General features: G+C 37.9%; 1 long non-coding RNA gene across 1 annotated transcript; it reads left to right on the forward strand.

The window, feature by feature from the left end:
* The first annotated feature begins 14,930 nt into the window (after nt 1-14,930).
* LOC129149329 (uncharacterized) lies at nt 14,931-103,705 on the forward strand. Its single transcript, XR_008556243.1, has 3 exons — nt 14,931-15,015; nt 74,528-74,589; nt 103,669-103,705. It is a non-coding gene; the product is annotated as an uncharacterized LOC129149329 (long non-coding RNA).
* The last annotated feature ends 40,474 nt before the right edge of the window (nt 103,706-144,179 follow it).

Raw genomic sequence — 144,179 nt, forward strand, 5'->3', positions numbered from 1 at the left:
AAGGCCAAAGGTGTGGACAACCTTTAGCTCCTTCCTCAGAAGGGTTCAACACTTAAATCAGTCACTCAGATTAATCATGTGACTCCTGGATCCTCCCAGGGACCTCAGCAGAAGCCAGGAACATATAAAAGATTATCCCAGAAAGATGTGTGGGAGCCTCTCGTCCAAAGGAGTGAATCTTTGTGACATACATGGAAGAATCATATAAAGTTCCTGAAATTTTTTTATACTAGTTTGGAATGACATGGACCAAAAGAAGATAAAAGATTTTCAGAGTCTCAAAATTCTATAGGCCAAAAATAGGCTGGTAAAACTACTCAGCTTAAAACACTTGCCACATGTCTAGAAAAAGGAAGGATGACTTTGGAGCCACAGCCTAGAGGGAGAAGCCGTAAACCCAAGGGGCAGAGCCTTGAACCACAGAGCATTATTTACAGGACTTGAAACCTAATGGAGTTTGATAGACTGGAATTCAAAATTTCTTAGGACTAGTGATCTCTTTTTCCTTCCATTTTCTCCCTTTCTCAATGAAAATGTTTATAATTGCTTTCCTATGCCTGGCCTATCATTGTATTTTAGGAGCAAATAACTTGTTTCTCATCTTTCCCAGGTTCACAGATGTAGTGGTATTGTGTCTCAGGATGGATCACACCTATAGCCTGAAGATTTTGGACTTGATATTCTCCATTATTATGTAAGTCAATTTCTTAAAAAAAAAAATCTATTTCTATGTATTTACACAATCCTATTTGTTCTGTTTCTCTGGAGAACGCTGGCTCAGTGGTCGGCAAACCGCGGCTCTCGAGCCACATGCGGCTCTTTGGCCCCTTGAGTGTGGCTCTTCCAACAGTGCGATTGAAACTTCGTGACCCATGTGCAGAAGTCGGTTTTCGGCTCTCAAAAGAAATTTCAATCGTTGTACTTTTGATATTTGGCTCTGTTGACTAATGAGTTTGCCGACCACTGCCCTGGCTGATAAACATCTTACCATATTCTATTTCAAATATATAATAACTTAAAAGGGGTTAAATACAGAAATTTTACTATTATATGACCCATCCCTGACTCCTTTAGGTGTGTTATGATTGGTATACATCTATATCTGTTATGAGCCATTTTTATAATTATTACTTTATAAAATTTTGTTTAAAGAAGCTGGGAGAAGAAAGGAAGATAAATTTATATTTATAGAGTTATTTATATTAATCTGACATTTACCCTCTCTGGTTCTCATCATTTCTCCTATGGGTTTGAGTTACCATCTGGTGTCATTACTTTACTGCCACACAGCTTTGGTCCCACCTTTCTCATTTGTGCTATTATTGTCAAACATTTTACTTTTGTATAACACAATATAATTATACACATATTATTTTATGTAATTGTACTATAAAATTGTTAGGGAAAAGGAAAAGAAATATGGAATTTTATTGTCTTTTATTATTACCTACATAATGTCCTTTATTAACACACTTTTTTGTGTGAATTTGAATTATTACCTGGTGTCGCTTGCTTTCAGCCTATTTTTCTTTAATAATTCTTATAAGGCAAGTGGGCTAGCAACAAATTCTCTTCTTTTTTGTTTATAATAATTATTCATAGTAGTTAGATTTATTGCTGTTATTCTTAACGATTTTTAATAAATGAAAGTTTTAAAGGTCAGTTTTAATAATAATATAATTAATAATGATAGCTATAACCCACATAAATAAAGGTTTTGTGGGTCCTCAGTAAGATTTGCATGTAAAGGTATACTGAGACCAAAAATGTTTGAGAACTGTTCAATTACATGGGTGATTGAAAGTCAAATTTCTGTTCTCTAATGCATCCAATGTTTTATTTTATTAATTAATTTATTTTAATCATTTTCTTCTTAAAAATATATTTTTATTGACTTTAGAGAGGGAGGAAGAGGGAAAAAGAGAAACATCAATGATGAGAGAGAATCATTGAGCAGCTGCTTCCTGCATGCCCCCCAACAGGGACTTGAGCCTATAATCTGGCATGTGCCCTGACCAGGAATTGAACCTGTGACCTCCTGGTTCATAGATCGATGCTCAATCACTGAGCCACACCAGCTGGGCCCATACTTTATTAAATTCACACGTAGCATGTTTACTTTTAAAAAAACCATCACCCAAGGATATGTTTTTATTGATTTGAGAGAGAGAGAAAGAGACACATTGATGTGAGAGAGAAACATTGATCAGTTGCTTCCTGCAGGTGCCCAGATGCCCAGACTGGGGATCTAGCCTGCAATCTTTTGGTGTACTGAACCATGCTCCAACAACTGAGCCACCCAGCTGGGACTTGACATTTAAATTAAATTCTACAAGCCATTACAAATTGTTCCTGCTTTTAGGTAACATCAATTTTTTGCTCCTATAAATTGTTTTAAAAACTAGACATATTTTAGTTGAAATTTAGTCAACATTTCAATTTTATTATTATGATTGCTCTTTTATACAAAGCTAATAATTGGTTTATGCTGTCTAAGAAAGAAAATGTTTTATATAGCATTAATTTAGTATCCTTAAATTTAGGCAGTGCTATGGGAGTATACCATTTGTTCTGCTAATATGGCAAATGGGGAAGGGACGTTATATCTCTTAGCTGTTTGCTAAGAATGAGGAAGTAGTGATAGAAGACAACAGAGAGCATAAAATATTTATATAGTGCCACTTGTTTTGCCCATTTGGGAAATCAATATTTTAACAATCGTATTTTATAATGCCCTGGATCATGAGTCTACTGCGCTAAGAAAAAATAGAGTTTATAGAAGTGGATACTGAAAACACCAAGTGTATAAAGTTTCTTAAAAGTACACATCCTGGAGCTATAAAGAGAGAGCAAACAGACCACTAGCAGAAACTAAACCAGCAGTGATCTTCCTGCTTTTCACCTCATGTGCATTATGTTTTCCTTAGGGTATTTGATACTCTGCCAACAGCATTCTGTAAAGTAATGATATTATGCTGTGTTATTTAGGCTGGTTTTAAAAATCTTGGTTGAAAAATAAATTCTAGAATTGTAAAAAAGGAAATTTTTTTTTTCAGAATCTTTTTGGGGAGGTAGTAAGACACTTTCTTTTTTAAGATATATGTTTTTATTGATTTTTTTTTTAAGAGGGAGAGAGGAAGGGAGAGGGAGGGAGAGAGAGAAACATTAATGAGAGAAACCGGGGACCTCTTGGTCCTTGGGACAATGCTAAACCAACTGAGCCACACCTGCCAGGCCTAGGGGTTTTTATATGCAGGGGCTACCCACTCGATCTGAGATGCTTTTGATACTTGATGTGGAAGATTTAAATTTTCAGGTACAAGTTGTGCCATATATCACATTCAAAGCAACCAATTTCTTTACAATTGAAGTTGTACAACCATTTTTCTCCCCTCCTCTCATTCTTGTATAGACAGTACTTGGAAAGCATGGAATGCAATGCTGGTGGAGGTGGCCAATATCAACATTTTACAAATATCCTATCTAATAAAGAGGGAATATGCTAATTGACCATCACACACTCACAAAGATGTCGGTGCCCACAGCCAATAAGGAGGGAATATGCAAATTGACTGCCACACCCTCAAAGATGGCAGTGCCCACAGCCACAAGATGGCAGCACTCAGTCCCCTCAGCTCCACCAGGGCCACTCTGCATACCTGCCTCCGGAGTCCCCCAGTCCTCTCAGCCCCCCAGCTGCCTAGGGCCAGCCTGAGGCACAGACAAGCCTCAGATGGCTCAAGTAACCAGGGCCAGCCAAGGCTTGTGCTGCTGGCAGTGGCAGCAGCAGAGGTACGATGGGGGCATCGCCTTCCCCGGATTTCCAGGTGACCTCCCACCCCTGGGAGCTCCTGGACTCTGAGAGGGGGCAGGCTGGGCTGAGGGGACCCCCCCTCCAGTGCATGAAATTTCATGGACCGGGCCTCTAGTAATTAAATATTTAGACAGCAACTAGTAGTTCATAATGTGTAAAGACTTGTAAAGATGATATACTTTAAGAGAATTAAAATATTTCTGTGGAAGGCTGACAAATGCCCATGCTTTTCTTGAAGCAAGCATATTACTAGTCTTTGGATGAGTATTGAAAAGAAGGCATTAGCAATGTCAGAGGCTACATCCAAATGCTAGTAAAAGCAGCATAGTATTCTATACAAAAAGGTTCTATAGGTTCAAAAATGGTGATGTTTTTATTAAAGCTTTGGTGGTTTACATTGCAGTGTCAAACAGAAATGACTTGCAGAAAATGATGCATAATACCCAACATGAATCTTGTAAGAGAGAATAATATTTTTCCTCCTGTAGTCATTAGTTCATTATGCCTTTGGTAGCTGTAAGGAGTACAGATATTCTTGGCCCTGAATTTGTGTGACCATTCTAAAAATGAACAGTAGGGTCATAGAGGACATGTTCACACACCTGCATCTGTACAATATATATTTAAATTGTACAGGGTATCTTAAAAAAGAGAAAGCATAGTCCATTAAAATGATGATGATGATGATGATTATGATGACGATGATGATGATAACCATGATTATAACCTGTTAGTTTCAGTACATAGTAAGCTCACAATTGTATTTTGCCTACTCTTGGAAAGGGAATGGAAAATTGAGTTTCAGCCCTAGTCTCTGTCTCTTTTTGTCTCTTGCCTCTATGCTTAAAAGGAAAATCAGTTCTATATCTTCACATTAGCCTATCAGCTTATATGTTTTGTTTAGTGGAAGCAGCCAAATCCACTCCTGACTTAACCTTGGGTTATCTGCACTTTTGCTTTTTGCTATAACTATTATGGCTTCTGCTTGAGATCATACAAATAATATATATATATATATTTGTCCCTGTTAGGATCCAAAATATTCTGCAAAGGGGTACATAGATGAACCCTAACTGCCATTTGGTGCTAATATAAAGTAGAGCTCATTGGAGAAACCCAGAGGCAAAGGGAACACCAAAGCACACATAATTCTGAAGCTCTAAGTATCCTATAGAAAGATAAGTTGGGGCTGGACATAGCCAAAAAGTCATGGAAAGAATGTCACAAAGGAGATTCCACCCCATAATAATTTACATGTTTATAGGAGACTCGCAAGGGGGATAGAAAACATGTATTCAACCATATAACAATTGAAGTTTCCTGTTCAAGGAGAAGTCTTTGTTAGGACTCAGTTGCAAGTACCATCCAAAAGATGTATGTTCTGTTTAGCTAGATGTTTGTTGAGCTGCCAAATTGTAGAATCTCTAAAAAGAGAAAGCATAGTCCATGCAAATAAGTCATAGCCATCCACATTTCCTCTTTACATTAAAAATTATATTAAGTAATTTATGAAATTATGTAATTACTATAGTGATGTTTATACAATAATAGGATGAATACAAACTAAAGGTTTATGTTTAATTTCATTTTAAAAATTTAAAAATTAAAGTCTAGCTGAACAATTGTCTATCTTTTTACAGCTATCTATATAATTACCATTTCTAAATGAACTGATGTGAAAAGAAACAAGTCTCAATAGTGTGCTATCTTTTCATTTACATAAAATAATAGATAGGAAAATGATTAGATATATAGATGTATAGTTGTCTAGAAAATATCTGAAAGGACGAGTACATTTAAGAACATGAAAGAGGAATGTGAATGTAAAAGAAATATGTATTTTCTGATATGGATTTTTAACTAGATTAATGTATTGTTTTAACATTGAAATAAGAACACACAAGTGCAAAGATCTTGATTTTTAATACCATGCTCCAATAAAAAGAATGAAGAGTTCCATGGAGAAATAGTTGATTATAGGGCAGGGCATGGAAAATCAAGGATTAACATGAAACATTTTACAGTGCCAGGAAGTAAGGAAATATAAAATGATGGGGCTATTTTAAAGGGACTAAGAAGCCACGTTAGGGAGCCCCCAATGGCCAAAAATATCATATTGGGTTATAACTCATGGTATACAATAAATACCCATGAGTTCATACTGATATAAACAGATGATTAAATAAATAAATAAAAGGGAGTGGGATAGGCAAATCTGTGCAGAAGAATTCTATATAATTTATGCATACTCTCTACTCAAGGAGGTAGGACCTAACTCTTCTTTAAGTGGGGGTTGCACAAGTGACTTTTCTTCAAAATGTAAAGGATGCAAATGAATAAAAACTAGTAACTTTACAGTGCAGAAATATGATAATCACTGTGTCATCTAGATGATGAAGATTAATATCAACAGTGATAAGTGATATCGATAGCATGTACCTTTGATAAGGTATGATACGAATGGCACTTTATCTTTATGGATTTCCTCCCCCCAGACACATAAGCCTTGTCTAATATTGTGAGGGGAAAAAAAATCAGGCAAACCCAATAGAAGGACAGTCTATAAAATACTTTATCAGAAATTCTTAAAACTGTCAAGAATTTCTAAAAGTCTAAAAAGTAATATTAGTCTCAGTCTAGAAAGGTATACAGAGACCTGATGACTAAATATAATGTTTTATCTTGGATGAGATCCTGGAACAAAAGGATATCATCCAAAACCTAAGGAAATCCATATGAAGTATAGACTTAATAAATAATAAAGTATCAATATTGGTTCATTAGTGTGACAAATAAACTATACTAATGTAAGATTTTACTAATAGGAAAGCTGGGTGTGGGGTATATAGGAACTTGGTACTAACTTTGTAACTTGTCTTTAAATCTAAAACTATTTTTATATATAAAATTTTATATTAAAAATAAGATGCAGGCATAATAGGCATACTATTACAAACTTCCTTTAATTTCAAAGTGGATAAAAACAATTGTATCCCCCAATAAATTAATTTGTATTTTGTATGTATAAAGTATAGTATACACTTTCCTCAATAGTTTCAACAAAGAATTAGTGCATTTTAAGGATAAATAATGTCAATAACAAACTAAGCAAAGCAAAGTTACATGGACATATGGTTTCTTTCTCTGTTTAAATGTTTTTAATAAAATCTGAAGGATGATTTATAAAATAAACTGAATATTGAAAAAAGTTTTGAAGTTGTTAAAATGGATTGGCTTTTTCCTCGAGGCTTGATCAAAATATGTCATTTTATTTTTCAACAGAAAATATTGTATTTAATTAAAAATACATTTTTTTGCTATTATGACTTCCACAACTTATACTTGATGCTGATTTTCTTGTATAACAGCCATATTGTAGGAAGAATACTACTTCTCTTGCAATATGATCACTTCACAGCTCAGAGATTTAAAATAAACTAAGTAATTAAAAATTGTCAAGCATAGCAAAGTAAAAACAGTACAGAAATTTGGGCCATACTTTTATTCTATTTGAATACTTTTAAAGTGTTTTTATATTTCCATACACATTAAAACCCTTCACTATTAAAATTCAAACATTGATTTGTTGCTGTTTCAGCAAAGGTATACAGGGACTTGGGGTACAGTGACAACAAATTTGAAAAGTAGGTTTAATGATACATATGTAAAATGATTTTATGGTCTCCTGTGGAATAAATGAGTGACAGTTATCACACACATATATATGCAAGCACACCAACATATACAAACATGTACAATTTTGGACATACATTGTGCCTTAATCTGAATAATAACCTTGTGCTGACTACAGGGTTTATGTTCAGAGTTCAGAAATCCCGGGAACGCTATAAAGTTGATTAGGAATTCATCAACTAAGTGTTGATCATTGCTGAATGGCATACTAAAGAAACTAAATATAAAAATTTATTTCAAATGATTTTTTTTGTCATCTACTTACCTTAACACTGTGAGCTTTTTTAGAGTATTTACTTAGCTTTTAAGTTTTATTCTTAGAATTTTATATATGTATAGTTTACATAAATTATAAAAAAATTAAATGTACAAAATGATGGATTTATGAAAATATATTCCCCGGTATTGAAATGGGGGTTTGGGGTACAGACTTCTTCCTCTCTTTCTAATGGGAAAACTAAAAAAAAAAAAAAAAGAATGTGTCTCTTATCCCTTTGTCTCTGTTTTATATATGCTGCAGTTCTTTTTCTGAACTTGTCCCTTTCCTTAATTTGGGACCTCCCTGCTTTCCCCATTAGTCTTTCTGCTATATAGAATTAGTTTCAAAGCTCAAAGCCCACGTGATGTCCCCCTCTTTCTCTTCCTGTTATCTTGCTGGTTGGAATTGCCTTTGATCTCCTGGCTGCTCAGGCCAGAGATATCTCTGTCCTTGGTTTAAGGCTGTGTTAACTGCTCAGGCCAGAAATGTTTCCATCTGCCTGGACTCCCTCTTCCTGTGGCATTTCTCTATCCTCTGTATAAGTAAGATAAGCATTTTGGCATCTCCAAGCTTCCATCTATGCATTCCTCTCCCATGAACCCTCTTTATTTCTAAGACTCTCTAAACCTGCCTGTTTTGTCCCTAGAATTCCCTTCAGTATCATCATCACTCACTTTAAGACATGGATCAATGTGTCATGTTATGTGCTGTTGAGTCAGTTCTGACTCCTGGCAACCCTGTGAATGAGTGTTGTCCACAACATCCTGTCCTCAACAGCCCTGCTCAGCTCCTATAGACTCGTGCCTACAGCTTCTTTAATAGAATCAATCTGTCTCATATTTCATCTTTTTTTCTGCTGCCTTCTATTTTTCCCTGCATTATTGTATTTTCCAAAGATCTCAGCCTTCTTATGATACACCTGAAGTAGGAGACTTTTAGTTTTGACATTTTTGCCTCTAGCAACATTTCAGGCTTAATTTGCTCTAAGACCCACTTTCTGGCGGCCCAGGCTATCTGTAAAACTCTCCTTCAACACCATTATTGAAATGAATCTTTTTTTTCCCCCTATAAACCTTCCTCGCTGTCCAACTTTTGCATTTGTACATAGTAACTGGGAACATGAGTGCATAGATGACCTTAGTCTTTTCTCTAATAACACATCTTTGCTCTTGATCTTTTCTAATTATTTCATTGCTGCCCTCTGAGTCTCAGTCTTCTCTTGATTTCTTGGCTGCCATCTCCATTTGAATTGATAAATGAGCCAAGTTAAGCAACATTTTTACCAGTTCCAAAAGCCTCAAGTCAGTCTCAGTAAAGGTAGATCTTAAATTCAATCACTATTTCATATCTTCCTAGATTTTGTCCATTTATGTGTTTAATTTTTGAAGTTCTTATTTATGTGTTCCCCCCTTAATATTTCCAAATGCTTGCTTAACTATACTAAATTGAGCTTAAAGTTTTCTTCTGCTGTTTTAAAAGAGGGATTTACTTGTGAAATATATTGGTTCTCAATTTCTATTGTCTTTTAATAGTTATTTGCTCCATTTAAGTTTTTTTAAATTGTTTTCGGGGCAAAATGTTAAGGGTTAGAAGTATCTTACAAGACTATCAGTTCAAGACTGACCTTTCTTACAGTTTACTTTCAATATTATTTTGTATTGGTTGCAGGTGTATGGCAAAATGATATGCAATCATATGCTTTGCAAAGTGTTCCCTCATAACGTTTTCCTTTGGTGGTATTGAGGGAAGTATTTGGTCTTTCAACCTTGTAGTTTGCTTTTGTTCCTTCAGGATTTCCTAATATACCCACTTTGTTCTTTATTTCTATTCAATTCTTGTCCACACATTATTGCTCTTTACTTCCTAATCTCCCAGAAGCAACTGATATTTATGACTTCCATCTCAGTCATTATATGTGTTCAAGTATTTTCCCTTTACCTGCTGCTAAGATCTGTCAGGTCTCAGACTTGTTTTCAGGTGTTTTTTTTTGTTTGTTTGTTTTGTTTTGTTTTTCTTTCATGTAGCAAAAAGAAATTTTCTTCCTGGGATGATTTTGTCTATGTCTTTGAGCCCTCTGCTCCCCTCTTCTCTTTTGCATGCAGTCTCTTGAATACATGCACTCTCAATTCAGGGCTCCAGTATGAGGCAGCTACTGGAATATCATGTTTATTTCTCTAATTATGCATAAGATGAGGTTTGTAATGATCTGTATTTCCTGATGTGCTGAAGTATTTGTTATGTTTAGTTTTATGTGCTTTTCTTGTTAATGTCAATGTTTTTTGGGTTTTTTTTGGGAGGATATGCAGAGAAACTCAGATTTAGCAAATCAAAATTATTTTAGAATGACCTAAAATGCAAAGACATACATTTTTATTGGAATAGAATCCTTGTTCATTTAAGAAGTTTGGAAAATATAAAACTCAATGAGAAGTGATACTACCTATAGAGATGACCATTGTGGATATTTTGATGCTTATATAGTATTTTATGAAAAAAAAATAGAGGTCCGGTGCACAAAATTCAGTCTCTGTCTCGATTGCATATGTGAATTAAATCCCACTTGATAATTATATATAATTCTTTTTTAGACATTGTTAGATTACATTTGCTAATATTTTGTTAAGGATTTTGCATTTATGTTCATAAAAGATATTGGTCTGTAGTTTACTTTCTTAGAATGTCTTTGATTTTTGTATTAGGACAATTCTGAACCTCATAGAATGAGTTAGGAAGTGTTCTCTCTGCTTTTATTTTCTGAAATAGGGCATTAAGAATTAGCATTATTTCTTCCTTAAATGGTTGATGGAATTCACCAGTAAATCCATCTAAGCTTCAGGTTTTCTTTTTTTTTTTTTTTGAAGGTTATTAGTTATTAATTCAATTAGTTAAAAAGACATAATCCTATTCACAGTTTCTATTTATGTTTGTGTGATTTTCGTCAGTTTGTGTCTTAATGGTTCTTATAATCTAAGTTATCTAATTTTTGGACATAGTGTTGTTCATAATATTCCTTTATTAATTTTTAGTGTCTATTATCAGTAGTGATAGCTATCTATTATCTAAAGTGGAAGCAAAAATGATATTAAAAAATTGATAATTTTAACATTTTTAATTCTGTAACAATTATTGGCTGTATAATATCAAAAAGCATTATAAATTATATCAAATAATAATTACTCATTTTTCCCTTGAGTAGATAAAAAAGTTTGTTTTAGTCTCCTGGGTATGCTTTTTCTATGGTCAGCTACATTTTCCCTTGCATCTCAATTGTTTCCCATAAACTGTGCATTGCAGTAATAGAGTTTTCTCCAAATACTGAATTGCATTGTGTGATAATATGTGCAAGGAGGCTTAAAAATAACAAAGAGGATTTTAAATACACAAAGCTAAAAGATCTAACTCTACAGCAGAATTTTTCATCTATTTCCCCCCCTTAGTATTTCCAAATGCTTGCTTAACTATATTAAATTGAGCTTAAAGTTTTCTTATGCTTTTTTAAAAGAGGGATTTATTTGTTGAAATATATTGGTTAAGTATTGTGCAAATGCCTTAAACTGAGTTTAGCTTAATAAGAAAAAATTATCATCTTGTTAAAATAAAATGAATTGAGCTCAAATGATAGCAGAATAATTTTGGCTATAACTTAGAGAAAGTAGGGTTTCAAAACAGGTAAATTTTATAATCCAGAGTAATATTAAAACAAACCAAAAATTTTACCCAATAAGACAGATTGAAAATATGCAATTGATGGTTTTGTTGTTGTTTTTAATCCTCACCCGAAGATATTTTTCCATTGATTTTTAAGGAGAGTGGAAGAGAGAGGAAAAGACAGAAACAGACTAGGGCCACAATTATAGTTTTATATTGCAGTGATGATTTCTGCATAAAATTATTTTAACATCATATTATCAAACATTCTTGGGTTTCACATAACACCTTAAATGCACCTTAATAAGAAAAAATGCAAAGTCATATATATTACTTATATTTTTACCTATTACTAATGTAGACAGTTGTCATAATTTTCAATAGAAATAAAACAAGTTAATCACTGACAGAAGTTCACTGAGGCTTCAGCATCTTATAAATTACAAACAAAGAATAATGTATGTGAAAGTGTGCCATGTGCAATTCTTTTTGAGACAGTGGTATATACTGATAGATAGGTGGATAATAGATAGATGGATAGATAAGTAGAGAGATGGCTGGATAGATACATATGTAAGAAGAAACTAAAGCAATATATTATTTGAAAATGTTTTAGGAGTTTAATATTAGCAATCCCAAATACTTAAATGTGTGAAAAGGATAGGAAGAAAGAGCTAGGTGCTGTTGATGTTTTCCCCTCCCCCTTATTTAGAAAGTAGAACCACTATTATTAAAAAGTAGAGTTACTAGAATAAGTATCCTATCCTATATAATAAAGAGGTAATATGCAAATTGACCATCACTCCAAAACACAAGATGGCCACCCCAGGTGGTCAAAGATGGCCACCCACATGTGGACACAAGATGGCCGCCACAAGATGGCCAGCAGGGGAGGGCAGTTGGGAGGGAACAGGCCTGCTGGGGAGGGCAGTTGGGGGTGATCAGGCCTGCAGGAGAGGGCAGTTGGGGGTGACCAGGCCAGCAGGGAAGAACAATTGGGGGTGACTGGGCTGGCAGAGGAGGGCAGTTGGGGGCAACCAGGCCTGCAGGAGAGGGCAGTTGGGGGTGACCAGGCTGGCAGGGGAGAACAGTTGGGGGTGACTGGGCTGGCAGGGGAGGGAAATTGGGAGGGACAAGGCCTGTAGGGGCGGGCAGTTGGTGGCAACCAGGCCGGCAAGGGAGGGCAGTTAGGGGCAACCAGGCTGGCAAGGGAGGGTAGTTAGGGGTGACCAGGCCAGCAGGGGAGGGAAGTTAGGGGCAATCGGGTCGGCAGAGGAGCAGTTAGGCATCAATCAGGCTGTCAGGGGTGTGGTTAGGGGGTGATCAGGCTGGCAGGCAGAAGCAGTTAGGGTCAATCTAGCAGGCAGGCAGGCAGGCAGGCGAATGGTTGGGAACCAGCAGTCCTGGATTGTGAGAGGGATGTCCGACTGCCTGTTTAGGCCCAATCCTGTGGTATCGGGCCTAAATGGGCAGTCGGACATCCCTTGAGGGGTCCCAAATTGGAGAGGGTGCAGGCTGGGCTGAGGGACACATCCCCCCTCCCCTCACTGCTTGCACGAACTTCGTGCACTGAACCTCTGGTGTAAAGATATAACTGATTACAATAGCAATTACAGAGACCTTATTTCTCAAAGCTTTAGTTCTCCTAAGGATAATTTTTCTCAAGTAATTGTTCTAAAATAATGTGAGGGATATTTATTTATAAAGGACTATTTCCCACTGAATATATTACTTCTCTTTTCATTGGACTTCCAATAGTTTCTTCAACTATATAGCACCTCCTTATTAGTGAAATGGAACGGCTTGATATTTTCTGATGGGATATCTAGCATCCATTAAAAAGGGTAGGCAGAACTGTCCACATTTCCTTTGTGGTGATTACATAGACCATCACTGGCAAGCATATGCTCTCCAGGCTTCCTGAAATATTGATTGAAGTAATGGGTTTTTATTGATGTGTCATTTTTCCACAAGACAAATTAGAGATCTCAAGAATGAAACTGACTAATCTCTACATGTGTTCTGGAGGCCACTGATGGGAAATGTCTTATGACAAAAAGACAAACCTCAGAGAGGCCTATAGGTCTTCTAAAGAATCTTATTAAAACATGGACTTCGGCAATCATTTGACTTTTCAAACCATATTGTGGGAAATTCCCAGGGTGCTCATTCTTCTAATAACAATTGCGCTCCTGCTAAATAGCTTTTCTGATTCTGCCTTTACTTAATATAATTCTACATGCCCAACATGAGTTTCTTTTTTACCTCTTTATGTCTTAAACAAACCTACTTTCCTTCTCTCTTTAATATATGATTTAAAAAACAATGTTGTTGTTTCATTAAGATTATTTAGATTAATTTTATGTTCACAAAAAATTGAGGGGAAGGTACATATATACCGCTCCCCCCTCCACACAATCACAGCCTCTCCTATGAACAACATCCCCCACCTAGTGGTACATTTTTTTACAATTGGTGAACTTACATTGACACATAATAATCACCCAAGTCCATAGTTCACATTATGGTTTATTTAGTGTTGTACATTCTGTGGGTTTGGACACATGTATAAAGGGGTGTATCCATCATTTTCGTATGAAATGGAGTATTTTCACTGCCCTAAAAGTCTCTTGCTCCACCTATTCATACTTCTCTCCCATGTCCCCTTGCCTACCAACCTGCAAACCTTGGTCTTTTTACCTTCTCTATTGTTTTGCCTTTTCCCACATGTCTGAGAGTTGGAATCATACAGTATATAGCCTTTTCAGATAGCCTTATTTCATTTAGTAATGTGCATTTAAGGTTCCTCCATGTCTTTTCAGCGCTTGATAATGCTTTCCTTTTAGTGCTGAATAGTATTTCATTGTCTGGATATACCACAGTTTATCCATTCACTTAATGAAGGACATCTTGTTTGCTTCCAAGTTTTGGCAATTTTGAATAATGCTTCTATACACATCCAACCTTGTTTTTCCTACGGATGTAGTTATGTGCAAACCAATCCGAATCCATAGCTTTAAAGTTAGCCAAAATTTGGCCTGAGAAAACTCCATAAAATTCAAACGCATCCATTCCATTCATTGTTAATCCTGACTTTTCTATAATTTTTGGAGTATTTTAAAGATTTTTAAAAGTGCAGGTCTCACCTTAGTTCACATGCCTGCGGGTTCAGATGCAACTGACAGGACAGGCTGGGACCAAGGGCGGGTTCAGCCTGGAAACACCTCACACCTGCCTGCAGGATGCACGTGCCGGGCGAGGTCCCAGGGCTGCCTGCCAGGCGCCTGACTGAAAAAGACCCCACCTGATTGGTCTCTTTTATTCTCGCGATGAAAGAATCCTTTCCGCCCTTTAGCGGGAAGTGAAAGGCAGCTTTAAGGGGCCTGTGGAAACTCCGCCTGGGCACCACCAGAGTTTCCATCAGGCCTGCGACTGGCCTGGGCAGGAGGGGCAGGGGGTGGGGGGGAATGTGGGAAGACCACATCCGCTGCACAACTCCCACTGGAGGTGCTTTCCACTTCCCTCCTCTCCAGCTGGAGATGCGGCCTCTAGGGCGCTTGCAGCCCCAGCCACTCCCGCCTCCAGGATGTCCCCTGCTCAGGTGAGTCCTGGCCTTGGGCACCCAGCCCTGGGCACAGCGCCTATGGAGACTGGGAAGGCCTCCATGCTGTTTCCCGCTCCAAGGAGCTTTTCAAAAACAGTCCTTGTAAGACTAGTCTCCTGGCGTTTGTCCTAGAAAGTCCTTTCTTGCTCCTTCACTTTGCAAGGATAATTTGGATAAGGATTTCCAGGTTTGTGGGTTTTCTTTTTCTCCTCTCGACATTTAAAACGTTTTATTCTACTCCTTTCTTGCAAGGTTTCTGAGAATTCGAATGTCATTTTTATATTGGTTCCTCTGTAGGTAAGGTTCCCCCCTAACCCCTCTCAGTCTTCAGGATTTTTTTCTTTACCTTTGATTGTCTGTAGTTTGCAAATGATATGCACAGGTGTTCTTTGTTTTATTTTGGTGCTTGGTGTTTTTGTTGTTGTTGCTTTTTGGAGTTTCCTGAATCTGTGGTTTGGTGTCTGGCATTAATTTGGGGAAATTTGCAGTACTTTTTTTTTTCTTTCCAGTTACAGTTGACCTTCAATACTATGTGAGCTTCAGGTATATGGCATAATGGTTAGATATTTATATATCTTACTAAGTGATACCCCAATACGTCAGCTATCCACCTGACATCATACACAGTGATTACAGTATTATTGACTAGATTTCCTATGCTCTACTTTACATACCTGTTACTATTTTGTAACTGGCAGTTCATACTTCTTAATTCCTTCACCTGTATTTCTTTTGTTTCTTTCTCTGTTAACTAGGCTTTAGTTAACGACTTACCCAAGAGAACAGGTCTTGTTAAGAACGGAGTGCCCTGGAGTATTTTTTCCTCCCCGCCAGAAGACCAAGGGGATTTTTCTGCAATATTTACTGTGAGAACCGGGTTAAATTCCTCTAAGTAAATCTTGCAGTGTTGTGGGGGCCCCCTATGACTGGACTCCCCTGGAGTTCTTAACCTCAGGCTTGTCCACACTGAGCCTCCAGCATTTCCTTACTTGCAGTTAAGGTTTCCTAACTCTTCTTCCCTCTCTGGTGCTCATGGTGGTTTCATGTTGGGATCTCTGCTCAAGTCAGTAGAGATGATCTATTTCTACCTCTCTCTCCAGTCTTGGGGGCAATGGTTTGTTCTGTGTTCTTCCCTCTCTTCGGGACCCGAGAAAAGTTTTTTTTTCTTTTTTCTTTTCAATCTGTTCAGCTTTTACTTGTCTTGATGACTTTCAAGATCCTTACACGCAGAACTAGACAATGGACCCTAAATAAGTCATTTTTAAATAAATTGCTTGGCCATTATTTAATGCCTATCTAACAAGATCTAAATCCCTTCCTTGCTAGAGATATTGTGGCCTTGCCTTGCACCAATATTTCGGAAACCAGGATTCTAAAATTACTTTGGACACTCAGTCCTCCTATTACCTGTCTCACAAGGGAACATAAAGCACTTGAAGAAATTGGTATTTAGGGATCTTCATTCTCTGCACCCAGTTGTGAAACAATAACCTTTACCCTTTTCTCCATATTTATTGTCTGCCTAGAAACTGAGTGTATAGATATCTCTTGTTTCTAGAAGCTCTTTGGTAAATAGCTTAGCATAGTTTGTGTGCGTGTGTGTGTGTGTGTGTGGTGTGAGAGAGAGAGAGAGAGAGAGAGAGAGAGAGAGAGAGAGAGAGAGAAGGCAGGTTGTTCTTGTATTACTATCCTTACAATCGAGTCCCAGCTCTCAGCTCATAGCTACTCATAAAATTATATCTCAAATTAAAAATCCTTTTCACCTTTCTTTCATTATCTCTTCTAATAGCCTAGAACCGTGGTTGACAAATTGCGGCTCGCGAGCCACATGCGGCTCTTTGGCCCCTTGAGTGTGTCTCTTCCACAAAATACCACGGCCTGGGCGAGTCTATTTTGAAGAAGTGGTGTTAGAAGAAGTTTAAGTTTAAAAAATTTGGCTCTCAAAAGAAATTTCAATCATTGTACTGTTGATATTTGGCTCTGTTGACTAATGAGTTTGCCGACCACTGGCCTAGAACATAGACTTTTAAAATATTAACTGAGTGAATTGCTTCTCTACTGGGGGCAAGACAGAGGAGAGAAGAGAGAAATTATGACCATAATTGTGAAGTCAAATGTAATGCTTCTGTGATTTCTCAAAGGCTTAAACCTGCATTCTCCATGTAACAGTAACTCAGAACACTGTCAATAGGCCTGTTCTATCCCAGTCCAATGCCCATCTGTCCCAAAGTGTACTAAAAACTGGTCAGTATCAGGTACCAATTACTGAAGAAACATTTTTTTGTTAAGGAATAAATAATTTTAAAAATGTTCAATTGATGGTGATCAGCTATAATGTCACTCTATTATTAGCACACTAATTTAACTTCAGTGTTGTAAAATATATTTCTTCACTTAGTGAAAGTTTCATTTTTAACAGTTTCATTTCTCATATTTTTTGCTCTTTCTCTCCTAGAGTAGACATTATTGTCTGCCTTATTGATTTGCAAAATGTAATGCTAGCCCACAGCTCTGCACAGTCACCAGTATGCTGTGTCCAATATTTTACTGGACTTTAGGGACCACTTTATGCATTTATCACCCTGTGCTGCTATTTAGCGAAATGCCATGGCAACATTTGTAAAGCATACAGAGACCTAAAGAACCCTATGTGGTGTTTTTCTCTCTGATTGATTTTGAGTATATAACTGCTCTCCAATGGGTAAAAAGCAAGAAAGTAATTTGGCTTTACCAAATAGCTCTCATGAAAGTGATCATTGTATTTCCTTATAGGAACAGAAAGGAGGTCCAGGGGATTTTTTCAGTGATGTATATTCACTTAATCCCTTACCAAATAACCTTATAAAAAAATCATAGAACTGATTCTTCTCACTCCCAGCACAATTTATTTAAACATATCAATAAACCTCTCACTTAGAAAAATATATGAACGTAAGTATAAAAATGTGTATACATATATATGATCTTTGTCCATGTGCATATGATCCTATTAGAGAAAGTAGAAATAATACTGCATACTTAACTTTGTACATTATAATTTTCACTAAACTAAATATGAACATTTTTGTATTTCATATTAACACCCCCTACTACAATATAGCTTTTATTCTGGAGTTGTATGAAAACGTATTAAGCTAATCTATTTCAAAATTCTCATAATCACAGCAATGTTTCAGTGAATGTCCTTTCATATAAATGTATTGCTAATTTTTAAGAATAAAATTATATAAATAGGTGTCTGCAAATGAACCATTTTATGTTTTTATCACAGTCACCAATCTTGGTATTACGATTATGTTTGATAAATATCTTTTCAAAGGAGAAATATAAAATTATTGATGTTTTAATTTGAATTATTTATAATAAATGCAAAGTGAAGTAACTTTAGCTGGTTAATTGTCATAAGTGTCATATATTTTTATCTATTTAAAATTTTTTTACACATTACCATTTCTACCTCAGTTTCAACTAGAGCATTTTTATATAATTTAATTTTTTTATAGGCTGCCAGATATGGGGCAAATAATCTCCCTTATATTCCTTTTGCTTTTTATGTTTATGTGTAATTTTTCTTCACATTGTAAACTTCTATTTTCTATCAATAATTTTTGATAGTATATTTTTATTCACATCCCATATCAAAGCCCTTTCTGTCCCAAGACCAGGTACATGCATATGATAATTTATATTTCCTGTTGTTTAATTTAGGATTTGTTTCTTTTATTTTTTAAAATTTTTCTTTTGAATATGTTTGAAATGTATATTGGTTTTTGATGTTACAGAGAATTTTAATAATCTGCATATTTTCTAAAATAAATTTTTAGAAACATTTAATAATATTCTAAAAATTTATTTTTGTTTTATTTTACTTTTCCTGATAATTTAAAGATCCCCTTGATTAATTTCTATTTATAAGTATATAGTTAGATGCCTTTTTCTACCAAGTTAATATTTTCATTTTATTTCATAAAATTCCATAAAATTTTAAATGAAATATTATTAAATGTTCACATTAATATGATAAATATCTATAAACTTGTTTTTTTGTTGTTTTTTGATATGTTGCAAACCATTTAAATCTTAGTAAAATTTATATAAGTATTTCCAGCTTTTTGTTTTTTGAAGTTTTCTATATTTTAAAATCCAGAATGGAATCTGAAATTTCCATTTATTTTAATACACTAATTTTTCCCAATTATTTTGAAAAAATGTTTTTATTTGCTATTACTGCCATTAATTATGTGAAGTCATTGTCTAATTTTTACCCATGTATGTTTTTCTTTAGTAAACTTGACTTATTGCATAAAATTCCAAGCAACAAATAAACAAGACAAACAAAACTCATAGACATGGACACCAGGCTGTGAAAGGGGGTTGGAGAAGTAGTGAAGGGTAGAGGGGGTTAAATGGATGGTAACAGAAGAAGATCTGTCTTTGGGGAGTGGACACACAATGCCATTTACAGATGATGCATCATAGAAATAAGTGTACGCTTGAAACCTATATGATGTTATTAACCACTGTCCCACTAAGTTGTGCTTATGTAACAGCAGTAAAATATTCAAATTTTGAAACAGTATGCTTTGAAAATTGGCTGATAATTATCAACTTTAATTACAGTAATATATTTGAAAACTTCCTCTACTTTTATTCCTTATCATTCTATTTTTTTATTTTCCCCTGAGACAGTGTGAATTGTTGATTTATATTTTATATAAAGCAATCTACTTTCAGCATTTCTTAGTGTAAGACTACACACTAAATTTCTTTATATTTAAAAATACTTATAGATTTGTATAGTTCCTGGCAGACCCCTTTAGATTCTGAAAGGAATACATTGACACCTGGTAATAGTGCTCCAGTCCATATAGTAGGTGATAAGGAGGGCAGCCAACTTTGAGTTAAGCCTGGAGCAGGAAAGGGTTATATTCTTTATTATGTTACTGAGAGATTTGTATATTTTACTGGTCATTTCAAACAGATCTTTATTTTTAAATGAATTCTATGATTTATTTTTATTTTTTTATTAATGATGCCTTTGTCCACTATCATTAAGCTTATTAGTTTTCCAGCTTATTGAATTTAATACTAAGTTTATTTCCTTTTTATATAGCAATACAAAATTTGATGTTAGCATCCCTCTGCTTGCAAAGTGTGTTATATGCCACATATTTTGAAACATGGTGTTCATATTAATATTTTCAAAATAGTGCTTTTCTTCATTGACCTGAGTATTTCAAGAAAGTGTTTTTGTATTTTATTGATTTAAAATACCAAATTCTTCCTAAATTGTTCTATAGAGTTAATAAGAATAGGAGCTGTTTTTATTTTAGTGTGAATAAGTTAATTTTACAGTGCTTCGTTTTCCAAGGGCAGCTTGTTCTAAGATGCTGTTAGTTCAGATCCTCTAAAAGCAGCCACAAACACAGGTTCAGATGTGCAAGAGATTTATTGGAGTGAAATACTTTTTAATGTTAAAGGAGAACAAACAGTGAGGCTGGAGAGAGCCTTCAGTTTGTGATGCAGGAGAGAGGTAAGAAAAAATGGGAAAAAGAAACTCAGAGTGTCACATAGTTCTATGAATATTTTGGCCAATATAAGGATAAGTTTTCAAGCATAAGTCACTCATTGAAAGAACTCCACATCTCACTATATTGGTCCTATTGTCATGCTCAGTCACCATTCACTTGAAAGTAGGCCAAGGGAAGTGTTTGTGAAAATGTGGTTATGACTCCCAAAAGGGATCTTTACTTGACCACCACAGTCCATGCCTTTTGTTGGGCAGATCTTTCTCTATGTAGATTTATGTTTCAGCTCCATGGTTTCTGTGATCTTTCTTCCAGCAAAGAAACTTAGAAGAGGGCAGGCTCATGGAACAAACTATAGCTTCTTTTGTTGCACTGGAACTCTAGGTTATCCTCTTCCTTCTATACTGCCTGTCCAAAATTCTTCTCATCTTCAGACATCACTTTGGTAGATCTTGTTAACTTGACTAGTACTATGACCCACACATTCATTTGTAATGTGTCTGAGCCCTTGGTGGTAATCATGCTGTTTTCAAACCAAGTTGTTGTCTCTGTTTATCTGTAGTTACTAGTACAATGGGTCAGTGAGTACAGGAAGTACTAGAATGGATCACCTGTTCTACACATGTTCTTTCCTGCCATTATAGTATTAAGGCATCTATGATGGTGATTTCTCTTCTACTCTGCTGGCTATTGACACAAGGAGTCTAATGAGATCTTTGAAATACCATATTCTGTTAAAAAGGTGTGTTCTTTTGGGGAACCCGTACCTTCATCTGTGTTACCATCACACTGCCCACTCTACCAGTTTGAGAGTCTGATGGCAAAGACTGGCTCTTAGCAACTCTGTTACCTAATTTTGTCGACTTGGTTGTTTAGTGCCTTTTCTCTGGTGATGTTCAGTGGTGAGCATTCATCTGTAATACAGAATCGTCATTCTTTGTACCCATTCCACATTACTCTTGTCAATTTCCATATGTGTTCTTATATCAGGTCACTTTTCTTTTCACATAAAGTAGGTATACAGCCCTCGCTGGTTTGGCTCAGTGGATAGATCGTTGGCCTGCGGACTGAAGGGTCTCAGGTTCGATTCCTGTCAAGGGTACATACCTGGGTTGTGGGCTTGATCCTCAGTGGGGGGTGTGCAGGAGGCAGCTGATCAATGATTCTCTCTCATCATTGATGTTTCTATCTCTCTCATTCCCTCTTTCTCTCTGAAATAAATAAAAATATATTTTTTAAAAGTAGATATACAGATGCATTGTTTGCAGCTCTGAAATGAATACTTTCCATCTTTACTACCATTCCAGGCCATGCTGAAATGTGGCTGAAATACAGCTGACACCAATTTTCATCTTGCTCCCATATTTTGAGATAGAAAACCTGTAAACTAAGTTGAGACATTTTTATCTTCTTTAAGCTGATCGAGTGGGATCTCCTAATGTCCAATGCAGTTAAAAGTGTAAACTTGAGAGGGACATTGATAAGCTGTGGTTGATGACAGGAGTGTCTGAGATATATGGAAATATAGCATATTAGCTCTTGTCTATGGAAGCTCAATTCAGATGCTCCCTTTTCATGTTATAATGGTCAGATGCTGGTCAAGGTCAGATTATGATTTTCTAGGTCTACAGAAGTGACCTCAAAATGGGCAATTCTGTGCACACTGTCACTTAGAGCACCATACTCCAACATTCTGTCTCCGCCAGCCTGTTTTTTAAAATGTTTATAATTTTCTGATGCAGATGGATGGCCTTGTTCCTGAATCCAAAGAACATATGTCATAATGCTCCAGTTGGGATTTGCTAATAAACTCCGCGTTGCATATTTCCCCAGTATAGATAGCTCAAACATAAAATAATCATCTGAATTTTATGACTCAACCAACAGAGCTACTTGCACCACACCCTGGATCTCTGAAAGACTCTTTCTTAGCCTGGGCCTCATGCAAAGTTGGCTGCCTTCCTTGTTACATACTGTATAGACCAGAACAGGATTATTATGTCAATGAAAGTAAAGTAAAACAATACGTTCGTTAGTTTGGAGAGGATGTCATAGCACATCTCTCTAACCCCTGGTTCTCCCCAAAGTGGCAGGTTTTCAAATCTTCCTAAAGTTATCTTGCACTCTCTGGAGCACATTTGTCTTACCAGACTTCTGATATACAGTCACCTCTTGTTTATCCTGTCCAATCAGTATGATTCCATTGGTGTAATGAATCACTATAATCTTGGTTCAAGTTGTTCAGAATATTTACTTCAGGCATGTTCTTCAGACTATAACATGAGCAAAGGTTGAGAGTTAATAGAACCCTGATGTAAAGCTGTGAATAAATATATTGTCTACCCCACATGACTGTGAACTGATCTTTCTAATCTAAATTGAAATGGAATCAGTCAAAGAATCAATGGCCAAATACTTTGTACCTGAGTCTTTGTTAATGTACTTTAGCAGTGATGCCATATTTGGCATAACATCTGCTATCAGTCTGCTACCTTGTTATACTTGCAGTACCATATGATCATTCTCCAGGATACACCCAGTGTCCAAAGAGGCTAGACTGGAGAGTTAAATGGAGGTATTAAAGAGACTATCTACCCCCTCTGCAGCTTTTACACTTCAGTGGTGTTATGTGTTAGATTCTGTCTCCCAAAATTCATATATTGAAGCCTTATCACCCAGTATCAGAATGTAATTGTACTTGGATATGGATTTAAAGAAATAAGGTAAAATTAGATTAAATGGTGGGCCCTGATCCAATATGATTTATGTCCTTATAGGAAGAGGAGATTAAGACACAGACATGTGCATGCAGATGAATGACTATATGGAGTCATAGAAGGAGGTAGCCATCCACTGTCCAAGGAAAGAGGTCTCAAAAGAAACCAAACCAACTAACATCTTGAACTTGGGATTTTAACCTCCATAACTTTGAAATAATGCATTTTTGTTGTTTAAGCCACCCAGTCTGTGGTATTTTGTTCTGGCAGGCCTACCAACCTAATAAGAGTAGTGATGCTAATCTCTTCCACTACTGCCATGCAATGTTATATACTAGCATAATTTACTCTTTTGGCTAGGGTGGGAGGTTTCAGAGGTTTCTATTTGGTATTCCTCAGAAAGACAACTTTTAACCCATGGAACAATGAACTAATATGAGGTTTAAACAAATTGCCAAGTATCCTACCTAATAAAATAGTAATATGCAAATTGACCACACCTTCGCTACGCCCAAGCCACGCCCACCAGCCAAAGCCATGCCCACCAGCCAATCAGAGCGAGTATGCAAATCACCCAACAAAGATGGTGGTTAATTTGCATACGCTGAGGGAGGGAGGAGTGAAGACTGAAGACAACTTAGAAGGAAGAGGGAGGAAAAGCGGAAAGGAAGGTGGCTGCCAGAGGGAAAGCCCGGGCGGGGCAGAGCGGGGCAGAGCAGGGTGGGCGGCAGCAGCTTGCTAGTGCAGGCGCTGCAGCCGCAACGGCGGCGGCAGCGGTAGCTCACACGGCCGCAGCGGCCGCTTGCAGGATTTTTCCTGCAAATGGGCTACTAGTAGTATATGAATTCCAATTATACATTCAGTGACTGGAGAAATAACTGCTGGGTGGATCTTTGGAATCATTGGGTCAGATATGAGCCAGAGTTAGTGAAGATTCTATTTATTACTTTGCATCATAACCTCTCACTCTACCAGTGGGCCAAGGATGGTGCTTTGGGGCTCTACGTATCAGTGTCAACTCAGAACCTTTGTACAGTAATCTTAAATGTCTAAATATTATGCCTTCTCTGAAGTGAATGAACATAGGTCTCTTTAAGAAAATGACTCTACTAGTCCTTAGACTAGTTTCCATTTGCCATGTTACTGTAGATGCCTTCCTCCTAGGGACATAGACACCTCCTTCAGTTCATGGGCTCTGGGTCTAAACTCTTGAGAACCTAATGAGGAATCATAGCTTTTTATTGAGGTGGCTGCCCTTAGTCTATGGCTCTTTTATTCTTTCCTCTTTATGGTTGTACATGCTTAGTAGATTCTGTTGGCTGCATGCTAATTTTGTTCCTAGAGACCCCATCATGCTCTAATGACCATATCCACAACTTCCTGTGGGTAATTTTACCTGTCTTTATGGTGGTTATGACCTGCTGGTTTTTATTGTTCAAGTTCTTACTATTCAAGCTTCTGTTACTTTGGTGACCTCATGATTCTTACGAATATTAACAATTCCATCTCTGTGTATTCCTCTCCTCCTGGCATTTTTGGCCTTTAGAGGAAGTCTACCATTTAACTTCTTATTGGTGCTGATAACTTTTGAATTTGGGCCTCCTGCGGAACATAATCCTGTAGTGATTTATCTGGGCTTACTAGTGCTTGATATTTTGACTCAAGCATTTGCACATCCCTCAGCTTCTTTATTTCCATTTCACTCACTTTGGCCTTATTTTTCTCTCATGGCTATTCTAGTAGAGTCTACCCCATTCACTGGTGTACTTGCCAAATGTACCCCCAAATCAATGAGTTCATGCTTAATCCAGTCTTAAGCATTAGACATTTTCAAAATCCAATCCCATTCATGCTCCTTAGGTTTCTATGGGAACATGCTAGCTAAGTCTTATAGATTTTTGGTGAATGATGTCTTTCCTCTATCATAAGGCCCAGCATGCCCCCCTGCAGTGTTATGGTGGCATTTAACTCTAGCTTTTGTCCTGGTAATCAGGGGAGGAGAGGAGGAATCTTTTGGAGTAAGTACCTATTGATTTAACAGGAAGAGGCCTCTGCAGTATCTATCAACACTGGATGTGTTCTAGCTCTTACTAAGGAAGAATGTGTGACTCTGCAAGCTCATAGAGCTCAGGGGGAATCTTCAGAACAAAACATTCTCAGAGCATCCCTACTGATTTCCCCACTTCTTGTTTCAGGATCCCAGGAATTCCCAGCCACAGCCCTGATCAAAGCAGGACAGACCTACTTTGGCTGAACATTTAAATTTCATATATAAATGTCACTGGCACCCTGTGGTTCTATAGGTTTCAGTTCCTTAGCCTTTTGATGTGCTCCTTTTACTGAAGGAGATAAGAGGCTTACTATTTAGTTTATAACTGTTTGCTAATGTACCTCAACAGTCATCTATTCAACAGAAGAGCAACCAGTAAGTTGCACTGTTCTAGTCACAGTTACCCCATATCTGTCAAAATGTCTGAAATATTGCACCTGAAGGGGCATTTCCCTATGTTAGGATGGTTTCTCAGATCATCTGGGTCATGTTAATTCTTTAGCAATTTGGCCACCAACGTTAACTAGGGACTCTCAGTGACCACGCACTTCTCACCCAATGGTGAGTGAGCCAGTTCCAAGCCCTCATCCTATTGCCTGTTTTCTTAGGCAGCTCTTGAATCTTCTGAGGAGCAGGAAACAAAGATAATATTACATGTGCAAGAAATGTATATGTAGAAATGACTGTGAAGGACAATTATCAAGGAACCAAAGGAGTCAGGGAGAGTCTTGGATACCATGTAGGTTTTCTATCAGTGAAGAAGAGAGGGAGGGAAGGAAGCTGGTAGGAAGAGACATAGACTACAATACAGTTCCAAAGAAGGTTCACCCGGACCAAAGGGGATTCCTTGAGCCAAAATCTCCAATTGGAGGAGTTTCATGTCTCACAGGAATGGAACAGCATTCCTCCTCATTGGTGGAAGAAGCCTTTGGAAAGGGTGACCATATCAATCAGTTACACTCTGTGGCAGGAGATCTGAAAGACATATTTTCATGGCAACCGCAGATGCTGTCTAATGTTCAATGGAAAATTTTTTAAAATTAGTGTCCCCCATTTCCTAGAGCCTTTAATTCTCTTCAATTAAAGACATTTTGGAGAGGCTCTGCTAGAGTTTTCTCTACATACTTTCTTTTGAAGAAATGTTTGATGTTTCTCTTTATGGTCTTTTTAAATCTTGACATAATAGGGACAGAATTCCTTGGAGGTTGGGATACGAAGTGATGGCCTTTTCTGATTTTTACATTTATACATATATAGGCTTTTTTTTGTTCTTATTTTCTTTGATCATTTAATGCTGGTTTTGGAAAGAAAGTTATAGAGGACCTGCTCATGCTTTTATCTTTCTCAGAAGTTCCCCTGATCCCTGTTGAATCCACCTGCTTATTCAATCTATGTGTCTCACTGAATGATGTGTCCTTGCCCAAATCGTTCTTAATACAAATGAATGAGGTCTTTGTAGTGAGAAGGTGACTTATTTTTGGTAAGGTATCTGCTTAGAAATAAGTGAAGTAGTTGAATAGATACATGAACAAATGCAGTTGAAGTGAACATTGATTTTTAGAAAGATAACATAAGAGGATGGATTCAATTAAATTTGGTAGAGGTATCCTTCTATATTTTTTACAATTAAATATTTCTGAAATATTTTTTGTGAATATGTGGATTAATTGATTAAATTTTGAGTTATCTTGTCTCTTTAGACAGTTAATATGATCAAATTAAATCATTGGAGTATTAATTCATATTTCAAGAAGTGCATTGCACATCCCTACATTAAAAAGACCCAAAAGAGCCCTAACTGGTTTGGCTCAGTGGATAGAGCATCCTCCTGCAGACTGAAAGGTCCCAGCTTCAATTCCGGTCAAGGGCATGTACCTTGGTTGCAGGCACATCCTCAGTGGGGGGTGTGCAGGAGGCAGCTGATCGATGTTTCTCTCTCATCGATGTTTCTAACTCTCTATCCCTCTCCTCTCCTCTCTGTAAAAAAAAAAAAAAAATTAATAAAATATATTTTAAAAAAAGACCCAAAACAATATGAGGAAGCCATTTTACCCTGAAGTCATTGTAATTGAAATAGTCACACAAGCTTGAAATTTTTAAAAATGTTTATTCACATATTATAATGATGTTTTTATCAACTCATGATATTAACTTAAAGCATGCTAATGTACAGTCACTGGCAAACATTTTTAAGTAGAACTAAGGTACTTTTATTGAATATTGATCTATAAATTGGTGTTCTCATATTTATAATCCAATGTGGTGTCAGTAATTGTGTTGTTGTTTTTTAATTAAATGAGGTGAGAAAGAGAAAATATAAACAAAAAAACCCACAAAAACCTCTTAAAAATCAACCTGTATTACATTTGAATACAGATTTTTAAAAATGTTATTATTTCCTTTAATTTTTTAGTATTGTATAATCACAGATAATTTAACAGCATTTTAACATTAATTTCCTTTTGTTGAGTTTTTCAAAGCAATAGACATAGTTTTTATATAAACACACACACACACATGCGCGCGCACACACACGCGCACACACACATACACAGAGTTTCTTTGGCACATAAATAGCAGCAAATTATATAATACTTAATTAAATCACCTTGTACCTTTCACAGTTTTAAATTGCATGATTGAGTTGAAAATAACCTCAGTGGACTCATGGTAGGCACTCAACTTAATTCATGGTAACTACAAGTGCCAGGATCTCTCAGTAAGTAATCTGATAGTTGTCAGCGTTTCAAATGCATACTTATTAGTAAATATATTACAGAGAGAATGGAGGAAATAGTTGGACCCCCCAACTAGTTACTTAATTAGAAGGTGATTAAGGAAACTTCTACCGCACGAATATGCAATTTCCACAATTTTTTGGCATTTTATTCTTGTGGTTTATTTGTAAACAATATGACAATGTGCTATATTAATATACTCTATAAGGAAAAATGTATAGTAGTGTCTAGAATCTTTAAAGATATAAGCTGTTCATTTCAGAATGCTTGATAGTAAAACTTGCTAGGTATCTTTAACTCTGTAATTATATTTAACAGTTACATAATTATTCTTAACTAGAGGCCCGGTGCACGAAATTCGTGCATGGAGGGGGGTTGTCCCTCAGCCCAGCCTGTACCCTCTCCAATATGGGACCCCTTGAGGGATGTCCGACTGCCCATTTAGGCCCGATCCCGGTGGGCAGTTGGATCCCTAAACGGGCAGTTGGACATCCCTCTCACAATTCAGGACTGCTGGCTCCCAACTGCTTGCCTGCCTGCCTTCCTGATTGCCCCTAACCGCTTCTGCCTGCCAGCCTGATCACCCCCTAACCACTCCGCTGCCAGCCTGTGTTTGTCCCCAACTTCCCTCCTCTGCCGGCCTGGTCACCCCTAACTGCCCTCTCCTGCAGGGTTGATCATCTCCAACTGCCCTCCCTTGCAGGCTTGGTCCCTCTCAACTGCCCTCCCTTGCAGGCCGGGTGCCTCCCAACTGCCCTCTCCTGCTGGCCATCTTGTGGTGGCCATCCTGTGTCCACATGGGGGCAGGATCTTTGACCACATGGGGGCAGCTATATTGTGTGTTGCAGTGATGATCAATCTGCATATTACTCTTTTATTAGATAGGACAGAGGCCTGGTACAGGGGTGGGGGCCAGCTGGTTTGCCCTGAAGGGCGTCCCGGATCAGGTGGGGGTTTCCCTGGGGTGTGAGGCGGCCTGAGTGAGGGGCCTGTGGTGGTTTGCAGGCTGGCCACGCCCCCTGGCAACCCAAGTGGAGGCCCTGGTATCTGGAATTTATTTTCCTTCTACAATTGAAACTTTGTAGCCTGGAGCGGAGCCAAGCCTGGGGCTCCCTCCGAGGCCGGCAGCCATTTCTGTTGGGGTTATAATTGAAACTTTATTTCCTTAAGCAGCTGGGCCCCGCCAGGGTGTGCGGAAAGCTTTGCTTCCCCTGTTGTCGGCGGCAACCATGGCCTGCTCTCTCAAGCTCCATTCTGCTGCCATTTGTTTGAATTTGTTTACCTTCTATAATTGAAACTTTGTAGCTTGAGTGGAGGCTTAGGCCTGGCAAGGGCAGGCAGAAAGCTTGGCTGCCTCTGTTACCTAGGAAACCTTGCTCTCTGTGGCTGTAGCCATCTTGGTTTGGGTTAATTTGCATACTCACTCTGATTGGTGGTGGGTGTGGCTTGTGGGTGTGTCGGAGGTATGGTCAATTTGCATATTTGTCTATTATTAGATAGGATAAAAGAAGAGATGAAAAACATAGATGAAAGTAAGCAATATTTTTACTTTATTTCATATTTATTCACATACATTTAATAACTGATTTAGAAATTTAAGTATCTCATTAATTAATGAAAATAATTACCTGCCTAGAAGAAAAAATTAAAAATCAACATAAAGCACTATCAATAGAGTACTTGAATTTTAAAAGTGTCATTTTAAAGTTTGTTTGCTTTGGTTTTGAATACTGTACTCTTTAGTCTCAGCTACCTGTCTATTATTATTACTCCAGTTGACATTTCTCAATGTTACAGCTTTTAAAGCATTTGAAACACTAGCAAATAGAATATCTTACTGGATGGCATCATTTTTGGTCCTCTAGTTAATCTGACTTACATAATCTAATTCTTGATTTCAGTGTTTTATTTATAGGGTGATTTTCCTCTATGGAGTTCCTGAAATAATTTGAATAAAGGGTAAGTTCAATTTTTCAAGCACAGGAAACCAGGTTTCTTGTATATTTCTTATAACCAACAAATAAATGCTAATAAATTCCTAAAGAACTGTTTCATTGACATTTGAACTTTAAATTGTTTCTAAATATTATTTACATTCATTAAATTGCTCCTGATGAGTACTTTAGTTTACATAAATACTTGGGATCATAATTCTGCTTAGTACTGCCATCTGGAACCACATACATCCTACCTAATAAAAAGGTAATATGCAAATAACCATCACTCCGCTACGCCCATGATTGGGCGGCGGGAGGCTGGGGGGCGGGACTCGGGTGGCATATCTGGCCATTGAGAGGCGTGGGGGGCAGGGTCGTGGGACTCGGGGTGGCATATCTGGCCATTGAGAGGCGTGGGGGGCAGGGGGCTGGACTCCCGCCCCCCGCGCCTCTCAACGGCCGGATTGGGGCCACTGAGGGGGGCTGCCGAGGACACCCCGGACACCTGGCTCCCCTGCCATCGGAGGCGGGGAGCCCGTTGTCTGCGCTGGCTCCAGGCCAAAAGCCTCCGGCAAAGCCTCTGCCGGAGGCTTTTGGCCTGGTGCACGTGCATGCACCGGATCCCCTGCTGTGCTCCCCTTTGTCAGCGCCTCAAGCCCCAGCAGCAGTGGCAGTGGCTGGAGATGAGCTGGTGATCCCAACAGCCTGGCAGCTCAGTGGCAGCGGCGGAGGCAGCATTGGGCCTGGGGACTGGCGAACAGGCAGAAGATGGCCCTGATCACAGGAGGCTAGGCCTAGGGACCATACCCGCACGAGTTAATCGTGCGCTGGGCCTCTAGTATATTAATAATTAAAAGTTTAAGTTCAAGCTTTTTTGAGTTTACATATTCATGAAAGTAATTTTTCAATTACTTCAGTGTTTATAAACTTTGTTATTCATTTTTTATCACAATTTAGTTGCCTTTATGGTTGCTATTTCAGCCCTGAAATGAGGGTGCTTTAAGGCACTGGACATGAGCAAAACTTTAAAGTTATTACACGTGATATCAGAGTGCCCTTTTCTGAACCTGATTTGCTTGAAAATTGATAAGAGTTTTAGAACAGCTGCTTAGATTTTATTCCTGTGCTATTGGTACTGCTTAACCTGTGCCCCTCACTTTCTTCTTGCTCTATCTTCCTTGACGACTAACAAGCCATTAACAGTAGGAAAAGAGAGCTGTATTCATCTTATAAAATTATTTCTAAACTAGGTTTTCAAATAACTTTAAATGTGCTCTTTTTTTAAGGAATATTAGTTTCCTCCTTTCTTTTTTCCATTCTTCCGCCCTCCTTCCTTTCCTTTCTCTCTTCTCTCTTCTCTTTTTTCTTTCCCTTCTTTCATTCTGTCTTCTCCCCCCTTTTCCTCTTAACATCTTACGAAAAACCTCTTTTCTTAAGAGTGTAAAAATGTAACACCTGCAACTCACAGTCAAAATTGAATATTTAAAAACTGTGACTCTTCAAATGGTATTTTATGTCTTTAAGTGCTGCATGTTACTGAGTTCAGTGTGCTTTAACATGGAGAGGTAAGAAACTTCAGAGAGAACGTATTTATAATTGTGTCTGCCATAAACAACATTCATCTGCAGCTTTGTTAGAAGAGTATTTTATGGGCAAAATAAATAGTTCTTATTTGCAATTCAATAGGCTAGTTAATCATTCATTCAGTTATGAAAAACAGGTTATACAGGCTTTTCTAAGTTCAAGTACAAACAGTGTTCTGTTAAGAGAATAAGTAGTCAAAAAGTACTTTGCATAGGGGATAAACATCTTTAGACCTATAGCTAAGGACAAAGGGTAAGCTATCAACCTATGCCCAAATATGTGTTTTTATATTGTTCACCCTCATTACAACCCTTACAGTCAGTGATTGTGAACCTGCTCTCTAAGCATGCTTTAGAGACCCCCCCATTTTGCCTGCCACTAGTCATTCCCCTTTCCAGCATAAGTAAACTGTAGAGGCCAAGAAGACATGCTTACCTGAAATCGAGTGTCTCCTCTCCTTAACCATGGAATTTAGACCTGGAACCATCTCTAGTTCCTCCATAGTTCTTGTCCCCAAGGCTATGCAAAGGTGAGTTTCCTGTTAATGTGCTTACCACTAGACCCTAATGTTGGGCCGGGGCTTCCATTGTTGACTAAAGGGTTGTGGTTGGATCTTGCATATGAGGGCTTAGATGTTCGTTGTAGTGAGGGAAGTTGCAGGGATTTGGGGGAAAGGCAGGGTGCCTGCATTTGTACTTGAGTTGGCCCTGCAAATGCAGATAATTTTTGAAAGATAAACTTCTGAAAATATCTACTTTGTATCTGAAATCAACTTCTAATTTGAATTTCCTAGTTCTCTAAAGGGCTGTTAGAAATTTATGCTTCAACTAGAGGCCTGGTGCACAATTTCATGCACAGGTGGGGTCCCTCGGCCTGGCTAGTGATCAAGGCCGATCAGGTGGTGGGGGGAGTGGGGTGGGGGGCGGGTCTCAGCCTGGCTGGTTATCAAGGCCGATTGGGGATGGGGTGGGGGGCGGGCGGCCAGGGGGAGGGACCACGGGAGGTTGGCCAGCCAGGGGGAGGGACCATGGGAGGTTGACTGTGGGAGTGCACTGACCACCAGGGGGCAGCTCCTGCATTGAGCATCTTCCCCCTGGTGGTCAGTGCATGTCATAGCAACCGATTGTTCGGTCGTTCGGTTATTTGGTTGCTTAGGCTTTTATATATATATATAGATGATGTCATAAATACAGGAATGGGAAAAGTAGGTTAAATTTCCAGCCATTATTGTCTAAAAGATAAATCATAAGTAAGGGTATAAAATAGTAATAACAATGTGGCAAATAATACAAATAAATAATACAATAATTAGTGAATAAACAATAATACAAGAATAAACAGTTTCATGTACTCACAATTGTAAACCTACTTTTGTCCCTGTATGTTGTCCTTTTCAAAGTATCTCTTTACTGCATTGAACTAAAAAAATTATTGTTACTATTTTTCTTTCCATCACCAAATGCTACCTGTATAAGTTATGACAGAACCAAATGCTAGGCATTTTATTACATATGGATTGATATTTAAGTTATCATGGTAACTTTAAATGTGTTATGTAAGACCCTTTATTACAAATGAAATAATCTACCTTTATATTACATCTCTTATTTGAAGTAATTTTCAAATAGTGCTATAAAATATGCAATAGTTCATTAATGATAGCATTTATTTATAGTTATGACCATTATAGTTCCTACCACATAGGAAAGGAAGTAATACATATGAGAGATCTTAACAATAAATAATATAGTCATTTTGTTCTGTGAGTGATAGGGAGATAAAATGAAAGAGGATGCCCAAGTTTTACAACTAGTTACAACCACTTGTTTATTATAAGCTTCTTCTCCATGGCATCAGATAAATCTTGCAAACACACTACTGATTTCAGAAAGAAAACATTGTATTATAGTTGAATTGCAATGAGAGTAGATTGGCTAAAATAAATTAAGGGCCTATGTGTAAACAAACTTTATGCAGATATTTTGTAAAACCTCAGCTATGCATCCTAAATGGCTGAATTCCACATTACTAGATTTGAAATCTATTCATTGGTTATATTTGGTAATATTTCATGTAACCTTTTTCTATGCTCTATGTAGAAAATTCACTTAATGTGGAGAATCCTAAAAGATTTACCAGTCCCTTTCCCCATTATGTATTTATTGCCCTTGTCTGTCCAACTACAACTTTACCCTCTTGCTTAGACAGCTGTAGAAAAGACCTGTGTTAACAGCACATTTTCTTGGTTGGGAGTTTCATGTTGCATTGAAGCCACAGTCTGTCAGTGGATCTCCCAAAAGGCATGAGGATGTTATTGATCTGGTTTTCCTTCACATTACCTTTCAATTCTTGATTTTACTTGACTTATAGTAAATCAGTTAAAAGCTTACTGCTGAAGCATGTAATTTCAATGACAGCTTTCAGTGCTGCACTGCTTTTGAAGAGATTTGGCTGCATGTAAGATATGGTTTAGTTGTCAGTCCTTAGCATGAAGCTGACACCTTAAAATGATCCATAATCGGTTACAGGATTACTCATGTGAGAGCTCCTACATGAACTGTGCAGCATGTTGGCACATCAGTGTCGATGCTGTACATAGGTATCTAACAGCAACTGTTCTTGTGATTTCAGGGACAAGGCCTAGAAATATGACATTTTCAGAGATCAACAGTATTATAAAAAATTAGGCTACAATAGATGGCATAAGATCTACAGAGGTGCTTTTTCCAAAGAGATAGTTTATATACAGGGTAAGGCAAAAGTAGGTTTACAGCTGTTCATATGGAAAATAATACAATAATAAATAAATAATAATACAAGAGTAAACTCTGTTTCACATACAACTGTAAATCTACTTTTTCCCTACCTTGTATATGTTGCTTAGAAGACTTGGTGAAATAATTTATTCAGTTACCATTGTAAAACAAGGAAGATGTAATCTAATTACAATTTGTGGGTATGTATAAAGATGTTTGAATATACTGTTACAAATGTATGGTGGATTAAATGGAAGTTATTTTTATGTTCTTTCCTAGAAATAACTCTGGGAAATGTATTTTCAGAAATTCCAATGGCTAGCTATTTAATCCCAACATAATAATTTTTGAATTAGTTCATATAGTGAAAGAATAGAAATTAACATTGTATAGCTTTGTAAATATTGGGTGTATACTAGAGGCAATGTGCAGTATTTGATATTACTTTAGCAAAGGAGTAACTAGGGCTGCTAGTAAGTCTACTAGGTGACTGAGGCCCCTTCTCTCTACACACACACATCAATCTGATATTGTTTTTTCAATTGGTCTAATTGCACTAACACCATGCAATTACATAATGTTTATTATATACCGGTGTCCTTTTTTTTCTAGTTTCTACTTGGTGCCCACCAAGACTTTACCTACCCAAATGATGCTCATACTTCAACAATTAAATGTGCAGAGCTAAAATGAGCATGAATACATATTGTTTTCCTGAGTACTCTAACTCTTGATGATATTTATCTTAACTAATATCCTATGGCGCTTATTGTCTGTGACAAATTATTTATTCCATGTGTGTGTGTTGAGGGACCTGGGGATTCAGAAGCGAATAAAAAGTCCAAAAATTCTGCCTATATGGAGTTTACATTCTACTAGAAGTGACAGTCATTTGTGCAGTTGTTTCCATATGATCTTTTGCTTTTATTAAACAATATTGTGTGGCTTATAATTTCTTCTCATTGGGAATATAATGTAAATGATAACAGAAACCTGTTTTGTGTTTTGTACACAACTCACAATAACTAGTGGATAGTGTTTTTGTTGCCAAAACTCAAAAACAAAATACTGATTAAATGAAAAAGTGAAGTTTATGTTTTAAATTACTTATTTAAAATTTTTAGATATTATTTGCCATATTTTCCCAACATTTTTGTTTGTAAGAGTACCATGGGTCTTACAGCTGCAGGAAATTTCTTGTGTCCCAGAAAGTTCGTTGCAATGAAAAGTAAGCCACATTGTGACCCTGACATACAGGATCAATGGCACATGTTGAGGGAAAGGGCAGGAAGCTTTGGAGAGAAAAGACATTTGGGTGGATTATAAAAACACTATAGCGCTCTCTTTTAACTTTTTTTATTTTCTAATAGTAAAAGAAACCAAGTCTTTCCTTGATGAAACTATTGTTAATTCAGAGAGAAAAATAATAAAGAGAAAGGTGGAGAATGAAATGAGGGAAGCATTTTTTTCTTGATTTTTTGCTTTCATGCATGTTACAAAAACATTGAAGGAGAAAATTATAGACCCACCATAGGCCTAATGTGGGTCATTTATCAAAGAATTCTCTATCTTCTCTTTAAACCTCAAGTGTCTAATTGTGATATTAGATTTTAAATTTCGAAATCAATTGACAAAATGTATCCAAATTAAATATGGGTCAGAAAGGACACAATTCTGTCACCTGACTTGAATATTGTTATGAAGATATATTTTTATGATTATTTTCACGTAAGCCTGCTGCCTAATTTGCCCTCAGCATAATTATGATGGCATAAGCCCAATATTTAATTAAGACCTATATCCTATTAACTAATGGTTGAATTTGACACCTTGTTGCTATATCCTAACAGGGTTGAGCTTTTGTGAAGGTATTGGCTGAGATCCAGTCATCACAGCTGTTCTAGTGTGATCACTGCTTTGAGAAGACTTTTTCCCACTTCAGAATATGCTATTTTGAAATGTAATTTTTTCCATAAGAACTTCTTTTATCCTTTTTAACACATAAATTCTTTCCTTTCGGGAAATTCTTAACATTGGCTACTAACTGCTGGTTCACAAGTATTACTCATCTGTGATGTCATTACAAAGTAAATAACTGGAAACTATCCAACCTCAAGTATCATAGAGACAGTAGTATTTTATTGTTAGAAGATTAGAGAAGCTTCTAGGCCAGAGAGACAACACATATGGTGACTTACCGTAGAATGAATTGATATGAACATGCTAAATTCATGTCTTTATTGTGTTTTATATTTTTCACTCTTGTAGACAAAATACAAAGTTCAAATTGGAATAGGAAAGCAAGCCTGGATTATACTGAACGTGTGGTTTCTTTTTAAAATGAATAGTTAGCATTTCTTTATATTGAAAGAAAGTGCTCCTTTTTCTCCCTAATGTCCTTCAACTAACTATATTATCCTAAACCCTGGGAATATTCAGAGGCTCTTAACAAAGAATGGCATTTTAAGGATGGGATGGAAGCATGAACAAAAGTGGGTTTTTTACTCACAGAAAGTGAAACTTAAAAAAAGCCCATTTACCATTGCACCAGAAAAATTAAGATACCTAGGAATAAACTTAAATAAGTTAAGGAGGTAAAAGACCTCTACTCAGAAAACTTCAGGACATTGAAAAAAGAGATAGAGGAAGACGTAAACAAATTAAAGAACATATTGTGTTCATGGGTTGGTAGAATCAACATCATTAAAATGTCCATACTACCCAAAGCAATCTATAGATTCAGCAATCCCCATTAAAATACCAATGGCATATTTCACAGACCTAGAACAAACTCTCAAAAAAATCATCTGGAATAAAAAAAAGACCCCAAATAGCTGCAGCAGTCCTGAGAAAGGAGACCAAGTTGGAGGGATCACAATACCAGATATCAAGCTATATTACCAAGCCACAGTTCTCTAAACTGCCTGGTACTGGCACAAGAACAGACATATAGACCAATGAAACAGAACAGAGAACCCAGAAATCGACCCAAGATATTATGGTCAATTAATATTTGACAAAGGAGGTAAGAGCATAGAATGGAGCCAAGACAGTCTCTTCAATAAATGGTGCTGGGAAATTTGGTCAGATACATGCAAAAAAGTGAAACAGATCACAACTTATATCATACACAAAAGCTCAAAATGGTTAAAGAATTTAAATGTAAGGCAGTAAACCATAAAAATCTTAGAAGACTCCATAGGCAGCAAAATAGCAGACATATGTTGTAGCAGTATCTTTACCCATATAGCTCCTAGAGCAATGGAAACTAAGAAAATAAACAAATGGGACTACATCAAAATAAAAAGCTTCTGTACAGCAAAAGAAACCATCAACAAAACAACAAGAAAGCCCACTGCATGGGTGAACATATTTGCCAATGCTATCTCAGATAAGGGTTTAATCTCCAAAATTTACAGGGCACTCATACAACTTAACAAAAGATAAACAATCCAATCAAAAAATGGGCAAAGGACCTAAATAGACACTTTCGAAAGAGGATATACAGAAGGCCAAGAGACATGAAAACATGCTCAAAGTCACTAATAATCCGAGAGATGCAAATCAAAACAACAATGAGGTACCATTTCACGCCTGTCAGAATGGCTATCATCAACAAATCAACAAAGGACAAGTGCTGGTGAGGATGTGGAGAAAAAGGAACCCTCGTGCACTGCTAGTTCCTTTCCCAAGAAACCAGAAACACCAATCAGAAAGGATATATGCACCCCTATGTTCATAGCAGCACAATTTACCATAGCTAAGATTTGGAAACAACCTGAGTGCCCATCAGCAGATGAGTGGATTAAAAAGCTGTGGTACATCTATACAATGGAATACTACGCTTCTATAAAAAAGAAGGAACTTTTACCATTTGCAACAGCATGAATGGAACTGGAGAGCATTATGCTAAGCAGAATAAACCAGTTGGAGAAAGATAAATATCACATGATCTCACTCATATGTGGATGTAATGATCAACATAAACTGATAGACAGAAATAGATCTAGAGACAAGGTAACACTGAACAGACCGTCCAACCTCAGATAGAAGATAGGGGAGGAGGGGTTAGAGATCAACCAAAGGACTTGTATGCATGCATATAAGCATAACCATTGGGCAGAGACCCTGGGACAGTGGGAACCTGTCCTCGGGGTGGGAGTGGCCGGGGGGAGTGGTCAATCAGGGAAAAAGGAGACATATGTCATACTTTAAACAATAAAATAAAATAAAAAGTGGGTTTCTTTTGGGGTGGCCCTTAAGGATACTGGAGTAAGTCCTGGATGTAAGCTTGACATCAGGCAACTAGTTTAAATATAGCTTTTCATTGAGATAGATGTAGTTTTACAGTAGATTAAATGTACATATGACATTATTGTGACTGGCATTTATGGGATTGTGATTATGCACACTCTAGGAAAAATATGGGTTCTGAAATGTAGGTGATTAAATTCTATATTCTGATCCTGCTAAATTCTGCACTGTATGATGTGCCAGAGTGCTCTGAAGGGGAATGCTGTAATAGCATTGCAGATATGACACCACTACAATTTCTGATTTGTTCCATTATGTCTAATTTTCCTTTGACCAAACTAATTTTGAGTTCTGATTAATTCTACCTCCTCTTCTCTTAGGCATTCCTACTTGGCATATCAATTACATTGTCTTTTTTTGCAATCTTTCAACTTTGTCCCCTCATATTTGAATGATGTCTGATTTTTCCAGTCCTAGGTATACACTGGCTGTTAAACTATGAATGAATACCACTTTATATAGAGCCACCATCATCTATTTAGCACTCTGTCATAGCCCAACATGTGTGTAGTTTTCAGGTATAATATTAACCATACAGAGGTCTAATATAACATATAAATAACAGACCTTGGAGGGTGCGTAAAATTTGTTTTTTAAGAAGTGTGGTTTGAATAGCAGTATCACTCTATTTTGGCTTCTCTGTAATCATTTCCTTCTCTGTTGATTCAGTGTATATACTTAAAATGTATCTCAAGTTGGATCCCTTTTATAGCTTGGTATCTATAAACATTGGTCTATCTAGGGATGTTAAAGAATGCATTTCTTACCTTGTTGGTTATATAAAAGTGTAAACATAAAGGATTTTGGACATGGCAGGATTTATAAGTGTGAGACCTCTACAGTTGCACTGGGCCCCACTCTCAAACATGCTGCACTTAATATAATGCTCTGCTGTTCGCCTTAAGAATGTTTTTTGAACAATTTCACTTTTCAATGGGTTCGACAAATTATATAGCAAGCCTGATTTTGAAATTTGGCAACGATAGTAGGATTCTAGTCATAGGTGGTTTGGGTTATTAATTAAGGAAATAAGAACTCTCAGAATACAGGGAAAACTTTAATTCAATAAATATTTAAGTGCTTACTATTTGGCAGGCAATGTTCTATGTATGGGGATATGGTAGTCAAGCAAACATACCAATCCTTGCATTGTGGAGCTTACACACCAGAAAGGAGAGACAGATAATAAACAAATAGACTAATATGTAATATGTCAGATGATAAGAACTATGGAGGAAAATAAAGTATTATAAGAGGAGGAAAGATAGAGACAGAGACGGACATAGCCCATCAGAAGAGATGGGATAGAATTGTAGCATCAATTTCCCTTTCTCCTAAAATTATCTCTGCCTTAAGACAAACTCACTTTCCTCTCCAACCCTTTAATATGAATGGAGATCATTCATCTGTCATTTAGGTGAGAAAATGGAATTTGTTGGAGGTTTTTCTTAGAAGTTGTTGAAATCAAATTTGTAGTTGATTAAAATCTGTCTCTAGCTCAGAACAGATTATTTACTGTGGCAAATGGTGGAGGTGAAGATCTTTTGCCCTATTTCTGCCAGATAAATTGTTTTATCCTGAGAGAAACACAGGTGATGGGTCTTGGTATTTCTAACAGGAACATAATGCCTTTGAAAATATATTTGAAAATTTGTAAGAGCATGTGAGTATCAAATATCCAAGATGATCAATTTTCAAGCCATTTGTCATTAAAGAATATAAGTACCAGAAAGCTAACCTTATGGTGTTACATATTTTATTATTCAAATGTTATATTTCAAGAGTTTTCATTTTCACTTGCACAGATGCGATATGTATGTGCTAATTTAATGTACAAATTATACAATCGGGTCATGATGAAAGAACACAGCTTTCAACACTTTATTCATGATGCCTTCTAATTATCATAACATCTATATATAAAAACCTAAGTGACCTTTACGACCAAATGACCAGAACGACTGGAACGAACAGTCGACCAGTCGCTATGATGCACACTGACCACCAGGGGGCAGACGCTCAATGCAGGAGCTGCCCCCTGGTGGTCAGTGCACTCCCACAGCCAACCTACTGCAGCCCCTCTCCCTGGCCAGCCAATCTCCCTTGGTCCCTCCCCACTGTTGGTTGGCCCCCGGATAGGCCTTGATTGCCAGCCAGGTCGAGGGACCCCACCCTCACACACATCCATGCACCAGGCCTCTAATCTTTATTATAATGAACTAAAGCTCCTTCATGTATTAAGTGTATAGAATTTCACACTTTCTCACAATTTACCCAAATAACATATTGCTATCATGTTTTAAGAGCTCATCATATAGACTCAGGAAACTGAATTAACTTGATAAATTTATGTAGTAAATCATTAGATCAGTTGATAAATGTGTAGCTCTTCAAAAGATTGAACTGCTTTATTTACTCCAAAAATGTATGTTTATCCATTCTTAGCACCCTTAAAGTTTGTAAACAAAATTAAAGTTAATAGAAGTTTATATCACAAATCACTGGCTGAATTGTGGAAAGTTAGAAATTTGTTGGCTTTCTTTCTCCAGCATGCCTGCATTTTCCCCACCCCCTTCTCAGGTAGCTGTCTCTATGGAGCACACCCGTACCCTTTTCCCACATTGTTCCCCCATGTTCCTTTTCCTTGACTCTGCCTTTCTCCTAGGCTCCAAGGACGCTTCTTTTTCCCTTTTTAACTTGTTTCCTGAGCCCATTTCTTCTACAGCTTACTTCTTTTACTTCTGTGACTTTCTAAATAAACTTTCTCTTATAGTTTGGGGGGGAAAAAAGAAATTTGTTTATATTAGCAGCAGTGTCATCAAAGTAGTCATCATTACTTAAATAGTAATAGTCTTCATCAAACACTACAACTTTTGCCTGAATGTTCTGCCACTATGATAATGTATTAAACAGATAAAGTCATCTCATTTCTGTGTTTAATTTTCTATATTCCTTCTTAGTCATATTCCATTTTCTGTTTTGCATTGTATTCAAAAAGTAATTTTTATTTTCAAGCTCTATTACTCTTTAAACTTTGAACATCTTTTCAATAGTATTTGAAGCAAAGTACATCAATTTGCATTTTTATTTATTCTGGATAAGTTATACTCCTGTTAGCCAAGTTGTTTCTAAGATGTACTTTTCCTTCCATCTGTTCCAATAACTGGAGGTGAAATTTTTAATGGCTAATGAAGAACATGTATTAGTAGCTCTTTAAAATATTCTGTCACTTTGATGAGCTCGGTGGTACTGGCATAATCATCTAGCTCTTGAAATTTAATTTAAAAATCTACCAGTGATAGTGGCAAAATCTGCAAAATCTGGAGGAAATATTTTGTGTTTGAATTAAATTGGACACATCATTCCAAATGATCTTGCTGTCTATTTAATTTCTGTTGATTCGAGTTGTAAAATCTAATAGACTAAAATTTTGAATATTTTCTTAGAAAGGTGGGTAGTATGAATGCATTTGTAGTTCATATATCATTCTCAGTGTGTGTCGGAGTAACTTGTGTAAGACTGGCACTGTGTGTGAAAGAAATTAGAATATATTGCATATGGTGTTTACATTGAAGTTTTCAAGTATCTCAACCACCTAAACTAATAAAAATGTCAGGTAGGTTTATAACCATTATGAATGTAGAATATTTTTTGTTAAAAGTTAAAAGCATGTAGTTAAAAAATGAATATTACAAATAAGGTTTCAAATTTATTAGTAACAAATTTAAAGCTTAGAAACATGAAAGTTAAAATAATGTTAACATTTCTTATTTGTTTTAGTCTATGCATCTAAAATTTTAAAGCTACATTGGCAAAAAACACCACAAAAAAAACCTAACCAATAAGCTAGATGAGGAAAAATAATAAAAATATTTTCAACATCTTACCTTATAATAGACAAATATGCAAATTGACCACACCTTCGCTACGCCCAAGCCACGCCCACCAACCAAGCCACGCCCACCAACCAAGCCACGCCCACCAGGAAACCATTGCAGGGACATTGGGGTGTGGCGGAGCCCAAGGCCTGGAAAGCCGCCCGAGGCTTTCCCAGCCTTGGGCACCAGCGGGGAGCCTGCGCCGATGGCAGGAAACCACTGGGGGTTGGCTCCTGCAATCGGTAGCAGGGACGTTGGGGTGTGGTGGAGCCCAAAGCCAGGAAAGCCGCCCGAGGCTTTTCCGGCCTTGGGCACCAGCGGGGAGCCTGCGCTGATCGCAGGAAACCACTGGGGGTCGGCTCCTGCGATCGGTAGCAGGGACGTTGGGTGTGGCAGAGCCCAAGGCCACCGCCCGGGGCCAAGCCCCGACCCTGAAAGAAGGCAGAAGGCGGTGGCCACAGCCAAGGCCTGGGTCCCCGGTGCAGGCAGCCAGGTGAATGAAGGTCTATTGCATGAATCTTCGTGCAAACGGGCTACTAGTATATACAATAATAGAAAATATAACTTTTTTATGACTTAGGCATAAATAGCATAAATACTTCATTTATATTTGAAAGAAAAGTTGGCAATAATGATCCAAGGTTGAAACTCAAGTCTTGCCTATTGCTCTCATTGCAAAAGTGGTTCATGTACAGTAAGGAGACCCAGGTCTGCTGTCTGGGATTCTGAAAAAATATGATTGAACCCCAGGTTCCCCATTCACCATCGGGCGATCGGAGCCTGCTGGCCAGGAAAGGGACCGAGAGGTGGTCAGTGTGCCTCACAGTGACTGGTCTAGTGGTTGTTCTGGTCGTTCCGCCATTAGGGTCAGTTTGCATATTACCCTTTTATTATATAGGATAGAGGCCCTGTGCATGGGTGGGGGCTGGCCAGCCTGCCCTGATGGTGGCCCTGATCGGGGTGGGTGTCCCTGCTGGGGGACGGGGCCGGCTGGGGTGAGGGGCCACAGTCATTGTGGTATCTGGTCATTCTGGTCATTCTGCTGTTTCGGTTGCTGGGCTTTTATTATATAGGATATCTCCCCCCCTCCCCCCCAAAAGAAAAAAACAACAAAAAACACTTTAGATAGGAAAATATAAAAAAAAATTAGGTTTGAAGCAAATTAATATAAAGGGTAAATGTCTTTTTTCCCCCCAAGAAAGATAAAAAAGTATTTTGGTTCATTCTTTTCCCAAGGACATTTATTGGGTTTCTAATTTATATAAATAAGAAGTGTTGGCATAAATAGTTAAACACATGTAACCACTTTGGTTCAAAGCATCAAGTCTTGTATAACAACCCCAGAAAGCCTCATTCTATAACCTATTTAAAATGCTTTGGAAATGTAAATTAAAGATGACAACATGAAACAGTCCTATTAATGCAACTCCTTTTGATTATAGAAATTTATAAGACCAAGCAACATTTCAGAACTTTAGGAAAGATATTAAAAATTTTCTAAGGATTGTAAGTTTGAGTTAGTTTATGTCCTAATAGGGGTTGACAAACTTTTTTATTAGAAAGAAGCAGATAGTAAATAGTTTAGGTTTTGCAGTCCATTGATCTCTGTTGTAACTACTCATTTCTGCCATGCTAGCTTGGAAGCAAACATACATAAAAGAATGGGATGAGTGTGTTAAAATAAAACTTTATTTATAAGACAGGATGAAGACTGGATTTGACCCAAGGGCTATAGGTTGTGACTCTATCATAGAAGTAAAAATTATATAGATGATGAATATCCTACCTCAATAAAAGTTGTATATGGTAATATTTTACATGTGTATTAGTCAGCATCATTTTCCTTCTGGGAACTCCAGCCATCATAAAATCATTGTGATACAAATGAAAAAGGAGATTTAATAAGCACATTTTCCCTCTGAAAAGAGTTTCCATTTTATTAGGAGAAAGCAAGGGAAAATAATTAGGTACTCTTTTTCTGGTTTTCTAATTGCACTTAAACAAGTTTTCAATCAGATTGGAAACTAGCTGAGAGTCTTCTCTTGATCACGGACTTTTACAAATCTGATTGTTTAGTCAATTATTCAAGAAAAAATGATTAAATGCTTTTGTGTGCTAATAACCACAGTAGGGGGTTCATAACAAGTAAGACAGAATCCTCATTATCAAATGCTCATAGACCATGCTTCTCATGTGATATAAGAACTACAATAATGTGATCTATAGGACATTATGGGAACTCTAAAGAAGAAATTTAGGAGACTGAAGGATATTCATTTTCAGGTAATTACTTAGAAAGCATAATGTCTCAATTGTCAGAACAAAGTGTTCTAAATCAGTGTGCTTATGTCTTTACTAGAGGCCCAGTGCACGAATTCATGCACAGGTGGGGTCCCTAGGAATGGCCGGCAATCAAGGCCTATCGGGGGGCCGGCAGGCGGGAGGGAGGGGCCTCAGGAGGTTGGCCGGCCGGCGGGAGGTTGGCAGTGGGAGTGCACTGACCAACAGGGGGAAGCTCCTGCATTGAGCATCTGGCCTCTGGTGGTCAGTGCGCATCATAGCAACTGGTTGCCTGGTCTTTCCAGTTGTTCAGTCGTAATAGTCACTTAGGCTTTTATATATATAGATTATTTTTTCCATTAATTGCTACAACTACCATTGGCCACAGTATCAGGAAGTCCAGTTATTTTTTCTTTGACTTTTCCAATGACCATGGCAAAAACTTGGTCTGAAACGTCCAGTTTTCACATCTAAACTAAAGGATTATAGTAGTAGGATCAGCTCACTGTATCTATTGCTTCTGCCTGTGAATATGTTGATTCATTGTTTAACTCTTTGGAAATGAATGATTCTGGTCCTTTATTTTATGCATTATTTTGTGATATTCACTTGTCTACCTAGCTGTACATTTGAAACGTGGGGTTTGGGGTGCAGACTTTTATTCCCGTGGGTTGTTGTCCTCACGAAGTTTGAAGAATAAACTTGTGGACAAAAAGGCTTCTTTAATAAAAAATGCAGAAGTTTATTGGAAGCAGATACAAACTCCATCTGGGCAAGGGTGTCCTCAAAGGGGACCCCATGGGGAGAGGCCCCCCAATGGGAAATGCATGCTTGCTCTCTCTCTCTCTAGGAGAAATAAAAAAACCCTCCTTGTGTCTCTTTGTCTTCTGTTTATATATGCACCAGTTCTTTGTCTGAACCTGACCCCTTTTTTTATTGGTCCCTTTTCTTAATTTAGGATCCCCATGTTTTCCTCATTGATCATTCTGCTACTTGGAATTAGTTTTCAAAGCTCAAAGCCCACATGATGTCCCCCTTTTTCTCTCCCCCTTATCTTGCTGGTTGGTGTTGCCTTTGATCTCCTGGCTGCTCAGGCCAGAGATATTTCTGTCTTTGGTTTATGGCTATTTTAATTGCTCAGGCCAGAAATGTTTCCATCCGCTTGGACCCCCTCTTCCTGTGGCATTTCTCTATCCTCTGTATAAGTAAGATAACATTTTGGCGTTTTCAAGTCTCCATGTATGTATTCCTCTCCTATGGATCCTCCTCATTCCTAAACCTAGCTAACCCTTTTACATCCCACTGTGCTCTTCCAAAGAGGATATTCTCACTCTCTTATAGTTTAGGTCAGAAAAGTATGCCAAATACTTGGGCTCCAGAAGATGGAGCCCTTTGTACGTGGATTCTTCCACAAATGCAAGAAACCTTTCAGAGGAATGGGTTCAAGAAATATTCTGGAATTTATCACCTCATAGGCCAGAGCACGACTCCCTGTAAGACAAGCATGTCAAACTCAAAGGCTAACACAGGCCAAATAAACAAGGTTTTAGTTTATGTGGGCCACAAAAAAAGCTTCAATTTTCATAGAAGCATTGGTTTATTTCCATAGAGAGATGCTGAATACAAAGTGCTGAAATACATGAGTAATAGTTAATATCAAATAATAAAACATTTTAATAAAAATGAATATTTTTTCTTGAACATTAACATACTAGATACTGAATAGCACAGATTAATAAGTGTAATACAAATAAACTTATTTTTCTTGTTCTCCGAAAGCAAAATATTTCCTGTTGCACACACCAAACAAGTCAGTCCAAAACTAATGACGTGGCAATCAGCTGCTAAAGTATTCACTACTAGTATTAGTGGAGAGAATGGTGCACCTGCGTGTAAGGCTTATAAGGGCAATGAATGCAACACGATTATAGTAATCAGTCATTAGCAAATGTTGTAGTTTATTAGTAAATAGAGGCCTGGTGCACAAAATTCGTGCACGGGGGGGGTATGTCCCTCAGCCCAGCCTGCACCCTCTCCAATCTGGGACCCCTCGAGGGATGTCCAACTGCCCGTTTAGGCCCGATCCTGGTAGAATCGGGCCTAAACGGGCAGTTGGACATCCCTCTCACAATCAAGGACTGCTGGCTCCCAACTGCTCGTCTCCCTGCCTTCCTGATTGCCCCTAACTGCTTCTGCCTGCCAGCCTGATCACCCCCTAACCACTCCCCTGCCAGCCTGATTGATGCCTAACTGCTCCCCTACCAGCCTGATTTCCCCTAACTGCCCTCCCCTGCAGGCCTGGTGACCCCTAACTGCCCTCCCCTGCAGGCCTGGTGACCCCTAACTGCCCTCCCCTGCAGGCCTGGTGACCCCTAACTGCCCTCCCCTGCAGGCCTGGTACCCCCCAACTGCCCTCCTCTGCAGGCCTGGTCTCCCCCAACTGCTCTCCCCTGCAGGCCTGGGTCCCCCCCAACTGCCCTTCCCTGGAGGCCCGGTCGCCCCCAACTTCCTCCTCTGCCAGCCTGGTCACCCCTAACTGCCCTCCCCTGCAGGCTTGATCACCCCCAACTTCCCTCCCTTGCAGGCCTGGTCCCTCCCAACTGTCCTCCCTTGCTGGCCATCTTGTGGTCACCATCTTGTGTCCACATGGGGGCAGCCATCTTTCACCACATAGGGGCAGCCATCTTGTGTGTTTGAGTGATGGTCAATTTGCATATTACTCTTTTATTAGATAGGATAGAGGCCTGGTGCATGGGTGGTGGCCAGCTGGTTTGCCCTGAAGGGTGTCCCAGATCAGGGTGGGGGTTCTCTTGGGGCGTGGGGTGGTTTGCAGTCCAGCCACGCCCCCTGGTGATACAAGCAGAGGCCCTGGTGTCTGGAATTTAATCTTCTATAATTGAAACTTTGTAGCCTTGAACAGAGCCCTGGGCTGTGGGAAGCTTGGCTTCCTCCATTGCCAGGGAAACCCAAGACTCCTGCTAGCTCCGTGGCTGCAGCCATCTTGGTTGGGTTAATTTGCATACTCGCTCCTGATTGGCTGGTGGGCATGGCTTGTGGGTGTGGCGGAGTGATGGTTAATTTGCATGTTACTCTTTTATTAGTGTAGATTATGTATAACAGGATATTGTAAAAATTAGGTTACAAAATTTTTATTAAAACATTTCTTACATACTATTATATTGGCTGGGCCACAAAAATATTTGTTGTGGGCCATGAGTTTGACATGCTTGCTGTAAGATATGTTACAAGCTACAGGACTGTGTCTAATACTGGATCTAAGCCCCGAAATTTGGATTATCTACCTCAGGGTAGGTCTTTCAATGAGCCAAAAAGCTTCTCAGGGGATTTGTAAATTCATTCTCCCCATTGATTCTGTACTCTTCTTTCTAGAATTAATCCTACTTGCACTTGAAATCTCCAAGTAGGGTTAATTATTAGACTTTCTTTATGCATGGTCCCTAAATGAAGTATAAATGAATTACCCAGAATTTTGTTAGAGCTGACAAATGCAATGGTTAATAGTGTATAATTGCTAGATAATTATGAATTCACTTGGATATTTCCTCTATCTGCAAGGCCTAGACATCCTACATGAGAACATCTGGTTTCTCCTTCAATTTAGAATACCCAATTCCAGCTAGCCTTCAAATGAGTTATTTTTAAAAGCAGTTTAACTGAATAAGGATCAAGTTTTCACACTATAATGCTTCTTCCCCAAGTGAAAGGATTAATTCATAGCAAGTTAAAACTGAAGAAAGTAGAAGGTAGAAATCAGCAGAGAAAATGCAATATGAATTCACATTGGCAAATCTAAAACATGCTGTGACACTAATTAAATTTTAGGTTAACATATTCATCATCAACCATATCTGTGAATTTGGCACTGTACTACAGGCTGCCGATATGGTGATACATATTTCATCCTTTCCTTGGAAAAGCTTGCAGCCAGGAAAAGGAGAAATTCCAAAAATGACTGTGATATTCGCAGTGTAAGCACAGGAAGTAACAAGAGTACGGGGGGGGGGGGGGGGGGGGGGAACCACCTGGTATTCTACCAGGAAAAAAATTGCTGGAAGATGGAAGACCCGGGTCCCTCACCAATTATATAGAATATGCTTCCTGTATTACAGTGAGAGAGGGAAAAGTGGAAAGAATGGCCAGGTATACTACTTTCACAAAAGTCTCTTGAAACATATGGGAAACCAAGAAAACGTGATTTTTAAAAAACATATATGGCCTACCATGATCAAATTAGAGTGGACTAGGGTCTTTTGTCTCCTGGTGGTTGGACAGAATGGCTTGTATAATGTTTTTGTGTGAGAAAAGAACATGCCCACAGAAACTGTGAGGAACCTTCAAGGTACCATGAGGAAAGGTAGCCTAAAGCCAGAACTGAAATTGAAACGGGGGGCAGTGGAATAGAACCCCAACAGATACTACTGCCTGAATACTGCTTCAAGCATTTCAGTCCGATCAAGCAATGCGTTCACAATTTAGTGGGTTTTCTTTTCTTTTTCTCTTTTTTAAAATATATTTTTTTTATTTATTTCAGAGAAGAAAGGAGAGAGAGAGAGAGAGAGCGAGAGAGAGAGAGAGCGAGAGAGAGAGAGAGAGAGAGAGAAACATTAATGATGAGAGAGAATCATTGATTGGCTGCCTCCTGCACACCCCCTACTGGGATTGAGTCCGAAATCCAGGCATGTGTCCTTGACAGGATTTGAACCAGGGACCCTTCAGTCCGCAGGCCAATGCTCTATCCACAGCCAAACAGACTAGGTGTTTTTTTTCTTTTTCTTTTCTTTTAAACCTGAGGGTGAGACAATGCTTTTCAACTGCTATTCAAAGTGATAGAAACAAATGTCCTGAGAGATGTTTCTAAGGTCCTTAAAGAGTTTTATATCAAAATGAGTCAGATGTATGTGTATCAGATGTATATTTTATTATCTATGTTTAATATTCCCTGGATATATGATTCCATGGTAGTATTCTCAGGAAACACACACAGTGAGGCCTGCTAATTTATTTCACCACTTACATCATTGTGTTCTCTTTTCCTCATGTTGAAACATTGCTCATATTGGTCACTGGCAGAGGCAGTCTGCCTAACTAGATGGGCCAAAAATCTAATTTGGTGTGACAAATGAGAGACACCTAATTGGCTGTGTAATTCTAGGATGGAACTGTTATCAATTTTAAGCTATTGATGTTCTCAGAACACTATTATATACAGCTCAAGTGATTACAATTAGTATGGGGAATCATTGAATGTTTCTTTAATCTTCAGTGGGTTAAAAATTATAAATTTGGTAACTGGTATTTTACTCACATATGATGATGATCTGAGTTTAGCTTCTTTGATTCAAAACAGTCCTAACCATAAAGCTACTTTCATATTTTTGTGGAAAGTATTCATCTTTAAACACAACATGACTGTCTGTTGTTTTTATTAAGTATAAAAACCTTTAACTTGAGATCATGTTCACGTCTCTTGCCTGAAATACCTGCCAGCTAAGGGGCACTTGTTGACTTCAACTTCTATTGTTTCTACTCACCACATGGCCTAGCAAAACTTCCCCAAACCACCAATATTGTTCTTTTAATTTCTATTGCTCATACACTTTTATATTCACCCTAATTTACCAGCAAATCGAACCTTTTGAGATTTATGGGAAACTGAAATTCTATAGCTGAAAGTTGAGAGAAATTCTAAGTAGGCCATATACAAAGTTACATACTAGTCACTTCCTGGCTTGCATCTTAGGGAACTGATGAAATTTAGCTCAGACTTGGAAATAGTACTCTTAGCAAGAGATTGTGCTATACAACTGTTTATTTCTGGTCTTGTATTCCTCCAATGTTTCACATGTGCCTTTCCTAAAGCTTCTTAGAAAATTGGCTCATTCTCCACCTCACTTACTTTAGTAGGTTCTGTATGATTTGGCAGATGGGAAGACACAAATGAGACAGTTCTCCATGTGCCCACACTCACCATGTGCTTACGATGAAACGGAACTCTTTAGCATAGATTTGTGGAAAACAACTTTTGACAAAATATTCTGGATAACTCTGAAGCTGCAACATTTAAAATATCCAAGGGGCATTAATTATTAATTATTTGTCTTCAAATATTAAATAATATTACAGTAGGGCATAGTAAGTTCCCATGGCTATGAAGGATTCTTAACCAGTTAACTGCCACACGTTCAAAATGGGACAATATTGGAATTTCTTCCATTTGTGCTAGAATATTTACAAATTTAACTTACCATAATTTTCTTTGCAAACCCAGAGATGTCACTAACAAGTCTGATTTTAAAATTGGGCAACCAGAGTTGATATGCGAGGTTTGTGGCTATAGATGTGCGTGGCGTGTAGGGAAGGTTCACCACTTGTGTCTGTACACGCTTGTGGCATACAAAGGGTTAATGTAGCAGTGATCAGGTAATTTGAAACATTCTAACAGAATGAGAATTCTAATAATAATAAGGCATAAGAGCACACATTCATATTTTTTCCAGGCACCGTGGTAGTATATCACGTACATTAAATTCTAATCCTTTCAACAAACCCTGTATACTTGATTTCATTACCCACTTTTTAAGGGTGAAGAGTTTGAGACTCATGTAAGTCATTTGCCAAATGATAATGTACTTGATAAGCGGAAGGGCTACTATTCAAATCAAGTTCTGTTTCTTCTGCCACAAAATATATAATGGGCAAAAAATAGAACATGGGAAATACATTGTCTTGTTTCAAAAAATGAATGGTGGAGCTCTGAGGACTGAAAAGAAGGTAATATAGATAATCTGTATATATATTATACTCTAACAACTGAGGTTTTAGTTCAGGGTTGACAGGCAAAGACACTAACCACCAAGTAAGCAAAATTATTTTCTCCAAGCAATAAATGAGAGCCACAGTATTTGTCACATGTAAAATAGTTTCATTTATTTCTTTTCTGATTTAAAAAAAAAAACATTTTAGATATTAAAAAGCATTTTAGACAGGTGCCATTTTGGGGCTCAGCCCATCTGGTCACTAGATGGTCTAATCTATACTAATAAAAGGGTAACATGCTAATTAGACTGGGAGACCTTCCGGGAGGCCTTCCAGACATCCTTCTGGACAAAGCCATGATGGCGGGGCAGAGGCAGAGGTGGTTAGGGGCAATCAGGCCAGGAGGAGAGGGCAGATGGGGGTGATCAGGCTGGTGTGGGGGGGGACAGTTGGGGGCAATCAGGCCAGCAGGGGGGCTATTTGGGGGCGAGCAGGCCGGCGGGGGGGGGGGACAGTTGGGGGCGATCAGGCCGGCATGGGGGGCAGTTGGGGGCAATCAGGCCACCAGGCAGGTGAGTGGTTAGGAGCCAGTGGTCCTGAATTGCAAGAGGGATGTCCCAACTCTCAGTTTAGGCCCAATCACTATGGGGGATCCAAGATTGGAGAGGGTGCAGGCCAGGCTGAGGAACAACCCCCTCATGCACGAATTTCGTGCACTGGAAATTTACTAGTGGTTGAGGAGCTGCCCTCAACCACTAGTAAATTTATAATTCTTTACAAAAAAAGCATTATAATTATCCAGTGATTATAAATATTACGAGAGGCCTGGTACATGAAATTTGTGCACGGGGGGGAGGGGAGGTGGGTCCCTCTCCCAGCCTGCACCCTCTCACAGTCCGGGACCCCTTAAGGGGATGTCAGGCCTAAACCGGCTGTTGGACATCCCTCTTGCAATCCAGGACGCTGCATGCACCAGTGACCATACTTTTCATACAGGTGAAAGGCATCTTGCTGTTGTATGGGCAGCTACATTTTTTGCCCTGATTATAAAAAGTAGTACATAACATGATCCTTCTGAGGAAGTAGTACCATTTTTCCCATCTTCTGGGTGGAAAAACTGAAGCAAAGAGAAGTTAAATAATTGGCTTTGTCACACAGTTATAAGTGTCAGAATTAGGGCTGACCACAAAATGTGCAAGCCAGAGTCCATGCGTGTCATCACTGTATCATCCTGTTTTTTCAGTGTTGGAGTAGTCTTGCCAGGTTTTAATTTTTAAATCAAAGAGACTGTTCCCAGTATATAGGGTAGGGTCCCTAGGCCTGGCTGGCAATCAGGCCATCTGTGGGTCGACTGGCAGGCAGGGTGATCAGGGGCCCCACTGGCACCCATTTTGGCTGGTGGCCTGGCACCACCTGCCAGCCGGCCCTGGCCTTTGATGGCTGCTGCTGTTTGCCTTCCTCTTGGGGGGACAGATGCTCAATTCAGGAGCTGCCCTCAACCAGGGGAGCGTCTGCCCCCTGGTGGTCATTGCAAATCATAACAACTGGTTGTTCTGCCATTTGGTCGATTTGCATATTAAGATTTTATTATATAGGATAATATTGGCTCTATGTAATAAAAAAGATCCAAATGGTTCAATATTATCTCTGAGAATTCACTTGAATATATTTAACTGGCATATATATTCTGGATAGGAATTTAGTTAGTGTGGCTATCAGAGGGCTTCAAAATAAAATGAGTTTACCATTCTTACATAGTAGAGCTTAATCAGCCTTACAATTAAAGAAGACTTCTGTCCCAGACAAAGGTTATTTTGACAAAGCCATATTAAGGTCCAGGTAGGTCTTAATACACAGAAAGAATGTTCAATCCCTAGTGAGTCTAGTGATAATTAACATCTGATTTAAAAACTTTTGGGAATGACTTGGAATGCTTTAATTGGTCCACCTTAATTGCCTGCAGGCTTTTCTATTGTGGGAATGATTTAAATCTCTTCTCGCTTTCAGCTAAAGCTCAGCATGTCTTAGATTTCTGAATTCACCTTTATCATTTGAAGCCCTAAGGAGAAAATGAATTGTAATTCAGCTTTCATCTTAACTTCATGGAAAAGCATATGTGTTTCCATAATATTAAAGGGAGAGCTGATTAAGAAGTCAGGAATCCATTACAAAGTAAAGGAATAGATCTTTAGGTATGCACCAACACACATGACCTACTTTTTTCCTGTCAAATGTATCAGATAAATGTATATTATAATCTAAAATAGTGAGAAAAGGCCAGGCTGGTGTGGCTCAGTAGTTGAGTGACTACCTATGAACCATGAGGTCAAGGTTTGATTCTCAGTCAGGGCACATGCAGTCTTGATCCCTAGTGGGGGGTATACAGGAGGCCAGATCAGTGATTCTCTCTCATCATTGATTTTCTATTTTTCTCTTCCTCTCTGAAATCAATAAAAATATATTAAAAAGTAGTGATAAAGGATTAGGTCACAAAATCACTGGGGAGGCAAATTGAGATATACAGAATCAGTATAAAGCCATACATATGCTGAAGCCTATCAATATTTGTTACTCTTATGGTAAAATGAGACATGAAATTACTGAATGTTAACTATATCACTTACATGTTTTTATTGTTGCCTACTTTGAATGAAGCCCATGGGAGGGTGTTTATGAAAAATAATGATAGCCATTAAGAGTGCAGCTCTAATTGAAGATATTATCAAATGTGGTAACACTTGCAGCTGGACCCCCATGAAAATAGAAATAAATACGCAGATGGTTGAAACCAGTCTGCCCATCAATGAACCATTAAGGTACATTATTCCAGCTGTCAAAATTTTTTTATTTATATTGCATAATCATCTTTTGCTAAGTGATAGGATAATTTGTTTACTTTTTATGACTACAGTTTTATAAATTGAGAATTGTGACATTTTATTCTCTGGTAAGTTTTTGTATTTTGTTTGGTCTCTTTTGTTATACATCCTACTATCCTAATTTCAGACTATTATTTGTGTTCTAATAATATATAATATTATATTATTAACTGTATATGTTAACATGAGAGTTGCCAGTAATGTCTGCTTTATTTTAACATATATGTGCATATACATTTTTATGTACATTTCTTTCACATAAACACTAAATCATTATAAAGAAGACTAGAGGCCTGGTGCATGAAATTTGTGCACGGGGATGGGGGCGGTCCCTCAGCCTGGCCTGCAACAATGACGGCATCCCATGCCCCAGCCGGCCTCTGGCCAGAGGCCCACCCACCTACCTTCCCTCCCTCCACGAGCCAGGGATGCTGGGGCTTGTCACCGGGGTAACACCGCCAGCGTCCAGCGCCCGGCCGCTATGGGCATCACCATCTCTGTGACGGAGTGATGCTTAATTTGCATATTGCCCTTTTATTAGATAGGATAGTTTTTAAATTGGTTTTGAACTATGTAGTTGTAGATAACATGATGAGAAAAGTAATTTAAAAAATCATTTTAGATGGAGAGAAAAATAGGCAGCAGTACATTTTTCCCTTTGTTCCTTTTACTACACATATGCTTTATTAGAATAGGAGTTTCAATGTTTCCATATGCAGAGATATAAAGACAGAAAAAGTAGAAATCAGGGTCCTGCTGTCATTGAGAGTACTTGAATCTCTACTTCTGAATGAGTTATCTGAGGGTTGCCAGTAAGCATCAAGGAAAATTCTTGTCAAACTGGAACTTAATTAGGTATACTTCATTCTATTTGTAATCTCTGGGGAAAAGCTTCTCAAACAGTGGACTCATACTATTTATAATTAAGATACCACACTTCAAGCTTTCATTTACACTGGGAGGAACCATTCTTTTAAGGTTTACATGAACACAGGGTCTTTGCATGAAACATATGCAACAAAATCTTTGTAAGGTGAATATATATGAGGTTGTCTTTTAGGAAAATTTTTGTCTTAATTTCCTCTCATTCCTTAGTAACCGGTTCCATTTTTATGTAGGAAGACATTATTCTTTGTTGTATCACATTAATGAGTATGGTGAAGTAAAGTGACATTCCACCAAAATGTTATTTTGATACTATAAGAATTGAACCTGTGATATGAAATGTAAGAATAGGTTTTTAAGTTGCTCCAAACCTAGATTCATTTTCAAATGGCTATGAAACAGAAAAATGAATAGCTTTGTAAATCAGAAAAAAAAAAAGGTTGTATATACATGCCAAAAGCATAAAGACACTTCTGCCAGCAAAGTACAGGTACAAACAGCTGAATGAAAGGGAAAATGTGGTACAGGACCTTCCTGCCACATTGTAAATTGATAGTTGGAACTCATAATTTGAAGGGGTAAGGATTTGATTATATCAGTAGCCTTTCCAGAAGTGTTTTCTCTGAAGCCCCTGAGGTCATGTCGAACAGAGATCTCAATAGATATGTTGATTATTCTGGGCTGCAGTTTACAGCCTGTTATGTGGACTAGATAAAGTGACCATGAATTGACCCACTGTTTTCAGGTAGTGCATCCATGCCAGGTGATAAACAGGTGGCTCCAGCCAGAGTCCAGCTGCTTTCACACCAAACAGGGAAAACCACCCATCCTCTCTTTCCTGTCTTCTCTCAGTACCTTGCCTATGGCCAAATCTCGTTAATAACCAAATAGGCTACAGAAAATCGAAATGTTCTTCTCAGTAACTTGAAAGAAGAGATATGGGTTTCCAACAATCTCTAGCAGAACCTACCTCAATTTACAATATGAAAGTTAATTCCTCTTTATGGTAAACGTGGGACAAAGAAAAAATTATCTTGCACAAGAAAAAATGTTGCCATTCAAAAGAGAGAGCACAATATTAAGAAACATGTCTCTCTTTGACAAAGAATTATGAGTCAAGAAAACATAAATTTATAATTTTTGTATTTGTAATTTATTAGACTTAATATTACATCCCAAACACTATATGCCAGGTGCTTTTCAAAGGGTATTTCAGATGTTAACATTTAACCACTATAATAAATTCTGTTATAATCCCCTTTTCACAAATTTTATTCTTAACACAAAATTCAAGGTATGTTTTGTACAGGAAGATAGAGGTGGCAGACTCAAAGAAGAAACTGAGATCAGAAAAGGATCATGGGATAACATATAGTACACAGTGGGAGCTCAACAAGTATTTATTGACTTAAATTTGGTTAAATTTAAAAGAGGACTTTTAATTTTTAAAAATGTAAGCAGTGTGTCATGTTGGGTCATCCAGACAAAAAAAAAATCACCAAAATAATAACTTTAAAGTTCCCATAATTAAAAATAAATGACAAGGGCAAAAGTGAAAATAAGGGAAATAATCCTGGATGAAATATTTAAAAATTTGTAAAAGTCTTTATTGCTGAAAGTGTAACATATGTCCACTTTGTTCTCCCTTGACCACTTATAGCCTGCCTCTGCCCCCCACCCCAGGCCTTCACCACCCTATTGTCTGTGTTCATAGGTTATGCATATGTATATGCATATTGAGAGTACTTGATCTCTTCCCACCCACCCACAGAATCCCAGGATGAAAAGTAGATGACAAGCAACTGAAGAAATAAGAAAAAAATTGAAAATATTTTTCTTTTTTAATGTAAGCATTTACCATTTTACCATATACTAGATTATATGGATAATGGTGATCATGAGGACATTAATAATAATAACTAATTTCCAAAGGGCTTTGTGTCTATAAACTCATTGAATGGTCACAAGTTATTAACCATATTAAACCCCTTTGAAGGAGTGCTGTTATTATCAGCATTTCGCAGCAGCAGAAATTGAAGTGCAGGGCGAAAGTTAAAGCCTAGATCCAAACCCACAGAGCATTTCCCTGAGCCCTTCACTCTATCTCTGGACCAGATTCTCCTAACAAAAAGAGACCTACATCTTAGTCACTGTGCTTCAAGAGTAAAACAAAAACTGCATTTATTCATGCAGAAATATAAAAAAAATACTTTAAAAACAAAAACGTAGTAAAACAGGAATGAAAATTGTCAAATACACAAATAGGTGCCAAAAACAGTGAGTTTATTTCTATAGAACTTTGAGTAAAACACATTGTGATTATTATCTCTGGGCATAGAAAAAAAATAACAAAAATTTATTTTTTTCAAATAAAGAGTAATTAAAAGACATACTTGCATACAATAGTGAGATAAATCAAAATTAGTTATCCAGTGATATAGAATCTTTGTAAAAAAAAACTAGTAGTAGGAAAAATATAAAAACTATAAATAGGTTTACAAATTGCAAAATGTTAATGTTATTAAACACAGATGTTGCATTATTAATCATTTATTCCATAATATTTACTGAGTGACAACTATCTGTTAGGTCCTAGAGATAAAAAATAAACAAAACAGATATATCCTTGCTGTTATACGTAGTTTACATATAGTGTGGATGGTGGAGGCACAATAAAACACACACAAAAGACAGGTTGTGATGAATGTCCTTTAGTAAAATAAAGCAGATGAAAGGGATAGAGAGGGCAATAAAGAAAGGCCTTTTGTTAAGGTGACCCTTGAATGGTAGGAAGTGAGGGAGTTGAGGCTTGAAGTTATCTGGAGGATAATTATCCCAGTAAGAAAGGATAGCAAGTACTAAGGACCTAGGGTTTAAGAGTGTTTTCAAGGAAGTGAGTTAGGTTAAAAGGTAAGAGAAAAAAACATATTTAGGCCAGGGGTTGGCAAACTATAAACCTGCATATCAAATTCTGCCCACCACATTTTTTGTAACAAAAATTTTATTGGAGCACAGACATACCCATCCATCTATTCATATTGTCTATGACTACTTTCACCCTTACGCAGCAGAATTGAGTAGCTGCATAGTATACTCATTACCCACAAAGCTGAACATTTTTACTTGCTGACCTTTTATAGAAAAGTTTGCTGAAACCTGGTCTATATATTGTTAAGTTTTGGATTTTAATGTTTATGAGAAAAGAAAGTTCTGACTTACAGAAGAAAAATCAATTTCATTTAGCAAATGAACTTTATTGAGGCAAGGGAAGAAGAAAGGAGTACTTGGTAAGTTGTTTTCATAACCTGAGCCATAATTATCTATGATGTAGAGTCAGGTGATTTAAATGGAGTATGTGAGATATATTTAGGGCGTGTATATATTTGAAGAAAGTGTTGAAAGAATTTGATAACTGATTTGATATGGGGTGAGAGAGAGAGAGAGAGGAGACAAAGGAAACACAAGAGTTTCCCCTGTGTAACTAACTGGTAGAATGAAATCTCCATTTACTTAGATAAGAAGAAATAAAAGAACTAGATTGTAAAATAAGACATTTGAAATAATCTATATCCGAGACTAAGAATATCTGAGACTAAAAATAGGTAAGAGTGACAAAGACTGTTTAATTCTTGACACTAGCAGGTAGAGAAATAAGTTAGTTATATTTTTTGCATTTATATATCACTACAGTGCCCAAAGTACACAGTAAATCATGTTTGGGTCCATGATTACATAAATGATCCTATCTAATAAAAGAGTAATAGGCAAATTGACTATCACTCCAACACACAAGATGGCTGCCCCCATATGGACACAAGATGGCTGCCACAAGATGGCCAGTAGAGGAGGGCAGTTGGGAGGGACCAGGCCTGCAAGGGAGGGCAGTTGGGGGTGATCAAGCCTGCAGGGGAGGCAGTTAGGGGTGACCAGGCCTACAAAGGAGGGAATTGGGGGCGACCGGGCCTGCAGGTAAGGACAGTTGGGGGGGACCCAGGCCTGCAGGAAAGAGCAGTTGGGGGGGACCCAGGCCTGCAGGGGAGAGCAGTTGGGGGGGAGCAGGCCTGCAGGGGAGAGAAGTTAGGGGTGACCAGGCCTTCAGGGGAGGGCAATTGGGGGGGACCAGTCCTGCAGGAGAGGGTAGTTGCGGGGGGGGGGGGGGACTAGACCAGCAGGGGAGAGCAGTTAGGGGCGATGAGGCTGACAGGAGAGGGCAGTTAGGGGTGACTGGGTCAGCAGGGGAGGGCAGTTGCGGGGGACCAGGCCTGCAGGGGAGGGAAGTTGGGGGTGACCAGGCCAGCAGGGGAGGGCAGTTAGGGGCAATCGGGCTGGCAAGGGAGCAGTTAGGTATCAATCAGGCTGGCAGGGGAGTGGTTAGGGGGTGATTAGGCTGGCAGGCAGAAGCGGTTAGGGGCAATCAGGAAGGCAGGCAGGTGAGCAGTTGGGAACCAGCAGTCCTGGATTGTGAGAGGGATTTTTGACTGCCCGTTTAGGCCTGATTCTATCAGGATCAGGCCTAAACGGGCAGTCAGATGTCCCTCGAGGCATCCCAGATTGGAGAGGGTGCAGGCTGGGCTGAGGGACCCACCCCCCATGCATGAATTTCATGCACCAGGCCTCTATTTACTAAATAAATAAATTAGACATAAGATAAAAATATTCCTTCTAGAAGAATTGCAAATAATTCATGTTAAGTCTCTGTCTGGGAAGTGGAGATTAATTATCACCCACAGCCCCTTGTTTGTGGGCTATTGTTAGAGGCTTGCTTCCACAGAATCTAGTAGAAAAAGTGTAAAAAACTATAACATTTTTAAAGTGGGAAACCATGGTTAGCATAATCAATGATAAGTCATGTTGACAGCATGTACTGGTGATCTGAGGTGATATGAAGAATACTTCATCTCTGGTAACCTTCCTAAAACCATACCTCATCTAAGACCATGAGAAAAATACAGTATCAGACAAACCCAAATTGAGGAACATTTTACAAAATCTCTGTTCAATGCTTTTGAAAATGTCAAGGTCATGGTAAACTAGGAAGACTAAGAAACTATCATAAACCAGAGGCAACTGAGGAAACATCACAGCTAACTGCAATGTAGTGTCCTGGATGGGATCTTGGTAACTGGAATACGAATAAAAGCTGGAGTGGGGTTCATAGTAATGCACCAATTTAGTTTCTTAGTTGTGAAAGATATAACTTGGTCATGTTAACAATAGGGGAAACTGGATGAGGAGGTATATCAGAATTTTCTGTACTATCTTTCAGCATTTTTCTAAATCTAAAATTGTTCTAAGAAGGTTATTTAAAAGGTATGAGCTAATAAAATCACTACTAGACTATTTTCAAATTCCTAACAGGAAAAGAAAAACTACTCACAGTAAACAACAACAACAAAAACAACAACAAAAAAACCCTACACAAAAACAATAAAAAAGAAAGTGAACAAGTAAAAATACAAAGAACTAAAAACTAAATGCAATAAACAAGTTGATGGATAAAAACTTCATAACTTAAATATAAATTAAATTAAATTAAATTAAAATTAATATATTCCTCTACAAAGGAGTAATGGTTGCAAAGAAAACGTTTTCATAATGGGAAATGTACTATACTAATAGAATGATGCACATCAATGTAAATAAATACAAGGAAAAAAACCCAATCTTTCTGGATTCTGAAATCCCATCTGATAAATGGAGTATTTTCTTGGAAAATTGAAGGCATGACATGAGAGAAAGCTTAGAGTAAAATAATTTTCTTAACTATTATAATGAGAATCTCTCTTAACATTACATAATTTACCATATCATCACTGAAGATTCTAGGAAATATGAAAAAATAAAATGTTAAACAGCACTAAATTAAAACTTAAGAAAATAATTAAAAAATTAATATCTATTCAAAAAGTAAGAAATACTATTCTAAGAAAAAATATAAAGAGAAAAATAATAAAGGATATCTGTGATATAATTGACCTTAGGCTCAATAAAAATTGTGTAAAAAGAAAAACTAAATTAATTTAAAATTATCAGATAAGAAAAAGATACATTACCATATATCTCACTCAAAACTTTAACACCTGTAGCCCACTTATGACTCTCTCATCGATGTTTCTATTTCTCTCTCCCTCTCTGTAATCAATAAAAGCATGTATAAAATTTTTTTAAATACTTAGTTTTTTAAAAATCTTTAACACCTATAATTGAAAACATACACACAAAACTTCCAACAAATAAGGAAAAAGCAAATGATCCAGTATAAAATGGACAAAATAATGTACAGTAAATTAATTTAAGTATTATATAAAGGCACTTCACATACTTAAATATTTAAATTTACAAGGACAAAATTGAGTGCAAATACAAAATTCTAGTTTGAAAAGTTGAACTACTTAGTATTACTATATAGGTATTGAACATTATGGAAATTAATAATAATTATTGTTAAGATTTCCATGAACAACAAATCAAGATAATTTCCTACTCAGAATGTAAAAATATAATTATACCAGAGGCCCGGTGCATGAAAATTCATGCACTCGGGAGGGGTCGCTCAGCCTGGCCTGCACCCTCTCACAATCCAGGACCCCCCAGGTAGGGACCCTAGGTCTGGCCTGAGATCACAGCCTATCAGGGCTTTTGTTCCCCAGGCTGCAGGCAGCTGGCCCTACCCCCACCACTGCCACTGCTTGCCATTTGGGCAGCGCTGCCCCCCATCCCCTGCCACTGGTGGCCTCCCCCTGCAGGTGACAGGCTGGGGTGCAATGGTTTGGCTGGCCTGGGCCTCCCTCTTTCTTTGCTTGGGGGAGGGGCCAGCCCAGCGAGCGACCGTCTGCCTACCTGATCACCCCTAACCACTCTGCCTGATCACCCCTAACCACTCTGCCTGCCTGCCTGATTGCCCCTTACCACTGGCTTGGGGGTGGGGCCAGCACTGACTTCTGGTCCGTCAGCCTCCAGTTGTTACTAGTCGTTATGACCCAGGGTTTTTATATATTAGGATGCTTTAAATTATAGTCTCCACTGGGCTCCGGGAAAGGCAAAAGGTAGAGCATATGTAACACAGTGTCAGTGATCTAATTTGCTAAATTTTATGTTTAAATGCTGCTTCTGGTCATTGGAGAAATCAAATTCTGAGTCTTACACGAGGTTAACCAGAAATATATAAGCTAAGGGAATTAATAAAAATATTAATTATGACTACTAGAGATTAATGATAATTTACTGTATAACAAGAATAAATGGATTTCTTCTTATGAGATTTTAACTTTTGAAAATATTTCCATGAAAAAATGTTATTTTACGTGTTTTTCCATGATGTGTTCCAGTATTAAATGGTATACAAATTATCATGGCTTTCACATTAAAGGTGATAAGGAAAGAGGAAATATATTGATTTGCTAGTATTACAAATGAGAAAAACATATATAATTATGAATTTTGAATGAGACAAAAGGCATAGATGACTTTTGTGTTCTCAATATAAAGATCTCTCTTGAGAAAATTGTTTGTTTCTATTGTGCTATGTATAAGCCAAGGGAGAAATAAGGAATTCCAAGGAAATGATTTGGGTTATTATATTAACAAGAGATTCTGAAAAGGGAAATAAAAGAAGTCTGAAATACTGTACTGAGATATTTGTTTGTGCCAAACTTTAAGAGCGAGAGAAGACAATACAGTGATTTTAATTCCAAGCTGACTGGGATGTGGTTCAAATAAACACAGCAGTTAGGATCAATATGCAGTAAATGGGTAAAAATCTAAATGTGCTTGCCTGTGATGTGTACTAGTTATTTTCCAGCTACTTTGTTGATACAACAATCCTCACTGTGTGCCAGACACTGATCTAACTGCTGGGAACAGTGTGGTAAAGGAGACACACTGACTTTCTACCCTCCTGAAGCTTACAGATCTGATGTGGACAGTTGACACTTTGGAACAATTCCTGTTTAAGTGCCAATGAGGGTCTCCTGAGCTCTCTGATATGAAATTATTGGTCCATTTCCTTGTGCTAGCAAATAATGTTGTTACCATATTTTCCGGCGTATAAGACGACCGGGCGTATAAGATTTTCCTGGGTTAAAAAGTCGTCTTATACCCCGGAAAAATGGTAGTCCAATATATCTAATCCATTATATCTAATCCCATCAATATAGTCCAATATACCGTATTTTCCAGCGTATAAAACGACCTTTTAACCCAGGAAAATCTTATACGCCCAGTCGTCTTATACGCCGGAAAGTACGATAATTCTTCTACAGAGCGTTTGCCATTCTTGACTAAGATTAATCTATTGCAACACTAGTCTGCACATTCTAGGTACTTAAAAACTCCAAGTGGCAGATGAAAACAAGAATAAAATCTTTAGCATATTCTAAATTCCTTATGGAAATGGGTTAGTCTACTGCCTGCATTTGGAATCATATTAGGAACCTAACATTTCACAAAAGAATGTCAATTCAGCTGCCTAAGTGTGTGAAATGTAAAACATATGGATCGTTTTATCAACAACACAAAATATTGGCATTTCTTACACTCATTAAAAATGTCAATCATAAATTGACTGTGGTGCCAAAAACGTGCTCTAGACATCTGATATTTGAGAGATGGGATCTGAAAGTTATATGAGGCATCCATTTCTCTAGTCAGGCGATGAAGAAACTGAAGAGCAGATTTTGATTTTGTTTTCCAAATTTTATGACTTGAGGAACATAGAACTTTCTCTCTCCCTCTCACCATTATACCCATGCTTTCAGATAATAAAATTTGATGTGTTCATCTATATATAAATATTCACAAATTTATTGCTAATCATTATGCCAAGTATAAATATAAAGGACATATGAGATAATAAACTTGCTTTTTTTTTCATAAGACAAAGTGTTATAATCAAGAGTCTTAGCTCTTGTACTCTAACTCAAGTTTAAATCCTTTCTTACTAATAAGCTATATCCTCTTATGCAAATAATATGAATTTCAAAACATCAATGTTTTATTTGTGAAATACCAGTAGGGATTAATAATATGTGCCTGTTTCATAGAGCTCTCACAACAATAAAAAGTATGTTATAAGGTCTTAGCACTGCATTTGATACCTGATAAGTAGCTACTATGATTATGGTCATTAGTTCTGCTTATCCTTAAGAACACTTAAAAACGAATTGTAGATCAATGTGTAATTTTAAAAATAAGTTAGAGTGCCGATTGCTCAGTGGTTAGATCATTGGCCCTTAGACTGAAGGATCATGAGTTTGATTCCCGGCATGTACCCTGGTTGAGGCATGTGCGAGAGGCAACCAGTGGATGTGTCACTCTCACATGGATTTTTCTCTTTCTCTCTCTTCCCCTTCTCCCTCTCTTTCACTTTTTCTAAAAATCAATAGAAAAAATATCCTCTGGTGAGGATTTAAATAAATAAATAAATGAATTAAAAGAAGAAGAGCAATTCCATATGAATTTCATCACATTTTCCCCAGTATTAACAAATTGCATTAACTCTGATAGCACAAGCATGAAGTAGACATGACAAATCACCCACCTTATTCAGGTTTCACCAGGTTTATATACACTGAATTACGTATGTGTTTGTATGTATTTAGTTCTATGAAATTTTATCATAGATTTGTGTGGCTATACCCACATTCAAGATACAGAACAGTTTCAAAATAGGGATCTCTCTTGTTACCATTTTACAGTGACAGCTACCTTTCTCCCTCTCTCTGCCCCTTCCTTATCCCTCCCTGAAGTTTGCTGAGATTTGTTTTATGGCCCATGAGATGGTCTATATATATTTTTGGAAAAAAAAAAGAGTATTTTGCTGGTGTTGGCTGGATGGTTCTGTTTGTCATTTATATTTTGGCGATTGCTTATGAAATTTGTTTGTTCTATGTGCTTGATTTTCTGGTTAGTAGTTCTATCAATTGCTAAGAGGGGGATATTGGAGTCCCTACTTATAATTGGGAGTTTGTCTATTTCTTTATTCAGGTCTATTGACTTTTTCTGGATGTACTTTTAGGCTCTGTTGTTTGGTGTACACACAATTTAATATTTCTATATCTTTATGATTGATCCTTTTATCATTATGAAATATATTTAATGGGGATTATTAATTATGTTGACTTGTATACATTTTATGGACTCCTAGGGATGTAATCTACATAAATTAGTAATTAAGTAGAGGAATCTCAAACCCCAGTGCAGTACTAAGATTAGTTCTTTTAAACTTAGCCAAAGTTTCTGGAAATTCATTTTATAGTGTGGCATAATAAAACACCAGAAAGAGACTCAGCCCTTGTTCAGAGAATTTTATACAGTAAGTATATGCCTTGTCCTTTCATTTATAAATACAATAAGGGTTATGTTTCTGTTGGTGTGTATGTATACATATAGTGTGCAGTTATGAAAAAGAAAGAGCTACTTGCTATGAATGTAAAAATTAGGTGCACTTGCAGTGTGATTGTGATATTAATTAACAATTCCTTATTTCAAAGCTATCAGTAAACTCCTTGGCTATAAATAGCAAGAAATAAGTTAGAGATAAAATAGCTCTGGTTATGCCCTGACGGTTTGGCTCCGTGGATAGAGCGTCAGCTTGCGGACTCAAGGGTCCCAGGTTTGATTCTAGTCAGGGGCATGTACCTTGGCTGCAGGCACATCCCCAGTAGGGGGTGTGCAAGAGGCAGCTGATTGATGTTTTGCTCTCATCTATGTTTCTAACTCTCTCTCCCTCTCCCTTCCTCTCTAAAAAATCAATAAAATAAAAAAAATAGCTCTGGTTATGATCTGAGCCTCTCATCATCCTCTCCCCACAGTTTTATAGAGATATAATTGAAATACAGCACTGTACAACTTAATGATTTAACATATATATATATATGTATATATATATATTCATTTTGGTAATCATTATATATATATATATATGTAATCATTTCATTATATATGATTTTGGTAATCATTTCAATATATATATATTTAATGAAATGATTGCCAAAATACTTTAGTTAACATGCATCATCTCATATAAATACAAAATAAAGAAGAAAATTGTTTTTTTCCACATGATGAGAATTCTTAGAATTTACTGTCTTAATTTTCAAGTCTACCATACTTAGCACTCCCATCTTTATATATTATGTTGCCATTGAGTAATTAGATAATAGTTTTTGTCAGTTATTATAAGATTTATTTCCAACCTTATACTCTTTCTTTTTTGTCCATTAAATGGATGCAATATAATAACTTAAAAAAAAAACAGTATAAGTAAATGGTAGAGACTAAACATCTTGTTTCTAGGTTTAATATTTTAATGGCATATGTCACCGTGATAGAGTTTTGTTACATTTTATAAGATACAACTGATTGCTATAAAAAAAAGTAATGCATCTCTCAAAAACCATCTACCATACTTTCCGGTGTATAAAACGACTGGGCGTATAAGATTTTCCTGGGTTAAAAAGTCGTTTTATACGCCGGAAAATATGGTATATTGGACTATATTGATGGGATTAGAAATAATGGATTAGATATATTGGACTACGTATTTTCCGGCGTATAAAACGACTTTTTAACCCAGGAAAATCTTATACGCCCAGTCATTTTATATGCCGGAAAATACGGTATTAGTTTTGGACTGTCATCACTTTTAGGTGGAATCTCTTACAAATTCTGTTATTTTGTTAGTTTTTATTTCAATTTTAAAACAAACGTCTCATTTATTCTGCACATTTCCAAGTATACCCTCAAAAAGCTGAGAATGCAGAAGGTGAGAAGGTGGCTTGTATTGGTGATTGTGGTAATTGCATAGAAGTGTGAACACTTAGGCCCCAGGGCCACTTCAGTTCATTTTGATCCAGAGACAAATAAATGACTAGATGGTGTAGAATCAGATCAAGATCAGATCAACATTTCCTTCACATTTCTAACCAGGAATTGAGCGTGTATGTGTGTGCATGTGCCACCATCCGCATAATTTAAAAGCTTTTTGAAAGTGAGACTTTGGCCACAACTTCTCCAACCTCTTCCCTTCAGTGACTGTGTGTGGCATCTAGAAAATCTTTTTCATGGAGTGATTTGAAACCATGGCACCCTATATTTGACATTTTGTTTGTTAGTAAATAGCCTGTATACCTGAGATGTTTAGTAAATACTTGGTAGCTATGGTAGTTGAAATTTTATCTCTATACTTATGTTTTTGTACATATATCTATATCAGGCTCAGAGCTGGAGGTTTGTGTGGGAATGACTGAAAAATAAATCCACTTCTTGTTTTCAGAATCTTTTGTGTCTAAGGCTGAATAGTTTCAAGGACACTGTGGCTTAGGCTAAAATCCTTTGGATCATAGAAGCTGAAAGATAAAATTAACCTGTATCTAATACTTTTTTTAGAGTTTATGGTACCCTATTAAAAGTTGTTGACAATTATAATAAAACATAAAGTAACAATGATTTGTAGCTATCTGTAGCACCAGCTGCCCACAAACAGTCACTGATAATCAGGAAGGGAATGAATAGCAAACCTTGGGTAGTTCACTCAGTGTCACAAACTAAATCTCAAATTTCCTTTGAACACCCATTGTTGAGTCAGTAAATTTTGTTCACTGATTGACCAAGTTCTGTATGAGATGTGAGGGTGAACAGGGTTGTATTAACTATCTATTGTTAATAAGAAATGACCCCAAAACTAAGTGGCTTAAAACAATAAGTTTTGGTTATTTCATAATTTCTGTGGAAGGAACCCATGCATTATCTGGATCCTCTGCTTTAGGTTCTCTCAGAAGGCTGCCCTCATGCTGTAGGCTGGGCTGCACTCACCTCAAGGTCATGCATGTGGCTGCTGATAGGGTGCAGTTCCTCACAGCTTGGTTAGAGGCTGGTCTTAATTCCTTGTCATGAAGGTCTCTTTCCAGCAGAGATGAAGACATGGCTACTGATTCCCTCCTAGTGAGTGAGCAAGAGAGAGCTCCCAACACTAAAATCACCTCTTTTGATAACCATATCTTGGAAATGCTATCCCATCACCTGCTTCATTCTACTCAAGGACATAATAAAAAGGAGGCAGGAATCATTGGGAGTCATATTAGAAGATGCACAGCATTGCTAATAATGCTGATGGAATAAAATTATTTTCCTTGAAAACCCAATTGATTCTTTTTTGGAATACTTGTGATTAAAGAAAATAATGAAAATGAACAGGGGAATGAAATTAAATAGAAACAAGATAATCTTGTTTTGTCAGTGTGGGTGGCTATGAGGTAAGGTGAGAAACTATCATATAAAGGAATGATAAATTTAAATGCTACAAATGCACGTGGTCTTACTTTCCAGAGATTTTAATTAAATACTTAAAAATATCAACAGATTTCACTTGCATTTAAGACTTATATTTAAAATTAAACAAAATACCACCAACACCAAACATTGAATTTCAGACTTTTTTCATAATTTTAATAGCATTGATTTTCTAATTATAGGGTAATAGATATCAAATTAAGATGTTTTGTGTTTATACCAAATTGTTGAACAAACTCAACATTAGATCAAAAATATAAAATGGCTTTATATAAAATTATAGGGGATTATTTCCTTGGAAAAAAGTGATGTTTTGACTTGTTTTTTTATTGTTGTTATTGATGTTTACTGTTAGTTCTTGGATAAAGCATACCATTTGTCCTCTGAAAGAGCCACTTTTTAGTTTAATTAATTAGAATGTCAGTTCATTATCAATGATTTGCTTGCAATATGTGCTATGATGGAATATGATTAAAATTACAAAGATCAACTGGTTGTGATACATTCTCTTTTTCTATGACTTCAGATTTTAGAATCCAGTATTACATTGGATTGATTTTTTGGTAAAATCTTGTCGTTGTTGTATGCAATGTTGAACCATTGAATCCTTTCCCTGCTGTGGAATTAGATGTGTAACCATTATCTCATAATGAATATGCTGCCGAACAATGGACTCCTTTATAAACACAACAATAACATTTTGAATTTCATCATTATGAAAGATTAGAAATGTACAATTTAATTCCCAGGGTTTTAGCCTTAATGCGATACCAGCTAAAATATTTACATTTTCAGTGCCAGTTTAATTAAGTATATTCATTGTCTTGAATCAAAACATAATTTGCACTGGGTTTAAATATTTCAGCATTGTTTGTACAGCGTCTGAACACTGTCACAGAAGGTCCTTAGAGTTTGTTTTAAACTCCAACAAATGAGTCATTTAAGCTAACCCAAGCTTCTTGGTGCTTCGCAACACAGCTTTACATTTCCTTGCAAATTGAATTCCAGCCAGGTGTCACTCTTTAGGATCCCCAAGGCTTATCTCTGCCCTTTCTGCTCTGACATATGCTTTTGACATACCCAGAAAATGGTGTGATAGAAACCTGTGGAGTGGTAATGCCCTTTACAGCAGGGGTCAGCTGTAAAGAACCATTAATGAGGCCTCCCATAAACAAACCCTTCTGCAGGGAAGGTGGCAGAGGAAAGGGGAAGAGACACAATCCACTAGTACAGGTTGCATGTGGAACAGGGCTCTCCTGTATCTGTTTCTTCAGAGTGTTTTTCCAAACAGTGAAAACAAAGCTGATGTTTTTTCTCTGTATTTCCCATGAGGAAAATTATTTGATCTTATTTGACTTTTGTTTTTTTCTCAATATGAGAACTATCTAATATTTACTTTTATTGAAGTTTCACAATGGATATGTCACTCACTGCCTTCATTAAAAATATATGTCACTCTTTGAAAACATATACCCAAAGCACTTGAACCAAAATCAATTAATATTTGTATAACTTGAAATAAACTGTTCCTAGGAGCTCCCCCCCCCACACACACACACACACATTGTAGGTTAATCTGGAAGGAGAATAATGAAGAACAGGAAAGAGCATAACGCTATACAGTATACAGTAAGTAAAAGCTACCAAGTAAAAATGGAGTTGGATGTGCAGCCCATGAATTTTTCTTAAAGTGAAATCTGCTGAAATACAATATCGTGTCTCAAGAAAGGCACGACGGTCATATTATTCAAACTATTTCATAAAGAAATAAACAGAAAATACTGTTTACATGAAGCAAGGAAACATGGGCTATGACTATCTAGTGGTTATTTATGAACTCCACTTGTTTAGATATTTGATGATTATATCTCATTTGCATATTTATTGACATTTAATGTTTTGTTTATGTTATATGTATATACTCTCTGAACAATGCATTTATTAATGTGCAACACATAGTCATTTTAGAATTAAATCAACCCCAACAAGGGAGTAAGTAGGAAGAGTTTACAAAACAGCAACCATGTTGCATGCAATATGCTTCAAATTATGACATAACTTTTTTTAAGTTTGTTGGGGATAAATAATGCACACATTTATTTCTTAATAAAAATTCAGCATACCATATGTGAAGTAATAATTCAAGTTATTACATTTATTTTAAAACTAATTAGGAAAAATACCTCTTTTGCCTTTTTTAAAATATGCTTAATAATGTAGTCTGCATAATTTGCTTATGTTTTTCCCACTGACCCCAACTATGAATAAATGAAATAATAAATAAAATAAAATAAAATAAAATAAAATAAAGTAAGAGGTTGCTGCATAAGTTATAAAATGCTGACTTGAGTAGACCTATCAAGGACTCCACACTTTTCCTCCTTCCCACATCTCAAGTCTCCTTGACTATTCTGACATTCCTTTCTGTTTAGTCTTAAGTTCAAGGACTCTGGATGAGAGAACTTTTGTTTACAGACCTCCCTTCCCTTTGCCCATGCCTAAGATAGCAATACTGTACTCATGAGCCTGAGAAGTTGTATCACTTTGACAAGGTAGTGTGTGTGTGTGTAAAAGACTTATCATCCCATCTGCACTGTCAATGACTTAAATATAGGAACAGTGCCTTATAGATTCCCCCCTTGGGGAACAATTCAAGTTATTATAATTCCTCAATAGGTTAACCAGCAGTCACCAACCTTTCGGATTCACGGATCACCAGTGGTCCGTGGACCATTGGTTGGCGACCGCTGGAGCAGTCTTCAATTAGATAGATTTTGAATAGATTTGGAGCAGGCTCAGCTTTCAAATACCCCTTTCTCTTATTACCAATAACAGCAGTTACTGAATAACTGAATAAGGTTATAGATATCCTCTGGGGTATGGATCAACTTTTCTCTGTGCAAAACCATTATGTGTGTGTGTGTGCTTGTTGCCAAACGAAGCCCAAATGTCATGTGGACTATTTGATCCCTATGTCTGGAATTTTTCTCCTCTAAATAATTTTATCTCTGGTTAATGTGCCAAGGAATAAAAAGAAAGGAATTTACCACTGTAATCTTCTCATCTGAATTATTACTTTGAGGATTTCCATAAACACAAGTGAGAGAGAAAATTAAGAGACATAAAGAAGGTTTTCATTTAAGGATATGTTGGTCTACAGGTGTCATTTAGAAAAGGTTAGAGTAGACCAGTCACTTACCTTTCATTGTAATGAGGGCAGGCACCAGATGAAAAAAGTGATTTTTACCTCTGACTATAACAACTGCCCACAGCAGGTTGGACAATTTGTGCTCCATTAGGATCTTAACTCAGATAGATTAAAATATGTGAGGTGGGAGGGAAGGATGAGTAAATGCAATTTTGTCCCTTTTGCATTTTAATTAAGTGGTGGAGTCATATCTTTGTAAAATTTGAAGTAACTTCCAATTCAAGATAAATTTAATGTCTTAGGAAGACTGTGCGTGAAAGGTAAGGCTATAAACTATATTTTGAGAATCATCTTACCTAATGGGTATTCTTTTGTCTTTATTTAACAAATTTCATCTTAAAGTTGTGAAAAATAAAATCGACATAACTAGGTAGTATAAACAATTCCTTCAGTCCTTTATCCTCCTCCTCTGGCCTGCCCTTCTTCCTACCATGCCTCAACAAGCATGAAAATGTAGCTCCCTTATGCCAAGTGATGTACCATGAAAAAGTACATGGTGGATGAAACCCACCTCCTGCCCGTCTGTGAGCTAGGTTTTCATAGGAAGTGACTGATAACTACATAATTAGTTTAGCTTTGGTTTTCCTTTTTTTTTAAAAAAAATATTTTTATTGATTCCAGAGAGGAAGGGAGAGGGAGAGAGAGATAGAAACATCAATCATGAGAGAGAATCATTGATCAGCTGCCTCCTGCATGCCCCCTTACCAGGGATCAAGCCTGCAACCCAGGCATATGCCCTTGACTAGAATCTAACCTGGGACCCTTCAGTCCATAGGCCAACTCTCTATCCACTGAGCCAAACCAGCTAGGGCAAGCATTGGTGTTCTTATCTCTCTTCCACTAAGTCTCCCAAGTGACTTTCTGGAGTCTTAGAGTATACACTATGCATCGACTTCTAAAAGCATTAAACCTAAGAAACAAGTATTAAAAGGTAAAGAAGGTTAGGTGGGTACAGTCTGGTGATATTTTGTAAACCACTGGCTGCCCAAAGGATTATTTTAATCTATTGGGACAGCTTTTAACTGAATCTAGTAAGCATGAGAGTCACCACATACACACAACACACAGGGGTCACTTCTGTGGTTCTTCACCTTTTTGTTTGTTTGTTTTTCATAAGTAATCTGACTCATTCCTCTGAACATTTGTATTCAAACAACCACATGGACTTCAGATTCTCAATTTGTCGGCTATATGAACAGCAGTAAATGAAAGCTATGACAGGAAATATGTGGAGATTTTCATAATAGTGACAGAATGAAAGGAGATACTAGTATTGTTATCCAACATGTGGAATTATGAAATAATATTTAAATGCTTGTAAATTTAGAACGTGACTAAGTTTTATTTCTCTTTGTCCTGCATTGAAGTCATATTATTCAGACAAACATCAAAGGAATCTGCAATTTTTCATATGCTTGCATTTCCCAAGAGTTGATAAAGCCTGGAGTCTTAAAATAAATAATTACCATAGAACTAATCGAAAGAAACACAGATTGGTTCAATTATTTGCTGTTTGGCTTTGCATTAGTTAGTATCTCCTGGTATGTATATATCTACCTACACTCATTTATAGTCATGAATTAAATTTTTAAGGGTTTATAGCAAATGTATTAATATTTGAACTGCAGTTAACTCAGGAAGTGCATTAGATGCAATAATTAGTGTGAAAATTCAAAATAGAATTACTTTCTTAAAGCAACAGTGAATATTGAGGATTTAATTTCTTCTTACTATGAAAAAGAAGAGTATGTTATTTGGATAATTCTCATTTTGTTTTCTGAATCATAACCAAGGAGGGTTATTTTCAGAAGATTCATTCCATGAAATTTCAGAAGGAAAAATTCAGGTACAGTTAACATAAAAGTTAAGAACATTCAAGGGTGATATTCAAATTTCTCTATGCCTAAGAATGTTATTGTGAATCAAATTATTTTTTTAAAATTCTAGTTAAAAGGACATGCCAGTTTAAGAAGTAGTGTATTGGTTTAAATCAACGTTATGTGTAAAAATTGAAGAGATAGGTTGTTGTGCTTGCCTCAGTAAATTTGGTAATTCGGTGTTCTAAAACATAGACATATCACATTCAAAAACAGAGGTGAGAGAACATAGAAGTAATAGATAATGAGAAATAGAGACAGAAGAATTGAGAGAAAATGACAAAGGGAGGAGGGCAATATATATATATATACACACACACACACACACACACATATACATGTATGTATATATATACACACACACATATATATGTGTGTGTGTATATATATAGTAACATGAAAAAAGAAATAATGTGGTTCTTATCAAAGATTTAAGTACTATGCAGAAAGCAAATGGTAAAAATGTGAGTTTGCTTCATTAGAAGAAATTTAACAACTGTTTAAAGAATTTTAAGCAAGTGTTCAAAACAATCTTCCGATGAGGCAATCTATTTGAGTGAGGATGTAGGGGCAGAACATTAAAGCTGGGTAGTTCAGAGCACTCAGGCATCTCAGCCTGGATTTGCTCTAGAATAAGCACAGAAATTACTTGATGCACCGTTCTATCTCCAATATCTACAATGTGTGTTTCAAGGAAACACACCTACACATCAAGATCTATTTGTGAAACACAAATTATACAAGCTTAAATTTGTAAATGTCTGGTTACCATTTTCCTCTCACTTTTTTATGTTTTCTGTTACCTTAGCAGAATGAAGACGTAATCCTGGTCAGTATGGCTCAGCAGTTGAGCATAGACACAGGAACCAAGAGGTAGGTGGTTTGATTCTCAGTCAAGGTATATGTGCTGGTTGCAGGCTCACTTCCTAGTAGGGGGCATGCAGGAGGCAGCCGATCAACGATTCTCTCTCACCATTGATGTTTCTGTCTTTCTCTCCCTTCCTTTCTCTGAAATATATGTATGTTAAAGAATGAAGAGTTAAAAAGAGAAGTGCTTATTTTGGATGTGACAGATTTAAAAAAAGTAAAAATCATGTTGAAGGACCCCATTCGGGTGGTGGGGATGATGTGGCATAAATCCATCAATGTGATTCATTACCAGTGTGCAATAGCAGGATAGCACCCTAAAAACAGCACACTGGACTGTGCCTTTCCTAATGAAAATAAGCAGTTAAAGATGAACAAATGGCTACTTTCTCATTAGTGCTGCAAGAAGCTTAGGTGCTAATGTTTCTAAATGAAAGGGGTTTAAGTGCCATAGCTATTTTAGGGACATTAGTGCTCAAAAAAAAAAAAAAAAAAGAAAAAAAAAGAAAAAAGCTAATGTATTATTAGCACTTACATGACTCACTTTTAATAGAGCTAATCATTAACCAGGACTAAATGCTTTGTTTCTGGGAGTTCCATAAAATACATTATTTTTGTTACTGTAAAGGAATAAAATCCTGGAACATGGATCAGAGTATCATTGATGTTTTTCCCCTAGAAATACCATGAGAAATGTGTCGCATTATCACTAGTGAAGACCACCTGAAAATAGCAGTGTTGTTTTGTGTAAATTAAATACAGAGATCTAAATAGATTTCATCCATATATTTTTTTAAATTAATGCATAAGTATTTTTATAATCCTCATTTTTATAATGTTAGGACTCTATTTTGACACAGGGTACGTGTTTTTTAACGCTTCGTATTTTTAAAAAAATAAGGAATTGCAACATCTTGTAAGTGATAATTATTTGGCCAGTAGGTGGCAGCATAGCTCTTTGATTGCTTGGAAGAAATGTTTCAAATTTAAAGTAATCCAAAGAACTCTCCTTTCTGGTGATTTAAAAAAGAAGTTTTTCTGTATGCTTCATATGTTTCTTTTATTTTTATACCATATTCATGTATGGGTATACAATATTTAGGTCTTAGTTTTACAGACGATTAGCAATTTTCCCTTTCAAATAGATTATAATATATACTATATTTACAATATAATTTCCATTTTTAAGTCATAACATTTTAGATAATAAACATTCCTAATTCCTCTGCTTCTCCCTTATCATTTTAAAGATAATAAAAAACATAGAATCCCAGAAAGATGAAGTGATGTGTCCAAGTTCCACCTCAGGTAGTTTCAGATATCAATTCACCTTTCTTTCTCAATAAAAACTTATCTAGGACAAATTTTCTTTTCACAAATTTGAAATCTGAATTAGAAACTATAAAAAACACCTTATGTTTTATTTTGTTCATATTTTAAAGTACAGTGTTTTCTTCCTCTCTCTCTCTCTCTCTCTCTGGTTAGGTTAAATTGTATGGAATGACCACCATTGATAAGTGGCAGTGTTTTTCCCTCACCGACATTCTTAATCCAATAACATTAGATTGGGTGACTAAGTCAATGCCAGCTGGTCTGACAATTTTAAATGGTGATATATCATCTTAGTAACCACTTGTTTCCAATTTTTCAGAATTTTATCATTGTTGTTCAGAATGTATCACTGTAAGCATAAAGCCAAAGCTGTTACCTAGACAAGGTGGCCCTCAGACTGCCCCTCCCTTCCTTTCTAGACTTCCCTCTGATGCTCGCTCTAGTGCTCCTTTCCCTCCCGGCACACAGGCTGGGTCTGTGTTCAGACAGGCTGCAGAACAGGTTCCAGGCCAGGCCCAAGCTTTTACATTCAATAAAACACTCTGGCCACAAATATTTTCAAGGATTGTTTTCTCTTCTTCTTTAGATCTTGGCACAAATGTCACCAGTGAAAAGTACCTGAGCTTCCTGATCATCTTAAATAAAATCGAAACAACTCCCCCCTTGTCTTTTTCCTATCCAAGTTCTCTGATTTATTTAGTAGTTCTTCTGGCTACTTTAAATCTGAGAACATTTATGCCAAGCAACCAAAGAACTATACTACTGTCAACAATGACAAACCATATATTTTGTTTATTTGTTAGTTAGTTGATTGTCATTTTTACACTAGAATGTAAGCCTCAGGAGGCCTTGGGTTTTGGCTTTTTTCATTCTGTATCTCCAATACCAAGAATAGGTCCTGGTAATTAGTAAAAACTCATTAAATTGAATGTTGGCTTTTTTGTTTTTAACAAAGACTGTGAGTTCCTTCGGAGGAAGTTAAACCAAAGTGAATGCTACTTTTTAAATTTGGTTAGCATGTATTTTATTTCCTGAATTATTTATAGTTCAGACACACTATTAAAAGCCTTATTTTGTTGAGTTACTGCATCTTTGTTAGTAATTGATGATTATTGTAAGTAAAAATAAATGAAAAACATTCATAGTCTATTATGCTTTCCAGATACTTATTGAATTTCTTCTTTCCCTTCTTTTCCTCTTTCTTCCTCTTCTTCATCTTCTTTTAACCCTTTGCACTCGCTTGCTTTTTTCTCGATTCCTTTATTCTACTCGGGATTTAATTTTTTAAATACCCCAGATTTTACAAAGTGTGGCAGTAGAATAAAAACTGGAGTTTCTTTTCATACAAACTTATTTATTTGGATTTTTTTATATTTCAAATTATTGATACATTCAAAGAGTATAAAAAGAGCTGCTGCCGATGCTAACCATGTCGAGTCACACTCGACATCCGAGTGCAAAAGGTTAATAATTGTATAATAAGGTACATGAGATCAAACTAATGAAGATTGATCTTGGAATTTCAATAATTTTAAGTTTAGATACAGGAAAATAAAATATAGGGTTTATTTTTAATCCTTAGTCACAGTATTGACTTTGACAATACCCTTGATAGTAAGATGGTTTATTTTCATGACTAATGGCATATCATTGGTACCTTGTGTCTTTGTGACTATAAAGCGCCTCACCTTGGTTACATATCAGTGACAAGTGATGTCAGAAGACATAATGCTAATAATATGTGTGGCATTTATTTTCTATTAAGTGGATATTGATCCAGGGTTTTTAGGGAGAGTTTTGTTACATGAAACACCATCTTAATGAAAAACATAGACACCAGATCCTTTGCTTTGGGGTTAAGATTCTCATGAATGTAAAATGCTATAATCTGTAGTGAGAAAAATATGTTATACAAGCCAAATCAGTTCACATTAAATCCATGCTACATTATTCATCTGTTTTAAATTCAACAATATGAACTTTTTATTATGAAAGAATGAAACTTTACATTCATAGAAACCAACTTTAAACACATTAACTGTTCCAATAGTGGGTTTGTTTTATGATGCTACTATCAAAAACAAACTATTAAGAAAGAACTCACTGTCACAAAAATAAAATTAAAACGTTTATTTCTTCATGGAAATCATGAACAATTGATATTGCTCACTGTGCACTATTTTTCTTAAAGTAAGGAAGATGAAAATATGGATCAGTGAGATGATAGGCAATTTTACATCTATATGAAGACGTGGCCAGCTCCTTCAGAAAATAGAACGGGAATGAGTAGTGAAGAGTTATCAAAATCTCTAAAGTCATTCTATCTTGCCTTGAAATGAGATCTGGGTACTTTATATAGGAATGCAGTTAGCCAGTAGCCAGTGTCCAGAGATATAAAAGAAATGTGATGCAAAAACTACAAATGGCAATGGTATAAAAAATGTAATTTTTATCTAAGATTAGAAAATAAAATGAATTTACAAACAAAACATTTTCATTACAGAGTCAGTATTTTTATAGTGAATGATCATATGGTATATTGTCACTTTAAATGTTTTAGAAGGAAGGTCTTGGTAAATGAACCATCTGATGAGGAAAACAAGCCAATAAGCCACCTGTAGTTTTGTTTGTACAACAATCACATAACATGTATGGCTGATGTTTCTGATTTTATCCGTCACAATCTGTAATACCTCTAAACATAAACTGAGTATACAGACGGACTCCTTCAGTTCCAGCTATGCAAATTAATACCTCCTTGGGCACAGCGTTTAAGTGACACAGAGACTCTGCATGGTAACGATCATACAGAGAGCACACCAACACTTTCTGAAAATTTTAAGTATGACCCCTACCATGAAACTTTCCTCATGGAATAAAAATAATAATTTTTTCTTAGATTAGGAATTTTAAAAGTCAGTTGTGACTTCCATAATACAATTATTAGACATTATATTTCTGACCAAAGGTAGATAGAAAGTTTATTAGAGAAATTGATATTTTTCATATGATATTGCAAAACAAATGCTCTCCCAAACAGTAGACTAGGAGTTCATTGGTGAAAGAAACCATGGCTTTTGCTATTTTTGTAGTGTAGTAGATAAAATAGTGACTGGCATAAGGTATTATATATAAATATTCAGTGTTTTTCCCTTTCAATGCTTTTTGAGGTATATACAAATGAAGAATAAGTGAAATAAAACCATTAATAAGCTATTTTAATCCTATATAATAAAAGGCTAATATGCAAATCAACCAAATGGCAGAACAACTGGTCGCTATGACGCACACGGACCACCAGGGGGCAGATGCTCAATGCAGGAGGAGCACCACTCAGCCAGAAGCCAGGCTCACGGCTAGTAAGCGTAGCGGTGGTGGCAGGAGCTTCTCCTGCCTCTGCAGCAGCACTAAGGATGCCCCCTGAGAGCTCCCAAACAATGATAGGGCACAGACTGGGCTGAGGGACCCCTCACCCCCCCAAGAGCATGATTTTCGTGCACCGGGCCTCTAATTTATGTGATAAAGTTATAAACTTTTGTAGAAAAAATTAATTTATTTGCTTTTTTATTTTCCCCCTCTTTATTTTTAATGACAGTACATAAGAAAATGAAGCCAGTTTTTTTTTTTTTTCAAAGTATGCAGTTTAAAGAGTTTTACAGTGAATCTGATAAACATTTATGAGAAAAATGTGAAAATACTAGGGATTATATTAGGGGATTTTGATAAAGTGATTTATAATTGCTAGTAAAACTATATTTCTTTTAAAAAATTATTTCTGACCAGCAAACAATGACTTCTGAAATCAGACTCTGTGCTTTCATATTTGAATCCAAATACATATATATTTTTATAATGCTTGCCAAAAGTAACACCAACATAAAAAAGATTGGTTTTCACCATTTTCCCCCTAAAATCAAGATCCTTTGTCATCATATTTCTTTGTAATAGCCAGAACACGGAAGTATGAATGAGAAAATGGTCACATTTCTTTGTTAATATAAAACTAATTTTTTTCCCTTAGAAATACGTGTGTAGAATTAGGGTCTTAAAAAGAGAGGACCTGGAGAACATTTAAAGGAACAGAGTATACACTGAGTGGCCAGGTTATTATGATCTCTGAACGCATAATAATCTGACACTCAGTGCGTGTGTGTGTGTGTGTGTGTGTGTGTGTGTGTGTGTGTGTGTATACTAGAGGCCCGGTGCATGAAATTCGTGCGGGGGGAGGCGTTGTCCCTCAGCCCAGCCTGCACACTCTTCAATCTGGGACCCCTTGAGGGATGTCCGACCGCCCATTTAGGCCCGATCCCAGTGGGATCAGGTCTAAACGGGTGGTTGGACATCCCTCTCACAATCTAGGACTGCTGGCTCCCAACCATTCACCTGATTGGTTGGGAGCCAGAAGTTAGGGGCAATCGCCCTCTGGTTAGGGGCAATCGCCCTCTGCCTGATTGCCCCTAACCACTTCTGCCTGCCAGCCAGATCACCCCCTAACCACTCCCCTGCCAGCCTGATCGATGCCTAACTGCTCCCCAGCCGGCCTGATTGCCCCTTCCCTCCCCAGCAGGCCTGGTCGCCCCCAACTGCCCTCCCCTGCTGGCCTGGTCAACCCTAACTGCCCTCCCCTGCTGGCCTGGTCAACCCTAACTGCCCTTCCCTGCAGACCTGGCCCCCCCACAACTGCCCTCCCCTGCAGGCCTGGTCCCCCCCCAACTGTCCTCCCCTGCAGGCCTGGGTCCCCCCAACTGTCCTCCCCTGCAGGCCTAGTCCCCCCCAACTGCCCTCCCCTGCTCTCCCCTGCAGGCCTAGTCCCCCCCCAACTGCCCACCCCTGCTCTCCCCTGCAGACCTGGTCACCCCCAACTGCCTTCCTCTGCAGACCTGGTCACCCCCAACTGCCCTCCTTTGCCAGCCTGGCCACCCCTAACTGCCCTCCTCTGCTGGCCTGGTCACCCCTAACTGGCCACAACTGCCCTACCCTGCAGGCCATCTTGTGGTGGCCATCTTGTGTCCACATGGGGTCGGCCATCTTGTGTCTTGGAGTGATGGTAAATTTGCATATTACTCTTTATTAGATAGGAGATTTTATATATATATATTAGAGGCTCGATGCACGAAGAGATTCGTGCAATAGGCCTTCCTTCCCTTGGCTTACAGCACCAGTTTTCCTCCAGCACCTGGGACCCAGGCCTTTGTTCTGGCCGGAGTCTGCCGCCTTTGCTGCAGACTCAGGCTGGGGTCTGGCATCTTTATCTTCGTCTTCGCTGTGGCTGGAGTGCCACTCCTATAAATCGCTTCGCCCCTGCCCTCCCTCTCATAGAAGGCGTCCTGCCGCAACCGGCCACTCTATGCCTGGAGCAGTTGGGTGGCCACCATCTTCATCCTAATTTGCATATTCCCCCCTGATTGGCTGGTGGGAGTAGCGGAGTGATGGTCAATTTGCATGTTTCTCTTTTATTAGTGTAGATATATATATTAGAGGCCTGGTGCATGAATTCATGCATAGGTAGGGTCCAGCCAGCCTGGCCAGGGGGAGGGGACATGGGCAGTTGGCCGGCCTGCCTGCTGGTCAAACTCCTGGTCAAGGGGACAATTTTCATATTAGCCTTTTATTATATAGAACTAGAGGCCTGGTGCACGGAATTCATGCACGGGGGTGGGGTGTCCCTCAGCCCAGCCTGCACCCTCTCCAATCTGGGACACCTCTTACAATCGGACATCCCTCTTACAATCCAGGATTGTTGGCTCCGAACTGCTCGCCTGCCTGCCTTCCTGTTTGCCCCTAACCGCTTCTGCCTGCCAGTCTGATCACCCCCTAACCACTCCACTGCCAGACTGATCAATGCCTAACTGTACCCCTGCTGGCCCAGTTGTCCCCAACTGCCTTCCCCTGACAGCCCGGTCACTCCCAAATGCTCTCCCCTCCATATTTCCTCTTTAGTAGATAGGGATTTTTTCTTTAACATATTGGACAGTGTACCTGCCGTGGTCTTCACAAACCAGTAAAAATGTAAACCCAAACTAAAAGTGTCATAAAATAAACTTAAACAGGAATTTCATGAGACCTTAGAAAGGTGATATGATGTGGTGGTTTCTTACTTTTTTCCTTCTTTCTTTTTCTTGATGTTTCAACTTTTGTCCTTTCTTTTTTCCTTTTATTCCTTTTCTGTCCTCTCTTTCTCTTAACTTTTCCGTTGGTAGAATCATCAGTACTTGAATCTGTCTTGCTTCCAGAAGACAAAGAAGAGGGAAACACAAAGTCATCTGAAGAAAAAGATGATCTATGATGGAATCGGTGGTGTTTCTGGTTTTGCTCTTTTCCTGGTTTGATTATCATTTCTTCCGGCCCCAGCATCTTCAAGACTTGTGCGTGGGCACTTCTTATTCATGTCTACAAAACCTCCCTGCCTTGGTGAAAACTGTAGGGGAAAAGGCCTTCCTGGGTGGGCTCAAGCCCTGCCCAAGGTGCTGAGGAACCAGGGTGGGGAGCACCCGCCACCGCCGCTGCAGAGCCAACCTCCGGACCTTGGGGTACTCTCCAGTAATGTAACTGCAATGTCCCCGTTTGCCTTCAGAAATTAGTTGTAAGTTACTTTCAATGTGAAACCCTACCTCAGACATTTCCATTGTGGTTTCTAAAGATTTTAAATAAAACCCATTTACCTCCCTAACCTGGTCAGAACTTTCTACCCAATGGGAAAGTTTTGCTGGGCAGCATCGCCCAGATATCACCGCCCATCTCCAATCACTTGGCTGGCAGCAAGGGAAGTTCCAAGGCTATAGTGTGTGTGTGGGGTCACTCCATGGTGGTGCAGCCTGACACCCCAGGCTGCCTCTGGGTGGGAATAGCTCTGGGGGGTGCGGCTGTCTCCCAGGCCTACACCCCCCAGCTGCAGATGGGAGCTGATTACTGAGGAGGGTGGGGAGGTGTATAGGCAGCCCTTGGGTCTCGCAGGCCCACAGCCCAGGCAGGGACAGGCAGCAAATGGCACCAGCCATGCACAGGGGCACCTTGCAGGCCCAAGGCCCAGGCTGGGGCTGGGAGAGGATTGCGCCGGCCATGTACGTGCCTCGAATGCCCAGACCCACAGCCCGGGCCGTGGCAGGCAGCTGCTCGCGTCAGCTGTGTGCGGGCGCCACCCGGACCCAGGGCCTGGGCCGCGGGGGGCAGCTGATCGCGCTGCACTGGGCGCTGCCATCTTGTGTCTATGGGCACCGCCATTTTTGTCGTGGAGTCACACTTAATTTGCGTATTATTCTTTTATTAGATAGGATATACACTGAGTGGCCAGATTATTATGCATTCAGAGATCATAATAATCTGGCCACTCAGTGTATGTTTGTATCATTACACTACTTTTATGTTATCACACTACTTTTATTTTTTTAAACATTTTAAACTTGTATTTTTATAATTATTGTTGAAAGTATTACAAATGTCCTCCTTTCCCCCTGCAGTGGTCCCCTCCAGCCTGCACCCACCCCACCCTCCTGCCCCAGGCGTTCAGCATCCTATTGTCTGTGTCCATGGGTTATGCATACAAAGTCTTAGTTGATTATCTCCCACCCACCCACCCTCTCCTGCCTTCCCTCTGAGATTCCACACTCTGTTCCATGCTTCCATGTCTTTGGATCCACTCTGTTCATTAGTTTATTTCATTACTTAGATTCCACATATGAATGCGATCATGTGATACTTGTCTTTCTCTGACTGACTTATTTCACCTAGTGTGATACTGTCCAGGTCCTTCCATGCTGTCTCAAAGGGTAAGATATTCTTTTTTTTTTTTACTGCTGCATAGTATTCCATGGTATAAATGTACCACAGCTTTTTTATCCATTCATCTGCTGATGAGCACTTGGGTTGTTTCCAGATCTTAGCTATTGTAAATTGTGCTGCTATGAACATAGGGGTGCATACATACATTCTGATTGGTGCTTCTGGTTTCTTAGGATATTTTCCTAGAAGTGGATCACTGGGTCAAATGACAATTCCATCTTTAATTTTTTGAGGAAACTCCATACTGTTTTTCATAATGGTTGCACCAGTCTGCGTTCCCACCAGCAGTGTACTAGAGTTCCCTTTTCTCCACATCTTTGCTAGCACTTGTCATTTGTTGATGGTAGTCATTCTGACAGGTAAGAGGTGATAGATTCCTCATTGTCATTTTAATGTGCATCTCTCTGATGATCAGTGACTTTGAGCATTTTTCCTTTTGTCTCTTGGCCATCTGTATGTCCTCTTTAGAGAAGTGTCTGTTTAGGTCCTTTGCCCATTTTTTAATTGGATTGTTTGTTTTCCTTTTGTTAAGTTGTATGAGTTCCTTATATATTTTGGATATTAACCCTTTTCCAGATGTATCATTGCCAAATATGTTCTCCCATACCGTGGGCTCTCTTTTCCTTTTGTTGATGGTTTATTTTACTATGCAGAAGCTTCTTATTTTGATGTAGTCCCATTTGTTTATTTTCTCCTTAGTTTACCTTAGCAGATGTATCAGTAAACGTATTGCTATGAGAGATGTCTGAGATTTTGCTGCCTATGGTCTCTTATAGGATTTATATGATTTTACAACTTACATTTAAGTCTTTTATGCATTTTGACTTTATTCTTGTGTATGGTTTTTTAAGCTGGTAATCTAGTTTCATTTTTTTTGCATGTATCTGTCCAGTTTTCCCAATATCACTTATTGAAGAGACTCTCTTGACTCCGTTGTATGCTATTGCATCCTTTGTCAAATATTAATTGAGCATAATGGCTTGGGTCGATTTCTGTGGTCTCTGTTCTGTTCCATTGATCTATATGCCTATTCTTATGCCAGTACCAGGCTGTTTTGATAACAGTGGCTTTGTAATATAACCTGAAATCTGGTATTGTGATTCTTACAACTTCCTTTTTCTTTCTCAAAATAGCTGCAGCTATTTGGGGTCTTTTTTGATTCCATATAAATTTTTCGAGTATTTGTTCTAGCTCTGTGAAATATGCTGTTGGTATTTTAATAGGTATTGCATTGAATCTGTAGATTGCCTTGGGATGTATGGACATTTTAATGATGTTGATTCTACCAATCCATGAACACGGTATATTCTTCTACTTGTTTATATCTTCTTCTTTCTCTTTTGCAATGTCCTGTAGTTTTCCGAATACAGGTTGTTTTGCCTCCTTGGTTAAGTTTATTCCTAAGTATCTTAATTTGTTGTTGTTGTTGTTGCAGTGGTAAATGGGATTGCTTCTTTAGTTTCTCTTTCTAAGAATTAATTATTGGTATATAAAAAAAGCCTCAATTTTGTATCCTGCTACAATAGCAAATTCATTTATTAAATCTAGCAGTTTTTTGGCAGAGTCTTTAGGGTTTTTTTATGTACAATATCATGTCATCTGTGAATAATGAGAGTTTTACTTCCTCCTTTCCAATTTGGATGCCTTTTATTTCTTCTTCTTATTTAATTGCTGTGGCTAGGACTTCCTCCATTTCACCTACATTGTCCAGCTTATTGGCATATAATTGTTCAAAGTATTTTCTTACATGAACAATTATGTCGAACAGGAGTAGTGAAAGTGGGCATCCCTGTCTTGTTCCTGTTCTTAGGGTAATGGTTTTAATTTTTACCCATTGAGTATGATGTTGACTGTATGTTTGTCATATATGGCCTTTTTAATGTTGAGATATGCTCCCTCTATTCCCACTTTGCTGAGAGTTTTTATCAAAAATGGGTGTTGGGCCGAAGCCAGTTTGGCTCAGTGGATAGAGCGTCGGCCTGCGGACTGAAGGGTCCCGGGTTCGATTCCGGTCAAGGGCATGTACCTTGGTTGCGGGCACATCCCCAGTTGGGTGTGTGCAAGAGGCAGCTGATCGATGTTTCTCTCTTATCGATGTTTCTAACTCTCTATCCCTCTCTCTTCCTCTCTGTAAAAAATCAATAAAGTATATTAAAGAATAAAAAGAAAAAATGGGTGTTGGATATTGTCAAATGCTTTTTCCGCACCTACTAATATGATCATGTGATTTTTGTCTTTCAATTTGTTCAAGTGTTGTATCACATTTATTGATTTGTGGATATTGTACCAGCCTTGCATCCCTGGAATAAATCCCACTCCATGTGTTAGAATGTTTTTGGGTGCTTTTACTGTACTTGATTTCTAATTTCATTTCACTGTGATCTGAGAAGATACTTGATATGATTTCAATATTCCTGAACTTGTAGAGACTTGTTTTGTGTCCTAACATGTGGTCTATCTTTGTGAATGATCCATGTGTACTTGAGAAGAATGTATAGTCTTCTGTGTTGGGGTGAAATGTTCTATAAATGTCAATTAAATCCATTTGATCCAGTGTGCCCTTTAGAGTCACTGTTTCCTTGTTATGTTTTTGTCTGGAAGATCTATCCAGTGAAGTCAGTGGGGTGTTCAAGTCCCCTACTATGACTGTATTGTTGTTGATCTCACCATTAAAGTCCTCTAGAAGTTTTCTTTATATACTTATGTGCTCTTATATTGGGTGCATATATGTTTACCAGGGTTATATCCTCTTGTTGGATTAATACTTTTAGTATTATGTAGTGACCTTTGTTGTCTCATCATTTTGAAGTCTATTTTGTCAGATATAAGTATTGCTACTCCAGCTTTTTTTTCTTTACCATTTTCATGGATTTTTTTTCCATCCCTGCAATATCTTCTTGTGTGCAACTTTTGTTCTGAGGTATGTCATTACACTACTTTTAAATGCTATTAAAATAAATAAGGAAATCAAACTCATTGCTTGCTAAAATGGTTCTAAAGTGTCTTTCTAAATCGTTTTTGGTGTGAGTACACATGTACCTATGGGTTTTCCAGGCACTGGTTCAGAAATCAGCATCTGCTTGTTTCAGGGGTTTCTCTTTGGCTTCCTTCATTATCTAGATGTAGAAAGAACCGACCTACAAGACATGGTATTCTTCCTTTTGCTGCTCTCTTCAACCACCTGGTACTGGATTGCAACTTTCTGTGGATCCATCACGCATATGCAACTATCTTTTCAAGTATACTAAGCAGATACATTTTTACATCAAGTATTATGAAGTTAAAAATATTTGGAAATAAAACAATTAAATCATACTATGTAGTAAAATTTATTTCTATTTAAACTTAAAGATGAAAAATAACTACAAAGTATAGATATGCATATCTAATATATATATCTATAATAATAAAAGCATAATATGCTAATTAGACTGGACAGCCGAACAACCTTCCTGACGTCCTTCTGGATGTCCTTTCAGACTACCTTCTGGATGAAGCTGGGGCTGCGAGGGCTGAGGCAAGCCGCCATGGCTGCGAGGACTGAGCCCCTTGCACGAATTTCATGCATCAGGCCTCTAGTGTGTGTGTGTGTGTGTGTGTATGTATGTATATATACATGTATATATACATATGTGTGTATATATATATATATCCTATCTAATAAAAGGGTAACATGCAAATTAATCGTCACTTCGTCACAAAGATGGAGGTGCCTATAGCCACAAATTGGCAGTGCCCAGTCCTCTCAGCCCCTCTGGAGTCCCCCAGTCCTGGGAGGACGTGGCTGCTGAGAGCGGGCAGCATGAGTGGCCTGGTGGAATGCTTGCCTCGTTGCTGCATCAATGAGGCAAGCATTCCCCACCTGGCCATGGATGGGCCTCTGGGCCATGGAGAGCCTCTGGGCAGTGGGCACGGAGCAGCCAGACTCTGCCGAGAGCTACTGGCACATGGATTCGTGTGAAGGGCTACTATATATAAAATCACAGTATGTTTTTTATATTGACTTACAATTCTTCCTCTCTAAACAAATGTTAATGCTTATGGTGTGATGCAGTATCATGGTCTTGTTCAGTGTCTCCAGTGCTTTTCATTTCTTGTCTCCTCATGCCAACCTATATCTTTCCTGAGTCTATACTGAAATGATTGCTTTTGTTCATTCTGTCTGTTGTCACTCGGAGGGAAGATGTTAAAAACAGTCACTCACTTTATTTCTGAATAGTTATCTCTTAATGTCCTTAGTTTTACTGCAGAAACCCAAGAAATTCTAGCAGTTGAAAAGGTGCTCTGTAGATTATAATAGTACTTTCTTTTATAAATTTGAAGTTTTATGTACCTTAAAAGTAGTTTGGGTATGTAAGAATATTAGCTAATCTTTAAATCATTGTTGTCATTATCCTCATCTGATCTAAATTGACTTGCGTTGGTAGCAAAGATATTGACGGACAACAAGTTCATGAAAGTTCATGAAACCAGTAATATTTATAGCATGGTTGCCCATGGCTTACCAATAAGATAAGAGCTATTCAAGAAAAATAACTCTTCTAGGTTTTCTTGGGAAGCAAAAATAATGCAGACTGTAGTATGTTAGCAAAACTACTCTGGGACTAAAATGTATGATGCAGCGGGGAAATCAGCAATGTTTTGTGTCCTTAAAATACAAGTGCTTCAAATAAGAATATTTGGGCCATGTCTTCTCAATGTATACCTCCTAGTAGCTGGTTTTATTTCTTGTTTACTCTGCGTTTTTAAAAAGATATCTTTACTTAGCCATTTCCTCCTTGTGATGACATTGCATGCGTGATTGATGGATGGTTGGTGACATTGCATAAATCCAGCTTATGTCAAACAGGGGCAAAGTGAAATAGAAGGAATCTTGTCATTATTACTTGACTTTTACTTTAATGCAACTCATCAGGCTGCCACTTAGTTTTGAGAATGTAGTGGGAAATGCAGGCCTGCCCTCAAATTATATTTAAAAAGGAGTACTCCGTTAGCACATTTAATGTTTTTCTGTATGTCATGGTTTTCTTATGCTAGTGTATCTCTTTGTGATCATATGTCTGTGAGCTTCTCCATCTGTAATAATAATTTCCACATTACTAGTGTGTAAATGGAGGGACATAGCTTGACTGACACACTGTCCATTAAAGTAGTAGGAAGATGCTGTATTTGGATGATGACTTTCTAATGAAATAATATAAACTAATAACATGCTCTCCATCTAGAAGCATTTAATGTAATTGTGAATAAAATATTTGTCTAATACTTTTACACATATAAATAATACTCCAGATATTTTCTGAAAAATAATATTTTCAAAATTATAGTGGAACTTTTATATCAGTTTATTTTCAAATAGATAAAAATTGAAAATTTTATTTAAAATTGAAGAATTCAAAATTTATCTTATCACTATTATACATTAAACTAGAGGCCCAGTGCACAAAATTCGTGCACTTGGTGGGGTCCCTCAGCCCGGCCTGCGCCCTCTTGTAGTCTGGGATCCCTCGCCAGCCATGAGCCTGGCTTCTGGCTGAGCAGCACTCCCCCTGTAGGAGCGCACTGACCACCAGAGAGCAGCTCCTGCATTGAGTGTCTGCCCCTTGGTGGTAAGTGGGAGTCATAGCGACCAGTTGTTCCGCTGTTCAATTGATTTGCATATTAGCCTTTTATTATATAGGATGCAACCAAACTTGCCTTTTCAGTGTAGACAGAATTAAATTGCAGAAAAGACATGAGGCAAATGCTTCTGCGCTTTGGATCACAGGTAGATGATGATTGTGATTTTGAGAAAAGGAGAACAAACAAGCTGAGCCCCACGTGCACTCAGGCTTTCTGGCTGGGAAACCTACCACAGTGCAGTAGGCAGAAGTCAAATCACAGTACAACAGCCTCACTGAGCTGAGGGAGAATGTTGGAATTCAGGGCAGCTGAAGTGGTGGAAACGAATAGGGCAGGTACTGGGGAGAAGAGAGTGCAGAGAGAGAGGTCTCAAAAATCTGCATGGGGTTCTCCATGTTTTCATGACTGAGGGGCAGTTTGCACTGTGCAGAGGAGATGACTAGAAGGCTAGTAGAGAACCATTGCTTCAATGGGCTTCAGGAGGGCCAAAAGCTGAGAAAACACCAGAGACTGTGAAGGCTGCAAGGCATTGGATCCTAGCCCAACCAGACGATGGAGACCTCCTAGGACTCCTTATTTATTCATTTGAGACTGTGGACACTTGAAGTGTTGGGAGGAAAGAGTATGGCTTTGAATATCTGCCATACCCTGCAACTAAGGGGAAAACTTTAGATATACTCTAGGTAACCACAATAAGCACTCTGCACAGGACTCCCTGTTTCAGAACCTGTTTCTAGGGAACCCAATGTGAAACAAACAAGCACTACTGATGTGATGCTTGTAGGAGGATGGCTTTCCAGGTACATTTTTTATATTTTTTGAAAGGGCTAATTTTTCAGTGGATTGAGTAGTGGACAGAAGAGAGTGTGATTGGGGTGTGTGAAATGGACAGAATCTCCAGTAAAATAATAGAATTGCTGAATTTTCACTTTTAGGAAAAAATCTGTAACAGAAATTCACTTTATATCACCAAATAGGAAGTAAAGTTAGCTTGTAAAATAATTTCTTTAAAAGAAGGTGGAACAGAATCATTTAACAATTTGGAACCTGGATCCTGTGGCTGCCAAGTATACCCTGGCAGTATTGGCATTGAAGCCAGGGCAAGCTGAAAGAGTGCCAATGGGACAAGCCGGTGCCAAGCTAAGGTTGAAAATTGCTTAAACACTGTTGAAAATTTATTTTGCATCATAATAAGGCAAAGAGAAAGCTAAAATTAGACTTTTACATGATAAACACTTTTGTGTCCACATCTAGTTATTTGTGAATTCAGCATCCATCCCCTCTCACTTACCCCTCCTCCCTTATATCTACTGGGAATGCTTCCAACTACTTAGTTTCTAAAACAAGAAATCTGGGAGTCAGCTTAGAATTTTATTCACATAATCCTCACCTGCATTCACTTCATTATTCCAAAACTGGATGTTACCTCTATTAACATTAGTATTGAATCTTTCTCCAAGTCTCCCTGTAATTTTGTGATTCTGTCATCTGTATTAGCCAGGTTATTTCACAGCTTTTTTGCAACCAGTCTATCTTCCAAACCAACCTCCCAATTATCCCAAATTTTTCAAAGAATGAAAAATTCTAAATGCAAATCAAATCATGCTACCCTTTTATAACATACATGGTTAATGGCTTGTACTTTTTAATATATATATATTTTTTTTATTTCAGAGAAGAAGGGAGAGGGAGACAAACATCAATGATGAGAGAGAATCCTTGATAGGCTGCCTCCTGCAGGCCCCATCCTGGGAATCAAGCCCACAACCCGGGCATGGTGACCAGATCAGGAATTGAACCTGACCTCCTGTTTCATAAGGCCATGCTCAACCACTGAGCCATGCTGGCCGGGCAATGGCTTGTATTTTAAGACAAGTCTTGGGCTTCTTCACACAGCATGGAAGGCACCACTACTCTGACTTACCAGGCATTTATCTTGTCATCAAATCTTATGGTTCAAATTCATTTTACTATGTTTAGTTCTCTTGATTGTAGGCCTATTCACTTGACAACTTCTTTTCTTAGAAAATCTACTTCTGGTCTAAAAAATTAGTGTTCTTGAGAGTGCTGTTTGGGAAAAATGTAATTAGCTGACTTAAAAAATAAAATGAACTTGAATTTTTTTAGTGGAGACAGGCTCTTCAGTCTTCCCTGGGGCTCTGACTTCTATTTGTCCCACAAGATTCTGTTCTCTGCTGCACCAGATGCAGCTCCCCTGACTGTATTAGTCTTCAGTCTCCCTCTTAAGATCTCCTAAAAGAACCCCCAATTTTGTTTATAATACCATTTTCAAATTAGTTTCTTCTCATATTACCTTTATTTTTCTCCTTAATGACATTTAAAACATAAGAATGTGATATATCTGATTAACAAAAAGATTGATAAGTCCATTCGATTTTTAAAACATATTTTTATATTAAGCCCATCTATATGGCATCATTTTATTTACCGTAGTTATGAGTTACTATAAAACAGCATTAAATATAGAACAGATAAATCTATATTGTCAGTCCTCAATTGTGAGCGGATTTGCCATCCAGGGAACATTTGCAATGCCTGGAGACATTTTTGGTTGCCAAAATAAGAGGTGGACAGAATCCAGGGAGGCTGTTAAATATCCTGCAATGCACAGGAGAGTCTCCCACAAAAAAGAATTATCCATCCCGATATGTCAGTAGTGCTGAGGTTGAAAAACCCTGACCTGTATGAAAACAAATGATTCTTAGGCTCAGCAGTCAACCTGTCCAGGTTCAGATCCTGGCTCCGTTTGGAAAGTATCAGTGTGATGCTGGGCAGTTTCTCTGTTTTTCAGTTTTCTTTTTAAAATGGAGGTAATGACTCATACATAAAAGCTTATCATCAGAATTAAATGTTTAGGATAGTACCTAAATGTAGGTAACCATTTACAATATTAATTATTGTTGTCATATATTACCTACAACATTATTACATATGAATGTGTGTGATTTTTTAATCACAAAACTATTAAAGCAAATTTGCCAGAATCCACTTATCTTGTTGCTATATTCATTTGTATCTGGTTGTGATTTCCTTTTGTTTTAATTAAATACCACCTGAGGTAGCCATAATGATACTAAGTATGTTTTATTTTCTTTTTTACTTCTTCTATCCCATCACCAGGTATAAATTGTTAGGGTTTCAGTGACAAAATTAGCAAAAATCATACCAAAATGATGAAAGGTCTTATTTTGGAAGAAGATAAAAATGATATGTCATTTGAGCTCCACTGAAAACCAGAGATAGGGGCCTTAATTCTGGTGCGCACCAGGAGATTTCAGGGCTTTTAAACAATCACAGTCTAAATTCCCAAACAAAGAAACCATTTGCACTTTAGTTTATAAAGTCTAAAAAATCAGTGTGTACCAGGCATATCATTAATAGTATAATTTCTGTCTTGTTTTCCCAGTAGTAATTAGAACCCTGTAAAAGATAATTTTCTGAAAGATGCTTGCATTTTCTGATATGAACAAATAAACTATCACAAAACAAATAATTTTGCTCTTACACAAGTAGTTACTAAGTTAATGTAAATTTAAAGTTCAAAACCTCCTGCCTTGAAATAATGGAATTTATGGTATTTTCTAACTTCATCTCTACTTGTAAGCTTTTTGGAAAAAAATTATTGTCTATTGAGGCATTGCATACTAAAGTGAAAAAATGTTTTGAAACTCTTTATTATGAAAATGCAATTTATCACATTTTAGTGAATTTCTACATTTAGACACACACACACACACATACACACACACACACACACACACACATTCTTAATAGTCAACACAGAAACAGTGAGAACCATCATTTACCTTTGAAATTTATTGAGTGCTGTGTGGCAAAAATGTGGATCATTTCTCAGCCATTATTAGACTACATTTTGATTTAAGAAACTTTACCCCACTGGAAAGGAAACGTGTTCTAAAAGTGATATGAGTTTGACCAAAATATCTTTTTGAAAAACTTTAGACAAATACAAAAATTCACAAGATTATCTAGTATATATAGATTGCTAGATATTTGATATGATGAGTTTTTCATCATTAACATTGATTTTTCCAAAACTATAAAAGTTTATAGACACATAGACATAAGGAGAGACGACATTTGAAATAAGAACAAAGTAAAAAGAAACAGCTTAATGGCATAGTTTTTTTTTTTTTTTTTTTTTGTCCAGAGCTCAATATATGAACACATGCAGTTATGTCTTTTTTAAAAATATGCTTTTATTGATTTCAGAGAGAGAAAAGGAGAGGGAGAGATAGAAACATCAATGATGTGAGAGAATCATTGATTGTCTGCCTCTTGGGATCTAGCCTGCAGCCCGGATGTGTGCCCTGACCAGAAATCAAAACTGTGACCTCCTGGTTCATAGGTCGACGCTCAACCACTGAACCATGCAGATTGGGCCATGCAGTTACCTCCCCAAACGACACTGCAATTAAATTAAAGGATGACTTGCTCTGAGGAAAGTGAGTTCTTGAGTGCAGACACTCAAGTAGCCTAATGGGAAGCCCATGAAGTGAGGAACTGAGGCTTCTCTTGTGAATAGCCCTTTAGGTACTGGGTTTCCTGCCAATGGCCATGTTAATGAGCCATTGTAAAATCAGATTTTCCAGCTTTAGTCAAGGTAACTTAGCACTGCCCAACATCTAGACCACAGCCTCCTAAAGCACACTGAGCTAGAGCCAATCAGTTAAGCTACCTCTGAATTTCTGACCCACAGAAACTTTGAGATGATCAGTGTTTGCTGTTTTAATATGCAAAAATTTGCACTAATCTGTTACATGTTCATAGTTATTCAATACAGGAGTAAGAGAGTAGAAAGAATATCATAGCAGATGAAAGCTGGTAACACAATTTGAAAATAAGGCAGATAAGGGATGTAAGACGGAATGTAGGTGGGATTGAAAACAGGTGGATGAATAATTGAAAGTTAATAAATGGAGAACTTAGATTCCAGAATGTTCTCTCCCTAGCCCAAAACCAGAACAAAACAAAGCATTATCCCTTGCAAAAGACGGGTTGCTTGCTCTGTGGAGGACTGGTGGTTTCGGGTATGTGGGGCACAGCTGTGGAGAGGCGTCCCAGATTTAAGTAAGTCAGTTAAATGCGTGGGGTGACCAGGCTGGTGGGGGGGCCATGAGGTGCGACCAGGCTGGCCGAGGAGGAAGTTAGGGGTGACCAGGCTGGCGAGGGGGGGCAGTTAGGAGTGACCACGCCGGCAGGGAGGGGGCATTTGGGGGCGACCTGGCTGGCAGTGGGGGCAGTAAGAGGCAACCAAGCTGGCGCGGGGGGGGGGGTTCAGTTGAGGGCAATCAGGCTGGTGGGAGGAGTGCAGTTGGGGACAACCAGGCTGGCAGGGGGGCAGTTGGGAGCGATTAGGCTGGCAGAGGAAACAGTGAGGAGTGACTAGGCCAGCAGGGGGGCAGTTAGGGGCGACCAGGCCAGCAGAGGAGCAGTTAGGGGTGACCAGGCAGGCAAGGGGTCAGTTAGGGGCGACCAGGCTGGCAGCGGGGGCAGTTAGGGGTGACCAGGTAGGCAAGCAGGTAAGCGATTATGAGCCATCAGTCCAGGATTGTGAGAGGGATGTCTGACTGCCGGTCTAGAGTGGCAGTCGGACATCCCCTGAGGGGTCCCAGATTGGAGAGGGTGCAGGCTGGGCTGAGGGGACCACCCCTCATGCACAAATTTTGTTAACCAGGCCTCTAGTATGCTAATAATATCTTAAGGCTGCTCAGCCACTCACTATGATGTGCACTGACCACCAGGGAGCAGACAGTCAACTGATTGACCAGTCGCTATGATGTGCACTGACCACCAGGTGGAAGATTGTCCGACCGGTAGGTTAGCTTGCTGCTGGTGTCTGGCTGATCGGGACTGAGTGAGATGGACCAGACATACCCTGGAGCCCTCCCACGATCCCTCCTAGGCCCCACAGTGCACCGGTGGGGTCCCTCAACCTGGCCTGTACCTTCTTGCAATCCATGACCCCTCAGGGGATGTCGGAAAGCCAGTTTCAGCCTGATTCCACAGGCCACTCCCCTCGGGAGGGCGCCAGACGCAGGGCTCATGGCTTGTGAGCACTGTTGCAGCAGCGCAAGCCTCACTCAATCAGGACTGATTGGGCACGAGCCTGCGGCAGGCACAGTGGGGTCGGGATGAGCAGGAGCAGTAGGTAAGAGCTGCAGGCAGAGTTGGACTGCATGTTTCGGCCTCATCCCTGCAGGACACCCAGAGGGACCCCACCCATGCACGAATTTGTGCACTGAGCCTCTAATATGTATATACTGAATGGAAACCTACAATGTTTATCTCTGGTGGGTAGTGTTACTGATAGTATTTTAAAAATCTCTTTATATTTTTAAAATTTCTGTAACGATCATTTTTGCTTTCTTTGGTGGTTATTTGCAGAATAAAATAGTACTTTTCTCATTGTAAAAGATTCAAATAATGAGATTTTGGATGAATGTATTTTATTTTAAGAAATGCATTTCTGTATATTACATAATTAAACGTTTACAAAATTTGAGCCTAATATAATTCAAGAATAATTTTTCTATAGAAAAGGCAATGGAGAAATGCAGTCTTAGGATATAGTGATTTCTAATCACAGCACATACATCTCCTAGATGTATTTTTTCCCTCATGATATTTTTTAAATTGATTTCAGAGAGAAGAAGGTAGAAGGGAAGAGAGATAGAAACATCAATGAAGAGAGAGAATCATAGATCAGCTGCCTGCAAGGCTCCTACCAGGGATTGAGATAGAGCCTGCTACCAGACATGTTTCCTGACCGGAATTGAACTGTGACCTCCTGGGTCATGGGTTGATACTCAGCCACTGAGCCACACCAGCTGGGCCCCAAATAACGTTTTTACTTTGTCTAAAATAAAGCTACCTAAATAAAAAACTTGACCTTTTTCATAGAAATTTAACATACCTAATTGAATTCCATTGTTTTTTTTTTTTGTTGTTGCTTAGCAGCACTTTTCAGAACTAATGCTGGCTCTACTATTTAATGAATTCTTAGATGATAATTTCATAAGATAAAGCTAATATCAAATTATTATAACAGTAAATGTCAAAATAACTGCACAGGTGTTATAAATTTTTTTCTAGACATTCTAATACGTATAAAAAACAGTATGATTTAAAAGATATACTGGAATAAAAAGGAGGGAAGTAGGTATGTCTTTTACCAGCTAAATGGATGCTAGCTAGTGGCAATAAGAAAAAAAAAAAATTAAGTAAAGATGGCTTGCTATCTTTTGCATTAAACAATTCTTAATGAAAAAGTAAACATTTTATATACTATTGTTTTATAAAATACAGTTACACTATATATACAGTACAATACAATACTCTCCTACATACAAATTTTATTAACCTCTTTTCTCAATCACATATTCTTCCCCAGAATTAACCATTAAACAGTTTGTGTGGTTGCTCCCAATCCTTGATTTTATGATTTTACTAGAGGCCCGGTACACGAAATTTGTGTCCTGCGGGGGTGGGGGGGGGTGTCCCTCAGCCTAGCCTGCAACCTCTCCAATCTGGGACCCCTCGGAGGGTGTCTGACTGCCGGCAGTTGGACATCCTTCTCACAATCTGGGACTGTTGGCTCCCAACCGCTCGCCTGCCTGCCAGCCTGATTACCCCGTAACCAACCCCCTGCCAGCCTGATCAATGCCTAACTGCTCCCCTGCTGGCCAGATTGCCCCCAACTGCCCTCCCCTGCCAGCCCGATCACCTCCAACTGCCCTCCCCTGCTGGCCTGATCACCCACAACAACCCTCCCCTGCCGGCCATCTTTGACCACACGGGGGTGGCCATCTTATGTGAGAGCAAGAGGGTCAATTTGCATATTGCCCCTCTTTATTATATAGGATATGTGTCTAGTATATTGTATTACCTATGAGTAAGAAAATGTATATTAAAGTTTTTATAAATTATCTCCCCCAACTTATATAGTAAAAATTACTTTGTTGTAATACTGTACTCAGAAGAAAAAAATCTCTTAGTACACTATCACAATTGATTGGCTCATAAATCAGTTCCAATGATCAAAAATTTAGGAATTTAGTCACAAAGAGATGCTCATTAGAATCTACATAATTACTTCTGTTTGTTTTATCTAAATATGGTCAGAGAAATGTTAACAGTATGTAATTTCATAAATTCCTATTACTTGGCAATATTTCTTCTAAAAATAAGAAAGATGGGAAGAGAAAGGAAAGACCAGCTTTTCTTCTAGATTTAGTATAACAAAATACTCATGAGTATATTGCTTTTCTTTAAAAATAAGGGCCAGCTATCTACTGAGCTATGCTTATGCCTTCTGGGAAATAATTTCAAGGAAAATATTTATGGATTAGGGATACATTATTATCTTTGTGAAATAATGGTGAAAATTTTCCATTTTAAAAATGAAATAAATAGAACAAAAAATACCTATTAAAAATTTAGCTAAGCCCCTGGTTAGTGTGGCTTAGTTGCTTGAGTGTCATCCCATGCACCAAAAATGTTGCTGGTTTGATTCCTGGTATCAGGAATCCCTGGTTATGGGTTTGATCCCTGGTTGGGGTGCATTTGGGAGGCAACCAATCAGTATTTCTCTCTCCTCTCCCTTTCTCTCTAAAAATCAATAAAAACATATTTTTGAAAATTAGGTAAGTAATTATGGAAAAAGGCTTAATTACAAGTTTCTCCCTAAAAAAGCAAGTTCAAACTTGTGATTCTACTACCTTAAAGTATCAACTCTTCTAAGTCTTTCATCTTAGAGGAAACTAGGTCCTTATAGCTATTTTTTCCTATATTCAGTGTGATTCAGATTAGTAAATTATCAAGCAACTGCTATTTCAACAATTAATAATTTTCTCTTCAACCTTGCAATTTTCCACTATGATCACGGTTAAAATATAGTAATTCTACCAACAGCGATGAATTATGAACAGAACACAAAATACTTAAAAGGATCCAAAGATTTCCTAATGATCAAAGAAAAGAAGTTTAGTTATAGAAGCAAGTTTATTGCTATTAGAGATTGACATCGATGGCAAATACTTAATAGGCATTTCCCAAACATATATGATTTGTATTTGGTTTTTTGGATGATGCTTCTTACCTCAGTTTTACTTAAAAACCAATCATTCAAATTATATCAGCATTTTAAAAACTACAATTTAAAAAAATAAATTGAAAATTTTAAATTTATAATAATTATTGATCTGGATTGCTGTTGTTATATTTTTCAGTACGTCAACCCACAATGACTAAATAGTTAAATAGAGATGATGTGCATGTATGTGTTTCTAGTTTTGTATTTCTAGAAGAAAAAGGCACTTAACAGATGGAGCAATATTAAACTTTGCTGAGAGTTACATTCATCTTATGCACAAGTCCATGCGACAAGCAAGCCAACTTGACAGTTTAATTCCACATTAGGATAATGTTGGGAAGGGTAATCCTATTCGCATGCAGGATAAGGATGCCTGTATAGTGGCTTTGGCCTATAAAATTGTTAGCTATAAATTCTGAGCTGGCATTATGAGCTTCTTAACTTTTAAACCAGCCTTTTCTTAGCATCCTATTGCCAAGAGTAGATTATTTGCCCCATAAATCCATCTAACGCATCATATTTTTCTTTTTAGAATCATTTGGCAAATATACCCAAAGCAATAAAATCTGCTTTTCATATGGATTATCTTATTCTAGACATAATGCTCACGTGTAGGTAAAAGGCACAGAATGAGTACTAAATAGAACCGTTTTGTTTATGAGAGTATACATATTTAAAAGGAACCAGAAGAGTTTTATATTTGCTATATTTAAGGCTAAAATGTTAACTGTTGGTTGGAGTCAAGGAAAATATCCTCAATACTATATAAGGAAATCAAAGAAGAAAGGAAAACACCTCTTTGCTTACTTAGTTTTTCAAAACTAGCTCTCAACTCCGATTCAACTGTATACTTAGCCCATGAGTTTATGCAATAGACATGGTTGATGTTTGTACTTTGCTATTGTGGAAGTGAGTGCCCAGAAATGAGCACAGAAAGGTGAGCTCTGAGGATACTTGGGGGTGACTGCCCTGCCTTCTCTGTTTAAAGGCTGGCTAGTTGTCTGAGGTTTCAAGCTGACAAATAAAAACAAATGTGTTTAAAAGGCCAAATGTGTTTGCTGTTGGCTCTTAGTTTTCCAAATGGAGAAAAATCTGCCTTGGACCCTACTTCTTGTGTGGAGTCTAATTTCAAAGTCTGCAGATAACTGCCATCTCTTTCAGCTTAGAGAGGCTGGTTGTCTCTGAGAAAAGGTTCACAACCCCAGAATACTGTCCTGCTTCCAACTGTAGCTACCTCTTTGAGATTACTTTTTTTTTTTTTTTCAATTTCTTAGTGTCTTAAATTTGACTATTCTGCTCTTTTTATTGGAGTTCAGTTATTTAGGACTCATTCACATTATCCTTTTCAATTAATTATAATTGTTATTAATTTGACACAAAATCATCTTATTTTTTATTTGGTCATGTGTACAGTTTTTATCTTCACTATATTAAATTTTTTTAAACAACCAACTTTTTATAGAGAAGTTTTAGGTTCATAGCAAAATTGAGTGGAAAGTACAGAATTCCTCTCCCCACACACATTGACTAGTTTTTATCCTTGTTTTAATTGTATTTTTCAATTTAAACATCATTGGATGTTTTTTTCACATAACTACAGAAGCAAAAATTTTATATAATGGTTATAGATATAAGGGTCATCTATATCCATTTATAGCAATCTATCAGAGATGTCAACTTGAATGGAAGGGACTCTCTTAAGACATACTAGTAGTAGGACAATTTCATGATCTATTAGATGTCTGCCATGGGCAAAGGGGGTGATGGTAGTGTGTGTGTGGCATGTTTTTGCCAACCTTAATCTATTACTGCAGTAAGGAAGACCAGGTTTCTCTTCACAAGTTTTTTTTTTTCTTTTTCTATTTTTATTGATTTCAGAGAGGAAGGGAGAGGGAGAGAGAGATAGAAACATCAATGATGAGAGAGAATCATTGATCAGCTGCCTCCTGCATGCCCCCTACTGGGGTTTGAATCCACAACCCTGGCATGTGCCCTGACCAGAAATCAAACTGTGACCTTCCTGGTTTGTGGGTTAATGCTCAACCAACTGAGCCACACTGGCCAGGCAGTTTGTTCTTTATTACTGGCCAGTATGTTATTGTGGGTTTATACCATATTTGTAAACCCACACACAAACACATATATGCATGTAAATATTATCTATACTAATAAAAGGGTAATATGCTAATTAGGGCAGATGTCTTCTGGACGACCTTCTGGACGTCCTTCTGGACAAAGCCACAGCAGCTGCGAGGGCCAAGGCTCAGGCAGCTGTGGGCAGCTGTGAAGGGCCGAGGCGCCGCTATGAAGGGCCCAGGCTCAGGCTGGCAGTGGCAGCAGCAGCGGGGTAATGGGGGCGACGCCTTCCCCTGATCCGCCAGGTCACCTCCCGCAGAGGGAGGCCATACTGTGGCTTAGGCCGGGGGCTGAGGCAGAGGTAGTTAGGGATGATCAGGCCGGCAGGGGAGCAAGTTAGGGGCTATCAGGCCAGCAGGCAGAGGGGTTAGGGGCAATCAGGCAGGCAGGCGAGTGGTTAGGAGCCAGTGGTCCCGAATTGCTAGAGGGATGTCCGACCGGCAGTCGAACATGGGTCCTAGATTGGAGAGGGTGCAGGCCTGGCTGAGGGACCCCTCCCATGCATGAATTTTGTGCACTGGGCCTCTAGTATATAAATATTATGCCTTGTGTTTTGAGTTCTTTTAAAAATCTTTGCCTACCCTTTATTGGAGAAAAATATTTCTTACATTTGTTTCTAGGATTTTTACAGTCTTATCTTTTTTTATGTTTAAGTATATGACCCAACATGAGTTAATAACTATTTAGAATGAGGGAGTGGTTGAGATGCATTTCTTTGGATATCTATCCCACCATTATTTAGTAAAAAGATTATTCCTTGCCTATGGCAGCAATGTCAGAAATCAAGTAACATGATTTGGGGAAAGGCTTAGAATATAGTGGTTTGAGTGAAGGATACAGGCAGATTTTATAGTATATTTTTATACTCTTTGAATTGTCCCATTTGATCTATAAGTCTATCCTAGTGTGAATACACACTTGATACCCTGAAAGTAAGTCTTAAAATATCTTACTATAATTTCTCCAACTTTGTTTTATTTTAATTTTATTTTAGCTTTTTTATGCCTTCACAGTTCCATACAAATTTTAGAATCAGTTTGTCAACTTCTACTAAAACAAAACAAAAAGTTTAAAGGGTTTTTTATTGGGATTATGCTGAATATGTGGATGCATTTGGGGAGAACTAAGAACTTCACAGTATTATTTATTTCAATCTATGACATTGGATACTATAACTTTTAGGTCTTATATTATTAGAAATATTTTAAATTATTAGTATGTCAGTTTTTATATATTGTATTGAATTTATCTGAGAGTATTTTGTCATTTTATGTTATTTAAAGTGGTATTTTTATTTTACTTTATTTTATTTTATGACTAGAGGCCTGGTGCACAAAATTCGTGCATGGGGGTGGTGTCCCTCAGCCCAGTCTGCACCCTCTCCAATCTGGGACCCCTCGAGGGATGTCCGACTGCCCGTTTAGGCCCTATCCCAGTGGGGCATGGCCAGCCTGCAAATCACCACAGGCCCCTCGCCCAGGCAGCCCCACACCCCAAGGGAACCCCCACTCTGATCCAAGACATCCTTCAGGGCAAACCAGCTGAGATCGAATTTCGTGCACTGGGCGTGGTGTCCCTCAGCCCAGTCTGCACCCTCTCCAATCTGGGACCCCTCGAGGGACCCAGTGGGATCGGGCCTAAAGGGGCAGTTGGACATCCCTCTCACAATCCAGGACTGCTGGCTCCCAACTGCTTGCCTGCCTGCCTTCCTGATTGCCCCTAACCGCTTCTGCCTGCCAGCCTGATCAGCCCCTAACCACTCCACTGCCAGCCTGATTTATGCCTAACTGCTCCCCTGCCAGCCTATTTGCCCCTAACTGCCCTCCCCTGCAGGCCTGGTCACCCCTAACTGCCCTTCCCTGCAGGCCTGGTTGCCCCCAACTTCCCTCACCTGCAGGCTTGATCGCCCCCAACTGCCCTCCCTTGCAGGCCTGGTCCCACCCAACTGCCCTCCCCTGCTGGCCATCTTGTGGTGGCCATCTTGTGTCCACATGGGGGCAGGATCTTTGACCACATGGGGGCAGCCATCTTGTGTGTTGGAGTGATGGTCAATCTGCATATTACTCTTTTATTAGATAGGATTATTTGCCAGTGTGTGACAATGCAGTTAATTTTTTCTAGATTTCTGTGGCTATTCCATCAACAGTTAAATCTTGCTTTCTATGAAAGAAAACATTTTTACATCATCCTTTGCAAAAGACATACTTTGAAATTATTTTTCTTCTTTCTTATACTAGAACCTTCAGGAAAATGTTACATAGAAGTGGTGAGAATGGACATCTTGCCTTCCTAAATGGGGAAAACAGCCATTTATAACTTAGTATAAAGTTAGAAGTAGGTATTTAAAAGATGTCCATTATCAGAATGGAAAATTTCCCTTTTATTCCTGGTTAATCTGACAGTTCTTATCATTAATGGACATTGAGTTTTGTCATATGTTAATTATGTATCTAATAATCCCAATCTATGCTTTTTCTCCTTTATTTTATTAATATGATAAATTATATATACACATAATCTTCAAATGCTAAACCAAGCTTGAATTCCTGGGGGGCAGGGAGGAACCTTTTCATGATATATTAATGTTTTTAATACTACTCAAATGAATTTGTAAACTTTTGTTAAATATTTTTATGTCTGATTTCATAATAGTCTCCCCAGATGCAGTTTCTCAACTCTATAAGGCCACCATACATTGATCTGATTATGCCTTTTCTGCTCTGGGACCCAGAAAATGCCCCTAAACAGACAGCCTGGCGCTGTTCCACTCTGGTGACCAGAATAGTTTTAAATGCAATCAGGTCTACCTTCAATGTCTTATGTCTACAGTCAGACACCTAACTGTTGTCACTTATGGAGCAATGAAGACTTACTTAAACAAACAAACAAACAAACACAGATGTTTATGATAATCACATCTCTAGTTCCATTACATGGGATGTTTTCAATACTACCTGCATATCTTGCAAAAAATCACTGTTGCCCAGGTTTTGTCACTAGGAGTTTTGACTTAATTGTTCTAGTTTTACTTAATTGAATATGTATTCATTTGCTTCTGTTTTTGTTCTTAATCTCTTCAGGTGATTGCAATGTAAAGCTGCTTTGAGAGCCACTGCTCTGAGTAAGTACAATTACTTTTCTTGTACAGCACTTCCAGAGAGTCATCTCTTCCCCAGGGAGGAGGTTAAGTAATTTTGCACAAGTTCGTATATACTAGTAAAATGAGTAGATACTACTTATAATCTGCTGATCGCCTGTGCTTTGTGTTTTTTTATGACATAGTCAAGTGAAGCCATAAGAGGAGACAGAGGAGAGGCTCAGGAAACATCAAAGTTTATTCTACTCAGAGATCCTAGAGAAAGGAGGCATGACACGATATGCTGGGCCACCTGGGAAAGACATCAGTTGGCCAGGAGGCAGAAGACAGAATCAAGGGGAAGGTTTAGGCTACCACCTTTATTGGGGCTTCCACAGGAAAAGAAAGGCAAAGCAGAGAAGGATGAGCAGTTAGGATTGACTAGTTTGAATAATTTTTATGGGTTTTGGGGTGTATCAGTGGTCCCCAGTTGCCTTGCACCTGGCCCTTGGATGATAAAGGCAGAGGAATAGCACCTGTCGGGAGCACAGACCAAGTAAAGGGAGGATGGCTCTGAATTGGTTAGTTTGCATATCAGAGACCTGATGTGGCCCTGAGCCACCTTTATGAGAATTGCCTGGTCTGTGTCCAGCCATAGAGGTGTTTTACAATGTCAACATTTCACAGCATACAGGAAATTACAAATATTTTTAATGCAGCCAATATTCCTATTCTTTGCACATTGAAGTAAGGCCTTCTCAGGCCAATGTTATGATATTTTATTCCCTTAGTTTATTGAAATTTTATTTTTAAATCTCTTATTCATAAACTAGTTGTCCTTTCAAAGGTGAAAACTACATCATTGATGTACCTAACACCTGACCATGCTCCCCACTGTACTAGTATTGCACAATATGATTCCTCTCAAGAATTTTCCTGAGAGGGACTTAAATACTGTTATCTAATACTGAAATAATTATTTAATATATTGAAATTAATTTCTAGTTTAATTAGAATTCAGTTTCTAATTTAATCATTTTAAAGAATATCAACTATTATAAAGTTAAATTTGTTGCTGTGTTATACTAAGTGACATGGCTTCTTAGCAAAGTCTGTCAGTCAGAGCTCTTCCTTTTAGCAACAAAAACTAATTTCTAATCATTTAACAATAAAATGCATGAACTGAAAGAACAAGTGATTCACAGAATTCATGGGTGGGGTAGAAAGTCAGGCTTAGAAAATAGGCATGCCCTGAAGGAGACTCAGAGCCAGTGTCACAGCCAGTCATGCCATAGGAGGTGGCTGAATAATGGAAGTGCCACTAATGTTGGACACCAGAGATTAATGTTGTCATCTCCATCCCCACCAGCATGGGCCACTATTCCTCCAGTGTATCTTTATCACCACATACCTGAATAATTCTCATTTGTTCCTGCATCTTACACTTAAGATTCTCTCTCAGACTGGATGATCTCAATCATAGTCAAATGCTCCAGCTGCTGAGAGAGCAGGAAATAGGAAGGCAGGCTGCTCAGCTGCTCTGCTGCAATGGTCACTTCTCCCCAGGTTGGGTGAGAGGTCAGATACTTACTTGTTTGAAGTGGAAAGAGGTAAAGCCAACTTTCTGTGAAGCGGGGGGATTTCAGATGGATGTGTCAGGTTGCCATCCTCACTACTATGACCCCTTATTCAACATCATCGCACATGGAGACTCTGGTCCTTATTTAAGAAATCAGTCGTAGTGTGCCTGTTTGCTAACTCCGATCAAAAGCCCAATTCAAAGAAGTGAACAGACTGTAGAATCTCCAAGGGAAGGCCCGGGTAAGTGGGAAGAGATCAATCAAAGAATTTGTATGCATATATGCATAATCCATGAACATGGACTATAGGGTGGTGGAGATGGAGGGTGTGGGCAGGCTATAAGGGGTCACTGGGAGAAATAAGGGGGCATATGTAATACTTTCAATAAAAAGATAAAAAGGAAATGCTTTAATTCTGAATTTTAGTCTCTACTCCACATAATCTAGATTCTATCTTTGAAATTGGTTCACTCTTTGGAAATACACATTTTCTAACTGCATTTGTCTTGTGCTCTTAGAATCATCATAATAGGGTTGTGTTTTATTTTTTGTCCTTTACTTTCCTGTCATAAATTATATGGAAGTCAGGTGAACCTAGTGTGTGGAATACTGGTATCTTTTGTGAAATATTATAATATAATGCTTTTCCCTGGGGGAGCATGTTACCTAGTAGGACTTTCTTTAATAATTATAGTCTGTGCAAAAATCAATTTGCCAAAATCCCCACTTGGCACGAATTAATTTTAAGAGTGTTCAAACATTTCACTACAGTTTGTACACAATGCACAATCATTGAAACACTAAAACTGGGCTGTTCTAGACAGAGTTTGCAGATAGTATTTACAAATATATTGATTAGTAGAGGCTCGATGTGTGAAATTTGTGTAAGAGTAGGCCTTCCTTCCCCTGTCTGCTGGCACCTGGGACCATGGCTTTCCTCTCAGAGGGAGGCCCGCCCACCAGCCGCAACCTGCCAATTGGTGGCTTGGGCCTCCCTCTTTGGGGTGATCGTGGAGCACCCCCGATTGATCACCCCACTGGCCAGTGGCCTGGGCCTCCCTCTGCGGGACAATCATGGGGCGATGGCCGGGCCCCCGACCAGTTGCATTGCACCTGCCTTGGCTGGCCTGGTGCCAGTGTGTGTCATAGTGTGGTTGTCTGGAAGGTTGTTTGGTCTAATTAGCATACTATGCTTTTATTATTATAGACCAGCTGTCTCTGTAGTTGTTTATAGTCCAGGCTCAAATCTAGAAGCTGTTTCTCTTTCGCTATTTCTTCACCAGGGAGCTGGCCAGGCTCCTAGGGTTGGCCCTATAGCACTAGTACAGGTGGCCTTCAGTATATTCCCACAGGGTAAGAGGGGGAGGTGCAGCATGGGAAGGGGCCCATGTTATCACATACCTACAGCTCATATGGCAGAAAGAGAGAGAATGCCATTTCTCTGGTGTCTCTTCTTCAAAGGGCACTAATCCAATCATGAGGTCCACACCCTCATGACCTCATCTAAACCTAATTACTCCCAATAGCAGCCTCTCCAAATACCATCACACTGTGGAATAAGGCTTCAACACACGCACTTTGGAGGAACATATTTCAATCCATAGCAGGTTCCTAACAGATTCTTTGAAATTTACAGACTATTCCCAGTACAGAAAACAAACACACATATCTGCACAACCCTGTTTAGTTTTGAAGTGGTTTGCTTTTGAAAATATTAATTCTTTTAAATAAATATTAAATTTTAATCAAAATTTAATTAAAATGTAATTAATATTAAATAAATATTGCTTAAAAATTGTATCTACCTGACGCATGACACATTTGGTATTTTCTAGTCTATGAAAAATTTTAATATCTATAATACTAGAGGCCTGACGCATGAAATTCATGCAAGAGTAGGCCTTCCTTCCCCCGGCTGTCGGCACCGGCTTCCCTCTGGCACCGGGACCCGGGCTTCCCTGGGGCCACTGGCAGGCACCCAGGACCCCAGCTTCCCTCACAGCCCGGGTTTCATCCAGAAGGTTGTCCAGAAGGATGTCTGGTCTAATTAGCATATTACGCTTTTATTGGTTTTAAAAAGGAAGGGACAGGAAGAGAGAGATAGAAACATCAGTGATGAGAGGGAATCATCAATTGGCTGCCTCCTGCTTAGCCCCAATTGGGGATCAAGCCCACAACCCGGGCATGTGCCCTGGCTCAGAATCGAACCATGACCTCCTGGTTCATAGGTTGATGCTCAACCACTGAGCCACAACGGCTGGGCAGAGTCCTTTTTTAAATAGAATATCAGGGGAAGGAAAATAGCAAATTAGCATTGGTGACTATAATATGTTTTTTTATTCAAGCAATGATTATCAATGAATGCTAAAAGTCACTCACACAAGTTTTAAGCATCACCCACTGAATAATGAAGCAATAATAATGGAATAAATTTTTCTATATAATGGGAGAGTGTAGCAGGCAACATCAGAAAAAAAAAAAAAATGACCAAACGTTGCATCACTGATGGGGACAAAATGGCATATGCACCTCATGATGTTATACCCATCTAGTATTTTTGACACACAGAAAATATTTAACTCAAATCAGATTTTGAGGAAAGAATTAGAAAAAATCCATTTTACATGAATTTATATATATTATTTGGCTGAGTCTCCTTAAAAATATCTTATGTTCTACATCCTAACTGGCTGGAGGAAACTTCTAGCATTTTTGTGACACTTGTTAAAAATGGTGTTTGTAGTTTAGGCTATCTGGGTACCTCTCATCTTGACTTTCAGGTTCAGAGACTTCTCAACCATTTCTACCATTATTTTGAAAATGTGAAGTACAGTCAGGTTCAATAGCCCCATATTCTCTCCACTTCACTTCCATTGAGTTCACTTCCACCACATTCAGCACCCAATTCCTATTACAATTCTGTGTATCTCAGATCAACCATAAGAATTTGAACCTCAAACATAAACTTCATTGTTCGGCCTTTAATGGAAATGGACTTCCTATCCCCACTGGCTCCCTCTTTTCTTTAAAACAACCACATCTGTTCTTTAGTATTATTGGGATATCAGTCTCTTAGCTCATTCTTTTTTATCCCCAGTCTCTGAGCCTAAAACTCTTCTCATTTTCACGACTTCTTAGCATAGATGTCAGAACTTTCACTTCAACTATCTTTTCTCCAAACCCTCAATTCCTCCTCTCCTTGAACTTTTACACATGTGCATTCAATTGTGGATTCATTCATCCTGTAAGGTGGGCATTATTGAGGACATCTAAACCTTAAGACAAATAAATAGATAATATTGCAGGTCTTTGGCATTTATATATCATCGAGGAGAAACCACAAATGGTAAACATATACACATTAGAATTAATTTCTAGTTAAGAATTTAATAATGTAAACAGTATTAGAACACTTTCTTACCAAAAGTAAATATACATTTCATACAACTAGGCAGTAGGCAGTTTATTGAGAGCAAAGAGAATCATGCATGAAAAGTGGGAATTTAAACTGGTTTGTATTTGGGGAAAATTTTGCAACACTAAGATCCATTTGAAATTTTATATGATTGACTCAGTAATAATTATACTTCTGAAAACATATACCAAGGAAAAATCCTGAAGTACCAGAAATATGCTCTGAATGCTAACAGTAGTTTAATTTTTTACCTAAACTTCAACATTAAGACATTTTTATATAAATTAATTTGCTGGCATATAGTGAGATATTATAAAACTATGGTGAGTATTTTTTACAGTTTTATAATGACACAAGAAAGGATTATGCATATATTAATGAAAATAAATTTTCCCCTATATCTGTATCAGATTCAAATAAATGTTAAATTTTCAAAGTGAAAGCACCACCATATTAACAATAATAATCTCTGATAGCAAGAGAATGGGGATCTGTATTTGATTCTTTGCATTTTTTAAATCTCTTAATTATAATGATGAAGCAAAACATTCTGTTACCCATGTGCTTAACTGTTTAGAATAAATCTTGTAAGTGGCATTCCTAGAAATCCTTACATATTCCCTTTTCCAGGTGATTTTTAAAAAAACCCTAGCATATATGCACCATTAGCATTTTTACCCTCAGTGTTATTTGTCCAGGGGTGGGACCCTGGTCTTCACTGTTTCTTTCTCCTGAACATACATCCAGAGACTCAGATGCATCTCTTTGTGATCTGGGAAGCACTTGCTACACAGTTTGATTCCTTTTAGGACTGGCCTCAGGGCCAGCAGGTTTCTGGGTAGAAGTAATGGTGAGGGGACATGGTGGGAACATTCTTTTACTCTAGCATTGCTTACTATCAAGAGATCATAATAACTTCATGTCAAAACTTGATCAGGATCCTAATACCTTTCTAGTTACATATTGTTTCCACTTGTAGGCATGGAAACACAAATTTAATTTTTAAGCTGTGACTCACTACACTTCACCCTACTACATATAAATATAAATATAAATATAAATATAAATATAAATAAATAAATAAATGTAAATGTAAATATAAAATCTTATATAAAAATATAATTTTTAGCCCAATCTGCATGGCTCAGTGGTTGAGCATTGACCTATGAACCAGGAAGTCATGGTTCAATTCCCAGTCAGGGCATATGCCCAGTTGCAGGCTTGATCCCCAGTGTGAGGTATGTAGGAGGCAGCCAATCAATGATTCTTTCTAATCATTGATGTTTCTATCTCTCTCTCCTCTCCCTTCCTCTCTGAAATACATACATACATAATATATATAATAAATATATATATATATACTATATATATATATAGTGTGTGTGTATATATATATATATATATATATATATATATATATATATATAATTTTTACAGGTTTATTACAACCCAGTTCTATTTTTACCTCTCTCTCTTTATCTCTTTCTTTGCCTATATGGGCAAGGCAATTCTCTCTGTGTTTATAAACTTATAAAACTCTGATGTAGTCATATATTGTAGTTGCTCTTTAATGTTGGCAAATGTGGCCTGCTTTCATCATAATATAAGGCAATAAAATCTCTCATTTGACTAAACACAGGCAAATGGCACAGCAGCTGGCTATGCACTATTCCAGTAAAGCTTAAAAGTTCTGGAGAATAAATGAGTGGCTAAGTGTTGTGATTGAATCAAGGTTTTCTTGTCAGACATTATTAGCTAAATGTGGGGGTAGGTCAGTGGACAGACTTATTTGTCAATACCTATCCATTAGCAATTGCTTTAGGGAGGAGGCAAGTATCCCATATTTTAAACCCAGATGGAAGGAAAATTATGAAGATGGGAATAAGACTTTCACACCTGCATAGCCCTAAAAAATAGAAACAAAACAAAAACCTCTGTTACTTAAGCTGTCTTGGCAATGGTTTTCTTGTAGGATAATTATCCATCTAGGATACATGGATGGTGTGGAAACCAAACATGTTTGCAAAATATGTCCAGTATTTTCACTGATGAAAGAAAGTATTATCATGTCCCATTGGCATTTACCACCTATTAAGTGAAAAATGACCCTTGTAATACAATTACTAGGTGTACCAGTTAATGCGGATTTTTTTCAATAGATGGAGTTACACATATGTTGATATACACTGAGTGGCCAGATTATTATGATCTCTGAATGCATAATAATCTGGTCGCTCAGTGTATATCCTATATAATAAAAGGCTAATATACAAATTGTCCCCTCGACCAGGAGTTCCACATGCAGGCAGGCCGGCCAACTGCCCATGTCCCCTCCCTCTGGCCAGGCTGGCTGGACCTCACCCATGTACTAATTCATGCATCTGGCCTCATATATATATACATATATATACACACACACACACACACATACACACATACACACACACACACACACACACGCATATACATATATATATATACACTGAGTGGCCAGATTATCATGCGTTCAGAGATCATATGCGATTTGATATGTATGCTATTTTGTTGTATTGACAGCAAGCTACAAAACTTCATATGCCAAATTTGCTGAAGATGTTAACATCATAGATATTTTTACGCTTAAAAATGTCAAATTTCATGCCAAAAAAAGTGCATTTGTGGGAAGTTTTAATTTATTACTTTATTTTGAAGAAAAAGTTATCGTATACTTTGGGAAGCTTATGGTGAGCATGCTCCATCTCAAGATACTTGTGAACGCTGGTTTAAACGCTTTAAAAGTGATGATTTGATGTGAAAGACAAAGAATGTCCAGGTCCACAGAAAAAGTTTGAAGACCAACAATTACAAGCATTATTGGATGAAGATGCATGTCAAACTCAAAAACAACTTGCAGAAAGATTAAATGTTGCTCAGCAAACAATTTCCGATTGTTTACAAGCAACGGGAAATATTCTAAAGGAAGGAAAGTGGGTGCCACATCAACTGAACAAAGGCAAATGGAAAACTGAAAAGTCATCAGTAAAATGTTGCTTCAATGGTACGAAAGAAAGTCTTTTTTTTTTTGCATTGAATTGTGACTGGCGATGAAAAGTAGATTTGTTTTGAGAATCTCAAATGCACAAAATCATGGGTTGTTCCAGGTCAACCATCAACATCGACTGCAAGGCCAAATCGCTTTGGAAAGAAGACAATGCTCTGCGTTTGGTGGGATCAGGAAGGTGTGGTGTAATATGAGCTTCTAAAACCAGGTGAAACCATTAATACTGATCGCTACTGACAACAAATAATCAATTTGAACCACACTTTGATTGTGAAATGACCAGAATGTGCCAGAAGACACAGCAAAGTAATTTTGCTTCATGATGACGCACCATCACACACTTCAAACCCAGTTAAAGACATGTTAAAAGATCTTGTCTGGGAAGTATTAACCCACCCACCATATTCACCAGACCTTGCTCCTTCAGATTACCACTTGTTCTGATCGATGGCACATGCACTTTCTGAGCAGCACTTCAAAACATACAAAGCAGTGCAAAATTGAGTCTCTGAATGGTTTGCCTCAAACCAAGAAAAGTTCTATTGGGACAGTATCCACAATTTACCTAAAAGATGGGGAAATGTGTAGCTAGTGATGGACATTAATTTGAATAAAGCACTTTTGATGTTTCTCTTGAAATTATCGTGTTTTCTTTGGTTACAATATCCGTCATTAATAACCGGTACACCTAGTATTTCTGCAGTGACCTGATAACAATAGAGATGTTACATGGATTGTGAAATTTAAAATGTGACTCTCTTAGGTTCATCACTGACAGAATGCATGTTAATTTTCTTTGACAGTGTTCTTCTCTTTGATAAAAATTTTATTTGCCCACAGAGGTATCATGTATGTCTTTAAAATTCACTCTTCATTCCAAAAACTACATGTGATGATGTTATTCATATAGAGAAAATAGAAATAAAAATATAATTGCATGTTTTGTGGCCATAGAAGCTGAAAGACCAGCTGAGTACAAAAAACTCCCCAGAAGGAGCAAAGTGTGCCTGCCTTCTGTTTAGGGTCTTCTGTTAGGATTTATACTGAACTGGAATATCCTGCCTCGGGTTAGCTTTATCATTTCTGTAGAATTTTAAACATCAAGACAACTTGGTTTCTGCATTTTAAAAAGTAGAATCCCAAAGCTAACGTTCAATGACCCTATCTTTATAGATAATAAATAAATAAAACGTTTTAATTTGCAAAAATTTCAGAGAGCTTTAATATACACACATTTCCATGATTTTTATTTTTTTAACTATAGGCCTGGTGCACGAATTCAGGCACAGGTGGGGTCCAGCCAGCCCACCCCGATGGGGGCCCATTGGGCTGAGGTGGTGGGGGTAAAGGGCCGAGGGTGGTTGGCCGGCTGGCCCTGCCCCCAATTGGAGTGTGTGTGTGTGGGGGGGTGATTGGGGGCGGAGCTGGCCAGGGGGAGGGCCCCCAGGCAGTTCAGGCTGGTTGGCTGCCAGTGCGCATTATAGCCACTGGTCGTTCTGGTCGTTCTGTTCGTTCTGCCGTTCTGGTTGCTGGGCTTTTACATATATAGATGAGAGAAACATCTGAGAAATGGCAAAACACAAGAGAGAGGAGGTTGGGTTCCTAAATGACTGCATGGAACAGAGTCACCCTGCCATCTCTGCACTGCCCACTTGTAGATTATATGTGGGAGAAATGTGTATCCCTCTAATTTAAGCCACTGTTTTGGGTAACTGTTACATACAACTGAACCCATATCCTAAGTATAGGGGTTCCATTATTTTTGTCCACTGCATGATTCTGTCCTGCAAATAGTGGGTAGAAAAAGAGTTAGTCTAAAGCCCCAGCCCTTATCATAGAATCTTAGTTGGGGGTGAGGGGGTGGCAGAGGGATTAACTCCTTTTGGGCCCATGATGACATTTTAAAATTGTAGTAAAATATACGTATCATAAAACTTACAATTTTGACTATTTTTAAGTGTATAGTTCAGCAGCATTAAGTACAGTCATATTGTTGGATAACCATCACCACCATCCATCTCCAGAAATTTTCTATATTCCCAAACTGAAACTATAAACCCATTCAACACTTAATTCCTCTTCCTCTGCTCCTTCCAGCCCCTGGTAACTAACACTCTACTTTCTGTATCTATGACTGTGACTGCTCTAAGCACCTCAGGTAAGTGGAATCATACAGTATTTGTCCTTTGTGTCTGGCTTATTTTATGTTCTGCTCCTTGCAAACATTCTTACAAGTGTTGCATTCCTCAAGAAAATTTTAAATGATCTTTAGCTATACATTGAAAGTCTTATGTATTCACTGATTATTTTTAATTATATTTTGGGTTGAATTGGTGTCCCCCCAAAAGCTTTGTTGGGGTTCTAACCTTCAATACCTCAGATTGTGAATTTATTTGGAGATAGGATCTTTAGAGAGATAATCAAGTTAAAATGAGGTCATTAGGGTGGGCTCTGATCTCATTGTGTGTTGTCCTTATAAAATAGAGAATTTTGGAGACACACACACACACACACACACACACACACACACACACACAAATACGACTCATGTGAATATGAAGACGGAGATGTGGTGATGTTTCCACAAGCCAAAGATTGCCAGCAGACCACCAGAAGCTAGGGGAGAGGCATGGAACAGATTCTTTGCCTGGCCTTCAGAAAGATCAAATCCTGCCAAAACCTTGATTTTGGACATTTAGACTGCAGAACTGTGAGATAGTGAGAATTTGTGTTTGTTTTAGTCACTCTGTGGTACTGGGGTTAAGACAGCTCTGGCACACTAATACAAATTAGATGCAGAGCTGAAAAGCAGAAAATAGAAATGAACTAATTTTGTTGTTGATTTTCCTTTAATATAACCACTTTATTCCCACCAAGAATTTTGTTTCTTTACCTCTAATTGATTCAAGGGGGGGGGGGGAAATCAATGCATTGGGTCACTTTTGCTTTTACTTAGCATTACCTGCAACACTAACTTTAGAGGGGGGTTTAGATAAATCTTGTCTGACCCCTTGTTGGCATGTTCACCAACTGGAGCTTTTGATGATTAAGGCCACTCATTAGGTGGCTCCCTCCTGCTCATGGATCATACAGGTCTCCTGCAGCTCCCAGCCGCATCATACTAACTCAGTGCCCTAGCAAAATTAGCAACAGGAAATAAACCTTTGTAATTTTCTTCCTTTATAAATAGCATTGTTCATTCAGTAAAAGATAGCATTTCCTGCTGTAACTGTTTCTGCAGTGAAAAGTTACTTTTCTCCCTCTGGTCTTAAAAATCAATCAATATGAATGCACATACAATTAACCAGCCTACTGAGAAAGGTAGTATTCCTTTTATTTTGGAACTCTTCTGATTTCATTCCTCAGAGTGGGTCTATTGTGCAGGCATTATTTATTTAGGAAGCATTCAATACATTTAATGCTCCTTGAAGTTGCCATTTGAGAGAGTGGAACCACAGATGGAGCATGAATGAGCCTATGTCACTGTCTTTTTATCCGAAAAAAGAATTTTTTCCCTTGATAAAACAGTTAATTTATTTAATGCCAATTGAATGTGGAATTTGGGACTTCATGGTTTCCAAAGGTAATACAAAAATTGTAAACCAAAGGCAGTGTTATGTACAGAAGGCAAGTATATAAAAATTGTAACTTCTTGGTGTGGAAGGAATTTGATTCCAGGCATCCTCTGAAGTAGCATAATACAGCTTCAAAATTGACTAGAATTTTAATGACCATAGACTATAGTAATTTAAGAGGTTAGCAATTTTTATAATGTTGCAGTTTCTGTGAGGAAAATCAAAAAGGTTGACATTTCTCCTTATCCTTAACTCTAAATAAATAAAATTGGCAAAAATGTATCTATATGGAGACATAAATAAAGTGATCAAAAATAGTTTTTAAATACAAACAATAACAATAAAAAGATTCAGTTGTTCCTGGCCAGGTAGCTCATTTGGTTAGAGCATCATCCCAATATGCCAAGGTTGCTGGTTCAACCCCCAGTCAGAGCACATACAAGAAACAACCAATAAATGCAGAGATAAGTGGAACAACAAATCACTGTTTCTCCCTCTCTCCTGAATCAACTAAAAAATTTTAAACATTCAGAACAGAACACAGATATACAAAATTTAAAGATGAATCAGAAAATAAATAATTTAATCAATAACAAGAAACATTCAGAACAAATCATAGAAATAAATTTAGAGTTCAGGCAAGAATTAAATGAGTAAACATTTATCATTACATTTAATATTATGGAATTAAGGAACATATATTTTAAAATTTCATTGTATAGCAGAAGTCCATCCTGAGCCTGAGTTGCAAATATTTCTGGACTTCAGAAAAGAACTGAAGTGACCAAGAGATTGGAAGCCTCTTGGAAAGAAAACTCTCCAAGGGAGTTTGTCTTGCCTAAGTGCCTAGAATCACATGATTGTAGACTTCAGATTATCTGGGTTTTATACATGTCAGCTGTTGATTGAAATTCACATGTGTTCTCTACCTTGAATATACTATGTCCAGACTCCCATGGGCTCGTGGCTGACTTTACAATTGAGACAAGGTTATAAGGTTATAAATAAGAATGAAATCATTTGTTTTATTTTCAAGTACCCAACTGGCCCCATACATAGTTATTACAATACGAGAGGCCCAGTGCACGAAATTTGTGCATGGGGGGGGGTCCCCTCAGCAAAGCCTGCACCCTCTCCAATCCAGGAACCCTTGGGGGATGTATGACTGCCGGTTTAGGCCTGATCCCAGGGAACAGACCTAAACCGGCAGTTGGACATCCCTCTCACAATCCTGGACCGCTGGCTCCTAATCGCTCAGCCAGCCACCCTGGTCACCTCTAATTGCCCCCCGCCGCCAGCCTGATCGCCACTCACTGCCTCTGTGTGCCAGCCTGGTTGCCCCTAACTGCCACCCCCCGCCCCCCACTGGCCTGGTTGCCTCTTACCGACCTCCTGCCGGCCTAGTTGCCCCCAACTGCCCCCCCCCTGCCAACCTGGTCACCCCAACTAACCCCCTGCTCGCCTAGTCACTCCCAACTCCCCCCCTGCTGGCATGGTTGCCCCACGCAGGCTGATGTTCAGTAATTTGGTCTTCACTCACTAACCCTCCTGCCGGCCTGGTCATAGGCAGACATCTTGTGAGGGCGTGAGGGTTAATTTGCATATTACCTCTTTATTATATAGGACTAGAGGCCTGGTGCATGTAATTTGTGCACGGGGGGGGGGTGTGCCCCTCAGCCCAGCCTACACCCTCTCCAATAGGGGACCAAGAGGGATTGGGCTTAAAATTGCAGTCGGACATCCCTCTCACAATCCGGGACTGCTGCCTCCCAACCGCTTGCCTGTCAGCCAGCCTGATCAGCCCCTAACCACTCCCCTGCCAGCCCGATCGATGCCTAACTGCTCCCCTGCCGGCCTGATTGCCCCAACTGCCCTCACCTGCTGGCCCAGTCGCCCAAAACTACCCTCCTCTGCCAGCCTGGTCGCCCCCAACAGCCCTCCCCTGCCAGCCCAGTAACCCTCAACTGCCCTCCACTGCAGGCCTGGTCGCCCCCAACTGCCCTCACCTGCTGACCCAGTTGCCCCCAACGGCCCTCCCCTGCAGGCCTGTTCGCCCCTAACTGCCCTCCCCTGCTGGCCTGGACACCCCTAACCACTCCCCTGCCAGCCTGATTGATGCCTAATTGCTCCCCTGCCAGCCTGTTTGCCCCTAACTGTCCACCCCTGCAGGCCTGATCACCTCTAACTGCCCTCCACTGCTGGCCTGGTCCCCCACAACTGCCCTCTCCTGCTGGCCTGGTCACACCTAACTGCCCTCCTCTGTAGGCCTGGTTGCCCCTAACTGCCCTCCCCTGCCTGCCTGGTCTCCCTTAACTGCCCCCCCCTCAGGCCTGGACCCATAACTGCCCTCCCCTGCAGGCCTGGTCCTCCACAACTGTCCTCTCCTGCTGGCCTGGTCACCCCTAACTGCCCTCCACTGTAGACCTAGTTGACCCTAACTGCCCTCCCCTGCTGGCCTGGTCACCCCTAACTGCCCTCCCCTGCTGGCCTGGTCACCCCTAACTGCCCTCCCCTGCAGGCCTGGTCACCCCTAACTGCCCTCCCCTGCAGGCCTGGTTACCCCTAACTGCTCTCCCCTGCAGGCCTGGTCACCCCTAACTGCCCTCCCCTGCAGACCTGGTCTCCCCTAATTGCCCTGCCCTGCTGGCCATCTTGTGGCAGCCATCTTGTGTCCACATGGGGGTGGCCATCTTTGAGCACATGGGGCAAGCCATCTTGTGCGAGGACATGAGGGCCAATTTGCTTATTACCTCTTTATTATATAGGATTATCAGTTATATTATTTGTGCTGTAATTTACATCTCTGTAACTACCAAATTATTTTTGTTAATCCCTTCATCCACTCCCCCTAACCTCCTGCCTTTTGGCAACCAACCATCAGTCTGTTCTCAGTTTGTGAGTCTGTTTGTATTTTGTTTGTTTATTTTGTTATTTAGATTCTACATATAAGTGAAGTCGTATGGTATTTATATTTGTCTTCCTGACTTATTTCACTTAGCATATCATTTAGGTCCATCTATGTTGTCACAAATGGTAAGATTTCATCTTTTTATAGCTGAGTAATATTCCATTGTTTATATGTAAAAAAAAAAAGTATTATTTTGAAACTCATATAACATAGTATAATTGCAAATATAAGAGAAATATTTTCTGTGTGTTGGCATAGAACACAACTCCATATTTAAGAACAGTCAAAGGGTATATCCTGATTTTCCAGGGCCTAGCACTCTTTAGTCAAAGGCACAGAATTTAATCTCACAGTAGCACTTCCTGGTAATAATAGTGTCCCTAACAATATGTAGGGAAGCAGATCCTAGAAGCAAGTGTCATCAAATAGCTGAGTTTATGTTTTGTAGAAGGCAATTTAAAGACAAATACTGATGATAGTCTTCAAGCACATTTGAAGATCATTAGCTTTAATAAATGGGGGTAGACAAGAAAAACTATTTGTATTGTAAAACAAGAATTTTTCCTTTAGTAATTGATTTAAAAATTTAATTCCATAATTTCCAATTTTCTCTAAGCTTACTTTAAAAAACACATATAGCTTTACTTGTTTAGAGCAGTTTTATATTTACAGCAAATTGAGAGATGCTTCCTAAATAACACCTATCCCCACACATGCGTAGCTTCCCCCATTATCAACTTCACTCACCAGGATGATACATGTTATACATGTTAATCATGCAGAGTCTAGAGTTCATTTTGGGATCCACTCTTTGTTTTGTACATTCTATGGTTTTGGGGAAATGTGTAATGATGTATACCCATCATTATAATTATAATATCAAAATACAGATTATTTTCACTGCTCTAAAAATCCTGTGTTTTACCTATTAATTCCTGCTCACCACCATCACCACCCCAGCGGCCATTGATATTTTTATTATCTCCACAGGTTTGCCTTTTCAGAATGTCATAGAGTTGGAATCACAAAGTAGGCCTTTTCTGATTGGCTTTTTTCACTTAGTAATATGCACTTAAGGTTCCTCCCTGTAGTTTTATTGCTTGATAGCTCATATCTTTTGAGCTCTGAAGAATATTCATTGTCTTGGCCTATCACACATTATGCATTCATAAAGCAGGTGTAAACATCTGTGTACTGGTTTTTGTGTAGGCATAAGTTTTTAACCAAAAAGCATGATTGCTGGATCTCACAGAGTTTCTTTAGTTTCATAAGAAATTACCAAACCATCTTCCAAAGTGGCTGAACCATTTTGCATTCTCATTCCCCCAAATGAATGAGAGTTCCTGTCGCTGCACATCCTTGCCAACATTTGGTGTCACTGATCCAGACCAGATTTGGCCATTCTATAGGTGTGTAGTGGTGACTGCTCAAAATCAGTATAGTGCTATTTAACATTGTGTTCATGTCCATGTATTTCTGAATGGCACCAAAACAGGTGATTCATCTGAACTGTCTGGTTTTGGTGTCATGCAAAGACCTTTCTAAAGGGATTCCATGTATATGCTCTATTGTGATTAAGTTGGGTTATGCATTATTATATATATATATATATATATATATATATATATATATATATATATTTATATAATAAAAGCCTAAGTGACCATTACAGCAGAATGATCAGAATGACCAGTCACTATGATGTGCACTAACTACCAGGGGTCAGGCGTTCAATGCAGGAGCTGCACCCTGGTGGTCAGTGCACTCCCACAGGTGGAGCGCTGCTCAGCCAGAGACTGGGCTCATGACTGGAAAGTGCAGCGATGGTGGCGGGAGCCTCTTCTGCCTCTGCGGCAGCACTAAGGAGCAGCGAGCCAAGAGGTAAGGAGCAGCGAGCAGGCAGGTGGTAAGGAGTGAGGGGTCCCGGACTGCTAGAGGCCACAAGTCTGACTGAGGTTACCCCTTCCAGTGCATGAATTTTGTGCACTGGGCCACTAGTCTACACACACACACACACACACACACACACACACACACACACACTGTTGATCAGGGAACAACATGGATTTGAATTGTGTGGGTCCATTTATATGAGGATTTTTTCAATAAATAAAGTAAATATATTTTCTGTTCCTTATGATTTTCTTAATACATTTTATTCTCTATACTAGTTTACTTTGTTGTAAGAATCCAGTATATAATATGTATAATAACAAATATGTGTTAATTGACTATTTAGGTTAACAGTAAGACTTCTAGTCAACTGCAGGATATTAGTAGTTAAGTTTTGGGGGAGTCGAAATTATATACAGATTTTTGACAATGCATGGGGGCAAACCCCTAGCCCCTACATTGCTTAAGGTAAATTGTGTGTAGAAATGTAATATAAAGGCATATAACATTCTAAAAACTGACTTTATCTACTAAGTTAAGAGAAATGTTGGGTCATGCATTTAAAATAAGGAAGCAAGCATGTGATTTTTTGTTCAAACTAGACACATATTTTAGCTGTAATTTCTTGCTCACATATAATATTCTCTAAAGGAGGCAATTTACTTAATCAGAACAATAATTTAACTACTAATGTCTTTAACTTCTAAGCTTGACAGGAACCAACATATAAGTGTAGCCAACTGCAAAGAAAAAAATCAACATGTAATTACCAAATATTGTATACTAGAGGCCTGGTGCACGACATTTGTGCACTGGGGCAGGGGTCGCTCAGCCCGGCCTGCATCCTTTAGCAGTCCAGGAGCCCTCGGGGGATGTTCCACTGATGGCTTAGGCCCGCTCTTGCTCCCCACAGGAGCCTGCTCTTGCTCCCCCTGGTGGTCAGTGCATGTCAGAGCGACTGGTCGTTCTGCCATTCGGTCAATTTGCATATTACCCTTTTATTTTATAGGACTAGAGGCCCAGTGCATGAAAATTCTTGCACTCAGGGGTGTGTCCCTCAGCCTGGCCTGTGCCCTCTGGCAGTCTGGGATCCCTCAGGGGATGTCCACCTGCCAGTTTAGGCCCACTCCCTGGGGGATTGGGCCTAAGCTGGCAGTCAGACATCCCTTTGGTCGCCCAGGAGTCATTAGCTCAGCTTGTGGCTGAGTGGAGAACCCTGTGTGGGAGCAAACTGACCATCAGGGGGCAGCTCCTGCACTGAGCATTTGCCCCCTGGTGGTCAGTGCATGTCATAGCAACTGGTTGTTCCTGGTTGTTCTGGTGTTAGGGTCAATTTGCATATTACCCTTTTATTTTATAGGATAAGCAATGGCTAAGTCTTTCTTTGGGAAGACAAAATCATGGATGTGAATCCTCTGCCTCCCCCTTACTTGTTGCAAGTAAATAAAACTACCTAATGACAAAAAAAGCCAAATATACTAAAGAGAAAAAGTACATGGAAAGGTTGTTAACAAGTTTTCATTTTAGACTGAGGAAAAATGACTGGTTATTAATATTATTCTTATTTTGTTTTCAACCTGTTGAGTTGAGCAAAATAACATGAATGAGGTCCTAGCTGAGATTATTTATTGAAGCAAAACAAGAATTAGAAAGGGTGGTGGCACATACATCATTGCCACTGTTATAAACAGCTTCGAAATTTCAGTCTCAGTTGAGTGTATTAAATAAACTCTATGAATGACTGGGCAGGCAAAATTATATACCACCGGGATAATTATAGTTCACAGTCAGATCTAATGGGATCTGCATAAATCAGGGTATTGTTTGCCACAAAGTGTATTTATACTTGTCAAATGATTGTAATTGGACATTTACAAAGGACCATTTCAATTTATAAACATGACTTTTTAAATGAATATTTATAAAGCACTTGTTAAAAAAATAAATTCACTCAGGTAGTTTTGAACTGTGATTTTACAGCATGCAATATTAACTCATCTCTTACTAAGGAAAACATCTACTAAGCATCTGTTAATAATAAAGCTCAAAATAAGTTATAGATAAATAGAATCCTTTCAGCAGTTCACAGGAGAAATTATTTCATAATATCTATGTAGCATCAAAAAACAGTAGCATAAATTTAAATTCTAAGCAGCGGGGCTAATTTTTGTAGAGAGAATAGCACTAAGATGATACATATTGGCACACAGATACAAATCTCATACCTGTACAGCTTATATAAAGCCTGACAGATAATTCTACCTATGTTGTAAAAATTGAGTAATTATGTATTACAAAAATTATCAGGAATTATGAAGTTAAATAAGGCTTTTAATGTGCCACATATTCTACTTTGGAAGCCTCAGCTTTGGATTTGAATTTTTTCATCATATTCAGTGTTACTTCTTTCATTAGTTAAATTAACATTACAAAGTATACCCTTTCATAGAGTCTTTGACTCTTAAGAACATGACCTGTTTTGGAGTGTACACAACCCCTCGAAGGACCCAATTCTTTCAAATCTTTGGCTAGCTATCTACTCTGTAGCTACTCCTATTAATCTGATAACTAGTATGTGTATATATATATATATATATATATATATATATATATATATATATATATATATCATGGACAACATTACTGGAAAATGCACACTCTCACTTATTGCTGGGACATGGTCCACAAAAAACTTTTCCTAGTTTCTGGGAAGGGCTGGACTACCAGAAGCTAGGACATCTCCCATAAAAACAACCCCACGACGGAGAAGCTTTTGTGGCCTCTTCCCGTCTCCTTTCTAACATGGGGTCTGCTTGGTTTCCCTTTGACCATCCAGGGTTGAATATCGCCACTAGGTTACACGGGACAACACGAACATAGCAGCTGGTTGAGATGGAACAAAGGCATCTAAGGCAAATGATGTACATCAAAAGAACAGATAGCCTTTTCAGTTCTATGTATAGAATCTCTATCCTTACTGGAAAAAACTTCCTTTTCTACCCAACTCCTGTCTGCCCAAGTAGAATGGTCTAGTTTTATTATTTTTAAAAATATATATATTTTATTGACTTTAGAGCAGAAGGGAGAGAGAGAGACAGGAACGTCAGTGATGAGAGAATCATTGATAGGCTGCCTCCTATACTCCCCACACTGGGGATCAAGTCCCTAACCCAGGTATATGTTCTGACTGGGAATCAAACCATGACCTCCTGGTTCATAGGTTGATGCTCAACCACTTAGCCATACAGGCTGGGCTAGTTTTATTCTTGAGAAATGCATTTTCTGCCACATGTACGACAAAGCTTTATCTCTTCAGGGGAAAAACAGTTTTGTGTTTTCTTTAGAGATTGGGGTATCTCCCACTTTAACTTAACACCTTCCATCTAATAGGGATTGCTTGTTTCTCCCTAATAGGATCATATGTTTTACAGTTTCAATTAGCATTTACTCTGCCTTCTTAGAACATCTTTTCCATTTGGATTTGATTTCCTAATGTAATTTTATCATTCAAGATTCATTACATCAATATATTGTCTTTAAATCTTTTTCTCTCATTCATAGCCTATATCATATTCTTCTCTGAAGCTTCTACATATTGTTGACCAAACTTTTCATAATATTTAAAGAAAAAGTATTTTCAATTCAAGTGTGGGGTCCTGTGTCCAAAAGCCTGGGTATTTATTAAACACTATACCCTCAGTGCCTATGTCTTATCAACACATGTTCAGTTTATGAAGGGATTATAACTCTACGAAAGACTTGATTCCTCAAAAGAAATATCATCTATTTTAAAACTTGAATGTAGTTCCTATATGGCATTAACCAATTAAGATGATTTGTCTAAGTCTTCAGATGATGAAAGAAACATACTAGATTCAGGCAAAGGACATATGGGCAGAGGACTGGAAGGGAAAGTTAGATCATGCTTCTCTCTGAGCTGAACCTTCCAGTGCCTTCCCATGTTTCCATCTGTAGTCATCTGTACACCTTCCTATACTCTCCCCTGTCTGACAAGGAATAGAAATCCTGGTCCCATATTTATCAAACTCTTTCTTCAGGGATCCTCAATGTGATGAACATTCTGTCAGCCAGATATATTTAAATGGACTTTTGCGATAGAAAAGAATAAAAAAAGAACAACATTGCTTCCTTTTGCAGTTGCAGTGCACAAACACAAGGCTTCCCAGACATGACATTTTGCATCAACTTCTAGATCTTTCCTCTGTAAGTGCCTTGGGAACCCATTACAATAAAACATTCAGAATGTCAAAGAAGGTGGCCTTTACAGAAGCATTGCAAACACTGAGGAGAAAAATAATCTATATCCAACAGGTTTATTTTTATGAGGAGAAATCTCTGGCCTCTTCATATTGAAGAGGATCTCCTGTAATTATGCAGCCACCAGGTGACTGGCTGGTTCCCCTGGGACATAAAGCCCTATTAGTGAGTCAGTGTTGACCTTTGCTGCTGGCTGGTTAGACACTCCACAGCAGTGGCCGTGGCAGGTGAGCCTTGCTGAAGGAAAGTTCATGTTTAAAGTCTTAGTATAAGCCTCACATGGACCACCACAGCCACACTGAATGTAAACCAACCAAGCAGGCATCAGGATGGCAAAAACGTTATCCATAAATTCAGGCTCTGTCAACTCAGAAAACTCATCTTAGGCTTTCATTTTGGGTCTATATTCTGGCACTACTGTTAAAACATTATATACTTTAGTGTCTGGCAAAACGTCCAACACAACATTGTTTAACAACAGGAAAACACTCTGGAAATTCTCTTTTTGGGGCTGTCTTTTAATACACCCTGGAAAACTGCAGCAACTCATTAAAAACATGATCAACAGTCTCTACCCCCTTCATGAATGAAGATTTTTTGTTGTTAAAACTCACCCAAGGATATTTTTCCATTGATTTTTAGAGAGAGTGGAATTTCACTATATGATTCATTTTTGGTGATAGGATTCTATATTTTGATTTGAATCTTTAGCCCATATAAGTAGCTATCATATGATAATTTTATGTACTTACCTGTTTCCAGTCTCCCACACTGGAATGGAAATTGTATGAGGGCAGGGATTATTTTTTGTCAATATCTTTCAATACTGCACCTTTGATGCCTAGAACAGTATCTGGCACATAGTAGGGACTCAGTAACATTTGCTGATTGAATGATTAATAAATGAACGAATGTGAAAGCTAAGAGGAAATATAAGAAAAAAAAATTTGCCGAAACCTGTTTGGCTCAGTGGATAGAGCGTCAGCCTGCGGACTGGGAGGTCCCGGGTTCGATTCTGGTCAAGGGCATGTAACTTGGTGGCGGGCACATCCCCAGAGTGGAGTGTGCAGGAGGCAGCTGATCGATGTTTCTCTCTCATCGATGTTTCTAACTCTATCCCTCTCTCTTCCTCTCTGTAAAAACTCAATAAAATATATTTAAAAAATAAAAATAAAAAACAATTGTATATGGATTTGCGCATTAAAATATTTTAAATGGGCAAGAATCATCTCAATCTTTTGGTTGTTAACACATATAACTCTATGGGCTGGGCTAACTTTTCAGCTCACTTACAATGTTCAAAATACAAAAGTACAAAAAGAAAATAACTGAAATCTCTGGTGAATGTGAACAATGAGAACAATTCTTAAATTTCTGAAAAGAAAATTTAGAAAATGAAACACACAAATAGAAAAATGGCTAGCAGTTGCATTGTTGAATAAAAAGTTACTGATTGTGCAAGTGGAATTGAATGTCACTAGCATCTGTAGTCAAGCAGAATGGGAGTGTAATTTGTTGCCTGTAATTTTCTAATGCTGAACACTAGATGTTTTACTTTTGCCCTCCTACACACATCAGAGATGTTCCCCCACTGCTAGTATATATGTCTGTTTTCACCTCCTAGTGGGCAAAGTACATGTATTGGTGATCTTTGTATATCTCAGGACACAACATAGATTCTCACAGGGGAGGAAAAACATTTTTATTGAATCAAATTGAATGAAAACATTTGATGTGCTTGAATAGCTAGCTGGAAATCCTCTACACTTAGGGAGTTCAATTTCATAAATGCTAGTAGCACATTGACTGAGGTCATATAAAAGTACCACAAACTTAAGTAAAAGAGTAAGCTTTCAAAACAAAAATTATAGCTCTGGCTGGGTAGCCCAATTAATTGGAGTGTCATCCCATACGCCAAAAGGTTTCTGGTTTTATTTCGGTCAGGGTATATATCTAGGTTTTGGGTTCAATCAGGGACCATATGTGAGGCGACCAATTGATATTTCTCTCTCATACCTCTCAGTCTCTCTCAGTCTTTCTCTCTCTTTCTCTCTCTTCTTTCTCTCCCTCCCTCCCTCCCTCCCTCCCTCCCTCCCTCCCTCCCTCCCTTCCTCCCTCCCTCTCTCCCCCCCTTCTCTTCTTCTAAAAAGCAAAACAAAACAATAAAACATGATGGATTGACCAATTATTCTTCCCTATGTAGGACTTGTGATACCTCTTAGTATTTCCTTTCAACCAAACACATTCTTGCAAAATAAGCATAGGAATCACTTTTTAAATTGTTTAAATAATTCGTAAATTAAAACATTTTATATCATACTTGCATTGTCAGTCATTTGAGAATTCTAATATCAAAATTGATATATATTATTTAAAAAAATTAACCCTGAAAACTGTTGTCCAAACTTAATAGAACATTCTTCATTTGGAATTGAAAGAGGAAAAAAGTGCACAGCTATTTATATTTTATTATTCATGTTTTGACCTTATTTTACTTAATCATATATTTTATTTTTATTATAAATCTCTTTAAATGTAGATGAGTTTCTTTCCTCCTGTAGTGGCTCATTGAACAGATAGTTTGGACATTTCTTCCTCTAAAAAGCATGCATAAACTATCATCAATAAATCTAATTTACAAATGTCCTATATTAGGATACAGCTGTTTCTGCATACTCGACTTAGTTATACCACTTGTTAAATAAATTTGAATGTCATATGTGAGATTTTTGTTGATGAGATGTATTTCATGAGAGACTCAGTTGTCAAAGTGTTAGCTACGTCAACTTGAGATTTGAAAAGCCAAAATCAAGAACCTCTTTCATTGCACTTTTTCTAAAAAGTAACTTTTGAATAACAGTTGTCAGGTAGCAATAATTAAACTCTTTCATTTTAGGGGGAAAAAAGCATAACTAAGGTGCTACAATTTTAGTATCAGACAATGCTGTTATTTGTTATAGGAATACATCTCTAAATATCAATTTTTTAAATGCATGCCATAGCTATCTACAGTGTTGTAACACTTGCCACTTGGTGCTGGATTATGGTAAGCAGCAGTGTATTTAAAGTTCACAAAAATGTTTTGCATATTGTGAGGTGCACAAAATGTGTAAAGTAGCATTTACTTTGGATATCTCAAACCAGAAGTCTAGAAATTTCACAGCACTTCTCTAACCACCATATTGAACTGTTTGCCAGTCCTACCAATTTTACATTTAGAAAGATGCTTTGTATTATTTAATACAAAAATATATGTAAGGCCTATGTTATATTAACATTATACATTATTATTTAACATGTTGTTATTCAATTTTATCATGTATACATATGTAGCATGATATTTTTTAATCCATTGATCTTTGACTTTCCCCCACAACCCCCAGCTCAAAACATTAATCCCATTGTTAAAATAAAATATAGAAATCATTTCATTCCATAATACAATGTTATCAGGTATTTACCAAAAAATAGCAAAGTAATCAGCACTATGTAAAACACCATTTTTCTGAACAGAGAATATTCATGCACTGTCAAGGGGATACAGTAAGTGAGTTAATATGTTTTTACATATTTAATTTCTGAGATCCTATGAGGTCTGACAGTTATTAAACAAGTAATTAAGAGACATTATGCAATTACATTTAACTTGCTTTCATATATGATGTTTAATTTAAAATGTGATTTTATTATGGTTTTCATGATAGGCATTTATAGTCAATTTCAGGAGATAGTGAACTTAACATATGACTTAAGTTTTAATAGTTTTCCTTGTAGAAAGAAACTTAACATATTTACAATTAGTACTGTGGTGAAACCCTATTAGATTTTTTTCCCCAAAATCAAATTTACTAGTCTAAATTTATAATAAAAATATTTTGAGTTTTGAATTTTGAAGTACTAAATAACCTTAAGCAGAAATATAATCAGTGCCTTAGGGTATGTCTATCAAAGCTAATGGAACAGGGTATCATATTCTGTTCATTTAGCCTATTTTAATGATAAAAGTATTTAACCATGTTGTGAGCTCTTGATGCTAGGAACTCATTCGAAAGACTATAAAAATAATTGCAGTGTAATAATCTGGTTTAAAAGTCATGGGCCATTTAAATTTTAAATGTTGTTTTTGAACTTTTTAAAACAATTTTGTAATGCATTCATTATCAAACAATTGTAGTGGTAGGGTTTAATAATTTGGTTCATGTTGTGCTAAATTGAAGGAGAATCACAAGAGAAATGCCTGTGCTATTTCCTAAAGTCCAGCCTCTATGTTCCTCAGGTCTGTCACCAAAAGTTAGAGGTTATTCTATGTCTCACTTGATTTTATTTCTGAAATATGTCTTGTATCTATTTGGAACTTCCCCTCCCCTTTAATTTGGGTCTCAATGCTTCTCAATTTTAGTCTTGAACCTCTTGAATGAGCTTTAAAGCTTCGTTTCAATCCATCCTTCCTCTGCTGCTTTCTTATTAGAGTTTCAATACTTTTGTGTCAATCTTTTGCTCAAAATCTCTTTACTTTCCTCTAAGCCTCACTTACAAAAAAAAGTGCATATAGTCTAACTCAAAAGCTCCACCATTCCTACACACACACACACACACACACACACACACACACACACACACAGTCTGGACTCAAGTGACCTTTGCAGCTTTACACATGTCCACATGTTCCTTCTATTCTAGGAACACTAGAATACCAATTCCGACAGGTATTTACATTTCACCATTGCTATGTTTTGCTGCCAGAATCTTAATAATGGAATTTCTTTCTTCCTTCTTCTCATCCTCTGCCCAGCTCAGCCTGGTCAGTTTTTAGGTGGACTTAATGAACTTGCTGGTTCTCCCCACAGGACCTTTCCTTTCTGTCTCTATGGGGAATTAATTTTCATCAAATTTGTACTCCTTCTGGCATAGTACTTAGCCCGTTCTGCCTGAGTTAGCATTATTACAGTTAGCATTGTTTTCTCCACTACACATGCATATTTGTGAGCAGGTATCTCATACTCATTTGTGTCTCTTCCTCCTTAATACTCAGAAGAAGGATTTCATAGAGTTTAATATCAATAAACATGGGAGGAAGAAATGAAAGGAAGAAAAAGAGAGGAAGGAAGTATGATATTCTCATTTTTCCCTGATCAGATTTCCTTTATAAATTAATGGATAACTTTAAAGTTTTTATAATTTATACAGATGTCCCACTACATATACATAATATTTCAATAATAAGTTTATGAGGAATCAATTGCCCCTCCTCACTCACACTCCACTTGCTCTTTTGAGATTTGGTATTTGTGGGGAAGGCTTGCTTTGTGATCCCATCTACTTATTTGTCAGGAATTGAATTATAAGCTTATAAACAAATTCTATAACCTTCTCATCTAAACTAACCTTGCAGAAATCCCTCTGTTTGTCTGAACAACATTTAGCCCAAAGATCACTTTTATCTGAAGGACCAATAAAAACACTCTTTATTTTCTCATGCATAGTTTTCTATTTAATCATGACCCAAACATTCTTCTGCCTACAATTTCTTTGAAAATTACATCAAGGCTCTGTAAACCACTCTTTCACATGTTTCTTTCAGATGGTTCTTCAGTTCTTTTTCTAAATATGTGACTTTGCCACATAACAAGAGTTGAAAGAGGCTTTTCTTCTGCTTCTATATTTACTGCAGTAAATATCAAAGAGGGTGAAACAAGGAAGCGACATAGTGAATCACTAAAATTCAACTAGCCCCTGCAATTTTATGCAAGAGATCTAAATGTATTTCTTGTTTCATTTATGATTCTGACTTCATTTTTGCTATAATTATAGAAGCAATTAATTTTTAAAGTCACTTTATTAAAGACCATATCATATGAAATATAATCGTTACTTTTATTTCTCTTTTAAGAACTCCCTATTTAACCTGAAAATGGTGACCCTAGTTAATAAGAATTTCTGAAACAATTGCATGAATTGGGTAATTACTGATATGACAAGTTCCTTCTTTTAGCATTGCCAGGGTAATTACATGTGTTAAGAATTCTAATGTACTTTTAAAATTTAAAAAAAAAAAGGTCCAGGTGATATAAGAAAACAAAATTTTTTGGTCAGAAAAATATCACTAATCTAAAGTAACTACATCATTTGTGTGCGGAGAATGACTATGAAGAGGCAGCTGTGACAGAGTGAAATTGAAAGAGGCAGTGGTATTCAGAATCCCTGGGTTGGAGTCTCTGTGTAATGTTGGACAAAACACTTTTCTACGTTTGCGAACTGCTGATTATGTATCTTCTAAAATGTGAATAGCAGCTTGTGTCTCATTGCTGATAAGGTTACATAAAGTCATTTATATGAAAGCCCCATAGAACAATGACTGGCATTTTATAGCAATGATTACAGTTTAATGAATACTTTCTAGATACTATTTTTTTCTTTGGAGAATTTTACATGTATTTTCTTTTTTTGTTTGTTAATTCTCACCTGAGGATATTTTTCCATTGATTTTTAGAGAAAGTGGAAGTGTGGGGGAGATACAGAGAGAGAAACATTGATGTGAGAGAGACACATTCGTTGCCTCCTCATGTGCCCTGACTGGAGGAGGGGATGGAGTCTGTAACCAAGGTATACACCCTTGACTGGAATCACACCCATGACCCTTCAGCCCATGGGCCAAAACAGCCAGGATATTTCTTAATTATTTTCAAATTTCATTTTTAATATTTTGTCACATTGAGGACATACCTGTTTTTTTTTCTTTTTTAAAATCTTTATTGTTGGAAGTTTTACATATGTCCCCGTATTCCCCCATTGGCCTCTTCATTTTTTCCTTTATTCTTGTTCTGTGAAATTATGGTTATCCAAATTATACATATTTTTCTGACACAAACACTCATACACACATATTTATATTTATTTATTGATTGATTTTTATTGATTTTTAGAGAGAGAGGAAGTGAGAGGGAGAGAGAGTGCAATATTGATGTGAAAGCAAAATATCCATTGGTCGCCTCCTGTACATCCCCTACCAGGATGGAACTCACAACCCTGTCAGGGCACATGCCTGACTGGGAATTGAACTGACAACTTTTCAGTGTCTGGGATGACAACCAATCAACGGAGCCACACCAGCCAGGGCCACATATTAATATTTAAATATACCAACATTATATTATTTTCCAGTCCTAGCTTAACGCACCTCATATATCATTGGTGTTACACATTTCTGCTTTGAGAAATATTGTCCTATGTATTGTTATTCTTATCACAATTCATAGACTCAAAGTGAAGAGGGCTCATATTATCATCCTTTTTTGCAAATAAGAAAATCAAAGCACGGAAACTATAAGTAGCTTCCTAATAGCAACATGGAGGCATAGTAAGTGACAAACAAACAGGCGACCCACAGGTTGAGAAGTGCTGCTGTAGAGCCTAAGATCATCGGAAAACACACATATTTGCATCACGATTCATTAACAGTAGCAAAATTACAGTTATGAAGTAGCAACGAAAATAATTTTATGGTTGGGGGTCACCACAACATGAGGAACTGTATTAAAGGGTCGTGGCATTAGAAAGGTTGAGAACCACTGTTGTATACCTTAATAATAGAAGGGGTTGCCTATCAAATGTATGCTTAATGAAGACAAGGAGTAGTGATTTAACATCTTTGCATTGTCAATCGGAACATTTTCCGTCTAACAAGAGCCCCAATATCAAGAAAAAGCAGACCCAAATTTAATTTTCTTTAGGTATCCAAGATTTTTCCTCAGATTTTCTACTACTAAATAAAGGCAGTTATTCTAATGCGGAGTTGACAGTGTCCATTTGAGCAAACTAGACTGGGATACCTTAGTTTTATCTGCCCGTCTGTTCCTGATGCTGTCAAAGAGCTCAGTGGTCTATACCCAGGCAGCTTCTCTGTCATTCTCAACACTGCCAAGATACAAGAGTTCTTAATAATTTGTTTTTAATAATTTGGCTATATACTTTGTGGTACATCCCACTAATACCTTAGAAATGCTGAATTTATGTCAAGTTTTGCTGCACACCAATGTTGACTATAATACTCAAGTATTCTCTAGGCTTGTCAGGCCAAATTATTTGTAATCACCCATTCTTTTGGGGTCATTCTCTATTTAAAATCTCCTGCCAAAATGTTTGGGAACTATCATACTCAATTCCTCAATAGTCCTGGGGTTTCTTTGGGGGTAATCTGGTCAATTTTACTCCAAAGTTCTGCTTTCTGCTCAGATCTAATTTTTCATATTGAGTTACCACCTCCCCTCATTTATTTCACATAGGACTCCTAGCACAAGGCCACTGACTTCAATAGACGTTTAATGAAGAATTGATTACAATATGAAAAATACATAATAACAAATAATAGTAAAAGCTTAATATTGAAACTAGATATTATTCTTGCTAAAGTTCCTCAATATTCTTTAACCCAAGGAGTATATCATTTGTTTTTGCATTTTAATCTTAGCCTATGCACAGGTGCTCTGACCTCGTTTAGAACATTTTATTATCGCTCTTCTTTACTTCCTGGTATCCACAACTCCTTAGGAACAGCTAAGGAAAAATTCAAATAGCTTCCTTTTTTTTAATCTAAAACTCTACTTTAAAAATAACCAGTAATGCATTTTCCAAACTAAAGCTTCATCTTCCTCTGACATAATTCTCTCTTTTCTAAAGTTTGGACATATTGTGGCCATGTATGTTTCTTAATTTTCCTTCTTGTTGCATTGATATATTATTACCTCATGGAATTCTTAACTCAGCACATTGTGAAAACAATAGGACAATGTGTGGTAAGGATTATACATTTTTAAATTCACTTTGAAATGATAACTTAAATGATAGCTTAAACAAGCAATAGCAAATGTTGATTCTAAATTCAATCTTTATTCTTCATCTGAAGATTTGGTGATGTGACAGTTTGTTTGTCTAAGAAAATGATAATCTAGTCTAGATTCTTCTTTCATTGTCTGTTTCCTCCTGTCTATGTCTTCTACTCTTCTGGGAATTTTGCCTCTTTCCTGATGGCCTTTAAAACTAATTATTTCATAAAGAGGCCTTGACATCAAAGTACTCAACTTTGAATTTCTGCAGTTGTAAGGTTGCAAAAGGAATAAAATAACTTTATAAAGTGGAATTATAGCACTGCAATATAAAGTTCTAAAATTAGTTCCAATTCAAACATCCACTCTTTCCTTCCCTAAACACACACATATATATTGACTACAGGTATTTAACCCTGGAAATATTTTACAAATATTTGTATGCTTTGAACATCTCTGGCAGATTGAAAATAAAAAGGAGACTGATTACAAAGTGAATTTGAATATATCTTGGCCATGATGCAGAATTTCATCTCGCTTTATTGACTGGGAAAAGTGATAAATTTCTCCATTATTTTTAATAATAATCATTTTTGGTTATCTTTATTTAGAAGCCAAATATGAAATAAAGACCATCATATAAATGCTATCCTATGGCAATGAAATAATACTCCTATAAACAAAATATTAATATTTGAGTAATGTTTATACAGTTTAACATTCAGTATACACTTGTAAAACACAATCAAATATGTGGACCAGTTCTCAGTTACTGAGCCAGTTCTTAATATCCAATGATGTAGAGAGGCAGTGGCAAAATAAACAAAGGAGGAAGGGAAGGCAGGAAGGTACAGAACTCACATTAACATGACCTAGAATTAACTATTTAGATGACAACTTTTCTATGTAGTTTCAGAATTCGCTGCCTGTAAAGATATACTATTTTGTAAGGAGCAAGTTCTATATTTAGGCAATAATTAAGTATGATAATTATAGGTAGAATCAAAGTACCATGATCCCTACATATTGTTTCCACCTTGTGGAAAACATGCATATTATTAGTAAGACTGTTATCTCCATCACTTGAAAAGGGTTGTTACAACAGTATTAAATTTATAAAGGAGATACTTTATTAAATTTCTGAGTAAAGTGCCTGACTCATAATAGGAACTGAACATTTTAAATTTACTCTCCCTTGAATATAGCAGTTGAAAATAGTAGAAGACTTGTTAGCAGTTTACAGGTTTCCACCAATAAATTGAGTACCTGGGTCAAATTTAGGCCCTAGACTATTCATGGTGGAAAGTCCAGTTGTTACTCCATTTCTTCATCCTACTCTCAGTTTTCAGAGGAAGAAACAAAGTATAACTGCAAAGTTACACCTTAATGATCCTGCATCATAACCTTTTAACTTTAACCTCTAATTTATCTTGTATGTATGGTTTTTATTTTTTCTAGTACAACTAATTTTAGCAATTTATGTATATTCTTCTGTGCTGTACTAGTACTTTTCTATTATATAATTTAAAGAAAAATAAAACATTGATTTCTTGATTTATTTAAATAATATCTTTGACATATAGATATCAGATTGAGAACTGAAGAATTTACTCAATTAAAAGCATTGTAATGATGTTCTCTTGAGATATATATTCATATTCAAAAGAACAGAATTTTAAGAGAATTAAGAAACATAAAAAATATTTCCATCTCTCCTTACACTGTTCTGTTTTCAAGTGTCACAAACAAGCTTTGATATCAGAGTGCTGAGTTTGTTGAAAACAAAATAAAACAAAAAATGCTTCCTTAAGGTACAAGTAATATACAATGAAACTGCTTGATAAACATGATTGCCTAGTCAAAAATTGCATCCTGCCAGAAAGTACCCATATTTAACATTACTGTCCAATTTTAAACGTTTGCAGACTGCATCAAGGAAAAATATAATGATCTGACATCACTTGGGATGCAGTTGATTATGTTTGTGGGCAGCATTTTCATAGATTTTATATTGCATCAAAAATGCTGACAAAATCAACTTGTTATATTATTTAAAAATTATAATACTGCTCTGTTGATTGATGGGCACATTTATTTAATATATGTATTTTAGTCGAAGAGTGTCTTTTGAAATTATAGAGCCATATCCTGTTCTCAGTTATTCTTAATAATGCTAAATCATTTTTTACTTTGATGGAGGAAAAAGTGATTTTAGGGAACTGTTTTCAATCAAATTATTTTAGCTATATATAAAACTTTATTTCTATAGGTCTCAGATGATTAAACCTTTCCCCCTTCCTGTTTAGACTGAGGAACTAAAAAAAGAGTGCTAATTTTTCATCTGACTGTCCAGTATGTAAGCTTAGGTGAAAAGTTCTTTTGTTTTCCCTTGATATCTATTTATCTTGAATTTTGTAATGATGAATTCTAAAAAAACAGTGAATAGCCTTCTTCAATAGTAGTCTCCTGATAGATGTAGGGGTCTTTATCCTTGGCTCTGCTGTTCCAGAATGGCTCCAGTTATGTCTGTGTGCTCATCATCTCCCCTCTGTGGGCCACTTTGCTCAATGTGAGACTGAGGCAGAAGCATTTCTACTGGAGTGATTTAATAAAATCATGAAGCACTCTTTTCATTTTCCTTCTCTTTGCTATCCTTTAGCCTGAAAATCAAGGGACTTCCACAATTGTCTGAGTTTCATGAATTCTCAACCAGTGGATGGAATTGGGTTGAACACTTATTTGATTGGTCTTAGCCACTGGAAATGCTTGGATCATTATGGTTGTTCATTGTGAGAAAAATGTGAACAATGTCGGTTCCTAAGAGGAGGTTTGGGATAGTCAGAGATTCCATTGCAAAAACCTATTTACCTGGATTATTTGGGGACAATTTATGATTGATCTATGTATTTCCTGATATGAGACAGGGCAAATAGCTTGGAAAAACGCAATCTCATCATACATAGGAACAGAAGATAGTTCTGGCTAATCTCTGTGTTCTGTATAATTTAAAATTTATTTTTTCTTTCTTCTTTTTTTTTTTTTTTGAAGATTCTTCCTTCCCAAACTCACCATTTTTACACAATTTTTACAAAGAGCCTATGCAATTTTATGTCTTATTCTAAAAGAGGAATTCCTTCCAGCGGATGTCATCTGGAAGTGGTACATTCCAAAGAATTAATATACAAGTATTGGCTAATATTTAAATAGTACTGCCAATATACTTTTAAGATAGGAAATATTTTTGACTTAATAAAAATACTCTGGTGATGTAAAATATTTTGATGATGCTCACTCTCCACATATAATAATTATAACTAGTGGGCCGGTGCATGAATTCATGCACATTGAAAGGAAATTAATTAGAAGAAATATTTTAATATAGCTATTTGCCCTTTCTCTATAATAGAAGTATCAACCAAATTCACGATTGACAATGACAGATCAAAACACACACATGCGTTTGGCGCCAGTGAGAGCTTTATATGTATCACGCATGTGAGAGTCAACTTAGCCTTTTATAGATGTAGAATAAACATGCTTAATTAGACCTGTTTTCTGATTTAGCTAAACTTTTTCCAGCCCAATGAGCACCCCAACTTCTCTTTCAGGTAATTTTCAGAAACACAGCAGTAAATATCAACACAAAGCAGATTATTGTAGATCATACAGGGAGAACAAAGGGTAAAATATTTGACTGCAGCAGTGTTTGGCTATATTCTGTGCAGTGAGAAAACCTGAAGTCATTTTCAAGGTCCACCATTTCTTACTTCTTTTCAGTCGGGTCAAGTTTCTAAGCTTTCTAAATCTCTGTTTTCCGGCTAATGAAAAGAAAATAGGATTCCACCGAGTCTCCTATCTACCTATTCCAGTACTTCTGTGAGGATCAAATGAGATGAGGCACAAGAAAACGCTTCATGGACATTTTGTTAAAGCATGAAATGTTTGCAACTGGCTATAAAGCAAGTCAAGTTCCTGGGCTGAGGAAACTGAAAGGAGGCTAGTCATTGCTAGGGAGAGGAAGCTGGGCATTGCTACATGACATCATTACCCAGCACCCTCAGCGACTGGGCTGGGGGCCACATTTTGTGCTTTGGTGTCTTGGCAGCATTGGCTGTGATTTGGTGGGCTGTTGCTCCAAGGTGGTAGTGGGGCCTGCTTTGTGGGCACCAGGTCCGTGGTGCCGTTTCTCTGTGCGTGTCACGGAAGATCCTGCATTGAGCATCTGCCCCTTGGTGGTCAGTGCACATCATAGTGACTGGTCCGACGGTTGGACACTTAGCATATTAGACTTTTATATATATAGATTATATTAAAACTATTTAAACTCAGTGACTAAAAGGGGGCCGAAATTGTGGAAACTGGACATTTGAAAGAGTGTAAGAGCACTGGTTCTAAGTGCTTGTTACTTTTTAGCTAAGGGTATACTTTAAACTTAGGTACAACACTGAAAAGCAAACACTCTTAATTACTTGTGTTAGAATACAGACCTAAAGGATAATAGAGTATATTATAAAAACAAAAACTAAGTGAGTGGAAGCCCAGAAAAGGAAGACATAGAGGAGTTGAGCTCTAAAATGCCCAAATTATTGCTTGATCATTGAATTATGCATGTGACAAGGAGACTGCAGGGCATCTACTGAAACCAGCGAGTGTGATCTGACAGAACTGAGTAGAAATTTCAGTTGCATTCCCCTCCAGAGAAAAGAAAGCTTGAAGTCACAGTCTAGACAAATTAATATCCTCCTAAGACAAAAATCAACCCTCTTTAAAGCAATGTAACTAAACTCGGGGTGCCTACATTACTATTCAATATGTCTACTTTAAGAGGAAAAAATGATCAGACATAATAAGAAACAGAAAAACATAACTTATACTCATGAAAGCAATATGTCAACATAAACAGATTCTCAGAGGGCCCAGATGTTGGAAGAAGCAGAAAAGAGCTTTAAAGGAGTATTACAAATGTGTTCAAATACCAGAAGGAAAATATAGTCATAATGAACTGAAATATAAGGCCTCTGTGCACAGAAATTATATTTATGAAAGTGAAAACCAGTGAAAATTATAGAATTGAAAAACATAGTGAAGAGAAAAATTCACTGAATGGGCTTAGCAGTAGTGTTTAGAGTGCAAAATAATAAATCAATGACTTGAAGTGGTATCAATGTAATTTATCCAATTTGAACAATAGACTCAGTAATCAGTGGGACAAATGTATTTATTTGGAACCTCAAAAGAGGAAGAGACAATAAAACAAAAATATTTAAAAAGTAATAGAATTTCTCCAATTTTGGTGTAAATTTCTATCTACAGTTTGAAGGAGCAAAGTGAATATCAAACAAGATAATGAAAACATATGCAGGGAAACAAAGATAAGAATGATCTCTTATAAGAAAAAAATTGGGAGTCCAAGAATAAATGAAACAAAAATTTTGTGTTGAAAGGAAATAAAAACATCAACATGGGAATTCCTGCTTAGCAACTATAATATTTAAATTGAAGTTGAAATAAAGATATTTTCAAATAAGAGAAAATAACCTTATTTTCCAGGAGACCTGAACTCCATAAAACGTGTTAAAGGGCATTCTTTAGGCTAAAGTGAGGTAAATATCAAAGAAACTCAAATCTAAAGTTAGAAATATAGAGCACAGAAAATAAATTAGGTGAGAGTTAGATACATCTAATTTTATAAAAAAGCATATGACTGTTAAAAGTTAAAATTACTTCACAAAATTCAGTACTTATAACAGCACAAAGAATGGGTAGGTATTTTAAATGATACAGTTATAAGGTTTTTATATTCTACACAAAAATACTACAGTGTTAAACTATAAGTAGATCATGATAAGCTAAATATTCATATTTAAATCCCAAGGTTTGATCATTAAGAACTATTTAACCCATGAAAAGGCAGGAAAGAGGGATGGAGGAACAAAAAATAAAAAACAATGGGATAAAGAAAAACAAATGGTAAATGAGAGATTTAAATTTAACTACATCAGTAATTCCATTAATTAGCCTAAACACTCTAAAGAAAACACAGATTGCCAGTGTGGACTTAAAAAACACACCAAAGAACAACCCAGCTGCATATTGTCTACCAGAGATACACTTTAAATAGGAAGACATAGAAATGTTCAAGGTAAAATGAAGGAAAACGATATACGATGTAAACAATATATATATAAGCTTGAGTGACTATATTCAACCAGCTGATGTGGACTTCAGTGCACAGACTATTACCACAGATAATAGAGGTACTATCAGATGTTAATAGGTTAATAAGATTAACAATTATTAGTATGTATGGACTAAATAGATATTCAAAATACGAGAAGCATGGGTTCCATCCCTCGTCAGGGCACATACAAGAATCAACCAATGAATGCATAAATAAGTAGAACGACAAATCAATGTTTCTCCTTCTCTCTGCCCCCTTCTCTCTTTCTCTCCCTCCCCCTCTCCTCTAAAATCTCCAAAAACTGACAAAACCAAAGGAGCAACAGGCAAATACACAATCATAGTTGGAGATCTTAAAACAACTCTCTCAGCAATTGATTGTTACAGTATTAGATGAAAAAATAAGTAAGGACATAGAGGATCTGGACGGGATAATCAACTACCTTGACATAATTAAATTGGATACAAATATTATGACCAACAGTTTCAGAATACATATTTTATCAAATGCACATAAAATATTTACCAAGATGGACTTTATGTTGAACCATAAAAATGTCTCAGTAAATATCAAAAGAATAAAATTTCAGAAATAGAATGTAATCTTCTACCAAGCAATTGACTATTATTTAAAGATAATATCTTTTGAATATTTAAAATTTCTTATAATTGCTGTGGGCATTTGTGTATTTCTTAGGCATTTAATTTTATGTAGGTTATATCCAGAAACTGCACCGACTTTATAGATCAGGGGTGGGGAATGGCCCATGGGCAGTATAAAGCCCTCAAAATCATTTCATCTGGCCCTGCCAAGGCATTAGGGATAAGTTAATTAAATGTTTGACCAAATATAGCAAGCTCATTTTTAAGTTGATAATTTTGTATGGCCCAAAAGTGATGTTATAAATATCCAAATGGCCCTTGACAGAAAAAAGGTTCCCCACCCCTGTATAGATAACTGAGGCCACAGAGAAGTAAAAAGTAAACGGAACAACCTTATAACATATCTCATTGACAAGATGACTAATTAATTATACGATTTAAAGTAAAGCATGGCAATTGGGGAGAGGGTCATGGTCCAGTTTAATTCTATGTAAGTTTTGGATATGCTAGTCACTTTGGTAGAAACAAATAGAATTAAGTGTATCACTGGAATGTGTCATGGTTCAGAGGACATATTAGCTGAGTATGTTGTCTACTAGAGGCTTGTTGCACGAAATTCGTGCACGGAGAGGGGGGATGTCCCTCAGCCCAGCCTGTACCCTCTACAATCTGGGACCCCTCGAGGGATGTCCGACTGCCTTTCAGACATCCCTATCACAGTCCAGGACTGCTGGCTCCCAACTGCTCGCCTGCCTGCCTTCCTGATTGCCCCTAACCGCTTCTGCCTGCCAGCCTGATCACCCTCTAACCACTCCGCTGCCAGCCTGATTGATGCCTAACTGCTCCCCTGCCAGCCTGTTTGCCCCCAACTTCCCTCCTCTGGTGGCCTGGTCACCCCTAACTGCACTCCCCTGCAGGGTTGATCTCCTCCAACTGCCCTCCCTTGCAGGCCTGGGTCCCTCTCAACTGCCCTCCCTTGCAGGCCTGGTGCCTCCCAACTGCCCTGCCCTGCTGGACATCTTGTGGTGGCCATCTTGTGTCCACATGGGGGTAGGATCTTTGACCACATGGGGGCATCCATATTGTGTGTTGGAATGATGGTCAATCTGCATATTACTCTTTTATTAGATAGGATAGAGACCTGGTGCAGGGGTGGGGGCCAGCTGGTTTGCCCTGAAGGGTGTCCCGGATCAGGTGGGGGTTCCCTTGGGGCATGGGGCAGCCTGAGCAAGGGGCCTGTGGTGGTTTGCAGGCCATCCATGCCCCCTGGCGACCCAAGCAGAGGCCCTGGTATCTGGAATTTATTTACCTTCTACAATTGAAACTTTGTAGCCTGGAGTGGAGCCAAGCCTCCTTGCTTGCTCTGTGGCTGGCAGCCATTTCTGTTGCAGTTAATTCACCTTCTATAATTGAAACTTTGTAGCCTTAAGCGGAGGCCTGGGGAGGCCAGGGTGTGCGGAAAGCTTTGCTTTCTCTGTTGCCGGGGGCAACCCTGGCCTGCTCTCTCCAGCTCCGTGGCTGCTGCCATTTCTGTTAAGATTTGTTTACCTTCTATAATTGACACTTTGTAGCTTGAGTGGAGGCTTAGGCCTAGCAAGGGCAGGCAGAAAGCTTGGCTTCCTCCATTGCCTGGGAAACCTTGCTCTCTGTGGCTGTGGCCATCTTGGTTGGGTTTATTTGCATACTCGCCCTGATTGGCTGGTGGGCGTGGCTGGTGGGCGTTGCTTAGGTGTAGAGAAGGTTCAGTCAATTTGCATATTACCCTTTTATTAGGTAGGATAAGTTTAAAAGGGCATCTAGGTATATGCACTAGCTCTCATTTTAGTTAACACTGAAGAGGATATCTTTTCACTCTTTCACTATTCACATATCTATACTGATTAGAGGAACTCCTTCCTAATAGAAAATGCATTATGTTTTGGAATGCTTCATGTCTACAGCCATCCTTGAAGGTACACCCTTGAATGTGGCTGTTAATCTTAAGGAAAATAGTTGTTAAATTTAGAAAAGCTCACCAACTTCTGCTATACATCCATGCCTTTATTACTGATGAATATAGCTTTATAGTATGTTAGAAGAGGAGCTTTATGTGTCATTATTTTAATAGCATCACTTTTCTAAAGAAGGTACATTTAGCAATGTGAAATGTTAGTGATCATGGGTCTCCTCTCTTCTGAGGATGGGAAAGTTTTCTTTCATCTGAGACACTGAAAGCACTTAAAAGACATTATCTCATTATCTCTGTAACATCTTCTGACAGAATTGGCTTGTAGTATAATTCCCATTTTATTGGTGGATAGAGTCTTGCACATTATGGTTTTATAATTTAGCAAGGCAGCTGATCTGCCCTGGCAGAAGAGCTCTCAGCTTTACTTTGTCTTGGAAATTTGTCTCATTTATGTCTTCACATTTCTAGTACAGACATGACCTTAATGTTCCCAGAAACCAACTATTTAAGTGGTCATTTGTCCAATGACTTTTTATTCCAGAAGAAATGTTTCTGAATTATACTGTATTTCATTTTGACATGGAGGAGAAATGAATAACGTTTTGGATAACTGAAAGAAATTGATTTGGGTCATTTTGTAGAGTCAAATGAATAATGGAACTCTTTTTAAAAAAAATATATTTTTATTGATTTCAGGGAGGAAAGGGAGGGAGAGCTAGAAACATCAATGATCAGAGTGAATCATTGATCAGTTGCCTCTTGCACGCCCCACACAGGAGATTGAGTCCACAACGCAGGCATGTGCTGTGACTGGGAATTGGATATTGACCTCCTGGTTCTTAGGTCAGTGCTCAACCACTGTGCCACACTGTCCGGACAATAATAGAACTCTAGCAATATTTTTTTGTTAGTATTAAATGGCTTTGCTTACTTCTAGTCATCACTTTAAAATATTTAAGTGCATAACTTTTAAATGTCAATCCCACACAACTATTTAAGAGACAAGCAAATTAAATCCATGACACATATGCTTATTGTACATGATTTCCCTAGGAGATAATGAAAAATATCCTAAATTTAGTCAAAGATAAGGAGCTTAAGCTATGTTGACATAAGAGTTTTCATTAACATAAGAATGACAATGTAATGCAAATCACTTAATTGACATAAGATTGAGGGTTGTATCATCTTTTATTAAGTTTTACAGTTATTCGAGTTTTTAAACCAGAAGTCAAAGGTAGGCATGTTCAAAATGTGTTTTTACAGTGGGTACACAGGTTTATAAAGTATATGAAGGCATTTGTGAAAATCTGAATCATGTATTGTCCAGGAGGGATTAAGGAGACCCTAGAGTTTGTATTGAATTACAGTATATAGTATGGGGAATAAGAGGGTGAGTATGAATGGGAAAAGGGAACACAGGGCTATAGTAATTATTCTGTGCCTCTTCTGTGTCTCAATTTTCTAAGGAAAATTAGATTAAGTGCCTTTTATGTATAAGGTACTAGAGGCCCATTGCACGAAATTTGTGTACTCGGGTGAGGTCCATCAACCTGGCCTGTGCCCTCTCGCAGTCCGGGACCCTTGTAGTCTGGGACCCCTTGCAGTCCAGAAGTTAGACATCCTTCTCACAATCCAAGACTCTCGCAGTCCAGAACCCCTGCTCCTTACCGCCCACCAGCAATGGAGGCGGAAGAGGCTGCCGCCACCACCTCTTCAGCCAGCTTCTGGCTGAGTAGTGCTCCCTCTGTGGGAGCACATTGACCACCAGGGGGCAGCTCCTACATTGTCTGCCCCCTGGTGGTCAGTGCACGTTATAGCAATTGGTTCTTCTTCAATTCAGTTGATTTGCATATTAGGGTTTTATTATATAGGATATTTCAGAAACTATATATTTAAATATAATTCAGACATGAATATGTCCTTCAAAGAGTAATATATGTATATTACTATAAAAATTAAAACCAAGGACCAGTAAACACAGTGAAGGGAAAACATAGATTAACATATAATTTCTTGAACTTAAATTTATTTTCTGGTTATCAGGAAGCTCACAAATTTATTATAGTTCAAAAAGGAGCTGTTGCATGCTTCAAAATGGTTGAAAAATATGAGTGAAAAAAGGTCAGACCTTTTTCTCTTTAAAAGTACACTTAGAATATATACTTTATGATGAAAGCTTTTATGTATTTAATGAAAACTCTGGACTTCAGTAATGTAATATAAAATACTGAAAGGATTTTTAACAGATGTTTAATTTTGACAGATAAATT

This window comes from Eptesicus fuscus, chromosome 6 (assembly GCF_027574615.1).
Source record: "Eptesicus fuscus isolate TK198812 chromosome 6, DD_ASM_mEF_20220401, whole genome shotgun sequence".
In the NCBI taxonomy this organism is placed as follows: Eukaryota; Metazoa; Chordata; class Mammalia; order Chiroptera; family Vespertilionidae; genus Eptesicus; species Eptesicus fuscus.